Source organism: Podarcis raffonei, chromosome 6 (genome assembly GCF_027172205.1).
Source record: "Podarcis raffonei isolate rPodRaf1 chromosome 6, rPodRaf1.pri, whole genome shotgun sequence".
In the NCBI taxonomy this organism is placed as follows: domain Eukaryota; kingdom Metazoa; phylum Chordata; class Lepidosauria; order Squamata; family Lacertidae; genus Podarcis; species Podarcis raffonei.
The window spans coordinates 77975329-78118490 of NC_070607.1; the positions used below are offsets into that span (position 1 = coordinate 77975329).

General features: G+C 43.8%; 6 protein-coding genes across 17 annotated transcripts in view; 3 read left to right on the plus strand and 3 right to left on the minus strand.

Moving 5' to 3' along the window:
- Positions 1-943: 943 nt before the first annotated feature.
- LOC128416422 (sulfotransferase 1C2-like) lies at positions 944-4357 on the minus strand. The gene has a single exon (XM_053394151.1). It carries the CDS (start codon positions 1644-1646, stop codon positions 1065-1067), a length of 582 nt encoding a protein of 193 aa, XP_053250126.1. The 5' UTR covers positions 1647-4357; the 3' UTR covers positions 944-1064.
- An 884-nt stretch (positions 4358-5241) lies between these two features.
- Positions 5242-12476, plus strand: FITM2 (fat storage inducing transmembrane protein 2). Its single transcript, XM_053394149.1, has 2 exons — positions 5242-5516; positions 6739-12476. The coding sequence occupies exons 1-2, from the start codon at positions 5344-5346 to the stop codon at positions 7352-7354; spliced, it is 789 nt and encodes a 262-aa protein (XP_053250124.1). The 5' UTR covers positions 5242-5343; the 3' UTR covers positions 7355-12476.
- Positions 12477-18118: 5642 nt separating this feature from the next.
- Positions 18119-63273, minus strand: GDAP1L1 (ganglioside induced differentiation associated protein 1 like 1). The gene is made up of 6 exons (XM_053394138.1): positions 62795-63273; positions 48281-48473; positions 42162-42335; positions 31357-31454; positions 25809-25923; positions 18119-19587 (listed from the first exon to the last, which is right to left on the minus strand). Exons 1-6 carry the CDS (start codon positions 62972-62974, stop codon positions 19244-19246), a joined length of 1104 nt encoding a protein of 367 aa, XP_053250113.1. The 5' UTR covers positions 62975-63273; the 3' UTR covers positions 18119-19243.
- Positions 63274-69095: 5822 nt separating this feature from the next.
- LOC128416417 (oxidative stress-responsive serine-rich protein 1-like) lies at positions 69096-83664 on the minus strand. 5 transcript variants are annotated; one of them, XM_053394141.1, is made up of 5 exons: positions 83579-83664; positions 73413-73533; positions 72051-72155; positions 70980-71615; positions 69096-69326 (listed from the first exon to the last, which is right to left on the minus strand). In XM_053394141.1, the coding sequence occupies exons 2-5, from the start codon at positions 73487-73489 to the stop codon at positions 69248-69250; spliced, it is 897 nt and encodes a 298-aa protein (XP_053250116.1). In that variant the 5' UTR covers positions 73490-73533; positions 83579-83664; the 3' UTR covers positions 69096-69247. The 5 variants fall into 5 exon arrangements, with proteins under 5 accessions (XP_053250116.1, XP_053250115.1, XP_053250117.1 ...); XM_053394140.1 differs by lacking the exon at positions 83579-83664 and adding an exon at positions 79346-79442; XM_053394142.1 differs by lacking the exon at positions 83579-83664 and adding an exon at positions 78420-78805.
- Positions 79580-90885, plus strand: LOC128416419 (oxidative stress-responsive serine-rich protein 1-like). Of its 4 annotated transcripts, none has more exons than XM_053394145.1 (4): positions 79580-79715; positions 86932-87028; positions 88576-88686; positions 90100-90885. In XM_053394145.1, exons 2-4 carry the CDS (start codon positions 86967-86969, stop codon positions 90776-90778), a joined length of 852 nt encoding a protein of 283 aa, XP_053250120.1. In that variant the 5' UTR covers positions 79580-79715; positions 86932-86966; the 3' UTR covers positions 90779-90885. The 4 variants fall into 4 exon arrangements, with proteins under 4 accessions (XP_053250120.1, XP_053250123.1, XP_053250122.1 ...); XM_053394148.1 differs by lacking the exon at positions 79580-79715 and adding an exon at positions 79818-79838; XM_053394147.1 differs by lacking the exon at positions 79580-79715 and adding an exon at positions 82280-82300.
- Positions 90886-96948: 6063 nt separating this feature from the next.
- JPH2 (junctophilin 2) overlaps positions 96949-143162 on the plus strand; it is a 63638-nt gene continuing 17424 nt past the window's right edge. The window contains exons 1-2 of one of the 5 annotated variants that reach the window (XM_053394136.1): positions 96949-98380; positions 108704-109195. In XM_053394136.1, the coding sequence (XP_053250111.1) occupies positions 98002-98380; positions 108704-109195 (871 nt within the window). In that variant the 5' untranslated portion in view covers positions 96949-98001. Of the gene's footprint in view, positions 98381-106590; positions 106979-108703; positions 109488-143162 lie in introns of those variants that run through there. The other 4 variants (XM_053394135.1, XM_053394134.1, XM_053394132.1 and 1 more) reach the window with 4 other exon arrangements.

The window sequence follows — 143162 nt, forward strand, 5'->3', positions numbered from 1 at the left end:
GTTGGGGAAATAGGAAATTAAATGACCAAATTAAATTTGCAAAGCTAACCTATGGAGGGTGTTTGGGGAGGGGGAAAGGTTCAGAGGGAGGGTGTACGATTACTTAAGTTAGTCAACACACCCCTATTAATGGCACCAGAACTTGCTTGCTGCTAAAAACCTACTGAATTCCATTCAACCATCTTTGTGCATGTGGTGATGCTTTCCTAGGGAGCCATGAATTTAGTAGCAGACAGAAAGACATCCTCCTCCATGTTATGACCCCAAGTCCAAGCAAGCCACCTTGCCACTGACACAGAAGGCAGGGGACAAATTGGGCCAGGAAAGCAAGGGGTTGTAGACTTTCAGGCCAGGGCTCTAACACCAAGCCTGCACTCTCAAAACCAGGGTCACCTTGAGGCCAGGACCTCCAAAGACTGCAGCTACTGAGCCCGATTTTACCGAGGAGTCTCGGTGCATATCCTCACCCCATGGGCTTCTCACTGCAGACAGAGAGCCCACTTGTCAGTGCCTGAAACATGCCCTGAACCAGTGTGAAAGGGCAATAGAGCGCAGGCCAGAGCGCTGCCTCTTTAAAGCATTCCACTCTGCAGCAAAGAGACAGAACCTGGAAGGTTTACTTAGGGATACATAAGGGCTCAGCTTGGCTCCAGACCACAGGTGCATTCGCTTTAGTTACTTGAAACACAGCAAGGTCATTTTTCACAGCAGTGTTTCAAGCCACATTTGCAGGGATGTCTTCACCTAACGCACATGACCTTTTTTTTGTTTCATTGCCTCTGCAACCCTCCTGGAACTCCTATTCTTTAAGATATCGTCTCTGCTTGCACACTCATGTTCACCTGTGCAGTGACTGTTAGGGTACATTCACATTGCCATTTACTCTGTATCCTGTTTCCTAATTGGACTGAAGGTGGTTTTTTAATGGTTTTTTTAAAATTATAAAACACTTTTTCTTTATTAGTGCTGCTGGAAAAGGCAAATCCCCTGAGGACACTGGCTGAGGTGAGCCTTCGCTTTTCAGGGAATCCTCTTAAGGGATTCTGACATTGGAGTTTTGGCTCTCAGAGCTCCATGGTGAATGTCAGGGTAGTATCAGCCATCTTTCTTTGGTAGTCTTCATTGAACCGCTCATTCTGAGCCACCGTGAAGTGATTCTTCCAGTCCCCAACTGTCCCTTTCCTCATGAATGGGGAAATGGACAGGTCCATGACCGAGAGGGGCACGCCAGCCCGGTTGGCCATTGGGTTGTCTTTCATGGCTTCGAAGGAAGTGTGGCGGACAATCTTGACCACGGTCGCCTCATCCAGTTGCTTCCCTATGAATTGCATCACCTTCTGGATCTCACGCTTTGGGTCCTTTTTTATGTCTTCATAGAAGAGGGGGGAAATGCATCCAGCAACAATATTTGTTGAGGAACGATAAGATCTATATGGATTGTGGCTAATGTTGCGTGAATGCATCGGGTGCAGACTAAGTGGTAATGTGAACATATCCCACCTTTGAGTAAGTTGCCTGCTTGGAGCTCTCTGAGGTTCTGAAACTCCAGCTTGGCTTGATTGCCTGGCTTTTGCTGGGCCTGTCCCCTGCCACTGAACTTCTTTGCCCCACAGGCTCACACTCACAGTCAAAACAGGACATCCCATGTTCTTTTAAGGTGCTTTGAAAAAATATAACAGAATAAACATAAGATATACAATCTACTTCTTCTGAACATCCCATCACTGACATAAAGTAAGTATTGTCTGGGTGTGAATAGGTTGTAGATTGCACTGGGCCGCTGAATGGAACTCTCATGCAAAATCTGAAAAAAGTTCAAAGACAGCAAGCAAGCAAGGTGCACCCTGTGTATATACACCGTGTCTCTTTTTGTTTCAGATGTTCACAGGAGTTCACTAGGGGCCTCAAGTTTAAGCAATTTCTATAAAATCAAAACAAGTGCAGTCATGCACTCCATTAAAAAAAATCTGCTAGTCCTATTAAATCACTTTGGACTTCTCCCAGAATTTAGAAGTTTTGCCACGAGGAAGATTCCCTCCCAATTTGTTACAAAATTGGGATGGTTTGAGGGTGGCAATTTCTGTCAAGCTCAAAAACTAACATACGGTACTTGTAGAATAGCACCACCTTCTGTTTCCTGATGTAACTGTGAAGATACAGAAGAAGAAAACAGAGGTGAGTGACCTATCATTTCTTAACCCTATTCAATTACGGTGCATTGCACAAGGAAGGTGCTAAAACAGTGTGTGTGTAACATCACATTTCTCACTGCTCTTTATTACATGTTGCTGAAACTAGTCTTAAAGCACTGTTGGCTCAGTGACCATGGTTTTGTAAAGCTGGAACAACCATGACTCTAGGAACTGAGCTTTGCCTATCTAGGTTTGCAAGGGGAGAAGTCAAGTGGCAACAATTAGCTCCACACGCACACACAGCTTCTGCCCAGTCTGGATTACAGAACCCAAACTTTATGGTTTAGCAGTCATTGTCTCTACGGATGCAAACAAAAGTACCATTGAGTTGAGTGGGGATTACACCCACATAGATGTGCACAGGATTATGACACTCTCCCCTTGTACTCTCACAGGAAGGAAAAGAAAATGAAGTTGTTGCTGCCACAATCAATCAGTTGAGTCCGCCAACATTGGTGTTACTTTTGTGAAGAATATATTTGTCATTTCCTCTGGCAGTAGCTTCTCTCTAGAAGACGGATGCTGAAGCAAGGGACAAACTGATCCTTTGTAAATGTATGTATGGTAACTGAGGGCTGCCCAGATTGATGGATGGAGGAGAGGGACAGGGTGACAGCTTCTTTGTCTTTCTCATTCCATAGCGAACACAGCAACAGCTTCCATGGTGTCCAAGGCTGCAATCCTGTGCAGTCACATGGGACTTAGTGGGATATACTTATGCATAAGCATGCACGCAGTCGGACTGATTATGTGTTGTGGAAGGAAAAAGATATACTGCCCAAACCCCAATTTCAGGCTGTTGTTAACATTAGTAAAGCCTTGCATATAACCAGTGCTTTAAAAAAAAATGTTTAGGGGTACTCTCATTTTCCTACTCATATTGAAATACTGCCCCTCAATGATGCCAAACTTAGATTCACAAAATGTTTAGGGGTATGCGTACCCCTGCATCCCCCCAGAAAAAAAGCCTTGCATATAACTGTTCCTTTGAGATATGGCTACGTACAAATTATACTTCACTGTAAATTGATTCTGCATTACTCTGCGGTGTGTCCATTTGAAAACTGATGAAGGCAGTTCCAGCCTTCAGAGGGGTGTCCACACCTGTCCAATGACATTGTGGATGGGCATATATGAAGACCACAATCACCACTTCCTTCTTCATTCACCTAGGGCATATGCAGGATGGAAAAGTTGTGGATAAGCTAACGGGAGTGTTTTCAAATGGGTATCAAGCAACCCCACCCACCTTTGTGGACAATAGGACCTAGAATCAATCTAGAGGACAAACATGAATGATCTGGACTGAGGAAAAACTACATTTTGTGTGTGCTACAAATGGGTTAGTGTGTACACAGCCTCAGTTGTCACATCTCAGTGTGAAATATATAATTTACCACCAGGTTGGAGAGACTCTGTTCACAATGTTAATAGCACTGAATGACAGACCCCCTGCAAAGATTTGTCTTTCTGCTGGAAATTCTAAGGCGGAACCTGTTTTGCTAAATAAATCAGTTGTTGCAGCTGAATAAACACTGCCTGAGTTCCTCAAACTGAACTCAACTTGATGCAATGCTGCATATAATAGCATTGTATAGCTGTGGACAGACCACCTGCTGTGTAAACTGAGAGTTATTTATTAGGCAGATTACTCTTCCCTACATCTCCATGGGGAGAAAAATTACCATTACATTGCAATCTTACCCACGTCTAGTCAAAAGTACCATTGAATTCAGTGGGGCTTACTCCCAGGGAAGTAGGGCTATGACGACTAAGGAACCTCACCAATGTGTATATCATTCGTCTTTGTCTCTATGACCTTTTTAAGACCTCCTCCATCTATTAATTACTTTTCAGGAGAATACAAAGGAAGCTACCGCACACTTGTCCACACACATATATATACAACTTGATTGTAAAAAGCAGTTTACAAAAAGAAAAGTTTGTTATTATTGTTTTAAAACATCATTCCCCTAAGTTGCACCTGTAATAATGATAATTACTATTACACTTGTGCCTGCAGTACACGCTGTTTCATTTTATACAGAAAAGGTCTGCTTTTTCTCCCAATCATGTGCTGCCCCTCTGTGGAAAATTGGTGTGCATGCATACATTATTCTGTGTCCTTTCCAACTTTTGTCATTCTGCTCTGTGCAATTTCTAGCTTGGTATTTATAATTTTGTGGAATGCATTGAAGTGTGGATGCACCACTGATATTGGCAGGGGCATACCTAACTCCTAATACATTTTCCTCACGTTGCATCTGCTTCTGCATAGCCATAGCACATTGAACAAACATTTTGAGGAAGCCATCCATGAGGACTTCATGCTCTGTGATTAATGTCCAGTTGAGAGGCCAGATGCCAAAGACGGGAAGAGGAAAATTCAACTGGTGTAGCCTGTCACACAATTAATTGCGCATTGAACATCTCCATCAATGTGGAGATTAGGTTGATGCAAAGGAGAACAGCTGTCAAGAGTAGCATGAAAAAGGGGATTTCAGAAAGTGAAGCTTTTGGGACTTTGCAACTTGGCTAACATCATCTGGGGCCAGGCAGAATAAACCTGCACCTAACAAAAGCCCTTCCTTCTACACAACGATCGCCGCCAATCATTTCGACACATGATTTCGCTCACTCAGGGCCGGCCCTAACATTAAGCAAGAGTGGGCAGCTGGGGTGAGGCAACTGCGCAAAGCGAACACTTTTGTGTACACAGCGCCACAGGCAATTGTGCATGTTAAGAGTGCAACCTCTCCTACTCTTCCTTTTAAAAATTCATTTATTTATTAGAGAATCCTGCTCCTCCTATACATGCTTACTCAACGATAACCTCCACCTAAATCTTAACAGCAGTGAACACCTAAGCGTGACGAAATCAGGCCAGGGGTATTCAGCGACCTGCGCAGGCGCAGACGGGAGGTGCCTAAAGTGACGGTTAGGATTCGCCGCGCGCGGGAGGCAGCTGCACGCGCAACCCGAGAAGGCGCCTGCGCAGTTGGGAGGGGAAAGGACAGACCGACTTGCGGCGGGGCGGGGCCCGAGCGACGCGAGGCTGTGACGCAGCACGTCCGCCGGGCGTCCTCTTGGCCGGCGGTCACCGGCTGGCCGCCCTCTGCAGCGGCGTCGAGTCCTCCTCGGAGCCTTGGCGATGGAGTACATGGACCGCTCGGCGCGCTTCTTGCGCCCTTACCTGGTGCGCGACGCGGCGCGGAGGACGATGCCTTTGGGGCTGTTGGGCCTCATGCTGGGCGGCTGCGTCATCAAGGAGTGGGCGCCGCTGCCAGAGACCTACATGAGCAACAAGCGCAACCTGCTTAACATGTGAGGGGATGTGAGGAGAAGGAGGAGGGGCCTGGCGTTGATTGACAGGGCGGGGAGGGGGCTGAGAGGATGGGGCAGCTTGACATGGGGGGGGGGGCACTTTAACCGGGGGGGGGGGAATCTGAAGGGAGGGCAGGGCAAGGGGCGTATCTTACCAGGAGCTGTTGCATGAGGAGGTTGTTGCCCTTCTGCAAATAAGCGGGAGACCCTGTCAGAAAAAGCGGCTTTTGTTTACTGGGGTTTGATTTTATTAGGGCGAGTAGCAATGTAGCCAGCAGTGAAGCAAAAACCAATAAATGCAGTAACCGCTTGCCTAATCCCAGATGTGGAGAAAGCAAGCTGTCCTGAATAAACGGATTATCTTTCTAGGTGTGGCAGTAATTTTCGTGATGGTAGTGGATTCTCTCCTGGCCACGTGCATTTAGGAAGCTGAGTCCATCTAGTTCATCCATGGCTGGGGGGGACTTTGGCCCTCCAGATGTTGTAGCCCAACAACATCTGGAGGGCCCAGGGGTTTCCTTTTCAGTAGCTTTCCAGGTTTCGGACAAGGGTCTTTCCCAGCCCCACCTGGAGATGGTGCAGATTGAACTTGGGAACTTCTGCATGCATGTGCTCTGCCATTAAACTCCAGCCCAAATTTAGAAGCATTAGCTGGGATGCTGGACCCTCTTGCAGATGTCCCTCTTGCTGCAGGTCATTCTTGATCTGTTTCCCAGCTTGCTCCTCCTAGATACCTTTAGCTTCCTTTGAACTAATTTAATTTCTGAGAAATAGTTCATTTTGAATTTTCAGATTTAAATAAATAAATTTTATTGGGTTTTATTGTGGTAGCCAAAGGCCATGGCAGCATCCAAAGAAAGTAAAGGAAAGCAACAACAACACAACATTTGCTACATATGCAGTAAAGCTTTGGTCAGTTTTCAAATTAAACAGGGCACTTCGATTTTCGAGGCTGTTTACAACTTGCACCTATATCAAATATGATAGTTTTGTGATCACTCAAGAGTTTTTTAAGGCTTGTACCAGATCCTGGACACTACTTTAGTGCCTCTTGTGTGGGAGGATCCATAAGTGTTTGGTACAAGCCTTGTCCAAAAGATTATGAGAATTAAGTAGGATGAATTTGGCAATATGCAGATGGTATAATTTTGTAACTTCTCTGAGCGCATCTCTCTTACCTCCCTGGAGCTTAGAATATTTCTTTTCAATTTCTCCCTGGCAGGTATTTTGTTAAAGTTGCCTGGGCCTGGACCCTTTGTCTGCTGCTGCCTTTTATCGGCATCACTACCTACCACGTCACCCGGAGCGTTGCGGTGGTGGTTCGACGTCTCAGTGCTTTGCTGGTTGGCACTGCCATTTGGTATTCATGCACCGGGGTGTTCCTGTACATTGAGGACCTGACAGGCAGCTGCTACAAATCTGTGGCCCTTGATGTACCACTGAAGGAACATCCCAACAAACTACAGTGTCTAAAAGCTGGTGGCTTCTGGAATGGCTTTGACATCTCGGGACACTCCTTCCTTCTCTCATACTGTGCCCTGATTACTATAGAGGAGATGGCCGTGTTGCACATTGTGAACATCTCCCAGAACTCCAGAATGCACACTGTGGTAAATGGCTTTTTCCTGGCCCTGAGTTTCTTGACCATGATTTGGTTGTGGATGTTTTTTACCACGGCTGTGTATTTCCATGACTTCTCCCAAAAGTTATTTGGCACGTTGGCGGGTCTCTTGGCTTGGTATGGAACATACAGGTACTGGTACCTAACTCCTTTGTCTCCTGGACTTCCTCCGGAAAGAACTAGTTGGAGTTCCCGAAAGTCCAACCGTAGCCTATAAAAAAAAGAGTGCCTATGAGTCAGATTTTGTTTTAAAGAAAATTCTTTGCTTGATAACTAATTTTTAAAATAATTATTTTCAGTATATTTAAAGGGAGGAGTTGAAGTCAAAATATTTTTTGATTCTGTGTAGAGGTTTGGATTTATTTCCTCATAAAAGAAGGCTGCTGTTGGAGTCCTACTAATCATATGACAGTTAACCGTTTTCACTAATTCAATGACAGCGTTAGTGATTGTGTTGGCAATGAAGTCTAAATTCCTTTAACTGGTGGGGCAGGGGAATGCATTCTCAAGGTTGGTTCGTTGGCTATGGAAGAAGCTAACATCTTACACTACACAAAAAAATAGAACTTGTTAGAAAAATATTAACAAACAGCAAGGGAGAAACCATTGTTGGTTTGGGCAGATTACTGGCTAATGGAGCTCCCTGGACCTGTCCTGGTCATGGCACACCACAATTTTATTTTTTATCATTGCTGTTATGCCCCTAAGTCAAGGATAGCTTGATGCAGACAAAGCTTTCTGTTAGTAGCTCCCTGAACCAATATGTTAGGGTAAGGGAGGGTTCTCTGCTGAGTCAGTGATAGTTTGAGCCACTTGTGGATTAACAATACAGAAATGTGGCTATAAAACAACTCTTAATTCTGTGAATAAGCATCTGTTCCAGCTGTTAGATGCCTTTAGTCTCCAGTTCTGCCGATCCATCCTTTCAGACTACAACAAAATGCATTTCCAGATCATTTTCTTTAGACAAAGCAGCTTGCATAATCCAACCTTTGTGTTGGTATTTATTTTTTCCATGTAATTAAAAGCCTTTGAGTATCTTGACATTTACTACAGTAGCAATGTAATATCCTTGATTATTGCAACACACTTTATATTAGTAAAGCAGGGTGTTGGCTGCAAGATTGCTGCACTCACATTCTTCCCTCTTGCCTTAATCTGTTTAATGCTGTAAGATGTCCACAGTCTGCAGCAGAAAGGCTGTTTGTTCTTTTATGGGGACTAATGTTCTTTTTATATTGATACCATCAGCCGTTTCTTGGCATTGGGGAAAATTTATAAATGATCTTGTTTCAAAAGAAATTTTGTAGGTGCTTTATCTGTCCCCCACCCCTCAATGACACTAACTTTAAAACACAATCTACTTTTACATAGTTTTACTACATTGCTTGCTTCAGCTCTGTGACTTGGCTGTCTGCTTTGAAGAAGAAATGCAATTATTTTTAATTCTGTTTTTAAACAAACAAACAAACTTGCATCTTAGCAAATGGTACTGCTTTGTACGTTAATACCCAGGGGTCTACCATCCTTCTGGACCAAAGTCTGCAGTCCTGCAATGGAATTTTCAAGAAGTGGTTTGAATCTTCATATTAAGTATATGATGTTTAAGCTACTTAAGGTGGTATACTTAACACTAACAGCTCAATCCTAAACAAATTTACTTACTTTGTAAGTACCTTCTTTTTCCACAGTACCCGCAAGAATAATTAGATGGAAGTTACTCCAGAAATAATCCAGTGGTGCTTATTTGGATTTTTAGATCCAAAATCCCTTTAGCAGTTTCTGTGCATGAAACTCCAGGATGCTTTAAAAAAATTCTTCCCAAGTTAAAACATGTCTTCCATGAAAGAACATGTAGAATGCAAATGTTCATCTCATTGACTTCTGTGGGGTTGAGATGATTTTTGCAAATATATCAAATTTAAATGACTTCCAAATGGCAGATTGGGGTTGATACATACCACAGTATTCTCACGTATAAAAACAGTTTGGTGCCTTCCTCAGCTGTTTGAATATCCGTCAAGAATAACTTTAATGAATAACTGTAGCAAACAATTAACAGTCAGCAGTTGGACTGAACTAAGATAAAATGACTACAATTCCCCAAAAGAGAATTGGGAGATGGCTATCTGATGGCATGTGTCATTTAGAGGACATGGAAGCAGCCTCACTTGATTGTATTTTTAAGTTGTCCTGTGGATCCTTCTGGATCAAACATCAGAGTATAATTCAGATATTAATAAATGTGACTTTACGCACACATGAAGAGCAATTTCCATGCCTGTGGGAGCCCTTTTTCCCTGCCAGTGTAATCATGGCAACCATTATTGCTATAACCAGTTTAGCAGCCAAGTTCATGCTGACTTTCCACTCAAGGAAATTAGTCTCCTGAGGATGGTTCAAGGCAGCTTGCGGGTGGCAGAAAAGTGCTAAGTGAGAACAGATCCCAAGTATTATTTGTTTCTTTTGTTGGCATCTTGTAAAAGTTCTATAAGCTGTAAGATTCGGTACATTTATTTTTTATGTAATATTAATGTTTTAGTGTTTTGCATTTGTATTATTTTTTAAAAAGACAGCATGCACTGATATATTTCATTGCTATTATTTATGTGCATGCATTTAATTTGTGTGCATACTTTCTGCTGACTGCATGTGCTAAACATTGTAGGTTTGGTGGCTGAGTTTCATTACACACAGCATCAATGTTGGTTGTCAGCAAAAACCCTCCTGTGGTTTATGTTCTCTTTTGTCCTCCATGGAGTAATTATTTGGAATTCACATTCACTTCATATCATATTTTCTTCTTGTCTACTCAGACATGAAGGCCTGCTTCAATAGCTATTGACAATGAGCAGAACTATCTAGCAGCCTTCATTATTTATCATTATCTTTAATAAACTGCTATCTCCACTAGCATTAAGTAGAAGTGACTAACCTATGGCCCCTGAGATGAGTTGGACTCCAACTCCCATCATCCCTGATAATTGGCCTTGCTGGCTGAGGCTGATGGAAGTTGGAGTCCAACAGTGAAGGGCAACAGGTTAGCCACCTCTTCATTAAAGCAGCGTCTTCGTCATACATTAAAAAATGTTTATGTAGGAGGATTTCATTCCATGTAAAGGATCAGAAGCACTGGAACTAAATATTTTGCTGCATTTCAACCAGCAGCTTGTGCCACAAACAGCTGCTTCTTGTCTTTTTACTGTCTTCAGTGGAGAGCAGGTTTGTGCTCCTGTTGACACTGACTCTCTATAAAGCTCTGGGTATCTCATAATTTAGGTTCTTTGGTGCAGATTCATGACTTGGAAGTAAACAAACATACGGTACTTGCATTCTGAGTTGTTGTGCCAAAGCACCTTTAAGCTGCCTTTTCTGAATATGACATGAGTTGAGGCTGCATGCAGCTTGTTTGCTTTTTAAAGCCTATTGACAACTGCTGTTATATAGTTCTGATCTGTGAAAACCATTTAGAGGTTTTTCCATTGAATTCCTCAGGAGTGGGCTGCATCCTAATTTTGCATGGCTCACATTGACAAATATTTGCTGGTTTGGGAATCTTACCTGGTTTAATCAGCTGAAATATGAACCAGCCTTCAAACCATGGCATCATATCCTGGTTTGTTCCAAAGTGGTTAACCATCGTTTCACTGTTAGAATTACATAAGAAATTTATTGTTAACTGAAGATTTTGTGGCTTGTTTGCTCCCCTGAAAGGAAGAACAAAGGGGCTATGCACACATTTACAATCCCCATTCACATGTCAGCGTATTAAGCCAAAATAACGATTGGCCAAATGCAGGCATTGTATGCCTAAAATGTAAGTAAGGGGTGGGGAACTTGGGACCTTCCACATGTTGGACTACCAGTTCTGTCAGCCTCAGCTAGCATGGCCGATGGTCAGGGATGATGGGAGTTGTAGTCCAGCCACATCTGGAGGTCAGTTCCTTATGCCTGATGTAGATCATATTGCTTTTTTAGCTTTTAACAACATGCATAAAATATTCTAAATAAAAAATGGTACTTAAAAAATAACACTATATATAATATATAAATGCGTTATTGACAATGTATTAAGCAAGTGCCTATTGCAAACCTTTAAAGGAAAAAAATGGGTTTTGGAAAGGTCATGCTTGCTTGTATGTAGTCATGAGTAGTAATTACTTCTGATTCTAACCACAATTTGGGACTAGGCCCCAGTGATGTAACTGGGATTTACTTGCAAATGTACACATTCAAGATTGCATCATTAAAAGAGCCATGCCATGAGGTAGGCAGGTCACGTGGTTAGTTTTTGGAGAGGAGCACTGGGGTTCAAATAGTTTTTAAAAATAAAAAGCTATGGGGAAGTTAGAATGAATTACGTTGAGATTAACTGCTTCTTTGAGCAAAATGTATGGATTTAAATTATCCAGACATTTTTTGAGAGTGCCCAGCTTTGGTCTAGTTTTAGTGAACATTTGAACAGCTGCATGATGCTGATTCATCTGGGTGCATTCATGTGAAAATTGCTCATTTGGACAAAATGCAGCATCCCAAAAAACACTCCTGTGAATTGTAACGATTGTTGTACCCTCTGCAGATAACTCTGCCTGGATAGTTCAGATGAACAAAACATCTTCATTTGTACGTGAGCCTGGGAGTTGCTTCCAGAGCCATCCATGCATTGTAACCATTATACTGGAAGTAGTCTTCAGTTTCCTATCTCAAAACAATAGGACAGCATGACAGACAGCTCTATATAATATAAATTGAGGGTGGGGGAGCTGGTATTCTTCAGGAAGAAGTCGTTCCATTTATACATTATTGCAGAAGACCTGGCATGAGGAAGGATGTGTGCACTTTTTTCTTGGTTTGCAGACAACCACCTGATTTGTGAACACACCTAGTCTTGGTATATGGAGCTATAGTATTCAGTGGACTGGTGAAATGCTGGATGATTGTTCTCTTGTGTCTTTGCTTGCATTTGAGTCAGATAATTCCAGCTGGCTTATACTATGCATTATGCTAATAACAATCTCTGGAATTCAAGGGCACTGAACCTTCTGCCCAATGGTCTGTTTCTTTGTAGGAGGAGGGATACTTAATACAATATAATTCTAACCACCGAAGTATAAATAAATTCACCCCAGGATCGGAAGGATTTGACATATTTGGCAAAGCAAAAGGCTGGATTTGAAATGGATTTTTGTTAAAGACCTTGTTGCCGATACCTGGTTTTTTATTCCTTTTAAAAGAACTGATGTATTTTGAATGAAATGATGGAAACGGAGCAAGTGTAATCGTGACAATACTGGGCAAAAACAACATTGTCTTGTCTCAATAAAGTTAGTTCAATGTAACTCCTGTCATTTTCATTTGTGCAGAAATTATGAAATGTAAAAAAAGTTTTGAGATTGCAAAATATATCCCATATTCTAATAGCAAGCACATTCTCTTGATCTTGCTCTTTATGCAGCCAAAATAGCACATTCACTTATAAGAGACATGTTTTTGTAGAAGTGCAAACCGTCTATGGGGGGGGGGCTAAGCGGAAGATGCCCCCTGCACAAGAACAACCCAACTCTGGACTAAGCGTGTTGAATGGATATGGAATTTCGACTGACTGGGTTTGGGACCTGAACACAGCAACATTTTGTTGGAAGTCCCACTATTTTGATTCAAATGTAGTTTATTTTGTAAACATGACACTATATATTAAAGGTGTAACACAGTAACATTTCAATGCCTGCAAGCCCAAAACAATTAAGGAAACCCTGTTTAATTAGCCTTACATGCACATGTTTAGCAGGTTGCATATTTTGATTGGCTTTAGTTAATTCGGTAGGTAAGGTTGATAGACAAAATATCATTCTAGTCATTGAGTAGGCAGTTGAATCTTGTTTGGATTTTCACTGATTTCACTCCCTTTTGTCCCAGTTTATTGGATGTATGAATGTCATACGAAGCAGATGGGTGTCCCTAGATGCACAGCCAAATTTTCTAGGGACAGAAATCTGCTTCTTTTCTCTTTGGGGTATGTTGCTTGATTGAGTGCTGATTGGTGGCCTGGCCTTTTTGGATTGTGTATTATCTGCCTTTGTATTGCATCCTGTAGGAATGAAAGCTTAACATCGCTCAAGCTGGCAGTAGAACATTGAATTGTTCCCTAGAAAATCAGGAGGCTGCCAGAAAACTAGAACAGGGCACGTCCGGAATGTATGGTGGTTGGAGCGGCTTTCTAAACAGAAGATGCTTAAGCAAACACACAGTTTTTGTCCTTCCTGCAATGTAGTGTGCTGTTAAGGGAGTCAGGAGGGGGTATTGCATGACTCTACAGATTCTCTGGTGATCAGGTTGCTAAAATGGATGAGAATCTTGGATAACCAGAATGTAGTACAACTGAATTCCACATAAAGGCTTGAGGGGTGGAAAATACCTAAAATGTTAAGATGATTAGAATGGTGATTTAATGGAAGATTTGTTAATAAATCAGGCCCCTGAAAAGTCTCTCTCTGGAAGGTGGGGGCCCCTCCTGAACAATGTGGGTGGGGTGTGAGGCTCAAAATGACTGACAGCTGGGGGAGAGGGTGGAAGAAACCTTTCTTCCATGAACTTCCTTAAGTTCACACTGGCTTGGAGATTCCTGCATTGTAGGGGGTTGGATTAGATGAACCTCGGGATTCCTTCCAACTCTACATTTCTATAATGTTTAGAGTGGCAGCAAGCAAGTTCCCCTAGGTTCGGATAACCTATGGTCAGCTAATAGGATGTAACCAAAAATGCAAAGCAGTAACTAAGATGGATTTTAAGGTATCTTTGACTGGATCAGCATTTGCTTGCAGGAAGCATGTTTCTCAGCCATCTACAGACTTGCAAACTGGGTCTCCTCACCCCGCCAAGTTACATTTATGGTACTGGGTTGTTGCAGTACCGGTGTGGCTGAAACAGCTAAATACTTGATCTAAACATCATTGGTTAATAGACTATGATGTAGAAAACTGTCATCACACATGGACATGTGTGTGTACAAACACATCTGCTTAGTTCCAACCACCCTAAAAATAGAGATGCAGCTGGTGGTGGATTAGCATGCGCAAAAAAATGTGTTTATTTCTGTTCACATGGTGTCTTATATCTTGAAGAGGGGAATAAATGCCTCTGGTCTTGGTACTGCATCTCAAGGTATCAGCATGTGATCCAGTCTGCATAGCGCTCCACACCGAATAGATAAAAAAAGCTTGGTTCTGCACATCTAAAGCTATGAAACTTTTTTTCCATTTCTCAAACCTTGCCACAAACAGTAGTTCTAAATCTCTTAAACCGGGCTTCCTGAAACTCGGCCCTCCAGATTCCCATCATCCCTGACCACTGGTCCTGCTAGCTAGGGATTATGGGAGTTGTAGTCCCAAAACATCTGGAGGGCCGAGGTTGAGGAAGTCTGTCTTAAACTGAGGCTGCGTATACACACCATATATTTACAGCCCTCCACCCTGAATACAGGGGGAAGTATAGTTTCCCCCTCAAAGCTATAATTCCAGCACCCTTAAAATAGAGTTCCCAGGATTCAGGGTGTGTAATTTAAATATATGGTGTGCATTCAGCCTTCAGCTTAGTAAGCTGTTTGCCCTTCCCAATCTAACTTTAGTTCTGTGTAACAATGGTTAAATTATATGTGATGCTTGCTAATCTAGGGATGGGGAGCTGTTTTCTATTTCTGGATTACTCAAAAGAAACACCTGTTTCTTGCTGTTCAGAATTGGTTTACAGGTTATTTGTAGTTCTAGGAGCTCTGTTAAGTCTCCTCCATTTCAACCACTGTTCTGGTGCATTACTGTGGTTTTAGCGTGCCCGTTATTTTAAATAAAGAAATATCAGTGTGGGACAATAATGTAATAGATTTGCATGCACTGCTCCATCAGTTTTGAGTGAACGTTTAGAAAGTTTGAAATGTAGAAGAGGACAGTTTAGGGACAGATTTTTGAAGTGTGTGTGTGTAAGTGTATTATGAGAGATTTGGCTGTTATTCCCAGCGGAGCCTTTTGATAGTATGTGCTTTTGGGTATGGTACTTAAGAGCTCTTCACAGTTAGATGAACAAACCAGTTAAACAAGTTTTTATAACTTCTTTATCCATTAAATGTAGTGGGAGTAACAGTTGGAGCCTATGCATGTTTACTCAATCCCACTCAGTTTAATAGGATTTAACTCCTAAACAAGAGTACAGGTAACCCCCAATTTGTGCAGGGGTTGCATTCCAGGTGCACATACTGAACGCATGTAAATCAGTCGTTGCCTGTACATATAGCCATAATGTTAGCCCATTTGAACTCTGTGGGATTAATGTCTGAACGTGCATGTATCAGATCCCACTGTTAATGGCCACCAAGATCATATTTTAAAAGAGTGCTATTCTTAGCAAGAATGTCATGTTAACCCCTAGTCCCAATTAAGGTGGGCATGGCATAATGGTTAGGGGAGGACAAGCAGTCTTGCTTGGGCTTGGGAGCCTGGGAGAGGGAAAATAAAAAATTCTCTTAGGGTTTCACTGCTTTAAAAAATGTGTGTCGCAGTATATATGCCAGAAATGCCATGACAGTCAGTGGGCATTCAGGTGGCCGTGCTGCTAATTTGAGATGATGACCGTTGCCTTAAGTAGCTTTCTTGCACATCTCACCAATCACACAAGGGCTCCAGCAACTGCAGCTGACTGAAGAACAAAGGCAGGCTGAAGCTGACCTAGCATTCAGGAGGGCCAAAGGAAAACCAGGAGCTAATTGGTATTCAGAGCCCTGGCACTCAATTGGGCAGTCCTCCAGATGGGGCAGGAAGTGCGAAGAAGATCAAATTAAGCCCCTGCTCCCGGAAGTGAGGTTGTCTGCGAGGGTCAGAAGATGGCAATAACATTGCAAATGGAAGCTGCACTGAAGCTGGAAGGCAAAGCGGGGACGAGCACAAGTTCAGATGGGGCTAAGGATGATTCGGGGATCTGCTGCAGCAGTTTGCCTGATTCCTGGAGTGAAGAACAGAAAACTATACCAAATATGGGTGGGTGGGGAGGTTGCAATGGAGAAAGCACCTATAATTTATACAAAGCTGAATCAGACCATCTGGCTGAGTTTTGTGTACGCTAACTTGCAGTGGGCCTCCAGCATTTCAGGCAGGTCTTCCCCAACCCTACCCAGAGATGGCAGAGAATGAACCTGGAACTTTTTGCATTCAATGCATGTGCTGTACTGTTGAGCAACCGTTCTTCTCCCAGCTAATTAAAAGAACTTCAAGAAATTTTGCAAAGCTTTGTACAGTGGTACCTCGGGTTACATACGCTTCAGGTTACAGATGCTTCAGGTTATAGACTCCGCTAACCCAGAAATAGTACCCCGAGTTAAGCACTTTGCTTCAGGGTGAGAACAGAAATCGTGCTCCTGCAGCACAGCGGCAGCAGGAAACCCCATTAGCTAAAGTGGTGCTTCAGGTTAAGAACAGTTTCAGGTTAAGAACGGACCTCCAGAACGAATTAAGTTCTTAACCCGAGGTAACACTGTATTTGGGGGAGGGGTGTGTGGGGAGAGCAGTATGAGGGTTTACAAGTTTTAAATGCAGTTAATGTCTCTATCAATCGCTGGTAGGAGGAGAGAGACACAACCCACACAAACTGTTAGCAAAAAATGGCCTACGTTTTTTTCTTCACAATTCACAATGCATTCAAAATAACTGGAAAATCAGCCTTTCAGGCCTGTGTCAACATGTTCTCCTAAATATATCCTGGAGGGAAACAGCAGGTGTGAAGTTTAAGACTAGAGATCTTTAGCGAAATGGGTAACAATGCAATGGCTGGCTTGTCAACTAGCTTGTCGTGCTGTTATGGACCGGCTGGATGTAGAGGAATGGTGGGAGGCACCAGCTGGGGAAAAGACAACTTCCTTCCCTACAAACCCTCTCAGATGCTAAGATTGGCAGAGGGGTCCCTGTTGGTGGCAGCGGTGGAGCATATGCCTGACGGCTCGGGGTGGGCTTGGGAGTCGCAGGCGTGCGGCGCACCAAATGTCACCCCCCTCAGTGAGGGCACTGCCCCCACCCCCTATCCTACGCCCCTGGTTGGTGGTTCATCTGTTCTCAAAGGCACTACAAAACAACAGCAACTGACTTTTTGCAGTGAGGGAGCTGACACGGTCACATCCACACCATACGTTAAAAGCACTTAGCTTCCACCAAAGAATCTCAGAAACCATAGTTTGTTAAGAGTACTGGGAATTGTCGCCCTGTGAAGGGAAAACCATGGTTCCCAGGATTTGGTCAGGGGTGGGGGGAAGCCATGGCTGTTAAAGTGGTATAAATGTGCTTTCAGTGTATGGTACAGAGGTGACCCATGGAAATGCATGGAAAAGTGGGGAAGGACGAATGATTAAGAGTAACATGTATAAGCACTCTGCAAGCAACTAGGGATGAATGCAGGGTGAATGCCCTGCAAACAAATCAGAATGAATGCTCAATAGAGAGCATTCCCCATGCAATCTAACCCCTGTGTAAGGTTTCTGCAAGCAAACCAACAAGAATGCTTAATAATTGCCTGGAAGAGCACTGAAGTCGAGGAAGAAACATGCATCTCTTTGTTAATACAGTCGTACCTTGGAAGTCGAACAGAATCCATTCCGGAAGTCCGTTCGACTTCCAAAACGTTCGGAAACCAAAGCGTGGCTTCTGATTGGCTGCAGGAAGCTTCTGCAGCCAATCGGAAGCCGCAGAAGCCCCGTCAGATGTTCAACTTCCAAAAATAGTTTGCAAGCCAGAACAGTCACTTCCGGGTTTGCGGCGTTTGGGAGCCAAAACATTTGAGGACTAAGCTGTTCGAAAACCAAGATATGACTCTACTTCCTATTCATGGAGTAAAGCATGGCAAATTCTGAGGCTAAGCCAACCCCTGACTACATTAAAGTAGAAAAAGGCACAGTCAGTGTGTGCAGACACATTTACTCCGGGAAATGAGTCAACTGATGCTAAACACATTTAGAAATGTAAAGCCATTACTCCTCCCATATGGTTTATTTAGGTTCTCAGAGGGTTTTTAAGCATGAGAAGCAGTGATGCTCATTACTCTTTCCAACATGCAAAAGGCACAAGAAAGTGAGAAAGGTGATTTTCTGTGCAAAGTGTTTCTAAGAAAATACACAGCAAAAAAGTGACTTTAAAAAAAATGCTCCTCAAGGAAGGAATGGCGGGGGAAAAGGAAGAAAGAAATGAAAACACATCCTTTGGAAATGGCTTGAAACTTATGAAAACAGTCCTGTTGTTAGAGTCCGGCAAGGCTCCTTTGGTGAACGATGCTTGGCAAATTCATGAAAGGAACTCGAGGCAAACACCTCAGTAAGACAGAAATTCATCTGTGAAATCAAGGATACAATCAGAAGAAACCCACTGGCTGTCAACAATTAAAAAAGCAAATTAAAAAAATATAGAAGTAGAAAGTGGATACATTCTAAGCGCAAGTCGATTAAAAATGCTTGATTGAATGGAAATGATGGTATACAAAGAGAGAAAGAGACACAAATAATTCATTTCCACCTTAAGCTAGAACTTCACAAACTACTGTGGTCTGACTGTGTTCATTCTATTTCTGTTGTGTGCGTGTCTGTGTTTTGTTAAAAAATAAGCCTATGTCATCATCACACCACCACAACAGCTCTTATGAGAGAAAAGTCCCCGCAATTTGCACCTGTGGGAAAAAATGTGCTATGTGGCCAACAAACATTGGAAAAAATGTAAAGGTGCAGAAGATAACCCCGTCTTTCCATTTTGTGTTGCTGGGGGGTGTTGTTGCTTCTCTTCTAATGGCGCTTTCCTGTGCTAGAGGGCAGTTTTGCTCCACAGCGGTTGTGTAAGCATTAACACAACCACTGTTTACAGTTGTATAATACTTAAACCTAAAAAAAAGGCATTGTACAAGTTGAATTTTTGTTGTCGTCGTTGATTCGCTTTCCTTGCAGTATAGGTTTTTCTACTTCTAGACTATGGAATGTTACATTAACAGTATAGTTATTCATATTGGTTTCAAATTTCATTACAGTTACTGAAGATTCATCATGGTTTCACACAGCACAGAGACACCAAACTAAACACCAGAACAGCCAGCATTAGATGTATTTTTTCTTTAGATACCAATACGCAAAATACCCCATCCCCCCTAGAGATCCCATGAGGAAGGAGGCTCCGAAAAAGGATGGTGGTTTCCGCTTGACCAGCCTAAAGGCATTGGGTACCACTGCCGAGAGGAGGGTGGTGTGTATGTCTCCCAAAACTTTCCTGAAGGCAAAGCGTTTTTGTATCCTTTCAAAGAAGTTCTGTAGGTTGGGTCTACTGCCATCTTCCCAGTATTTCTTAGAGAGTCCTAGAAACTTGAGGCGATGCAGCGTGGCTCCCAACAAGATGTCAGCCAAGGTGAAGACACACCCACAAAGCCAGAGTTCACACTTCTGCCCTGGAGAGCAAAGACAACACAGAAGCAATATATCAGAAAAGTTTTGTCACACCCAAAAACTTAGGAATGGAGACAAAGTCCAATCTTGGAGCTTATTGACTTCCATTTTTGGCTGATGTAATGCATACCCTCCAGTTTTGTTGTTGTTTACTTGTATGCATTTTGTCAACTCTACACTTGTTTTCCAGTGGATAGCCTTGTGTCCTACTTTACAGAGGACAGTCCTCTGTAAGGGTGTCAAAGGGCAGTTCTCCATTCCAAGGTCCATCTGCTATAAAGTAGGCAGAGCAGAGGCCAAATCAACTGAGCAGGCACATAGGGCACCCAGTTATGGTTAGATGTACTCGATTGCTATCTGAATTACTAAATTTGCATATATGCATATCAATCAACACAGAGATTTTATAATAATAATAATAAATTTTATTTATATCCCGCCCTCCCCAGCCGAAGCTGGGCTCAGGGCGGCTAACAACAATAAAACAACAATGTAAGTTGACACCCACTTTTGTCTTCTTTTCGGCGAAGCCTAACTGGCCACTCTAGATTTTCACCAATTTTGGTACAGAGAAAGAGAAAACCAGCCATTCCTTGCAGCCTACATGGTGGGCAGCTCTTCAGTTTGGGGCCAGTTGAAATATGCAGGGGCAGAGACAGAGGGATTTTAATTTGCAATTAAAATTTAAATTTAATCAGAGGTCATTTGTCTGGTGTGAAAACTCCTTTAACCGGTACTAGAACAAGAAGATAGGCAGGGCAAGGCTTCCCTTTCCTGCTGTGTTGCCTCTTCCCCTGCTGATCTTAGCAGAATTTGATGAATCTACCGTGAATGAAAAACCTATAGCAACAGCATTTGCAGCAGACTTTGAAACTGTGAAGTCATCCATCATCAAAATCTTTGTGGCGTCCGGTGGCAATTCTGAAGGTTACGGGCCTTCCTAATCCCCCAAAAAGGTGGGATGTAATTTCAAAAAATTGTAACACCTTGCTTGTTTGTTTTGGTTCTCCAAGCTAATCTTTAGCCCAAAGAAAAACCTGCAGTGAGGCAGTGGAGAGGGGAGCCTTCAGGGTGAGTCATATGAGGACTCAATAACGTTTCCTCTCTTTGGAATGGAGCAATTAACCCCACTGTGCTGGCGAATTTGTTGGGCTCTTTTCTCCCAGCCCAACCTTGGCAGCTGGAATCCAAGGTCTCTGTCGGTTGCCAATTAGCTCCCCACCCCCTGCAAAAGTGAATACTAGCCTACTGCCTGCATAGTGAAGCCTGTTGTCAGGTTTCATTCCCAAAGGGAGAAAATTCGCCATGTGATACACAGACACCCCACTTCCTGAGATTAAGGGTCCCTCCGTACTGTACTTTAAAGCAAGTTGCTTTCTCCAAATAAACCTTAGAATCCTTAACAAGCTGCACTTTCCTTCTGTTTCAATTTATTAATATTTTGCAATTTACATCAATGTCTCTAGAAAGGAGATATAAATACTTGATGATGATGGTGATACTAATGATGTTATGAGTTTGGTGTAGGGAGAAAGCTATATGCCTAGACCCTTCTAATTCCTGGATCCAGCAACTGTGAAAATTTAAGCAAAGGTTCAAATTCCTGGAATAGCCGGACTAGCTTCCTAGTGGAGGTGGTAGTTTGGGTATTGGGCCATTAAGGAAACAAAGGGAGTGGCTCAGTGCCAGGAGAAAAATGGGTGGAGCCCCCTTCCTTAGCTGGCTGGTATCTAGAAAGACAAAGGCCAGAGTTGAGAGTGGAGTGATGTGAGCTAGAAGCAAGGAAGTAGCAGGCTGGGAAGCCAGAGAGCCAGAGCGATGCTTGATTTCTTATTGAATCCAAGGTTGCAAGCTATGGGGGAAGCAAGGCCCTCTTTGGGTGATTATGCTGTGAACCCCTCCATCATGGGCTCAGGTTGTATATATGTGTAAATTCACCATATATCATAAAGACACCACAGTCTCTGCTGTGCCTCATTCCAAAAGGAAACACGAACCCTGAGTGTTTGTCTGGAATCCCTGGAATCTCGCACCACTTGAAGATTGGGTAGCAAGCCACAACAATGATAATCAGCCAGCTGTCACAGGTGGCATCTGTCACCTTTTTCTAAAGAACCTTTCAAGCAACCCTCTAGGTCTAATGCCCCACATTAACACAATGCATATGCAGGTAATTGAAGTAGCTGCACCTTCTTTCCCAGTTTACTCCTGCCGTGCATTAACACGGATGCCCGCTGGATGCAACATTTATCCACCGCCCACTCCAGAATTTAACTTCTAGAGACAATAAGGAAGAAGCTGGACACTGAAGAATGAAAACATGAGCAGCTCTCGTTATTATAACAATGGCACATTTTTATGCATAAAATGTGGTACCCAAAAATAGCTCTTTCTCTGCCTCCTAATTTGCCGCATATTGCACTCATAATTACTGGGTGCCTCGCACTGTCATGTCTGTCACCTTGGCACTTTTGCATGTGGCTCGACCAAGCCTGCTAGGATACTGTATATTTTTTTCTTTCCAAGCATAGCCTCTGAGAGAATAAGAAGCGGCTTGAGAGATTAGAACCTGGCTGACTTTCAAAGCCAAAGAGAAAACCCCTCTGCAGGCCAGCCCTGGGATACATTGGCAGGTGCAGTTATTAGAAATGTCAGTCTTCTGCAGAGAAGGACTTGTTTTTAATAGCCATTCTCTCTACCGGAAAGGCTGTTAAAAATGTCTCTCCTATGTGAAAAGTTCCCTGCTGCTATTTATTGGGCAGATATGTATTCACAAACTCTCTTCAGGTCAAAACTACCCACATCTTTTCCCCAGTGGGAGCAAAAGCAGCAGGGGGTGGGTGGGGTTTTCAACAGAAAAATTGTGCTGATCTTCAACCTCAGACTGCAAGCTCAGTGGGTACATTGTGTTAGGAAAAAACAAACACGCCATAAACTGTAAGATTCTAGGAGTGTGAAGGGAGCTGGCAGAGATAATTTTTATTTCAGAACTTCTGTTTCCACTTGGCTTTGGGTGCTGTTTTTTCTCGATCTGAAGTCACTTGCCGTATTCATATGAATCCCTGCCCCAATAGTTCTCTTGAACCCAGTGCTTTGTTCTTCCTCTTCCTTTCTCTTTTCTGTTTGTCCTGCCTGTTTTGATGCCTTTGATTCTCCAAATATGCCTCTGTTTCTTATTGCAAGTGAGTCAGTTGTCAGGCCCTAAATTTACACAGCTGTCTATGACATCAGAGAATCAACGCCAGGGTTGTCATATGTCTGGGATTTCCCAGACACATCCAGTTTTTTGGGGCCAGCACCATCATCTGGGCGGATTTTTGCATTTTGGATTAAATGTCCAGGTTTGGGTTTTTTCTGTTTCTGTTTCTGTTTTTTTTGGGGGGGGGCACCTGCATGCTCAGAAGGCGCTGTGCCCCAGAACAGGAAGCAGACATTGGGTGGCCTGGAGCGGCTTGCTGGGGGTCGTGCTAGGCCTGGTGTTGTTCCTGGCGTTCGCCTGGCCTTGCATGACCTTCCTGGGGCCACTCAGCCTCCCATCATGAGCAGGAGGCTGAAAACAGCAAAGGTGAGAGGGGAGGGAAGAACGGGGGAACAGGCAGGCGAGGAAGGGGTTAGCAGCAGGGAGGGGGCGAGAGATGGAGAAGCGGGATGGTGAGTGGTGTCTGGGTTTTGATCCCCAGAATATGGAAACCTTAATCAATGCTGCACTAGGGTGTCAGCACATCTTTGGCTTCAATTGGCTCAGGTGACATGACATACTGTAACATCACAGCCACCAGAGCTTTGATGTCATATGGAACCCTGCAAGCTTTGGAGCTGAAGTGAACAGAGGCAATGGGCAGAAAGCAGAAAGTTAGATTGATTGATTTAAAAAAACAAAACCCTTCAACAAGAAGTAATTGTTTCATGAGGTTCTTCTTGTCCCTCTAGTACTATGAATTTTGGAAATGATGCGTGCAAGCTCCCTAACATTATGATTAAATTAGAAGAACCACTAAGGAAATAACCACCCATAGAACGTTCATGTTGCAAAACATAGTATAAACTCCTGCCTGAGTATATATCACTGTTTTTTTTATCCAGATCAAGGTAGTCACACTTAGGTCCCACTGAAATAAACAGAACAAGTTAGTCACAACTAGCATTTCAAACTGATTTTGTTGCAACTAAAGTGTGACTAACTGGGTGTGGATTCAGCAGTATGGCAGGCATAGCTGGCATTAATTTAGCACTTGGGATGGGTAGATCTGTCAATTCTGGCTTCATATATATATATATATATATATATATATATATATATCGGTATATATGTTTTTTAACATATCCTTTTCAACAGTAATTAAACATATATATATATATATATATATATATATATATATATATATATATATATATATATATATATATCAATTTTTTAACACTGTCAATTCTGGCTTCTCATTTTTTCCAGTGTTAAGTACAGTTCTCCATATTTCCATATCAGTTTGCAAAGTATTTTTCTTAAGGCTTCATGAAAATTCTTCAGCAAATTTATCCTAATATACAATTTTTGCAAAGAAATTTTGGGAAATATGCACCTTTTTTGCAAAGTGATTTTGCCTAATATGACTTTAAGTTTTTGTTTTTTTACAATCAAGCAGTGCATGAATTTTATGAAATAAAATGAATAAAAAAATATGATGCATTTTTGTAGTTTTCACCAACATAGGCATTTTTATGCACCTTTTACCCTCGTGTATGCATTTTTGTACACGTTACATGGGTGGGGAACTACACCGCAATATTTGGTGAACTGCGAAAATTCTGAAGGGCGGTTGTGTTTCAGTTCATATATGGTTTTGTAAAGTGCAAATAAGGTAGTTTTACCTTTAAATGTGAATTGAATCAAACTTATCCCTGTACTTTCTTAGCACATTAACAGAAGTGTACATTTGTACAGGAAACTCTCATGGTGTGCCTTCCATCTCTGGGCTTGAGCCTTTAGCTGGTTCACTATGTTAGGGTTGCAATATTTCAAAAAGTAAAAACCAGGACACCCCAAAAGCGCTGCTCTTTGGAAATCCCCCCGGACATCAATTCCGCCTTTCAAATCCTAGTAATGTCCAGGAAAATCCGGATGTCTGGCAGCCCTAACTAAGTATTATAGGTGCCCTCTTTGAAGCATGATATGACAATGTGTTAAAGAGTTGCTGCAGTCAGTGCAACAGTCAAGGTTCATCTGGGAAAAGTAGCAGGACCCTTATAGAACATGGAACCCTTCTGAGCCATTCTCAACAGGAGATTTTCAAAGCATACTCATTGCGCTCTCTCTCCCTCTCTCCCTCTCTCTCTCTCTCTCTCTCTCTCTCTTGTTCCTAATGTATTTTTCTTGGCACGAATACACAGTCAAACCTGACTCACAGCTGGACGCAAACAAAACAAATGCCTGCTGGTCTTGATCGAAGGAGATGTGGGCCTGAACTGAGGAAGAGGCTTCAAATGGTTTTGATGTTGCGGAGGGAAGCAGCGCTAGCTTAATGCAACTATATTGTCCTTGAGATGTCTACGTCAGAGAGGGATTTAGGGCAACACGGCTGGTTCCCCCATATCGGGTGCCGAGCTTAGGGGGTGCTGCAAGGTGTTGAAGTATGATGTAGTGAATTGAACTGGACTGAATGGAAGGTGAGAGGTGTCGGGGGGGGAGCCGAATTTTGGCCTTGCACAGGGCACCACACACACACACACACACACACACACCTCCTCCATTCAGGCAAGCAAAAGCCGTGGTTCAATTACGTTTTCCAACCAGGCAAAAGTACTAAAGGAGGGCACAAAGCAAGGTGGTGAAGGGAATGACTTGGGGAAAGAGGGTGCAGCCTGGAGAACTCCAAGCATGGCATTTAGCCCCAGGGTCTGAGGTTCCCAGCCGCTACCTTCAGTCTTTCTTTAGATGCAGCCTCTGCACTGCCTGTTTCTTTGTTCCGTGAGTCCCTTTGTCCAGTCATCTGCTATGGCCAGCTGGACTTGCCAAGCCTTAGTGATGATAACATCACAGCAGATAAATGATACTACTGCTACTAATAATCATTAATAGTTGACAGCAAAATATAACATCCTTCTGATAATGGATTGTACCTCATCTAACAAAATCTGCTCTAGCTTTACCTGCCAAATAAGGTTTGCTCTCCAATAGTCTCTCACAGCAGACTTAGAAAATAATGTCCCCAACAGCAATGATGCCTACCTTGGTATTCAATTTTTCTTTTCTCCAGCTCAGCTTCAATCTGATCTAGCACCATTCCCAGATCACCCAGGATTTTCTTCAAGTAGTTCACATTGTCATGTTCCAGGATCTTGGCCTAGATATAAACAGTAAATGTTTACATCAAAATTGAACAAGAAGGATGTGTTGCCACACAATTTGAACGTAGTGGATATTTTACAAACAAACGACTTTGAAAAGCCTCATCATTGTTTTGATCAATCTTGTCAGGGAACTGCCATCAGCTCAGACGTGAGAGGTGGAAGGGCAGTTTTGTTATAGGGTGACGGAGTCCAGCCGTCATTAAATGGCGCACAGCATAGAAAAATGACACAGAAAGCCAGCTATATTTTCATGATGGATAAGAGCAGCTCCTTTCTCTGCCCTCCTCCGATTTATTCTCCTTTGTTCTCTCCATCCGCATGGCCGTTTGCCAATGTCTCCCGTTACCTCATCCGGTCAAGGCTTTTATTACACACATCACCATATAGGGACATCACTGTCCAGAGGAAACACAACTCCATTTAAGGTCAATACATTCCAATACATTGTAAAGCTTGGAGTGCTGGTCACGAGGTCAGGGGGCACCCTGCAATATTACAAGCAACTGCTATGGCTTTATGACTCCCACATGCCCTCTTTCTTTATTTTATTAATCAGAGTCATAAATGTCAGTACCAATACGGTTATATCGAGTGCGATAAGCGACTCTTGTGAGACCGGAAGCGAGCCGCGGACTGGAGAACCATGCAGTACATACAGAGATTAAAGAAGGAATACATTGTATACAGCAACACAAAATAACGCAAATAACTACTATAAGGATCACTAAAATCAATAAATGTCGAAGCCAACTTCCATCCGGAAGCCAAGAATATAAGAATTCTGATTCCAAGCTGCATGGTAGGCTTCCTTTCTAGTTTATTAGCCATGCACTGGTGTCACTCCTATAGCACTGAGATTGGTCACAAGAGCTATTAAAAGTGAATTTCAATGTATATTGACAGTTTGGATATATGCCCCATGATTCTTTCCCCTCTTTAATTTGAAAACAAATGGGGGCAGGCTGATGGAGGATCAAGTGTACTGGAGGCCAAAAAGATTGCTTAGGGGATATAATATTTGTAAATCGAAAAGATCCATTGACAGGCACACCATGAAGCATTATGCCTGAATGACTGGCAAAAGGGGGCATGTGCATACACAGCCAGCATCTAGAAGCATTCAATAAACTGGTAAACATAATCATATCTTGTACAAAAATATTATCCCTCCATATCTTATGATAATTTTCTCCCCTAAACGTCTTATTCAACAACGCTGTTCTTATAGTTCGAGAGTGGCTGAGCCGTGGATGCTGCCAGCCAGAGTAGGATTCTGATGACAGCGGCTTGCCAGCTGATAAGGTGAAATATGGTGGTTTCAACTGGACTGGGTCGTCTGCTTCTCTTCCTTGTATAACGGTGCAGGAAAGGATGGCAAGGCAAATGGTGAGGAAGGCAAACACTGCCAGATGCAGTTCGTGTGCAGCACCTCTAGGTGGCGCATGTGGAAAGGTTTCAATGCTTCATCCACAAAATGTTGACAAAGTGTAGGGGAGTTCCGCATGCTCTGAGGCAGGACAACCCACTGATATCGCTGGGTGGGCTGCAAATTGTTATATACTGGCAATGTAAAAGCAAACCGTTCCTGTCTGCTGGGGCCAGTGGGATGAAGACGATTCAATGTGGCCGAAAGTCAATTGTTCAAAAATAAGCTGTTCAGAAACAAGCTGGTGCCGTTGTTGCGGATTTTTCTTTGGTAGAGCCCCTGTTCTACCCACACTGGGGTATCGGTGATCCTGGTTTGCCACACTGGAAACATGTTGTATCGGTGGCTACAAGCTGGTTTTTATTTAACGCTGCCGCCAACAATAGAGCTTTATGAGTGGCTGTACCAACAGACTGACAAATGCGAAGCATAGCTGCTGTGTCTGTGGTAGGATTGTGTATTATCGGGTGCAATGCAAGTTTACAATCCTCATTGGCATTTTCAAAGGCCAATTGTTTGATAATTATTTGTTTGGCTTCAGGATTTTCAATTTGGCGACTCACTGCTGTAAGCAGCCTGTCCATGAAGGAGGAATATGATTCTCTTGCCTCTTGCCTGATCGACCCCCATCTAGACTGAACACTGGGCTCTGGGATTTTTCTCATTGCTTGTTTAGCAGCAAGAGCAGTGTCCCTCAATAAGATTTGCAGCAGTGTGGCTTGTACTGAAGCCTGAAGAAAGGGACCACGCCCCATCATGGCGTCTAGGACGTCTGCGAGGGTAATATTTGGATTATTCCCTCTGATTTGTTGTAACAAAGCCGGGGCATAAACACAGCAGGCAGTTTCCCATTCATGGGCAAACAATACACCAGCTGATGGGGGTAAAACTGTATGTGCCAAAAGCTTGATGTCATCTGGAAACAAAAGCTGGGCTAATGTGGCTTCCAAAAGAGCCTGTGTAAATGGGGCTTGGAGTCCATTTGTCCTTACTGACAATTGCAGCTCTTTCAAGATTTTAAAGTCAAACGGTTGGTGCTGGGCTTGAGTTCCTGCTGGAGCACCAGCAGGGGGCACAATAACGGGAAATGCCACAGTATCCTGAATTAAGGAACAGGCAAGTACTGCACATTGAAAAGGAGTGGCTGGTTCTGTCGATGAGAGAGTAGGATCATTGCCAGCCAGACCATGGTATTTTTGCAGGATTGGGTCCTCTGGTGAGGAACTGTAGTCCGGAGGCTTGGGGTCTGGGGGTGCTGGCAAGGCGAGGGCTGGAACAGGCGGCATCACAGCAGGCTGGACTAAAGAAGCCAGGGGTGATGTTGGCAATACAGCCATGGAGATATTTTTTGGAGATAAAGAGCCCATGGCGTAACGAACCTTGCACCATGTATTTAGAATCCGAACACCAATGCTGGGGTGTCTGTGAAAATGTGTTCCAATCTTATCCCAATGTTTTAATTCCCAAGTTCCATCTGCAGGAAACCAGGGGCAACGCTCATCGATGGCCAGAATGAGCTGTATCAAATCACCCTCAGGAACTTCCAATTTGTTGGAGGAGAGGAGAAATTTTAAGTCTTTTAAAAATTTCTGTTGGGGAATAGACAGAGAGCTGCCCATTTTTCTAAAATCAATATAAAAGGGATCGACTCACCGGGATCCTAAGATGCTTCAGCGCTTTGCAACCCTTGCCGGACGTAGTGAGTCGATGATTGCCGTTGTGTGAATCGAAGAACCTCACACGGTTTTCTTTTAAAATCCTCTTAGTTTGCCTCAGACTGTTTTCTTTTAGTTTTCCTCAGAGAGGGCACCACTTGACGGAGTCCAGCCGTCATTAAATGGCGCACAGCATAGAAAAATGACACAGAAAGCCAGCTATATTTTCATGATGGATAAGAGCAGCTCCTTTCTCTGCCCTCCTCCGATTTATTCTCCTTTGTTCTCTCCAGCCGCATGGCCGTTTGCCAATGTTACCTCAATAAATCGTTACCTCATCCGGTCAAGGCTTTTATTACACACATCACCATATAGGGTCATCACTGCCCAGAGGAAACACAACTCCATTTAAGGTCAATACATTCCAATACATTGTAAAGCTTGGAGTGCTGGTCACGAGGTCAGGGGGCACCCTGCAATATTACAAGCCACTGCTATGGCTTTATGACTCCCACAATAGGGAACCTCTGAAAGTCCTGCAAAGCAGTTCCTCCTCTGGTGAGGAGGAAAGCCCCACCTCCAGTGGGGAGGAGGTGGTGGGACCAGGGGATGCTAGGGAGAGCCTCAACTCCGACCCTGAGCAAGCCGTAGAGGAGGGAAGTACCCCTTTGCCAGCGCCCACTCTGCACAGTAGGTTTCGGCGCAGGGAGGGGAGGAGAGGGTTGGGGGCCAAGCGACTGTTATGCTGGGGGAGGTACAAGGACCGCCCACTCCCAGATTCTGCTAGCGACTGAGCCAGACATGAACTTGCGACGCTCTTCACTGTAAATAGTTTTGCACTAAGAATAAAGCCTGGAAAAGACAGGTCGGAGTCTTGCTTGTTTGCTCTCGAGCAACCACACCACCATCTGACAAATCTGTTGTGAGAAGAGGTGCTCGGAAGGCCAAATATTCAGGGTTGTGTTCATAAAAGCAACTTCCAACCTGTGCCAGGACTGCACTAACAGAGGCATTGTGTCTAGGTCATGAGAAGCAATAACTCCGCTTTATTATGTGCTGGTCAGGTGCTATCTAGAGTACTGGGCCCAGTTATGGGCACCACATGTTAAAGAGGATATTGGCAAGCTGGAGCATGTCCAGAGGAAGACAACTGGGATGGTGAGGGGTCTGGAAATGGAAGTCCTATGAGGAATGGTTGCATGAGCTGGGTGTGTTTAGCTTGGAAAAGAGAATATTAGGGCAGGAGAGCGGTCTTCAAATCTCTGAAGGGCTGCCAAAGATGGAGCAGACTTGTTTGCTGCTGCTTCAGAAAGCAGAACTAGAACCAGTGGGTGGGAATAGCACGGAAACAGATTTCAGCCCAACCTTAGATGTTCTTCTGCCTGAAACATCACAGCGACCGATGCCAACAGATATCGGCACACTTAGGGATCCACAGAGTTTGCGCAGTTGCGTAACAGACCTCAGCAACTCAGCATTTTGGCTAATCTATTTTGTTTACATATAAACACACACGGAGCACTGCAACATGGCTCCCTCTCTCTCTGGCATCAGACAGCAAAGAGAAAAAGAACAAAGGACAATACTTCCACTTCATGGAACACAGTAACACAAACATCCTGTCTCCGTCACTTCTCACTCTGCGGAGTCAAAACATACACCATCATGTGATAGACAACAATCCCATGACTGCAATCACAGAGCGGAAATTCTAACAGGAACTTCCTAATGGTAAAAACTGTTCAACAGTGGAGCAAACTGCCTTGGGTAGTCGGCCCTCCTTCATTGGAAGTATTTAAGCAAAAGTTAGTCAACCACCTGTCAGGGATACTGTAGTTGCATCCTGTGTTGTAGATCCTGCATTGAGAAGGTAGCTGGACTAGACCTCCAAGGTCCCTTCCTTCCAACTCTAAAATTCCTTCTTACGTACATCAGAAATCCCCCCTTCTGTACAGCTATTAAAGTGCAGGAGCCTTGTCCTCTTTTGAATCTGGTCGCCCTGTTAGGGTAGCGATGGCAGGCAAAATGGCAAGCAGCAGCACTGGTAATGGATCTGAACTGACAACCCCATTTGTGAAGCTTTAGTTTGCTAGAAAACACTCAACTCCAGCACAACTGGATTCGGTTAAACATCTGTCGTCTTCAGTACAAACAGCCATCCAAATCCGCATGCCACTTCATTGTTTAAAAAACCCCAACACACCTCATAGAAGTTTATGAAAACAATAAAAGTATTATTTAAAACAGTTATTTAAAACACTCAAAAAAGAATTAAAAACAATGATAAACTAAAAATAGATTGAAACAGATTAAATGTTGTGTGTGTGCTGCTATGAGCATCTCACCATGAGCTTCTTCTGTTTGGAAAGGTATGGCTCTGATAGCTGTGGCTCCTCTTCATGGTCTAATTTCATCAGGTCTGAGCTGGCATTAACTAAATGTCCTGTGGAAGTAGGAGAGAATGGATTGGGGTTAATTAGTGACCAATCTTGCCTAGACCCATGGTTCCCAAAATTCCCCTTCCCCACGGACCGCATGAAAATTGCTGAGGGTCTCGGTAGACCACTTAATGATTTTGTTTCTGCCTGTTGCAGCAATTGTAATGTGTTGTACCAAATACAGTGGTACTTCAGGTTAAGTACTTAATTCGTTCTGGAGGTCTGTTCTTAACCTAAAACTGTTCTTAACCTGAAGCACCACTTTAGCTAATGGGGCCTCCTGCTGCTGCCGTGCCACTGGAGCACGATTTCTGTTCTCATCCTGAAGCAAAGTTCTTAACCTGAAGCACTATTTCTGGGTTAGCGGAGTCTGTAACCTGAAGCATATGTAACCTGAAGTGTATGTAACCCGAGGTACCACTGTAATCTTCTAATTGTGTCCTTTTTGCTTCTTTTATTTCTTATATGGAATTGCATGCATTTTATTGTGTTACAATTTGATTTCTACAGAATTCAAATTGTAAGCATTCTTCACAAACACACTGTGGTCCACCTACGTGAAACTCATGTGGTTTGCAGACCACAGTTTGGGAACCTCTGCTCTAGACACATGGCTATCTTTAACAAAAATGTTAAGTGTCTAAAAATGTCTCACCCTTCTAAGAATCTGCCTTACTGACTTTAATTAAGGTCTTCAGACAACAATACAGTTTGAAGGCACATGGGGCTACCACCTTTCTAAAGCTAAGCAGATCTGGGTCTGGGCAGTGGGTTCCTTGATGGGAACAAGATGGGATATAAATATATTTTATTTCTTGCAGTATTTTCACTGTCAAGGGGTGGGAAAAGTGCTTGTGGGATTTTCTGCCCCAGCAGGTTCCCAAAGTAACTTGACCAGCCTTGAAGAGCAGGGTTCGTGTATTGTTTTGGAAAGTGCAGATCTGGTAGATTTGCCTTTAAATGCAGACAGAATCAAATTTCTTCCACAATACCATTCAGATGAAAAACTTAAACGTTACAGAAATAATCTCCAGGTTGGGACCTGGTAGCTCTACCTCTAATAAGTGCAAAAGCACAGATGTGTCCTGATTTTGGTTTGTTTGATATTTATAAGCAGCAAACACCAGTATAGCACCTTGCCTCAGCCTAAATCCTTGTGACTGGGTCTCACATTCAGGACTGGGAGGGCTATTGCACTATGACTAGGCTATGGTTGGAAGATTCACTCATCACCTTAGAAAAGTCCTTTGCATATGATTTTTTTAAAAAAATAAATCTTGAGACCTACCCTCTTCTTTCCAAAGTCTTTATTTTTCCATTGTGAATTAATATATTAATAGCTGCTACCATTTTACAGAAGCTTTTCTGTTGTTGTTGTTTAGTCATTTAGTCATGTCCGACTCTTCGTGACCCCATGGACCAGAGCACGCCAGGCACTCCTGTCTTCCACTGCCTCCCGCAGTTTGGTCAAACTCATGTTGGTAGCTTTGAGAACACTATCCAACCATCTCGTCCTCTGTCGTCCCCTTCTCCTTGTGCCCTCAATCTTTCCCAACATCAGGGTCTTTTCCAGGGAGTCTTCTCTTCTCATGAGGTGGCCAAAGCATTGGAGCCTCAGCTTCACGATCTGTCCTTCCAGTGAGCACTCAGGGCTGATTTCCTTCAGAATGGATAGGTTTGATCTTCTTGAAGTCCATGGGACTCTCAAGAGTCTCCTCCAGCTCCATAATTCAAAAGCATCAATTCTTCGGCGATCAGCCTTCTTTATTGTCCAGCTCTCACTTCCATACATCACTACTGGGAAAACCATAGCTTTAACTATATACACCTTTGTCGGCAAGGTGATGTCTCCTTACTGTGACCTTATCCCAGACTCAGCAAAGCATTTGCAGGCCGCGGGTTAGCCAATGTGTTTGTGCCAACATAGGGCACCATTTTCAACTGTCATTTGCAGCAGCTAAATGAAACTATGGCACCTTGCGGCCTTGGCTTAATGATACCCACCCTGGCTGGATGCCATTCCAAGTCAGAACAGGGGGGAGAGACAGATGCTTCATGCTCGGTTGGTTCAGCTAAGAATTCAGAAATTTATGTTCATTTCCCAGCACATTACTCTGGCCTTCTCTTTATCTTTCCCTGTGTTCCTTATTAATCTTCTTTCTCTACTCCAGCTACCAAGTATCTCACTTAAGCACCTCTCCATTCTGTTCGGCTGGCTACTTGAACAAGGACATGAAGGAATCTTATTGTCTAATTCCCCATCTAGCTGGTTATGCAAGAAGCTGGAAGCCATGATGCAGTGTAGGAACTCACCAAATGTTACTTGGGAGTAGCAATGTAGGATAAAGTTCGTTTGCTGTGAATTTTAACGCTAAGCTACCTAATCCAAATCAATATTTCAACTGAAAATCAGCTAACCTTTCAAAATTCACACTTCCCCAAATTTCTTGATGCAGATACCTGACTATATGTGTACAAAAATGCATGTATTAATGGAAAGTGTGCATGAAAATGCATGTAATATTAGTAAAAATAACATGCAAAAATATGTTAAAGGCAAAGGGACCCCTAACCATTAGGTCCAGTCGTGATCGACTCTGAGGTTGCGGCGCTCATCTCGCTTTAGTGGCCGAGGGAGCCGGCGTACAGCTTCCAGGTCATGTGGCCAGCATGACTAAGCCGCTTCTGACGAACCAGAGCAGCACTCGGAAACACCGTTTACCTTCCCGTCGAAGCGGTACCTATTTATCTACTTGCAATTTGTCCTGGTTTCGAACTGCTAGGTGGGCAGGAGCAGGGACCGAGCAATGGGAGCTCACCCCGTCGCAGGGATTCGAACCGCCAACCTTCTGATCAGCAAGCCCTAGGCTCTGTGGTTTAACCCACAGTGCCACCCGCATCCTCCAAAAATCTGTTATAAAAGGAGAATTGCTTGCAAAACTGTACAGACTTGTCAAAATTTCATCCAAACACGTGTGTATTTGGCTGCTAAATGTATGCAAAAATGATGATGGGGAGCTCTGGAGAGACTGGTTATGTTATGGAATATGGATAGGAGTTAAGATTAAACTTTCATGTTAGGGGATTATGTCCATATCTGTCTAGCACTGGCACTGCTTTGCCAGGAGGAGACAGCACAAAGTGTACCTCAGTTCTGATCCAGTCTGGCACTGCAGAAATTCAGCAGAACTTTAAGAGACAGCATGATAAGGTTGGCCCTGAAGCTACAGGGAAATCTTTTTGTAAAAGACCTATCATCAAAGAGACTCGTGACAAAATAAGATACAGATTGAAGGACCTCTGATTAAAACAATTCATTACCTTCCACTCTAATTCTGAACTGGGAAAGGATGTGGTATGGTTATTTGACACCACCCATTGCAGTCCTGGTTGAGCATTCATTTGCTTGGCTAGATGTGGATATTCACAGGGCAGAGGTGCTGCAATTTATGTTTGATATGGACAAGGCAAATGAGAGGGTAGTCTAGAAAATCCAGTTTGCATTCTCGCTTTGCTGTGGGTGAAGTGCCCCCTGTCAAAATGACCTGTGAGGTTTGGGCAGGGGCACCCACTTGCCCCCCTACATTGAGGGGGCATGGTAATGTATAACACGTCATGTCATGCAGTGTGCAGAGGGTGATCTCCGCGCTTGCTTTACTCAGCCCCTGCCTTGCTCCTGGGCTGCAACTGGGATGAGCGAAGCAAAGCTCTCCTGTGCCAGGCCTCCTGTGCCAGGCGGAGACTGGGGCTAGGGCTGGGGTGTGTGGAGGGTGCCTGGTGGGGGTGTGTGGCTGCTCCCTCAATATTGGGAGAGCTTAAGCCCCCTCCACCCCCTATACCTGGCACCGCTGGGTTTGGGTATCCTAAACATCCGGCCTGCTCCCTGGAAATGGTTCCCCACCCCTGGTATACACAATATTTTCAGAATGGGTTAAGGGAACACAAATACAGTGGTACCTCGGGTTAAGAACTTAATTCATTTTGGAGGTCTGTTCTTAACCTGAAACTGTTCTTAACCTGAAGCACCACTTTAGTTAATGGGGCCTCCTGCTGCTGCCGCTGCACCGCTGCTGCACAATTTCTGTTCTCATCCTGAAGCAAAGTTCTTAACCTGAGGTAATATTTCTGGGTTAGTGGAGTCTGTAACCTGAAGTGTATGTAACCTGAAGCGTATGTAACCCGAGGTACCACTGTAGGCATAAAATTAATACCTGGGCAGTATTTAGCTGTATTCACACTACTGTGCCAAAGTGGAGTTTTCTTGCCATAATGAATGAGAGGTAGATCGGAGCAACTTTTGGCTTCTTGGGGCTATCTTCCTTTCTCCAGCAGCTATTATAGATTCTCAAAATAAACACCCAAATTGATCAACTGCAACCCACCTGAATGATTTTAACTTGCACAGAGACATCAGCTTTTATGATATCTCGATAATGCTTTAAGATCAGAGGAGTTACAAATTGTGCATTTAAAATTTGCTTTCGCATTTATTGTGAGCCCAGAGATACCATCCTTTTGTATAGTGTGAAGGTGATTGCTTCACGTCCCCCTGGCAATGGATGTTTGCAGGCATAGCATCACCTCCGTGTGGAGCTCCTTAGGTCCTGCGGTCACTAGTCAGATTCAGAAACTGACTAGATCATCAAGGTTTCCTATCATGCAACAACAACTCAGTTGAGATGCCATCCCTATAGCTTCAAGCTTCTCCTGACACCAAAGCTACAGAAAATTTCTACAAATGCCACTATCATGCTCATTCATCATCTCTCTCTCTCTCTTATAAAAGCCCATTGACCTCATCTGTGAAAACTGCAAGGCTAAATTGGAAAAGCTGTGTTCTCTGGCCTGATTCAATCAAGTTCACCATGGAGAAAAAAAGAGAGTAACAGGGCTGCTCTAGTCCTTAATTACTTTGGCAATGTTGAGAAATAAAGGGCAACTAGGAGGCTGATTTACAGCCCATTCCTTGGTTTTGCTGAGCCAATGATGCTGTGATAATTAAAACTGATTACTTAAGGGAGGTGCAATGTCAGGACAGGAGAAGGATAAACATTGGTCATTATTGGCCTAATTAATCTGCTCTTTAGCCTGGAGAGAAGACGCTTGCTAATTCATTCACTCACTGCTCACTGAGCATTTTCCTTTGTCTAGAACTAGACACTGCTGTACACTTGTTGACTACTGCAATTGCACCGTACATGGGGCTACCCTTGAAGGCTCCTCTGAAAATGAAAGCAAATGCAAATTACAGCTGCCTGTTTCCTGGAGGGAAGGGCAGCTAAGATCACATGACACCAGGAGAGGTATTGCTAGTAATTAAAATACTTGGCGCACAGGCCCATGATGCTAATTTGCATATAAGGGCTGGGTACAACTTTGGTGGGTAGGGGCCTTCTCAGTAGTGGCACCCGCCTTGTGGAATGCCCTCCCATCAGATGTCAAGGAAATAAACAACTATCTGACTTTTAGAAGACACCTGAAGGCAGCCCTGTTTAGGGAAGTTTTTAATATTTGATGTTATATTGTATTTTTAATATTTTGTTGGAAGCTGCCCAGGGTGGCTGGGGAAACCCAGCCAGACGGGCGAGGTATAGGTAATAAATTGTTGTTGTTGTTGTTATACAATCACTTGTAGCTGAGTAAGATTTTCTTCCATGAACATGGTTTTAACAGTGAGTCCATAAGTGACTGTGGAGGCCAATTTTAAATCCACACATCCTTCCACAGTGGGGACATAGGTTTCCGGGTGGGAGTTGATCACGGTGAGGGTTTGCCAAGCGTGTCTTCCTCTTTGCACATTTCTCCCTTTTGTCCTGAGTTTGAGCGTCTTCAAACCCCATGACACCTTTGGTAAAGGTTGCTCTCCAATTGGAGCGCTCGCAGGCCAATGTTTCCCAGTTGTCAGTGTTTATACTACATTTCTTTAGATTTGCCTTGAGAAAGTCTTTGAACCCCTTCTGTTGACCACCAGCATTACGCTTTACATTTTTAAGTTCGGAATAGAGTAGTTGCTTTGGAAGACGATCACCAGGCATCCGCACAACATGACCTGTCCAACGAAGTTGATGTTGAAGAATCATTGCTTTGACACTGGTGATCTTTGCTTCTTTGGCACAAAATCAGACTATATTGTGTATAATGTATATGTGTGTGGCCATGCAGCCCCACTGTTGCAGCAAGATTAAATGTGGAAGAAGCCTCCTGTGCTTCTTGCACCATGGCACAAAGGCGTGCATTTTTTTATTTTATTTTTTTGCCCTTCCTCCTCGCCTTGCCTTCACTCTGAATGCTTCAAATACCTGGGTCATGTAAAATGCAGTAATTTCTAATGTGTCTATTGTAGTAAAGTGCCTTTTTTCAGGGGGTGGGGTGGCATCACCGATACAGCTCCTTGCCAAGGGCGCAAGAGACCCTAGGTACACCTCTGTTTATCAGTAGCAGGTGATGACCACTGGACTTGATGGTTTGGCCAAGAGAGTTTCCGTAGGGTGGGACTGAAGGAATCCTGAGGCAGAGCCAAATTTTTTCTGGTTTTCTGACTCCGCTCTCCTTCTCCCTTTCAAAGGTTTTGTGGACATGTAAGCGATAAAGTACTGGCACAATTACAGTGGTACCTCGAGTTAAGAACTTAATTCGTTCTGGAGGTCTGTTCTTAACCTGAAACTGTTCTTAATCTGAAGCACCACTTTAGCTAATGAGGCCTCCTGCTGCCGCTGCTGCACAATTTCTGTTCTCATCCTGAAGCAAAGTTCTTAACCCGAGGTAATATTTCTGGGTTAGCGGAGTCTGTAACCTGAAGTGTATGCAACCTGAAGCGTATGTAACCTGAGGTACCACTGTACTTAGCATCTAACAGAACTTAATCCTGGGAGGTAGGTTAGGCTGAGGGAGTCTGTTTTGAGAATCCTCAGCTTTTAAGTATATCGTGGTACATTTGTGCCCACATTCTTGTGGGCTTCAGGAGGCACTATCTGTTCTTCTGGGGAACAGGGAATTGTACCCAGGCCCAGAACAGGTGACTAAGTGGTAACGAAAGGCATTCCCGTGGAAATCTGGTTCAGGTATAAGGCAAGCCTAGTTTGATTTTCAAATCTCAAGCCAACTTTAGGGACATTTTTAAAAAACGCAGCTGTAAATTGAGCAGTTGGATCCAGAGTTATCTGGAGCCGCTAAAGTGCAAGACCCTGTGGTGACATTGTGACAAAGTCACTGTCCAGAGCAGAAGTGCATATTTAAAGAGACGTCCTTGTGGAGGAGTTATATTAGGCATTGTCAATGTTTCATGAATGCTTGTAGGTCAAGTACAGAGTCTGGTGCCAATTCGTCCTGACTCTGAAACCTAATCTGCATAAATTTTCATGCCAGAGAGGCCAAAATCCAGTCAAAGACCCTCAGCCCAGCTCTCGTATACGACATGATCCATTAAAAAGTTAAGTATCTTCCAAGTCCAATTGATTTTACAGAGATAAAATGATATAGAGTTGTTGAGTTGGAAGGGACCAAACGGGAATCTTTTGCTCAACGTGGGGCTCAGACCCACAGCCCTGAGATTAAGAATGTCATGCTCTACCAACTGAACTATCTATAATTGGATGTGGGGGGGCAGAACAGCTGCAAGGTGGGGGGGGGGAATCTGGCCCCCTGCAAAACCAAGGAGCAGTGCAAGAGCATTTCCTCACAGGAACACTGATGGCATCATAAGAGACTTAATTCCAGAGAAGAACCGCAGTACAATGGTACCTCGGGTTAAGTACTTATGTAATTCGTTCCGGAGGTCCGTTCTTAACCTGAAACTGTTCTTAACTTGAAGCACCACTTTAGCTAATGGGGCCTCCTGCTGCAGCTGCGCTGCTGGAGCACGATTTATGTTCTCATCCTGAAGCAAAGTTCTTAACCCGAGGTACTATTTCTGGGTTAGAAGAGTCTGTAACCTGAAGCGTATGTAACCTGAAGCGTATGTAACCCGAGGTACCACTGTAGTGGTTTATTGTACAAGAAAGAATACAGTCTTTTACAACTATCGCATACTGGAAAAAGGTTACTCCCTCCATCATTTATAATAAAATGGAGGCCTTCCAGCCAGGGGCAGCACATCCTTTTTCACTGCTTGGTGAAATGGGGAGTGCTACCTGACCATGCTTCTGCTGCCGCCATACCAACTACCCCTCCTCCTCTGCCACCAGGCTAACTGACCCAACTGAGCTAACTGTCCCAATTACCATTTCCACACAGTCCTATTCCCTTGGCAACAGTTGTGAAGATTGTCGGGAACTATCTCAACCACAACTAGACACATTTTACTTAATCCCCCATTTCCCCCAGGAAACAAGACTTGTGAACATATTAAAACCAAAGCAACATACAAACATCACATCACATCACAAACCACCTGAACTGTACAGATATTTGGAGATTTTTTTTCGCCTCAAAGAACTATGGTTCCCAGAGTCTTCCCTTGGAACTGCTGCTCTGTTGGGGGGGGGGGGAATAGGGGTATCCTATCTACTAATAATAATAGGGTGGTGCTGTGGTCTAAACCACTGAGCCTTGGGCTTGCCAATCAGGAGGTCGGCGGTTCGAATCCCTGCGATAGGGTGAGCTCAGGTTGCTCGGTCCCTGCTCCTGCCAACCTAGCAGTTCAAAAGCACGTCAAAGTGCAAATAGATAAATAGGTACCGCTCCGGCGGGAAGGTAAACGGCGTTTCCGTGCACTGCTCTGGTTCACCTGAAGCGGCTTAGTCATGCTGGCCACATGACCCAGAAAAACTGTCTGTGGACAAACGTTGGCTCCCTCGGCCAGTAAAGCGAGATGAGAGCCGCAACCCCAGAGTCGTTCGCAACTGGCCTTAACTGTCAGGGGTCCTTTACCTTTTAACAACTCTCAGCACCTTTAACAAACTACAGTTTCCATATTTATTTTGGAGAAGCCAGGACTGCTTAAAATGGTATGATACTGCTATAAATATATAGTGCAGATGGAGCCAAATATACATACATGCATCTACCATGCAAGCTCAGCTGAACGCTTTTTCTACGGTAACATCCACTGGGTTATAAATTACTTTTTAGAAGCGTCAACAATTCACCAATAACAATCCCAGCAGCATTAAATCATAATGCCTTTTATATGATGACAAAAGAGGTGTCTTTCAAAGTCTCTTTCCCCACGGATAAAACTTTTGCAAATATGCCCTGTAACTGAAAGCAAAGGGCATATCTCTGCACACACAAACACAGACCAGCTTTACTAACCTGCTGCTTCCAGAGAAGCTGGTGGAAATTAAGGGGTTCTGAGGAGACTTTTCAGAGATTCCTAGCTCTTCCAGTTGGAATAACTATCAAATAACTTCCAAGCCATTAGCATAATGCAACCTGCAAATGTGCTACTCCTGAGTGTATAGAGGTTTTTGTTCTCTCTGTCATACTGTGATGGTCTATTATTCTTAACTCTCCCTGCAGACTTGCAGTTCAGCTCTTTTGTCTCCCTTCCAATTATTTATTTATTTTATCCTGTTACTGCTTTGGCCATTCGCAATCTGGATTCTTCAAACTGTAATTGTCTTTAATTAATTACAAGAGCTGCCAGCATGCATAAATAAACATCTTTAATGGCTGAATGCCTAGGATGTAGGTAAAATGATGCAATAATAATACTACAAGCCATTCAAGGCTTTGAATTGAGTTTTCACAAGACAATGGCTATGCACACATTAGTAGCTTAAAACGCAGTGAGGTCATTTGCACCCGCTGTGTTTTAAGTCGCATTTTTATGCTGTTGTGCACGCCAGAGAGGGAGCAGGGATGTCTTCACCTAATGTGCATTATCTGGCTTGTTTCCCTGTGCCAAATTCTTATTCAGTGAAGCTGTCATCTGCACATGCACAGCCACCTGCATGTGCAATGGCATTCTCAAATGCGCATACCTCAGCTTAACCTTGGCTCACGTTTTCAAATTTGACAGAAGCTGGTTTGAGGGGAAACGCCTCAAACAGCAGTATTTCTTAAGAAACTATGGGACACATATGGGTTGTGGCTAATGCAACGTATATGTTAAAACTTCAAACACCAGTGGTGGAAGCATGCTGGAGCTAGAATAAATGGGAATGTGTACACAGCCTAATATTTCCTACTAGCCACAGTACTTGCATGCAGAAAACTGCACATGTGCTTTGTTGGAAATGACAAATGTATACATGCTGATTACTTTATGCAACAATTGCATTCCCTGTGCGCATGTGCGCTTTCCATGATGGCAGTGCTCACTGCTGGCGATGTTCACTGCTCACATGCTGCCACTGGACACTTGCTCAAGAGGAAATGTGGTCCTAGGCTGAAAACATTTCCCCACCCCTGCTCTATTTATTATTTATTATTATATTTACATACCACCTTTATCTTCCAAGGATCTCAAGGTGGTGCATGTGGTTCTCCTCCTTCCCATTTTGTCCTCACAACAAGGTAGGTTAGGCTAAGAGGTGGTGACTGGCCCAAGGTCAGACAGAGAGCTTCATGGCTGAGTGGGGATTTGAACCCTGCTCTCCCAGGTCCTAGTCCAATGCTCTAACCATTACGCCACACTGCTCTACTCCATCTCTTCCATTTAATATGCCCGCTTATAATTTCGTAAGCAATTTATGCTGTTGGGTGCTAAGGGGGATCTTGCATAATTTCAAATGGATCAACAGATGCAACACGTTGCAAAGGCCACTTACTTCGGATCTCGGCTGTAGCATACTTTGGAATCATAGAGTCCATGGTGAGCTCTGGGTGGAGAATGCATCCATGTGTATAAGCATCCATGGGCAGGGAATCCAGGATCTCTCTGTACTGCATCACTCTGGAATGCAGGACGCTCCCCGCCTCCGGAATTAGCTGGGTAACGTGCTCTGAAATGTAGCAAGAAAAACCAAAATAAATGCATTCTTTAGTTACACGCAGCACTTATATGAGGGTTTTCTCTTTTACTTCAGATTTTCTATTCTTAAAAAAGAGAGGACACAATTTGAGTACAGTCATACCTCGGAAGTCAAACGGAATCCATTCCAGAAGTCTGTTTGACTGCCAAATGTTCGGAAACCAAGGACCGGCTTCCGACTGGCTGCAGGAAACTCCTGCAGCCAATCGGAAGCCACAGAAGCTGCATCGGACATTCAGCTTCCAAAGAACGTTTGCAAACCGGAACACTCACTTGGCATTCGAGAGCCAAAACGTACAACTCACAAGGCGTTCGGGATCCAAGGTACATTTGTTGCATTTGCTTAGTTCTTACGGGTTGTTTTGCATCCAATATTTAAAATGTCAAGGAACTGGGACTTTTGGCAAAGACTAAGAAGGTAACATAGAAGAAACAGGCAGCACAGAGACAGTAGTCATATGTGGGATAGCTTAGTTGGTAGAGCAGGAGACTCTTAATCTCAGGGTTGTGGGTTTGAGTCCCAAGTTGGGCAAAATGATTCCTGCATTCACCCTTGCGGTTCCTTCCAACTCTACAATTCTAAACCTCCAAATCCTGCACCAACAGCCTGAAATCATAACCTTCAATAATGATGGTACCTAAATTTGAAATTTAAATAATAATGATGATGATGATGATGATGATGATGTGCTTGAGCCCAGCCAGGGACACTATAACATTACAAGGATTTCAACTAGGGCTGGGGAAAAATTAATACAAATTAGAAATGCAAGACATTATCTGCATTTGTGTGTATGTTCACTACAGAATGGTCTTGAACATTTATGCCCGGGTTTGGGCTGCAATGAGTCTGATTCCAAAGCTTGGAAAAGAAATCTAACATTTTTTTTGGGGGGGGAGGGATTCAAATCTTGTAACTAACTGTGAGTTTCTTGAGCATAAGCCCCATAATTCAGTACTTTTAAGTGTCCGTATTAACTACATGATTTGGGATTGCGCATTTGATTTGGTAACGAAAGACTTGTTACGATTCAACATGAATTTGAGTCCAGGTCTCCAAATTTATCTTTTGCTGCCTCGCATCCAAGACCTTGAGAGTTCCTACATCAACTCATCACTTGCAAGATCTTCTCTGTCAGGTTTGTACATGCCTTGTCTCTGTGTCTCATCCATTCAGCCCTTGTTTGGATGTCAAGTGTCCCTACAGTTGCTGGCCTTATTTCTCCCAAGTCATTCCACGACAGCAGGCATCCATCTTTCAATTACAGTTACTTCTAAAAGCGCAGCGGGGACAATGCTGGAAGAAGGAAGACGGTATTTCTCTTCACAATATCTGGGCCAAGTTTTACAGAGGCATTCATTTTTATCGGCTCAAGAGATAGTACTTAATGGACAGTGAGTAAATTTACTGGCATGTTTCAGTGGTGCAGTATTTTTTGGGTGGGGGCGGTTATGTCTTGCTGTTGTTTGCCAGGGCCCAAGCGTAGAGGGAGCAAGTTGGAGGCGCAGGGAAGAAAGGGGATGTTGTTGTTTTTTCTAGACCTGAAGGTCAGTGGCATCTGATCTGGGCTGTAAGCTCATTACTGCGAGCAAGAGAATGCGGCTAAATCATACAGCATGCTTTTCGGTATGTTTATGCAGATACGTTTTCCTGCATCTATATGGGGTGCCCAGACTTTGTGAGCTTTGCTGGAGCCAACAGCCCCCTTGATGTGTTCTACATGTGAAGAGAGCTCTGTCTTGTGATCAAGGGGCAGCCTTGCCCCTGGGCTCACATGGCTTTTGACAACTGGGTGGCAAGAACAAATTTGGCTGAAGATGCTTCTGTGAGTCTGCAAGGGGAAACCTTCCCTTCTGAATTTCTGCTTGTAATGCATCTTCTGAAGATAGAGAAGTGGAGCAGCTTTATGGAGCTCTCTCGTGCACCCAGACTTGCTGCATTTGGCTCCACACATAAGGTGTGGGAAGGATTTTTTCTTCGAGATGTTTCCTCCCTTAAATATTTATTTCAGGTTAACACATGCAGAATATCAATGCATACCTTAACAGATAAACAACTACTGAGCAGTTAATTGGGTGGAAAGCCCCTGTTTATTTTTCTCTTATTATACCTTTCTAGTTTAGAGATCTCCTGGCTCTAATCCTAATAGAATATTGCAATTCCTCACCCTAAGCCTCTTGATTGAATTGGCCCATATAAGGTTTATTCAACGCCAAAACCCTTTAATGGATCATTTATAAGACTGCTGATAGCAAATAAAGTGTCTCAGTTGTAAATAATACCAATATAACAAAAGCTTTTTCTTTCCAATCTTTCCCCTTTTCTCATTAAAAGAGAGTGCTCAATTTACCAAAATAAGGAGTTAAATAAGGACATCTCTTTGCTAATAGAAGGGAGGCATTCGAAAAATGGCTGTGTACACACTCTCATTTACTCTACATCCAGTGAGCTCTACGCCACAGATTTGGGAAGAGGCATACACATTATGTTAACCCCAATCCATATATCTATCTTGTTATTTCTTGTGAATATTGCATTTTGATGTGTGTGTGGGCCCCCCCCCCCAGGTTTGTTCCAAATTGAGAAAAACAATAACAACCACCTAGGTGTGTGAGGCCAATAAGGTGTACACTGACTTTGAAGTGGTAGAAAACACTCCATTCTTAACACCTTAAGGTCCTGTCATGCCATTCTGCTACAATGTGCAGAGCAGGCTTTAGAGTTCGGTGTGGGACCTCTAGATGTTGCTAGACCATTACCATCCTCCCTGACCTGGAGCTCACTGAATGGGGCCCATGGAAGTTGGAGCCCAAGGACACCTAGTGGAGGGTCACAGGTCAGTCATCACTGCTTTAGAGCCTAATGTTTAGGCTCTAAATAGATCTATTGGCCCAGCAGGCCAATAGACTTTGCCCTCCTGGACATGGGACTCTGATCCAGTGACCATTTGACATGGTGACCCACAGGGAACTTTGACAAATGGATCAGACTGGGTTCCGGACCGCAACACTTGCTTCACAAAAGCAAGGGGAACAATCACCGGTACTGATTTACTGATTTATATAAAGACATAAAATACAACACTGTCCTTAAATTGTGGAGTGTGGTGTGATTAGGCAGTGTAGCCACCAGAGCATGATGTTGGCGGTGAGAAACTGTGCTGTTCCACCCTCTGCATTGGCAAGGAACCTTCTTTTGGCTTAAGATACATTTTACACATCCCAACAAACAAGTGAAACAGGAAGCACAAGCGAGTTGCACCTCACGCTTTCACGCTTTTTCTGCAGTAGAGATTTTGCACTCCCCAGATAGATCAGTGTTGGCACCCTTGCTGCAGAGAAAGCGCATAAGTAATCTAAACATGTTTACTCAGAGGTGGGGGTGGGGGAGAAATTTTATCAAGGTTGTGCGATTGGTTTTGATGTTTTATTAGGGTTGCCATATTTCAAAAAGTGAAAATCCAGACACACGAGTTGAAGTTTTGGAGCTATTTTAAAGAAAATTTGCCAAAATATAGACATAGATTGCCATATGTCCAGATTTTCCCAGACATTTCAGTGATTTCCGCCTGGACGCTGTTTACGACTACCATATTCTGGCTGTGTCCAGGAAATTCTGGATATATGACAACTCCAGATTCGTAAGTCGCTTGAGAATTACCTTTGCATTAAGCAGCATATAAAATTATCATTAATTTTAAAAAAATATTATTATTACCACCACCCACCCTTCACCCTAAGGTTGCCACAACAATAAGAAGGAGCACCCAACCTCTGAAGAACTGTTTTGTTTCATGGGAGGGAAAAGCATGTTTTGACTGAATCCCAAAAGCCATTTCCAAACTGGTCCCACAGTTTTTTTAAAAATGTGTCTGTCTCCATGTTTACATCCAGGTAAGTATATGTAGAATTGGAGCCTCAGTTGTATTTTTAAGGGGGACTCGGCAAAAAGCAACTCATTCTACTAATCCAAGATCTCATATATCATGGGCAGTGTTTCCTACCCCTGCTAAAATTTGCTGAATGCAAGAAAGGGCGGGGGAAGTTCATTTGGATGCAAAGTACTTGAACACAGAAGCTGCCAAGGCTCCTTTTTCACGGATCTATTTTAAGGCCATTCTTAAAGCTTCTGCTTGCATGGCTGACAGGATCTGTGATATCAGCTGTAAGACCCCATTGAAATGTCCCTCTTAAGCCTTTGAAGCCTGACAATTCTTTGGAAACAGAAACAAAAACTGGGAACGGAGGCCATAGTGATGACATTAACACAGAGAAGTAGATACAGCTCCCTTGTAAAATCAGCTCTCATGCCCTCCAACATTTCTCTGATGAAAATAGACATCCTATTCCATAATGATGTCGGTGATCATAAATAATAATAATAATAATAATAATAATAATAATAATAATAATAATAATTTATACCCCATCCATTTGACTTGCCCCAGCCACTCTGGGTGGCTTCCAACATATATAAAAACCATAATAAAACAATAAACATTAAAAAATGTCCCTTTTGCTGGGCTGCCTTCAGATGTCTTCTAAAGGTTGTATAGTTACTTATCTCCTTGACTCGGGGGTTGCATAACCTCATACCCTCCAATATTTCTTTGATGGAAATAAGGATGTCCTAAGGAAAAGTGGGACGTGCCAGGGTCAAATCAGAAACCAGGGCGGCTTCTGTAAATTAGAGACTGTCCCTGGAAAATAGGGGCACTTGGAGGGTCTGAGTTCTTCCGCCAAAATTAAAAATGAGACTGTGGTTGTCACCTTCCTTAAACAATGACCGGATTCACAGATAACACAAATCCATGGTCGAAACAAAACAAAAAAAATTCCTTCCAGTAGCACCTTAGAGACCAACTAAGTTTGTTATTGGTATGAGCTTTCGTGTGCATGCACACTTCTTCAGATACACTGAAACAGAAGTTACCAGACCCTTATATATAGTGGGAGGGTGGGGAGGGGTATTACTCAGAAGGGTGGTGGGAACGGGTGATTGGCTGATAGGTGTGGTAAACCTGTGGACAACTGTTAACGACTGCAGTTGGACTTGCAGGAAAAAACAAGGGGTGAGATGGCTAAAAATAACTTAACCGTGTATAATGAGATAAGAATCCAATGTCTCTATTCAGACTAGGTCTCTCCATGGTTTTAAGTTTGGTAATAAGTTGCAATTCAGCAACTTTTCTTTCCACTCTGTTTCTGAAATTCTTTTGTAATAAGACAGCTACTTTGAGATCTTATATAGAATGTCCTGGGAGATTGAAGTATTCTCCTACTGGTTTCTTTGTCTTGTGATTCCTAATGTCAGATTTATGTCCATTTATCCTTTGGCGTAGGGTTTGTCCTGTTTGTCCAATATAGAGAGCTGAAGGGCACTGTTGGCATTTGATGGCATACACAATGTTAGAAGATGAGCAGTTAAATAGTCCTGAGATGGTATGTTTGATGTTGTTGGGGCCAGTAATGGTGTTGTCCGGGTGTATGTGGCAGCAAAGTTGGCATCTGGGTTTATTGCAGACTCTGGTACCAGTGTCCATGTTAAGTCTGGTTGTTGTATTATTGTGGGTGAGGAGTTGTTTAAGATTGGGTGGCTGTCTGTAGGCATCCATGGGTTGCTTAAGCCACGGGTTGTTTTAACTAACCACAAATTGTCTGATAACAATTAAGCAAACTATGGCTTGTTTCTCCAAAGTTGGTTGGTTTCCCAGCTGCTCTTGTCTCATGCCTTTGTAGATCAGTGAGCATTTAAGGTGAGGTGGCCAAAGAAACTGTGCTTAAGGAAGTGTACTGAGCTTGCAAGAGATAGGAAAAGCAAAACAATGTCTATAAATCAGTAGCAAACCATGTGGTTTGTTGGTATTATAATTATCAAAAGGGAATTCTAGCTGGAAAAAGTTTCTAGAATGTTACCTCCTGTGAAGTTCTTCTCCATGTAATCGATGATCTGATTATAGTCACTGATGATGTTGTCTCCGTGGATGATCACAGGGACCTCTTCCCCAAGATTGAGACGCATAAACCATGGCTCTTTGTGCTCAGTCAGTGGCATGCTCACATCCCGCTCTTCACAGGGTAACCCCTTTTCTGCGATGACCAGGCGGACCTAGAGCAAGAAAGAAGTGGAGATATGACTCAGGGCTGCCTCCCAACCTCCTGAAGCATACGCAACGAAGACTTAGGGCTGCTCCACATGACCTGTATCTTGAGCATTGCTTACACAGCACTTACATGGAGGTTGGATTATATTGTTGGATAAATTTAAAAGGGGGGTGTCTTAGACTGGAGGTTACCCTTGCAGAAACCCAAATAAAAAGGATGAAGGCTCCAAGTGAAAAGATGGGCATTTATTGAATTATAAATGCACATAGGAACAACCTCAAAAATAAGGAGGAGGCTGCAAAGAACCACATCCAAAGCAATGTTATTGATACACTTCCAGATCACACATACATCAGTTCATTTCACCAATCAAAGGATCACAACAATCTTCATAGCTGCAACCCAATGTCATTATCTTGATCCAATCAAAATTATTTAGCTCTTTAGATCAGCCCTCATCATAACATCATGTGATTACCGGTACATATAACCGTTTTTTCAGTATCTTCCTTTATTAAGTCTTTGACTAATTTTCCTGTTCATTAAAAGTCTTCCAATGTCCTCTTTCATCTGTCTGCAAAACAATACAAGACCAATCACAATTGCCATGCCCAGCTGATTCTCTTTTCATGCATACAATGACCACCATAGAGCTGAACGGTTTGTTCTTCTCAGTATTCTGGAACAGACATTCACTATGTACAGTACCTAAAAGCAGCTAGTTCTGTACTATAAAAGTCAGGTACAGGTCCTTTTAGTTCAGCTAGGCCACAGACTCAAAAGAAAACAGAATAATCAGGATACAGTTTTATGAAATTATTATTTTCTCCAACAATGTATCTTGTCTTACTCATGCATTTGTTCTGATTTGTTTGCATGGCGGTTATACAACAATGATTAACTTTTTTCCTACATTTATTCTGATTTGCTTGTGGGGTGCTTATACACTGTCCTGTTAATTAATCATTTGTCCATTGCACACTTCTTTAAATGCATTGTCCCATCACTTTCCAAAAGGCAAAAGGTCCAGTTCTTAACCAAAGTGAATTTATTGTGCTAGGACCACAGAACCCTTTAATACTTTTAGATGTGCAAACCTAGGCTTGTATCCAATGCGGCACTATATAAGCATCCCATCAACACAAGGATTCCCGCTTCTGCAATGGGACTCCTTCTTCTCTTCTCCCAGTGCAGTCCCTAAATCTGTTTTGGGTCCCCCCGCCCACCCTCTGGAACCCTTTGGGTATGGCGTGTGGGGGCATCGGTGGGAAGTCCTGTGGCTGAAGCAGAAATCCTTGTGCTGATTGGATGCTTATGTAATGCTGCATTGAAAACAAGCCTGAAAGTTTGGGTATGCATTTGAATTTCTCCCATAAAATTCCAACAGACAGTCTGGAAGCTCCCTTATCCATTGGGGAACACTGATTTAGACCATGTGGTCTTTATAAAGATCCCATTATGCATTTTTGTTTGTTGGGATTTTAGGGTAAAGAGTGAGTAAGGTAAAGGGACCCCTGACCATTAGGTCCAGTCGTGACCGACTCTGGGGTTGCGGCGCTCATCTCGCTTTATTAGCCGAGGGAGCTGGTGTACAGCTTCCGGGTCATGTGGCCAGCATGACTAAGCTGCTTCTGGCAAACCAGAGCAGCGCATGGAAACGCCGTTTACCTTCCCGACAGAGCAGTACCTATTTACCTACTTGCACTTTGACATGCTTTCGAACTATTAGGTTGGCAGGAGCAGGGACCAACCAACGGGAGCTCACCCCGTCGTGGGGTTTCAAACTGCCGACCTTCTGATCGGCAAGTCCTAGGCTCTGTGGTTTAACCCACAGTGCCACCCACGTCCCTAAAGAGTGAGTAAATAACAACAATAACTATAATAATTATTTTAAAACCTTTAAGTCCCTTGTACCCCAAGTCATTTTGTGTGTAGTTGATGCAACTACAGTAGTATTCTTTAAATTGTTCATAGTTGTACATCATGCACTAACCATGATCTCAGTTCTCTGAGTGCCAAATTCAGAATGACGTATCATTGGAGTTTGCAGATGTACGAAAAATCATTAGGAAAAAAGCTTAAGGAGTGTGGAGGGAGGTGGACCCAAAAACAGAAAAACTGGTCGAAGAGGGAATGGAATGGAATGTCCTAAAAACACCGCTGTGTTTGGTTGCAAGTCATGAGACCCCCTAAAGCATTTCAAAGGAATAAAAATGGAGTAAAAATATATATGTGCCATAAAATCATAATGAAACACACCAAAAAATAAATACATAATCAACACAAACAATGATGCAATTTTTAGCAAAAGGAGAAAAAAGTCATTTCAACTCAACCGCTATAGAGAAAATTAAGCTTCTTATGAAGCTAGTATTATTCAGATTTTTCTGCAGGTAGGGGAGCAATAAGCTAGCCTGGAGACAAAGGGTTATATTCAGCATAGCGCTAGCGTTAAGGTTCCATTAGTGCAGGGATTTTCCTTGTGTGACAGAACCTTCTCTCACTCTCCTCACCCCATGCACCCCCTAAATCTGTTCCAGGGGTTCTCTGAACCCTTCAGAACAGAACTGAGGATTGCACAGGTCATGCATGTGGGGAGGAGAAAAAGGAATTACATCAGTGGGAATCCTTGCAATGGCTTCTACTATTGTAATGATTTAGGTGAAAGGGGATCAAAGGTTTTGAAAATGCTTTCAGAAAGCTCTCATTCTAGGGGGGTCATCCGTGGCAGCCAACAGGGCACAGCTGGGCATGATGGCATCACAGAGGCAGAGTGGGGGGTCAGTAGGGAGGGCAGTGCAGTGGAAGGAGTGTCGGATTAGCTCTGCCACTGTGCCCACACTGCCCCAACCTCTCCATCACTTTCCTACTCTTCCTCTCTGTTACCAGCAAGTGACCTCTGTGCTGGGAAGCCAAAAATGCCATCCCACTCCATGAGCTGCTATTGGTGGCCCCATGCAGAGGACAATCCTTTATTTATAAGGGCTATCAGAGGACAGTCCTTTCCTTTGATGGGCTGTCTGGTTGGTCCACATCCAGTTTAGAGATAAAGAACTATAATAGCAAGGGCACTGGAATCACCCATTAGCTGCTAGACCTGGCTAGCAGACTGAGGAAGCACACAGGTCACCCAGCCACAGCCTTCCCCACTGTGGCAAGAGGTATTTTATTTCTATTTAAACTGTCATTGTTACTTCTATATTGGCACCAAGACCCGGCAGAGAGGAAGGTGCCATTTTGTGGATCACCTCAGGTGCCAAAATGTCTTGGGCTGGCTCTGGATGGGTGATTCTAAAAGAGAATGCTCCCCCAAGACCAAAATTCCCACAGTGGATAATTAGTACACCGAGGTGAAGGCTTAGGCTAGAATCCTTCTTCCTAACAGCAGCTTTTCTAGGCAAGAATTGTTTTTTATATTATTTCTTTGCAATGGGGTAGCATTCAAATATGCAACAGTCTCTGCCCTGAATCCTGAAGTGGTACAGACCCTGAAGGACTGTACCACATGATTTTTCCAATTCAGCCTTCTGCTCATAGAGCTGATGATACCTGGCAGCAGGCTGAGATATTCTAAATGCATAGACGGCTCTCAATAAGAAAAGTGTGGGGAGGGGAAGGGTTTGTAGATGAGATGTGCAAGGAATTGCATTATATAGAGCAAGTACCTTGCTAAGAGCCAAATTCACTCTGTTTAATGCCTTTATCACACCAAAGGGATTGGCTCTTTCCGTTTCCTGAGCTGTTTTCATTCCAACCATGGCTGGTTTGCTGCCTTTAGCTGTCAAAAGCCAGAAATGTGCTTAAGACCCTTAAGCTTCCATCTGATTGGATTGAGGGCCTCAATGCCAGATTATCTAGCTGCAGGACAGTGAGAGAGGCAGTTACTTTGGCTTAGCCGGATGGTGAATCCCTCCAACAGGTGCTGGGATCTGCTGAGCAAAGGAGGATATAGCATGCAGTCCTTCATCGCCCACGCTGCTCAGAGGGAGGGATAGGAAGCACAACTTGGCTGCCTCAGCAAGACCCCTCCTCCCCCTCCCTCCGCTTGCGTATATAAGAGTCAGAGAGTCACTAGCACATGGGTAGGCAGACTAAGGCCCAATCGCCTTCTAAATCCAGCCTGTGGACGGTCTGGGAATCAGTGTGTTTTTACATGAATCGAATGTGTGCTTTAATTTAAATTGCATCTCTAGATTATTTGTGGGGCATAGGAATTCATTCTTTTCCCCCCTTCAAAATATAGTCCGTCCCCCCACAAGGTCTGAGGGACAGTGGAGAAAGTTTGGTGACCCCTGCACTAGCAAGAGAAAGCACAACTCAGGCTTACTGACTTGTAGATGCTGTCCATTTTCACAGTGTTGGCCCAAAACATTTCGCTGCCCAAGGGAAAAGGACACAGTGGTCGTCTCCATTCTTCACACAGAAGTTCATTAGATTGGCAATTGTACCTGGACAGCATCTTACACCACACCTGAGGGCAGCAGGCTAGTTAAAGGTATGCAATGATAGCCTGTGCACTGATCTCCATCAGAAGGGAGTGGCCAGCGACTCAGGAGGAAGCTCAAAGTTATTGAGCTTTTTTTTTTAGGAAATCCTCTCAAAAGAGGACATTACAGCAGGCTTTGATTTCAGGGTAGGTTTCTCTGGGCGGGGGGGAGTTAATTGAGCATTTTCAATGCTTTTTATAATTTTCGTGGATCTGATTTAGTAATTTTTGTCCGTCCCCAACTTGGCTACACCCATGGAAAGATATGCACGTCCTAATTTAAAATCTCTGCTGGGGTGAAGACCCCACAATCCCTCAACACAACTGATTGCCAACCAATGGAATAAGTGGTGTTTGCTGTTTAAAATGCACTACGGCTCATTCCTTCCCACCCCCTCACATCAAGCGCTGCAGCAAAAGCTGCATTATTTTGGTGCTGTTGGTTTCTCACAGCTCTCGAGGCACACAGAACAAAAAGCCAATTATGGGGAGTTGAACGAAAGGTAATGAACCGAAAGAGACGAGCCTGCAAGCACCGTTTGGGCAGAGCACTTTGCACACAACCCAGCGACACCACTGGTCTCAGACCTGCATTGGCCACAGGCATGTTTGGAAACCTAACAGTGTAGTATTGGCTTTCCCATTTATTCTGGAGGGAAAGCTCATCAAAACACAGGATGGCTATATTTTGTCTTTTCTGAATCTTCAAACATTTAGCTTCACTGGATGCGCCTAAGTTCTAGTGCTACAAGATATGGAGAAAAACTTCCTTCTATCCACTTTCTCCACACTGTGCAAAATTTTATATGCCTCTATCATGTTTCCTCTTGCTCACTCTACACTTTGAAAATGCTGATGTGTTACAGCCAGTCAAGAGGAAGCCCCTTTCAGGCCTGAGAGAGGACTTAAACCCACCAAGATATGTAAGGAAGGGCCAGTTCAGATAGAAAGCAGAAATGTGATTCTCATTTCATGTACGCATCTCATTTGATACGCTGAAAAAAGCAGGTAATTATCATGGGGAGATTTTCCTCCTCCTGTGGGCAATTTGTATCTCCCTGGGGAAAACACACGTGTCTCACGCTCTGGCACTTCAACTGTGCTGCAGAAGCACAGCTGGAGGATGCGTGAGTCACAAAAGCTATCACTCATATATTATAAGTCTGAAACGAACTGTGGAGTCACCTCACAGCTTCACGACACAATTTGCCGGTTAATATGTTATTGATAGCCCTGGGGGGCGGGAAGCCAGTCAAATCGATGGGGAGGGAAAGAGATCTACTTCTTCTGAATATGAAGGATCAAAAGCCCTACAGATATGGAAAAGGCATACATTGGAACTGGACTTCATAAAGCGGTCAATTGGGGAGTGTGAACACCCCCCCTTACACCATCGGGCTCCAATGAGACCTTCTATTGGGTAGGGGCATTTATTTTGTATAACTTCCCCCATTTAGTATAAATAGTTCTCATTTGTCTATATCGGGTGCCTTTTAAGACACAGAAAATCAAGAGACACACTACTAACATTAATAAAATAAAATAAAATCCTACAGCACAAATACAAATAGCATCAGTACTGCTATTACCAGGGCTGGCCCAAGGCATTTTGGCACCTGAGGAGAACCACTAAATGTGACTTCTGCCAGGGAAGAAGAGGACAGTGAAGTTCTGCATCAGGAATGGAGTGAGGAAATAAAGATCAACATCAGGAACTGTATGTGAGGGGGGGAGGACAGCAGCAATGCCTCTATTCACTGAGAGACTGCCGTGGTGGCAGGTTTAGGAGGTGGGCTGTTGAGGAGGCTGCAGATCCGGCCTCCAAGGACTGTGCTGTAGCTGCTGCTGACACTGTGGCAGCAGCAGTGGGTGATGCATCCCTTTGAGGCTGGGTTTGCCACCCCTGTGAATCCTGCCACCTGAGGCGATTACCTCACCTTTCCTCATTGGTGGGCCGGCCCTCACTACTACTACTACTACTACTGTTATTGTTGTTGTTATTGAACACCACAAACTTTCTAAGTTCTGTGTATATATTGAAAGGTAACTTGGTATCTGCCCACAAGCTTACAATCTAATACAAAAGGAAGGCAGAAAGCAAGTATTGCAGCAGCTGCTCCTTTACTGAAACAGGAAGGGTGATGTTGGTCTCCCTCTTGCCAGGATGTTGTTGCTGAGAGGCAAAGGGTGCAGCCCTAGGCCTCTTGGCTGGCAGCAAAGATCAGAGCATGACCTCCCCTCAGGCTTCTACAGTCCCAGGGATCTACCATGGTATTAAGTTACAACTCGGATATTACAGAACACAAGAATGGTACATAAATCACAATGCACTCCAACTGTCAAAAGCTGCAACATAAATCTGTCTGTCAGCTGGAGGCACTGCATTTGTGGTGATTCTGTTCCTATCAGGTGGGCAGTGCACAGAAGGTGCTGGAAACTTGAGACCCTCTGCTCTACCTCATGATGGGTTCTATCTTGCCCTCTGTGCTGTTCAAAACACCTACTTTGATGTAGTCACAGGATTTCGAGCGGCATATTATGACACCCAGCTCTACTTCTCCTTTTCATCTGAATTAGTTGAAATGCTAAACCAAAGCCTAGTGATGGACCGGATGAGAACAAATAAAGGTCACATCGGCACACCATCATTTAAAGCACACGGCTTCTCTCTAAGAATCCTGGGAGCTGTAGTTTATCCCTCATAGAGGTACAATTCCCAACACCCTTAATGAACAAAGTTTCCCAGGATTCTCATGTGCTTTAAATGTATGGTGTGGATATGACCAAAGTGAGAATCAAAATAAAAGACAATAACCGAATGTAGGTGGGGAGGAAAGTGACTCTGGAGTACAGTGATACCTCAGGTTAAGTACTTAATTTGTTCCAGAGGTCCGTTCTTAACCTGAAACTGTTCTTAACCTGAAGCACCACTTTAGCTAATGGGGCCTCCTGCTGCTGCCACGCCGCCGGAGCACGATTTCTGTTCTCCTCCTGAAGCAAAGTTCTTAACCTGAAGCACTATTTCTGGGTTAGCGGATTCTGTAACCTGAAGCGTATGTAACCTGAGGTACCACTGTAGTGATAAGCAAGGCTCCCTGGGCTCTATCTAGAATAGACCCACCTAATATAGGCTAACCTGGCCTTGATTTGGATTGGTCTTGAATTAGATTACTTTAAAATCAGGCTCATATCATAATTCAGGTCTTGCCATGTCCCTGAAGTAACAGGGGGCATGAAGAGGTCTGGATGTCTCACCTCCCTAATATTCTTATAAGCTGCCCCCCACCGGAGAACATAATGAGGCAGGAAGGCCTCTCCAGCTCGTGCCACTACCCCCTAAACTTTCATGATGGAGGAAATGAAAAGAATGTTGCAATGCATGTGACAGACATATTTTTTGATTCAAGCCAGCATTTCACGGTGCCCTGGGTTAGTCGCAGCTGAGTCCATCCCAGGACATATGCTAGGCTGTGGAAGACATTATGTTATCAGCAGTTTTATTTTCAGTTCCCTTCCTAATGATCCCCAGCATGAAATTTCCCTTTTTCGCAGCTGCTATGAAAACACCACAACAGTACTGTGTGAGGAGGCCTAAGAGGAGAGAGTAGGAGACAGGCGATGATGACCACATCAGGGCCTGCTCCAGTTGGAGTTTCCATTTCCTGCTCCTCCTCATGCGAATGATTGATTGATAATATTTCTATGCCGCATTTCATCCACATGAACCGCAAAGTGGCTTACAAACAATAAATAACAATAACAGAACAGAGCATCGCAAATACAGCATAAACCAGATAGAATAATTACCAAGCCATCAGTAAAATCATTACAATCTATAAAACAGTTAAGAAAGCAAGTGCAAAAATAAGCTGCACAGCACAATTCCAACAAATGTCATAGGATTCACTAAGTACTACAACAGTAATGATGTAGAAAACAATCTTAACATTAACAAAATAGCAACTAAATAAAAAATAAATAAAAAAGGCTAAGCACTGTTGAATTCATGCACACACTCTCCCTACCCCCATGACTCATAATCTTCCACTCAACTGTCCTGTGGGAAGCATTCTTGGAAAAGGAGGCAGGCAAGGAAAAACCACTTCAAGGCCTACTCAGGCCAGACTTCTCTCCCACTCCTGCAATGGCCCTTGGTGTCCATTGGGACTGGTAAGGTAGAAGGCAAGGAGACCAAGAGTAGGTGGAGGTAGAGCCAATGAAAGGCAGTGCCACCCTCTGGAAATAAAGAAAGCAGGCAGGTGGGGACTGACTGAAGTCTCTGCCCCAATTGCCCTTATTGACCAGGATCCACTGCACTCCTGTGAGAAGGATCCGTGCATATTTTAAAAATATGTAAGTCAATGTTACTTCTCCATCTTAGAAATAGTCCTATCCTCAAGGCCTACGCGGTCATTAGGCAAGGTGAGGCCACCGCCTCAGGTGTCAGAAGACCCTGAGGTGGCACCACTTGAGGTGAAATGGGAAGTGCTTGCCCTGTCATTGCTGCTGTCACCTGCACCACCCACCACCTCTGGCCACCTCAGCACTGATTTCCAACAAGATCTTGCCGAACTTGCAGAGTGTATGAGATCTCACCTGAAATGGGTGCGATCTTGCCCAAAATTGGCACTGACGCTGGTGTGGCAGAGGTGGTAGGGTGAGTAGCTGTGGCAGTGGCAGACAGCACAGCACTTCTCGTTTCGCCTCAAGCGGTCAAACGGGACGTGCCGCCACTGTCTATCCTGGAAAGCAGGATAGAAATAGTTGTAATAAACACAGGCCAAAATAGAAATTACACTTCAAACATGTGAAACAGTCTCCTGAGACAGAATGAAATTCCAGTGACTGCAACTCTGCAAGAGGCATTGTTTCTAAGCTTCTGAACATAGATTCAGGAGCTCCATCTAAAGAGTTAAAAACAGCACGCGTTGTGCAGGAGGCTAACAAGCAACTCTTAATATCACATTATGTTCTTAAAATTCCAGCCTGCTAAAACAAAATAATAAATATGTTTACAAGAGAACCCCTAAAACAAAATTAGCCATATGAGATTAGCATTTAATTTATACATGGGGCTGTCAATTTAGATTATAATGAAATGTAAACAAGGCAAACAAACTAATTAAACAAAGAGGTGGCAATTGCCCCGAAAAAGTGATACTTATATCCAATAGTTTTATCCACATCCAGTCAATGAGCTGTGAACTTCATAGTCACAGATGGAAGTCAACAGAAGTCATGAAAAGGTTTATGCTGATCCCACCATCAGCTGAGGTGCTTCCCAATCAAAGGCCTGATCATTCCTTTTAACAATACTGGCAGTAGATTTGGGATTGTCAAAAGAAAGGGCTTCTTCACATAGTATAACATTAAATTATGGAATAACAACAACAACAACAACCAGCCCTTCACCAACAGATCCCAGGGTGGGTTACAACAATTTAAAATTTAGAATTAAGTTAAATCAGGTGGGCCCTGAAAACACATATCTCAGTTGTCAAAGGTCAGGGTAAAGAGGGCTGTATTCAGTATTCACTGAAAGCAGTATAGTGAACAAATCAGACACACCTCTGTAATGAGGGAATTCCACAAAATAGGGGTTGCCACAGAGAAGGACCTCTCCAGGACCCCCCCCAAAAAAAACCTTCTGTGGGATGATGCAAACTGTGGTGATAGCTGCTGGCTTTAGAAGATTTTGAAAGGGGAGCAGACAAATTCACAAAGAAGGTTATTAGCCACACCAGCTTCAATTAGCTGTTGCCAGCTTGATGGTCTTCAGTTATTTTGGACTACATGGCTTTGCTGGCCAGGGTTGATGGGAGTTGAAGTGCAAAGCAGCTGGAGGGCACTAGGTAGGGCTGCCATATGTCCGGAATTTCCTGGACATAGCCGGGATTCAGCCACTGGAAACAGTATCTGGACGGAAATCGCCAGAGCCAGGGCTTTTTCAGCTGTAGCTCCGATCTGGTGGAACGCTCTGTCACAAGAGACTAGGGCCCTGTGGGACTTGACATCTTTCTGCAGGGCCTGCAAGACAGAGCTGTTCCACCAGGCCTTTGGCCAGGGCACAGCCTGACTCCTTCCTTTGGCAATCCTCACAGAACTCTAGCCCAATGATTGCCATTAATTTGATTGGAATTAATTTTATAATGAAATGATTTTATAATGTTTTATCATTTTACTGTTGTTAGCCGCTCTGAGCCCGGCTTCAGCTGGGGAGGGCGGGATATAAATAAATTATTATTATTATCATTATTATTAATGTCTGGGAAGATCCGGATGTTAGGCAGCCCATATCGGAAGTGTAGATTTTGGCGAATTTCCTTAAAAACTTCATTTATTATTAGTATTAGTTTTGCAGCAACAACATTGGACAAAACCAGATTTTCACTTTTTGAAATATGGCGACCCTACACTAAGTGAGTGAAGCCTGTCTGAAATGGACCTCTCTGAATACCAATTGCTAGGTGCTGTACAATGGAGGAAGACTATGGCTATGGCCTTCATTTCCTGCTTGCAGACTTCTCGGAAGCATCTGCCTGGAAATGGTTCAAAAACAACGACCAGCCTACATCAGGAGTGTGGACCCTCCAGCCCATGGGCCAAATGAGCAAGTCTCCTCCCCTCTGGCTTCCTTCCATAGATACAGGGCTACATTTGTCCTCACATCTATCATGACATGTAGGCCCTGATTCCATCTTTTCCCCACTCCCAGTTTCAATCCTCCTTCTTCCCAGGACTCTGGAACCGTCCTTTATGCTCAGGTAACATCACAGTAACACTGCCACAGACTCGCTGAATGACTGGTAACAGCCAACCTCTCTTTATTACCTATTAGCTTCCAATGAAAGGGAAGGTATCACCAGAGAAGACACCTAAGGAGGACCAGAACTCTCCTGGTCTGAAACTCGAGAGAGAGAAGCGGTTGTGACTTGAAAGTAGGGCTAGCATTCCCAGAAACTGAGGGTCTAGCACTAACCTGCCCAAATTAAGGCGCGCATGCACACACACAATGGAGCATTCTCCTCACAATCCTTTCAGGAGTAAATAGATTTCTACGTATACTTTGGTGTTGTAATTACTGAATGGAGGAAGTTTTGTTTGAAGGTGGGAAATAAATGGAGGAGGAAGTTTTATTTGTTGAATGTGGCCTCGAGTTTTGGCCCATGTGCATTTTTCTGTGAATCAGAATGCCAAACATTTTCAGCCAAAACAACTTCCCCTGGGAGTACATCTTCATACTTATTTGTTCAACCTAGCTGGAATTTCTTAAAGAAAAATAGGAAATGAAAATCAGGAATGGGCAAGATTTTGCAAAAAGCCTAATTTCAGATTTAAAAAAAATCACATCACAGTTAATGCATTGACTAGGGAATGTGAAACGTCTCATTAATGTGAAATTTATAACCCTGAGTATCACACATTTCCTTTTTAAAAATAAAGGATCTAATTCTCTTGAGAAACCCAAAACTGTGTTGCTAGTTTCTGCTCAGTTAGAAAACAGATGGCAGTCTTAGCCTTCTCTAGCTGTCACAGCTTTCAGTTGTTTCTTTTGTCTTCTAGCTCTTTTTTCAGATATGGTTTATAATTTGTAGCATTCTATCTTTCCTAGACATGTTTTATGCCAGGTAGGAAAATAATATTTTTAAAAAATGGATATTGCATTTACAGAGATAGCATAAAAGACTATGATTAATGTTATGGAAGCAAATTTTCATTTGAATATTTTATTCCTCTCGCAGAAGTTGTACTTTATGGTTGCAGAATTTAGGGCAGAATTCCAGGTGTCCTGTATATAATTTATGGAGTATAAGAAAAAAGGTCCAGAGCTTTGTTTTAGAGCCTGTAAGACTATTTATCTCTGGCGTTTTTGGTTTATACAAGAAGTGGAATTGACTCCTTAGTTTGCAGTGGTTTTTCTCTTCTCTATTTGTTGAGAGAAAATTGGCTTTCGGAGAATATTGGCATATTCATTGTATGCTCTGGCCATGGTACTGAAAGAAAAGGAAGAAAAGCTACAAGTCACTCCCTTAGTGACACTCTGATCCACTGTGGCATCTCAGCCCTGTACATGCTCTGCTTTTGCAGGCACCGGCTCCTTTGGGTAACAAAGTGAAAGAGGAATTAAATCTTAAATGTTCTGAATGCATGAGGATTTGAGTTTTGATACCTGTTCTGAGCTTTTTTGTACATGCATGGAGGCTGAATTCTAATTGCTTCTACAGCAGGGGTAAGGAACCTGTGGTCCTCCAGATGCTGCTGGACTACAACTCCCATCATCCTTGACTATTGACTGTGCTGGCTGGGGCTGATGGGAGTTGGAGTGCAATATCATCATGAGTTCCCCAACCTTGTGCTGGAAGAATAAAACTATTAGAATGAGGGTGTTCTGTGCTGAAACACGCCTTGAATTATTTTTCTTCTACCCTTTGCCACACTGAGCATTCCTCATATGCTCTATTTATGCACTTGCAACTCCAGATTTCACCAGGAAGCAGGCATGTACCTGGGAGTGGTGGGAACCCTTCCTTCTCTGCAATCAACTAAACAACAACACCAAGTGGGGGAACTTAGATAGGAATGGCACATTTATGTGCTGTCACTTTAAGGGTTCATTCTGCTGCCCCGTGGAGTCCCATCAATTATGGCAGAGGTGGGGCTAGCACTGGATTAGTTGTAGAAAAGCATGTATGTGTAGCTATTTAACTGTTTCCTTGCCCAAGCAGAGAGACAAAGGCACAAAGTAAGTCCCTGAATGGGGGTGTTACCAGGAGATAAAATAAAAGGGGAAGAGCTGTGTTAGCTTGTTTCTCAGGCAGAGCAACTAACCTTATGTATGACTCACCTATCCAAAAAGAAAGAGAGCATTTGCCTCCATTCTTCCCTTGTGTTTTTTTTGTTTTTTTTTAGATGGCTGAAATAGATTTCTTCCTTTCCGAAACATTCCAGATTCCCTGTTGATTGGTGTGGGGTTGCTTTGAGATTACATGTGTACTGGGCCCTTGCTCCACCTAGCTTTCTGCTCCTGGAGAAACGAGAGGCCCTCACGCCTTGAGGAAACCTGCCCATTCATCATCTTCCCCATGCATAATTCAACCCCTATGTATAATGAATGCTGAAAGAAATGGCTGTGTGTGGATGTGTACCTAAGAAAGATAAAGGTCAGATGTGTTTCATCCTTTGTTCACAACTACCCTGAGCTGCCCAGGGAGCATGCAGACTCTGGGGTTGGGGTGGGGGTGCTGCCACTTGCTCTCAGTTTGAAAAACAAAAGCTGACTCCATCTGTGCACCGACTCCAAGAGTCCAGGAAGCAGGATTTCAATCCTAGTGCTGCAGTGTCAGAAGTCAATGGATTGTTTGGTACAGGTTCTTCAAAGACGATATGCCAAGTCCAGCCCTACAGAGCATATACAAGGACCCAGATCCATTTATGTCTCCATGCCTTCTCTCCATCGTTATAGGAGACAGATGACCAGGATTCGTTTTCCCCCTCCCTATGCTTCTGTCTCCCTCCATTCATCCCATCCTTGGCCCACAGAAACCAAGGAGCCTCTCCAAACACAACATGCAAATCTGACCCCCAAACCAGACAGAGGCAGCCAGGGCTCCCCTCCCCCTGCTTTAGGCAAATGCTGTTGGAAAATGCAGAAATGCAGACACAAAGCACACCTCCCCCAGAGCACACCGCTCCCTCGTGCATCCTCGGGGAAAAGCGACCTGGTCTCCCCCATCCCCGCTGCCCGCATGATTGCCAGGAGCGCAACATCCAGGAATTTGCCTTGCCATAATATTGGCTGTCACACAATCCCTCCCTCCCGAGCCCAGCGTAGCGTTTACCTTCTGTGAGCTGAATGACTGGGTCCAATGATACAAAACCAGCCTGTCCTTGGATCTGAAGGCAGGGTGTGCCGGGTCCTGGTTCGCCTCGTCCTCCATGGATTTGCCTGCATCGTTCTCCAGGGCTGAAATGGGCCACCAGCTGCAGTTGGTGGGAGTAACATTGTTGGGAGTCGCCATGACAGCCTGTGCTTATGGAAGAGCAGGAGAAGGAGAGAGCTGCAGCCGCTGTACTATCGGAGCATCACATGGGCTCATGGAAACAGCATCACTCCCGGAGCCTAGGGGGTTCGGTTTCATTACTCACCCCAGATTTGCATGGCGAGCCCAGGGCAGCTGGATCAGAAGCCGCATCTAGTTTGAGGAAGAGAAGGTGTATAGCTCTTTCTCTCTCTGTGTGTGTGTGTGCGCGCGCGCGCGCCCTAAATCACAGCCCCTTTACATCCATGGCAAGCTTGCGAGTGAGGCACATTGCTGCACTGCTCATGCATTGTTCTAAATCACAGACACAACAGAGCGTCGATGCCACCTGACGGCGAACCTGAGACTCCACATGCAACGGGAGATCCTGCATCTTATTAGTAACAGAGTGCATGCAGCCTCCTTTATCGGGATGGTTTGCGGAGGGTGCCCGGATAATCCAGATAAATAAGACTGACAGTGAACTCTTAGGGAAGCATGGTTTTGCTTATAGGAAGAGTCAGGTCCTACAAATCTGATCTCATTCCCCCTCTCCCTCAACCCCACAGGCAGGTTAGGCAAATTGCCGAGACTTTGTGCTGAAGATGAATGCATTGATGAAGGCTTGCTAACTTTTGAACTTAAAACGTTTCGGCTTCCAGCTTCAATATCTGGTGAAAGGAGAAGGCAGCTTCCAGCTGTGGTAGGCAGAGCCATCATTATTCTCCCTGCAAAGCAAGCCCCCAGCAGCACTGAGGAGGACTGGGGCACAGCTGAAGGAGGGAGAAAACCTCATTGAAAACATTTTGCTCAAGGGTCTATCAAATTCTGGACCTCACACTCCTAACAAATGGCCTGATTTGGGATCTCTCTTTTCTGATCCTGAAGAGGTCTTTCAGTCCTGAGCACATATAATCCTATAGGTAAGGTAAAGGGACCCCTGACCATTAGGTCCAGTCATGGCAAACTCTGGGGTTGTGGCGCTCATCTCGCTTTATTGGCCGAGGGAGCCGGCGTACAGCTTCTGGGTCATGTGGCCAGCATGACTAAGCCACTTCTGGCGAACCAGAGCAGCGCACGGAAACACCGTTTACCTTCCTGATGGAGCGGTACCTATTTATCTACTTGCACTTTGAGGTACTTTCGAAACTTCTAGGTTGGCAGGAGCAGGGACCGAGCAACGGGAGCTCACCCCATCACGGGGATTTGAACTGCCAACCTTCTGATCTGCAAGTCCTAGGCTTTGTGGTTTAACCCACAGCGCCACCCGCATCCCAATATATAATCCAATACTTATAGCCTTATACTTGGGTGGACGTTCATGTAAAGAGTCCATCAGGGTCAATACAAATTTGTGGTTTTTTGGTTTTTCTTAAGTGGTTGCTTTTATAAAATGCATAGAAACCAATACCTAGAGAGGACCAAGCTTCCCCTTTTTGCCTCCTACATTGCTGGAGGAAGTAAATGGATCTTCACAGAAAGCGAAATCCAAAATAGTTGTTTAGAAATGAGTACAGAATTGGAAAGTTGAAAACTGGAGGTTCAGAATCTTAAGTGGAATAGAGTTGGAGTGTTCCATTCAACTAAGTCAATGGAAAGTTGCTTTAGCATCTATATTTAGTGTTTCTTTAGATTTAAAATTGAGATTGAACAGAAATTGATGTTCTGGGTATATTGGACTCCGCAGTATCTTTATAGGAAGGAATTGGCTAGTTCAGATAGAGAATGGTGATAATAATGATAATAATAATTATTATTTATACCCCGCCCATTTGGCTGGGTTTCCCCAGCTACTCTTGGTGGCTCCCAACAGAAAATTAATAATATGGAGATGTAATGCATTTGAAGCATATGGTGTAGGCGTATCCTGTAGTGTCTTGTTTCTGATCAGAAAATACAGTTGTACCTTGGAAGTCGAACGAAATCCATTCCGGAAGTCCGTTCGACTTCCAGAACCAAATTGCAGCTTCTGATTGTCTGCAGAAAGCTCCTACAGCCAATCAGAAGCCGCAGAAGCCCCGTCGGATGTTCGGGTTCCAAAAGAACGTTCGCAAACCGGAACAATCACTTCCAGTTTGAGGCATTTGGGAGCCAAAACATCCAAGTTCCAGGGTGTTTGGGATCCAAGGTACGACTGCATTGCCTTTGCTTTGGAGAAATCTTTGATATTTGTGGATGTTTACTCCCTTCTCTGGCTACGCTAGCATGAGCTAGTGGAAGTTTACAAAGGCCTAAGCAAATTGGATTCACCCGAGTCCTTATGCTGCACCTCAATCTCTGGCATCTTCTGATGGGGCACTTTTGCTAATCCCCCATGCCCCTCAAGTTCAGTAGGCCTTTACCAGGAACAGAGCCTATACTGTTGTAGAACCTGCCCTGTGGAACTCCTTGCCAATAGAAGTACCGTATTTTTCGCTCTATAAGACACACATTTTCCCCTCCAAAATTTATGGGGAAATGTGTGTGCATCTTATGGAGCGAATGCAAGCTCCTTGGCTTCAGCGATAGCAACCCGAAGCCTGAGAAGCGCAGTGGGAGCGCTCCCACTGCGCTCTGGAGGCTTCGGGTTCCTTTCACTGAAGCCTGGAGAGCGAGAGGGGTCGGTGCGCACCGACCCCTCTCGCTCTCCAGGCTTCAAGGATAGCCTCCTGAAGCCTCCGGAGCACAGCGGGAGCTCCCGCCGCGCTCCGGAAGCTTCGGGTTGCCTTCACTGAAGGCGAAGGCAATGTGGGAGAGGGAGAGCTGCGCAGCGCCCCTTCAGCGAAGCGGGAGGAGAAATGGAAGGGTCTCCGTTTCTCCTGCCACTTCGCTGAAGGGGCGCTGCGCAGAGAGGGGGAGTTTTTTTTTCTTGCTCTCCCCCTCTAAAACAAGATGCGTCCTATGGTCGGGTGCATCCTATAGAGCGAAAAATACGGTATTTTAAATGTCTTTCTTTTTAAAACTGCCAGCCTTTTTGAACATTTTTTTTTAAATTTGCTAGTTTTTATGCAATATTTTCCAGGTTGTTTTTTTAAAAAAGAAAATGATAGAATCTGGAGTACTTTCATCCCAAGCTTTATTTATGGCTGTGTCTCCACAGTCTAACCTCACACATCTCGTTCTGCATTGCCCTTTGTAGCAGCTCAGCCCCCAGTGTTTGCATGAAAGGCCCAAGTTTCAGTGGAAGAGCATTTGCTTGGCATGCAGAAGGTCCCAGGTTTGAACCTAGAATTCCCAGGCAGGACCTGGAGAGAACCAGGCCTGAAAACCTGGAGAGCCACAGCCAGTCTGTGTAGACAATACTGAACTAGATGGACCAATTGTTTGACTCATTATATGGCAGTTTCCTAGGTTCCTAACACCTCTTTATAGTCTCCTACATCCATGAAGCAGTTGACACCAACAAAATGCTGTTTCTAATGTCCTCATGCCACTTAAAACCACAAACTTCTTATTCTTTGCTAGCTCATCTTCTTTACTCTTAACAACAGAGCTGTAGTTTATGTGGGAAACTTTGTTTTCTTCCGTTTTGCCTTTAAGCATTATTTGCAAAGTGGTCCTGGATTGTTGGCATCCGTCTGTCTCGAGAGACAATGGAGTGTGTCTCCAGGGGTGAAGTCTGGAGCACCAAAGTGACCTCCCCGGGGTGCAAGCCTGGGCAGTGTGTATGGAGGTCCTGGGCTGCCTAGATGACAAGACCCCCTCTCAGCCTCACTGACGTGGTCCAAAGGAAAGGAGATGTTTGGTTGCAAGAGTTGCCAGAAAGAGGTGTATAAAGCAACATTGTCTTAGGGACTCTGATCCAGATTTGTTTACTCCTTGGCCTTTTCTTCTCCCGAAGATACCCCACAAGGCAGGTTTAGGATCAAAGTTTTCCTTCTTCCAGATGGCCTACCTTCCCAGGTTGATGAGCCTCATGTGCCCCTCATTTCCCTCTACAGCAGAAATGGCCTTCTTGACCATTGGACCCACTATTGGTCTTGTCTGCTCAATCTGCCAGAGCCTGTCTTCACATACAGGGGATGTCCCTAACTCAACTGAGGGTTTGAGACCCACTGTCTGCCCTCACCTGCTTTAGCCAGCCAGTCGAAGCCGTATCCTAGGGTGTGGCCACTGTTGCATGCTGACAGCTTCTAGGAGCCACAGGTGAGAGCTGAGTGCAGGGTAGGGATCAAAGACAGACAAACTACCCCAGCAGCATGACATGCCCCCCACCAAAGGTAGTACCTGTTGGAGTGTTGTGGGTATCAAGGAATCAAACTAATTGGGAATGCTGACTCAGCAGCATGTGATGACTAAGCATCAGGAGACATGGGGCGTTGCCTAATTGTTCCATTGCCAGCTAGTATAAAGAGGCATGGTTGGCTTCCCACTTCAGTTGGTAGGGGTGGGAAGAGGTGACGACTTCTCCTTTGAATGTAATTCCACCTGTATGCTGTGTATCCTGAATGTAGAAAGACTGCTTTACAATGCTGCAAGACTGCAACTGAATAAAGCCTTACTGAAAATACAGCTTGCCTCCTGAATGCTTCCTGTGGGGCTCTTGTACATCACAACAGTAAAAAGCAAAGGGACCCCTGACCATTAGGTCCAGTCGTGGCCGACTCTGGGGTTGGGGCGCTCATCTCGCTTTATTGGCCGAGGGAGCCAACATACAGCTTCCGGGTCATGTGGCCAGCATGACTAAGCCCCTTCTGGCGAACCAGAGCAGCGCACAGAAACGCTGTTTACCTTCCCACCGGAGTGGTCCCTATTTATCTACTTGCACTTTGACGTGCTTCCGAACTGCTAGGTTGGCAGGAGCAGGGACCGAGCAACGGGAGCTCACCCCATTGCGGGGATTCGAACCGCTGACCTTCTGATCGGCAAGTCCTAGGCTCTGTGATTTAACCCACAGCGCCACCCCTCCCCTAATACCCCATACACCCCGGATTTTACCAATAACACATGGGCATGCAACAGTGTATTATTCCAATGGGGGTAGGGGGAGAGGATGTTTTCCTAAGACCAAAATTTTCATATGGCCTGCTCAACTACTGGGAAAGGTGGTGAGAAGGGCAGAGCAGCTTGCTGTGGGAGGACTGTGCTCCCTCCCTCCCCTGGGCCAACAACTCTGTGGAAAGGATGGCAAAAAGAGAGAACTAGACTGGCAAAGAAAACATCAGAAACTAGATCCTGCTCCAGCTGGACTGCCCCCTCCACCCACAGGACCATCTACCATCACCTGTGCCCTGTGGGAAGGATCCCGATGACTTGATATATATGCGTGCAAGCCAAATGGAAAAATCTGTATCCTGAAAGGTGAGGTGCTCAAGACAACATGAACGAATAAAGACTTTACACATACATATGCACTGGCGTGTTAGATACGCTGGAGTCAGAAAGATCTAGGTTCACATTTTTGTTAGTGAGGATGCTCATCGGGTGACCTTGAACCAGTCTTTGGCCCTGTTTGTACATAACATTAAGCCCAACCATAGTTTAGTGCAAACATGCAGGTTCCTGGAATGAAGATTGTGGCTGTTGCTCTGCTCCTGTTGCTTCCTCTGCTCCTGCAGTGCTACCAAAGGCCAAGCCATGGTTTGGCTTAGCATTCTATTTGAATTCAGGCTTGTGGTTTGACTCCATCAACACAGAAATCTTTTATAGAATTTCCTTGAAATATAGCTTTGACAAATCCGTTTTGAAAACTTGGGATTTCAATGCCAAATTTTTAACTATTGACACCACTTTCTCAGATCTTGCTCCAGGCTTTGTGTTTTCAAAACCCAATTTTTGCATTTAACTAGGAAATGGATACTGTAGCACTGACATTTTTTATTGTTTTTACTAGCTATTTCCAAAACTCAAGGAGACTTCATCCTTCTCCTTTGACCAACAATGCCTGCAAAATAAGGGACAGACAATTCTCCTTTTTGCCTAATATTTGACATTTTCTTCCCCCACGCAATGTTAGGATAGGTTTTCTTTGCCTGCAACAGTGTGTCCGGACAATGTTCTTTTGAAGCTTCTTATGCAAACACTACTAATTAAATGGCGCAGCTTTAGATTTAGGTCATCTGGAAAAAACCCAAAGAGCTACACTTCTGAGTACGGTAAGTTCTCTTGTTGGGACTAGGAAAAAAAAATATCTTAAGCACTGTTCTGAAAGCTCCATCTAGTGGCTATTTATTAGACACAGTAGTGTAGGAAGTTGAATTCTGAATGACTGCTTCATTTGTCCTCTAGAATGCTGTAGGTATTCTTGTCTCCACGCTTTCTGATATTTAGTTAGGGCTAAGGAGAAGAACTTGCTTAACCAAACCAGGGGAAGTTAGCTGTACTGCATTGTATCCTTGGTTCCAGAACTGTTTTTTCTTGCCCTCCTTCTGTCCTAAAATGGGAAAGAGACAATAAATCTAAAGCAGATTATGTGCTTGAGACACTCCTTTCAAGTAGCACTGGTTATCTTTTAATCATACAATAGCAAGGCAGACTTCCTCTCGAGAAAAATGGGAATGGAAGGGCTATCCGGTCAGTGCTTTTGGCAGTGGTTTGATTTGATTTCCACTTTGGCTAGGTGTAAAACAGGCTTGATTTCTATGGCTACAAAGTCAAGTTCTCTCTCAAAGCAATGGTTCTGCTTTCCATCCTAGTATATATTTCCCCTATAGTGTAGGAGATGCTCAAATACAGCAGAAATTTGCTAATCAGAAAGAAATAAAAGAAGTTAATTCAATCCTTTTTCTCTCACATACATTAGCATATGGAGGCCCCATGGTTCCCTACCGCTGAACAAAATGGTACTAGTTGAGAAACCAATAGTAAAAATTCATGGCAAGCATGCAAAAAGCAATATGTATTCACTAAAGTGTGGGGTGGGAGGTAACTGGGGGGAAAATCAAGGGATCTTGACTTTAGTCAGCTATCCCGACTTAATAATTTGCAACTTATAATTTCTATTCCTTTTTAAAGGTGCTAATAGAAAAGCATAGCAGATCTCTCAAATTGTAAATAGCTTTCAAGAGCCAACTGATTAAGCATATGTGTTATGTGCAATTGATTTTTTCATCTGTTCTCAGTCATTTTAAAAGCATCTATCTTCATGCATGACCATTAGAAGGCTACTGGGAGAAAGCCCGTGCTTGCTTACGCAAAATGTCTTCTTAGAGTTCCCTATTAGTAACTTGTTTGTATTTTCACTTTTGGCCCTCACAAATTAAGTATATGAATAATTTTAAAGGAGTACAAATGCTCTGAAAAGTTACAGTGGGACAATGGCTTGAAGGATTAGTGCATAAACACTTTCCAGACCTGTGCAAGGAAAATTTGTATCACTTCAAAATTATTTGCAAGAAACTTCAGGTGTGGACTGCTAAACAGAAATGGGTGGCAGATTGGGGGAGTGTGAGAAAAATCTTATGCAAAGCAAAACAAAAAACTGATTTGGGGGATCCTCCACAGGACAAACATCTAAGGATTTAAGGAAATCTAGAAGAGTTTCAAACTAGCAAAAGTTGCTTAGAGGAGTGTTACACATCCCTGACTTGCGCTAAACCATTTCTTAGGTATTCCTGTTCAAGATGGTGTAGCAGTATGCTCTACCTAATTTTTTTTTTTAAAAAACCCCTGCAAGGACGAAGTTCAGCATTTCAATCCTTTGAAATGGGTTGGCTAAAACATAATCCAAGTCATAGTAAATGTTATTTTAAAGAGAGCAATATTTAAAAGATGGCTACTTTGAAAACAAAAGAATTAATAAAGGGTAAAACTCTGTCCAAGAACATTCTTGAAGATAATCTTATGCACCTTTCAGCCAGAGGATATTATCTCTTTTTCACTTTATTTAAAAAACTACACTGTATGGCGCAAATAAACATTTGATCAAACACACAGCAATGACAACGGACACATTTCCAACTATGGCACTGAGGGAGCATCTCACTACCACCACTGAATTTCCAACTCATGATTCTTATGTCAAGTGTACATCATCTCTGCCATGTGGGACATTTTCTTGGGAATATATAAGTAATACTCCATGTACCCTGAAAGATCTTCAATAGTCACATCATCCACAAAGACTCGAGCTTGCTCAGAACAAGACCGGGCAGAGCTTGATGAACCCATCCCAGAATGCGATCGGTTTGGCAAAGATTGCGAATGTGCTTCCAGGACTGCCTTTTCACATTCCGAAAGGACACTCCGCAAACCAGAAAAGGAGTATGCTTCTATTGCTTGCCATGGTTTGCACTGACATTCTTTGTCCACGCAAGGGCATTGCTTCTCGTAACTCAGCTTGGAGAGTGACTGGAAATCTGAGGGTTGGCTAGGATCCAGGCTGGTTTCAAAGGTCAAAGAGAAAGCAGGACAACTCTTTTGCAAATTCTCTGAAGGCTGCTCCCTTGAGAAAGTGCTCCGCTGTTCTGCTCTGGCCCTCCTGCAGTTGCTGCTATCGAAAAGGGGGCATCTCTTTCCTCCCAAATATGGCTCTTCTGTAACACTGGGGTCTGGACCGATTTTGTGCTTTGAAGAATCCATCTGGCTTTTGTGCTTCAGTTGGTTACTTGCGGAAGATGCCTTCATGCTGCAATATGTAAACTTGGGAGGATGAAGGACAGGAGATTTAGAACGCCTGCGGCGCTGCGGTCTTGTCGCCCCTCTCAAGGGTTTCCTTGCACACCTGGAGTAGAGAGCAGCAATGTTAGCAGAAACTGACTCTGGAACAAAATGCACTCCAAAATAAGGTAGTGTTGTCTGTTAAAATTATTTGCTGCAGTTCTGTGGAAGAAACAGCTGCATCTCATGCTTTCTCCTGATAATTTCCCCCTGATATATATCAAATCCAGAAGAAGACTGTGATGCAACTGTAAACTAATCAGAAACTGCATTATCTTTTTCAGCCTTAACTGCAAACCTTGGCTTTTCTTCCTGTCATGTATAAGCTAAACTTATCATCAAACTAAACATTAGATGAAGGCAGCCACAGAAGATAAGAGAAATGGAGTACAGTAGGCTATACCCTATTGGCTAAACATTCATTATAGCCAAATACTGGGAGATAAAAGAAGGGTTTAACTCAAAGGTGTTGAACATAATTACTAGTGAAGTGTCTTACCCATGCCAGTTCTCTCTCGAACAGACGGTTTGATGCCTGCCTCCATCAACAGTAGCTCTGACTGGAGCTCTCAATCCCATGCTGTCACTCACAGATGTAGAAGTTCTGATTTAAGAGGCAAATGACATATTAAAGTATGATTCTAACACAAAGTATCTACAGGCTGATTCCCATACGGCGTCCCCCTTAGGATTATCCACCTATATTAGCAAACAAAATGGAATCTCTCCCCACCATTTTCTTGCTTATCTACAGACAAACAGATAAAGGAAAAGGCTGCCGCTCAGTGGTATTCTATGCAAAAGTTCCCGGGTTAAACCCCTGACATCTCTAAGTAGGGCTGGAAAAGATCCCTGCCCTAAAGTCAGGATAGCTGCTGTCAATCAGTGTAGACCCTGAGTGGGGAATCTGGCCTGCAGGCCAATACTGGTCCACAAATTTGGTTCACAAGGCCATTTTCTCCAAGCCACACCCACCTGTCAATCAGCTGACAGGAGGCTGGGGTTCGGTTCTGCATTGCTGTGGGCACCTGATCACAGCAGGATTTAACCCCCACTCAACAGCTGATAAGCAGGGGTTAAATCCTGCTCAGTTTGGCTGTGTGCATCTGTTCCCTGCTAAAATCTCCTGCTAGACCATCATTTTGGCCGGGGATTCCATGCAAACCTGGATCCGCTGCTAAGATGATGAGGGAAAATCCATCCCTTTCAAGTGGAGAATCCCAATACACACAGACCTCCCTAAGTCAGGATCAGACTCTTCTGCTAAAACTGATGGGTGTTTTTTACCATGTTGTAGCAGGGAACTGCTGCTAAAGTGAAGGAAGAGAGATTCCCTTTTGGCAGCACCTTGCACGTGACATCACTGTGAAGTTATGTGACTGACAAGTGGGTGACTTCACTGTTAGGGTTCAAATCCCCATTCAGTCATAAAGCTCATTGGGTGACCTTGGGCCAGTCACAGCCTCTTAACCTACCTCACAGGGTCGTTGTAGGGATTAATTGAGGAGGGGAGTGAACCATGTACTCCTTGGAGAAAAAGGTGGGATATAAATACAATAAAACTCCACATAGCTGCAACTGCACCTGAGCCAGTCACAAAATGTGCCTAGGGAATTTCTAACACTGCTTGGCATGCCATTCTCCTTGCAAACAAAAAAGTAGCCACAATACTAGCTATTCTACAGGTACAACAGCCCAAACACCAATAAGAATATCAGACCCATATTGTTCATAGATGTATAGAAGTAATGTAATGCTGATGCCTTTCTTCAGAGTCAATTCTATAAAAATGGAAAGACACTAATACAGTGCTAAAATAGTCAAATACACAGGAAGAGTAAACAGGACTGCTGTTACCTACCCAGTTGGATCCACTCTCAGCTTTTTGAAAGCTGTTTGCAGGCTCTCTTCCTCTCCTTCTTTAGTTTCTGAGTCCATTTGCAGAATGTTAGAATGTTATTGGGCCTGCCATATAATGAATACTAACAAAAAATAAATCAATTAAATTTGTGTTGATGTGGAGAACACCAAGTGTAGTAAGCATATAGTAAAACTCTACACAACTGAAATTAAATATATTGCCTCATTCGCCATCATCCAGCACTCAGACCACATTTTGACTCACATCAATAGTTATTTGATAAAAGGATTCCATGGGCAATTTCTACTGGAAACTCAAGACAACCAAGGCACACATTTTCTGCTTTACTTTGAAACCTTTTGCCACATGGGTTGATTTCCAGCAGAGAATAGTGGAATGAACTACGCGAATATTAAGTAAAAAGTTGCCTGATGTAAAGGGACAATTAAAGTGAATTAACAACAATAGGGCCTACTCCCAAATAAGTGGGATTTGAATTAGGATTGCAGCCTAAAGGATTTCTCCCTTTGTGTAAAGCTAGATTGTAGCAAACCAAATCCTACTCAGAGTAGACCCATGTCCATTAATTTAAATGAATCTACCTTGAGTAGGACCAGCATTAGCTGCAACTCAGTTTTTCTACACAGCACTAAGGATAGGCTAGAATCAACAGACAATATTTCCCCCCTTTTCCCAAACCAATCTTTAGCCACAAATTAATTGCACTGGAGAGAGGATCTATTTAATAGATTAATAAAATATTTATCATACAAGCCAACATTCAAGGCAATCTATTTATGATTAGAACCGGGGCTGAAAAAATAGATGCTTCAAAAACTGGAAAGATTGAAGCTACTAAGCAGAAAGATTTTTCACAGGTCAGATGGGCACTACTCACATATATGGGGGGGGGGGGACGGGACAACGACGACAGGGGACCCTATATTGCTCAGTACAAGGAGACAATTGAAAATACTCAACAGAATGACCTAACCAAAACACAAATACCCTTACGTGAATTTTGTTGATATTGATTTTGAGGACACCATGGCCCAGATCTGAAGCTGTGGTACACAGAGGGTGACTAAAAAGCCAGGGCCTGAGATGAAGACCTGGTAGGTTCATATGGGTAGAGTCCAGTTGTTCCCAAATGTTCCCCAGAACAGACCACTTGAAAAATGCTGAGGATTCTAGCAAACCACTTAATGAAGCTCCAAGTTGTATTTAAGCAAAACCCCACATAGAGGGCATTGCAGTACTGTACCCCAATTTGAATGTGAAAGAGACCAAGTCTACATTAAGTTTAGGAAGGAGCCCCACCCCCATTGTGTAGTTAATCCTTTAAGTCTAATTCACCAGCAAAACTAAATGTGTTTCCATGAGCATTTCCCCATTCTGATTGTTTAGATGCCATCCTAGCTAAGTATGAAATAAACACATAGGACGTATTATTCATGTTATGGCAATTTGGAATGGCTCCATGTGACTGTCATGTAGGGCAGAACGGAAGGCATCACGGGATTCAGAGGCATAAAAGTGGGAATGAACAAAGCTTACTTGATTGGAGGCTCTGAAAAAGTACAGTGATTTATACCCATGCAAAATGACATCCACACAGTGCTTTTGCAGCCGCTTCTCACAGCGAGGAACACACAATTACATCAGGATCAGGGTGCTGGTGCTTTCTGAAGGACTGATTATTATATACAACACCACTGCTAAATTAAGGAGCACTTTAACCTACAAAAGCATGCTGCATTTTATACGCTAAAAGAAATTGCTGAAGATTAATTAATGACAAAGTATCAAGCCCTGTCATCTTATTTGACCTTTGTCCTACCTGCCTTCTTTGGGTTCTAAGCCCTTTGGGCAAGGATTATGCCCCATTTGCATGCTGTATTCTAAGCAAATAGCTAGTCCTACTAAACATAGTCGTACATGATTAACAAGTCTGTTATGAAGTCAGGGGTGTAAAATTCACACACAGAGAAAATGGACACCACACTTCTTGAAGCAAGCACCCTCTATTTTTCAAGAAACTGCAAACCATGCGAATACTGACTCTTTACAGCTAACACATGGGGCACATAATGAACTTTGAGCCAACACACAGGGTTTGAAATGTACTTAATGGGTTTATTTTATGGTCATAGAGTATATATAGCAGCTCAAAGAAACAATGATTTGCCGTAGAAGGAAGTTATTTGAATTTTGCAGCTGAGGGCACCCAAGCTGAAATTATATTTCTGTAAGCAAACAAGTACAGAAATAACATTTAATACTTGTGTAAATCTTAAAGGGCCAGTAAGGCTGTCAACTAAGAAGTTTTGCAAACTTTAGTGATTATCTTTCAGAATGAAAATATAGTGATTCATTCCCAAAACCCATCAAGGAACCAGTAGTGTAAGAGTCTTGAGAAATTTCTAGCAACCCATGCATGAAGAACTCCTATTAGTTTCCATTAAATGTTTCCTCCTGTGAATATTTTTAGTTTAGTGGAGAATTTATTGGGTTCCCAGATATTGTTGGAGAGCAATGTCTATGCTGGCTTGGTCATGTCCACAGAATGAAAGATAGCAGAATCCCCAAAGATGTGCTCTATGGACCACTGGCTTTAGGCACTAGGCACTTTAGCAGACTGATTATGGATTACAAAGATGTCTGCAAACAAAGATGTCTACAAACGTGATATGAAGACTGGCAACATCAATGCTGCTGTGGGGGAATCCCTTGCCTGCAATTGCAGTGCCTGGAGACAGGCAGTCAGGTTGTGCATTCATAGCAGGGACCAGAGGAGAAATGACCGCTGGGAGGAGAGCAGAGAGAAGAAACACTATGGTACATCTACAGCAGCACAACCGGGCACCTTCATCTGCCCCAGCTGCAACAAAACATGTCTCTCCTGTATTGTTCTCAACTACCACAGCAAGTGCTGCAACCTTCAAAAGTTTGACTTCATCCCCAAAGGGGCACTCCTCCAGTGCCTCCCAAGACAGACGGATGCAAACAGGAAGAACTCCCATCATCTCTAACCACTGGTACTGAAGGCTAGGGATGACATGATTTGTAGCCCCAACAACATCTGGGGACCCCAGGTTGGGAAAGACTAATTTAATGCACTACTTTTATTGGTGGTTTATTACTTCTTTATAAGTTTATAGTAGTTGTTTATGAACTTGTGGGGATGAGTTCTGCTGCTTCTCATTGTCAACCTGCAGTGGTAGTGTATGCCAGACTCCACTCTGCTTCGTGCTGATGGACAAAGTGGGCCATTTGATGCATGGGTCAAACTACCTTAACTTTCAAGTGCTTATTATGCCAAACATTGCAGACTTCTTGGAAAGAGGTGTCATATGGTGTACTGGCATGTACCACCAGAAAAAGCACAGCTCCTCGCCTGCAAGGATGCAGCCATCGTTTCTGCTCCCCTACTTCCAAATCCTTTTTCATAAAACTGTTATTTTGATCTTCATGGATTTCATTTATCAATCTCTTATAAAGAAGAAGGGGAAGACAAAACTCTTTAAGTAAGGAATAAACTTAGATTACAAACTTTTAATTTTTAAACTTTATTTTTGAGTGGAACAGGGTAAATCTGTTTCATTAAAAACAACAGTCTTATACCTTTGTTACGGCATGTTATGTGCCAACTCCTCATAACCTGATGCCCTCCAGGTACTTTGAACTACAACCCTCTTCAACCCACCAGTTTGGCCACTTGTCAGGGTTGCTGAGGGGTATGGTAAAAACAACAACAACACCAAGAGGGCATCAGGCTATGGAAAGCTAGCATGTAACATGCCGTAACAAAGGTTTCAGGGTCTTTGTGACAATGTGAGCCACCTTAAAGGCTGTTTTTAACCTGGTGCCTTGCAATGTTTGCTAGAGCAGTGGTTCCCCAGCTCTACCTCTCCTTTAAATCAGAACCAATGAAGGCAGTGAAGGTCCTGTGTGAGTGCCTGGAGGCGGTTGGAGGATGGATGGCGGCTAACAGATTGAGGTTGAATCCTGACAAGACAGAAGTACTGTTTTTGGGGGACAGGGAGCGGGTTGGTGTGGGGGATTCCCTGGTCTTGAATGGGGTAACTGTGCCCCTGAAGGACCAGGTGCGCAGCCTGGGAGTCATTTTGGACTCACAGCTGTCCATGGAGGCGCAGGTTAACTCTGTGTCCAGGGCAGCTGTCTACCAGCTCCACCTGGTACGCAGGCTAAGACCCTACCTGCCCGCAAACTGTCTCGCCAGAGTGGTGCATGCTCTAGTTATCTCACGCTTGGACTACTGCAACGCGCTCTACGTGGGGCTACCTTTGAAGGTGACCCGGAAACTGCAATTAATCCAGAATGCGGCAGCTAGACTGGTGACTGGGAGTGGCCGCCGGGACCACATAACACCGGTTCTGAGAGATCTGCATTGGCTCCCAGTACGTTTCCGAGCACGATTCAAAGTGTTGGTATTGACCTTTAAAGCCCTAAACGGCCTCGGTCCTGTATACCTGAAGGAGCGTCTCCACCCCCATCGTTCAGCCCGGACACTGAGATCCAGCGCCGAGGGCCTTCTGGCGGTTCCCTCAATGCGAGAAGTGAGGTTACAGGGAACCAGACAGAGGGCCTTCTCGGTAGTGGCGCCCGCCCTGTGGAACGCCCTCCCATCAGATGTCAAAGAGATAAATAATTACCTGACATTCAGAAGACATCTTAAGGCAGCCCTGTTCAGGGAAGTTTTTAATATGTAATGCTGTACTGTTTTTAACACTGATTGGGAGCCGCCCAGAGTGGCTGGGGAAACTCAGCCAGATGGGCGGGGTATAAATAATAAATTATTATTATTATTATATTCCCAATTAACTAAGTACTGCGAATACACATACTATAAAATTCACATGCTATAAAAACATGGTTTTCCCCTGAAGTCACCACAACTTAGGAATTCAGACTTAGGATTAACTGGAAGCCTAGCAGCGTGATCTTTGCACGCTTACTCAGAAATAAGTACCACCGAATTCTTACCAGCACAGGGTAGTAGTTAGGAGTACCAGACTAAGATATGGAAGATCCAGGTTCAAATCCACACTCTGCCATGAGCCAGTTACTCTTTCTCAGTCCAACTTAACTCAACAGGGAACTAAATTAGTTGGGCATGGGTTGGGGGGGGGAAACCAACAATTTATAATGACCCTCTACCAAAGAGCAGCATAAAAATGAAATTAAGCTGTAGGCCAAACCCTACAAGACTTCTGAAATGAAGCGTGGTGGTAACCCAGGACAGGACCTATTTCTCTTCGGGCGCCCTGCTTTTACAGCACACTCTCCAGGGAAATTTGCCTAGAACCCTCTCAAACCACTTATGCTGCACTGCATTCTTTTTTACTGAGAGGATTATTATTTTATAGAACTTTGTAAACCAATTCGGGTACTGTATACCTAAAAAAAAGGAGGGGAAATATATAGGTGCTTACAAAAAAGAGAGCTTTTTAAAACGTCAGGATAAATCGGCAAGTACTTTAGATCTAGCAAACAGATGAGGCAAGCAATCGTCAATATGTTTCCCCCCTCCATCCCCACAACGCCCCTTTACTTGTTTTAAACCAGATGAGCAGCTAAAAGAGCGGATCTAGGCTTTAAGTAGGAATTCTGTGGATATGAAGGGCTACTGAGGGGAATAAGAGAACAGGCACAGTGGACGGTAGTGGCGTTCGGTCGGGGTCTTGCCCTACACCAGTCCCCCGTTCGACTCCCCTGAAGGCGGCTCCGCTGAGGCGAAAGGCGCAGGAGACCGACAAGAGACGACTGAGACCCGCCGGAGTAGATCCTGTCGAGGAAGAAGCCTTCCCGCCCAACAGCCTCTTCCCCCCTCAGGCTCCCAGGAACGCCTGAAGCGACGCGAACCTGTTTCCCTCGTCGCACCCCCTCCCCGCTTTCAGGTACCCACTCACCCGATCAGCCAAGGGAGCCACTGCCGGAAGTGAACAAAAAATCAACAGGAAGTGATGACACTGCGGGCGCATGCGCTCAGCAGCCGCGGGGCTTTCCCGCGCGTTTGCAGCCGTCCTGGTGGGCATTCCGGCGCCTTCGCTTGTGTAACCGAGGACGCGCTCGGCGACGCGGCGCATGCGCAACGCTGCCGCCAGGTCCGAGTTTGCTTTCTAGCGCCCTTACCGGTTCCTAAAGGAAGGCTCGTCTGCATCCGGGTCACTCGCGCGTCGCTCCCTCAGGAAAAGCGGCGGCGCTCGCCGCGCGGGAAACAAAACGTCCGAAGTTCTGTTTCGGGGAGCGGTGGGGCCTCCGCGTTTCCTCGTCTGCCGAGTAAGTATGGTCCTTTCCGGCCGCCTTCCCCTCCCTCCCGTCTCTCCTCAGGGGAAGCGAAGCTCCGCGGCGCCGGGTCCTGTCTGCCGAGGGCGGCTCTTTTCTGCTGAGTCACTGCGCCGGGTGCTCGGCGACGACTTTTCCGTGGCCCCGGAGGCCTCGACGGGGCTCCTCGACCGCCTTGCCTCGCTAGTCCAGCTTCGCCGCCGCCGCTCCTTACAGAGCAGGCAGATGTTCCACTGGCAAAGCTTTCCCTTACGGTTTCGGGAATGTTAATGTGCCGTTTAGCGCTCATCAGTACAGTGGTACCTCTGGTTAAGTACTTAATTCGTTCCGGAGGTCTGTTCTTAACCTGAAACTGTTCTTAACCTGAAGCACCACTTTAGCTAATGGGGCCTCCTGCTGCTGCCGCGCTGCCACAGCACGATTTCTGTTTTCATCCTGAAGCAAAGTTCTTAACCTGAGGTGCTATTTCTGGTTTAGTGGAGTCTGTAACCTGAAGCGTATGTAACCCGACGTACCACTTTAGTGAGTTAAGAGTAAGAACCGTCAACGCAGAAACCTTAAAACGCAGAACCTTAAAAGGCTTAGACTGTTGAGCTTCCATTGCACACTGAGGTGCTCCAAAGACACGGAAGTATTGGCACGTTTACAGGTGCCGCATGATACCCGCACCCGGATCTGTAAGAAGAATTCGACGTTTCAAAATTATGCTTGTCCTTTTTTAAAATGTTTTCTCTTTTTTCTAAACTGCTTTGAGGTTCCATGAGTACTTCCATTAGCAATGTTGGTCTACCAGCGAATGGGGACAGGCAGATTGAGTGGGCTGAGATCTTCTGTGGGACTAGCTTCTCACTTTGAATTTTGTTAGCTATTAATGACTGACATTCTCACTGTGGCATTTTTTAAATGTTTGCCACAGATCTAATCTGACAAATAGCCTTTTATGGCCAAAACTCATGCCTCCAATAGGAGCCACAAGGGCCTTCAGTGTTTGGGGGCTGCAACAGGCTAGCACAGTTATTCCTTGTTCTTGGTGCAGTATAAGCATTCAGAGCAATTGTGAAACGAAGATTAGGAGGTGTTAACCTGCTATGTCTAGGACAGGCATATCCGACTTAAAGTCGGCTTTGATCTACGATCCAATATAAAAACTGGCAGTGATCTACCCAGGGATGGTGGCAGGGATGGGTGTAGGGTGAGCAGGCGGGCGCTGGCTGCTTCCCCTGAAGGGGCAGGTGTGCACAGTGGCAAAATGTCCCCTCTTGTGAGAGGGGCTTGCCGGCTGCTTTTCTGATGCCTGGTTCCCCAACAGGGCAGGCGCGTGCAGCGGCTAAACATTTCCTCTTGTGAGAGAAGCTTGCCCGCTGCTTTCCCGACTGGGCACACAGGGTGTCAAAACAGCCCTGCAATCGACTAACATTCATCTTGTGGTGCCCTGATCGATCATGATCAACGCATTGGACATTCCTGGTCTAGGATATTCTTAGTGGTTTGTCTCAATTAAAGGTTGGGCTTCACTTGGTCTTCATTCTGTTATTACAGAAATTGGCCCAACTTGCCAGATGGTTATCTCCACCTGCTGTGGGCCAAGTTTGACAGGTAGGTGGAACCCCCCACCTATCAGTCAGTTGATAGCAGGCGACTTTTAAAAGCCTACTTTAAAGCAAAAAAAAAAAAAAAAAAAAAATCCGTCCAGTAGCAGAGACCAACTAAGTTTGTTGTTGGTATGAGCTTTCGTATCTGAAGAAGTGTGCATGCACACGAAAGCTCATACCAATAACAAACTTAGTTGGTCTCTAAGGTGCTACTGGATGGAATTTTTTTTTTATTTTGTTTCGACTACGGCAGACCAACACGGCTACCTACCTGTTACATTAAAGCACTAACTTGATAAGGGCTTCTTGGAGTATTGCTGACACCCTTCAAAAGGGCTATCTTTGGAATGCTTTGCATAGGGCTTTTTGGGCGCCATCAGTCAGCTGGCTGGTGGTGCCTGCAAACCTTTTTAGGCTGAGCCAAGTTTTACTTGCCCTTGCCTGTTGGGTCAGGTGGGCATGGCTAGGCTGAAATGACCCTGGCCAGTTGCAGGGTCCTGTCAGGCCCAGTTTGGCCTGTGAGCCAGAACAGGATAACTTGGGTCAGTTGGGTCTGAGTGTGATTGTTTGGCTTTCTGTTTTTGAAAACATTAGGAAAAAGATAGGTGAATGTATCAGGTAGTGGTAATTCAGAGAAAAGCAATTAGAATAAGCAAAGTTTTTGTTACAATGTGGAAAGTGTCTATTTTTTTAAAAAAATACCAAACATTTATTTGATTAGGAAATCAACCTTTCTGCAGCAAAAATCATATACAGTTATATCATGGTTCTCTTCAGTATCAGACCACATGTTAACTTGCTAGAAACTACACCCCCCCCCCCATTTTTTAAATCTAGCCATATACATTTTCCACACTTTATGGGTCTGGATAAAAGTCAGATCTATCAAATACAAAATGAATAATTTTGTTTTCACATGATTTTTGCAGACAATATCCCTCAAACAACTATCAGATTCAGATCCCATCTGTCCTCACATATGGAATGGTAAAAATTACAGTTGCTGGAGAGTGCTCTTGTGCTTAGGTCCTGTTTGTGGGTTTTCCACAGGTATCTGGTTGGTCACTATGTGAACAGGATGCTGAACTAGATGGGTTGTTGGCCTGATTCTGTATGCTTTTCTTAGATCTGTGACTTTTTAGTGCAACCTTGATGCAAAAACATGATTCTGGCTTTTTACACGGGATCTTCTCCTAACCACTGTCAAAACACACCTAACAATTGTTAATAATGATTGGGGTTGAATGTGCTCCTTCCTTTTCAACTTAATGATGTATCACAATATATTGTGATGTTTAGCTGGTGATACATTGCGATGTTGAAAGTTTATATCGCCCAACCCTAACAGCTGTACAGGCAGTAGGGCAAAAAATGTTATCTTGCAAATGAAGAGGTACTGCTTAAAAATAATGAATTAGGTTTCAATCCCAATCCCGTTGGCCTCGGTGTAAACCCTTTTGAATTCAGTAGTATCCATTTCTGTGTAGAAATGGTTAGGACTGTGCTGTTAGGGCTGTTTTTCTAAGAATTTTTATATAACAGACATATTTAACTGACTGCAGTACTTGCTGAAGCTGCAGCATAACATTTTGGGCTAAGAGATACACACACACACACACACACACATGCATAACAGAATTTATAAATACTTATGGTTGGCCACTATTGCTGAGGCTGAGCACCGTTTAGTTTGTGGTGTCCAATTAAGAACTGTTTTGAAAAAAATAAATGGAAAGTGCTGCTGCATTGGGTAAAAATGGTGACTAGCCATTCTGTTTTTGTTTCTGTTACCCAGGTTTCAGGAGCCATTTGGCTCCTAGTATTTATATCTCAGTTTCTAACATGGCTGCTGAAACAAACCATAGTTGTCACTAAATCACAATTCAGCTTAGAGTGAAAGTCCAGAGCTTGCTCATGGTGCCACATCAGCCCATTGTGTGAGGGTTTAGTTTAAATTATCTGGAAGTTGATATATTATTAACTTTTAACTTCTAATTTCTGTCTCTCCTTTTCCTTCATCTATAATTATTTTTTATTGTAACCCCCCCCCCCCCCAGGATTTGTTCTCATTTTAACAGTACAGTACCTAATATTTGAGACACTTCATAAAGTATTATTACTGCTACTAACCATGATTTGCACAAAGTATATACACTTCTGTTTTTGTATCTTAATTGTGAATAATAAAAAGTGAGAGCTTGCCTCAGGCTTTCAGAGGGTCTAGTATTCAATTAAGTTTTCTGTGAAAGAAGCTGTTTTATGTACCTTTGTAATCCATCTGTGTGGCAGATTGGAATTCAGAAAGCAGTCTTGTAGTTCATCACTTCCTTTTGTGTCTTCCTTGTTGCCTGAATCAACACTTAATACGTACATCAAATGCATTATGACACACTTCCATCCTTCTAGATGTGTCACAATGACATTTGTCAAGCAAGTAGCTAAGGCACATGTCTGAATGAAATCATTTCAGAGCAAACAAACATCAGCTGAGTGGAGCAGGGAGGGAGTTCTGTCCAAGTGAGCATTTTTCTGCCACTTTCATTTTATTGCCTTTATCTTAGTTTTTCAACAAATTGTGAGGGCTGCAAACTTTGAACACCCCAGCATTTTCTTTTTAGAGCATATGTAGGTAGCTTAGGTGTGTCAACCTAATAGTCATTTTAGTAATTTTTTAAATAGTTTTTGTGTGCCTTCTGCATGGAAAAATTAGAGCTGATATCTATGGTCAGTTCCGTAGATTATATTTATACCACCTTGTTTTTATTTTCTATGGGAGACATCCAATGTTGTCTACCTAATGCAATGAAAATCTACTTGCACAACAAGCTAGCTTTCTTCTCTTCCTGTGTGCTGCCAAAATCTCCAGAGGTTCCCCAACTCTGGAGCAGGTTTGGAGGGCTGCAGGGAAGAGGAGAGCAAGGAGAAGAGAAGCCCTGTTGCACATGCTACATTGGATCATGCCTTATGCATGGCTATTAATATAAAAGGTATCATGCATAGGGTCTCAATATAAGACACTGAGTTTCAGTGACACTTGCTTCTTTCTTTCTAAGTTAGTTATATTGTGGTTATTTTTTTTTACTTGAAATTAAAGTTTTGTTTTCGCTGAGAGACTAACCATATGTTGGATCTGTACTCTGCAAATGAGGGCTCAAATGACTTATGTTTGCCACTGGGTAGGCTTAAGGAACCCACTCTCTGAGATCTAGTTTTCCATACCAACTGGACTGTATGAGTTAGCATTTCATCATGTGTGTCTCAGCCTACTGTCTAAGATGTTTTACCACATCGGTGAGATTTAGAGTTATGGTAATAATCAAAGTCACTGGTTTAGGAAGGTCTTAATCTCTCCTGTAAACAGGATTGTCTTTACTACCTTTATAGTAATATAGTGTTTCTAAAGTAGTATCAATATGCACCAGTTGTTTGGAAAATATTGACAAACTAGAAGGGAATATGAATGTAGCAGTGCAATCACTACAAGGTAATGGAATTGCAACCATTTCCAGCAACACTGGCTGCAGATTTATGCATGCTTATTTTGAAGTAAGCCTTGTCAAATTTAGCGAGATTTGCTTCACAGTAAACATACACAGAGCTGGATTGTTGCAAGAAGCGATAACGCCAGATCGATACAAGATATGATGTCCTGCATCCCAGTGTCTTGTCTGTGGTGCTTAAACAGCTTTGAGGAGAGCCTTGGATTGTCTATTCCCTTTTGGTGCTAATAGCAACTTGTTGGGTTGGGTTGAATTGGGTGGGTGATTTAAGTTGGGGAGAAATGATAGAGGAAGAAATGTTGGTTTGTGTTTTTTTTAAATCCCATCCCTAGCATTGAAGCCCAATCCAAATCCCTCTCTATGGCTGCTTCTAACCTAAGAAAAAGTTTGATTTAGATATAGCAACATAATATAGTTCAGCACTGTGAAGGAGTGAGGCAGGTCTCAGGTTTGGCTGCTTCCCTGCCTTGTGACCTGACACCCGATCCCTCTGGTGCAGCTGTGAGGAACAGATTTGAAGCTTCCACTTCTGAGTTTAAAAAACCAGCTGTGGTTTGTCATAATCTCTGATAAGGACAATCTGTGGCTGGTTTAAAATATGGCTTATTGAAGTAAGCCAAGATCATTCTAGTTGCTTATTCTACTTTGTTCCAATAAATCAATAGTTTGATTAATGGAAGTTCCTTGTTTTAATAAAATTGCAAACTGCAGTTAGTTTTAAACCAGGAAGCGTGTGCTTCCTGCCTTTTCCTGGCATGTGTTGAACAAAGAGAGGTAAACATTTAAGCCTGAGATTTGTGTAGTTTTTAAATGGGCTTATACTGTTAGGTTTGAATTGGGCCACTAGGAGATCTGACCATATGTAGTCTGCAAAACTTCAGAAATAAGCACTAAGCTCAGTAGATTGGAATATTTATGGTAATCAACACTGCAAGAAAGAAACATACTTCTAGTTTATATTTTTTGTTTAAAGAAGGGGATGAACGTTACCACACAGGACCTGTGACAGATGTTCAGATCTCGATAAAGGATTACCAAATGAATATTTTTGCTTCATAATATGGTATTTGTATAGCTTTGCTTTTCTGAACTACCTTATACTTTAAAAAAACCCTGCTCCTCAAAATGGTATTTGGGAAAACTGATAAGGACAATGATAGCCTTTTCTGTCAGGAGGCGTTCAAAGAATACCAACAGTGTAGTCATATGTGTGCTCAAGATTTCAACAAAATGGAGAACAGCCTCTTGCTCTGGGCTTCAGTTAGATGGAGATCACAAGCCAAACTGACTGCACAGCAGCTCCACCTCCACAGGCTTGCCAGGAAAGCTCTGAATTTGGTGGGACTCCTTAATAAATGTACCTAGGACTAGGGCCCTCCAGATGTTTTGGGGCTACAACTCGCATCATCCCTGACCACTGGTCCTGTCAGGAGTGCTCTGATGGTGTTTCCTGCTTGGCAGGGGGTTGGACTCGATGGCCCTTGTGGTCTCTTCCAACTCTATGATTCTATGATTCTAACATCTGGAGGGCCAAGTTTGCCTATACCTGGACTGGAGTCTCAAGGCTCTTTTCTGTATTATTCCCCCCCCCCCCACTATAGAAGTGTCCACACAACTGAACATTCTATGCATTAACTTCTTACACTGCAAAATTCCAGAATGGGACAATACCTAGATAGGAATTAGGAAGTTAAACATTTGTAGGATTATTGTATCGTATGGCCTATATATGCATAACATGTTAATTCCTACACATAATTGCCTTTCCTGTAGGAATGGTGAAGCAGCCCTACAAGTAATGTATGAAGTGATCCTTTGAGGTGTCATTTTTTCCCCTGGAGAAGTTTGGTCTGCTCTTGCACAGCAACCAGAACTTAAAACTGTTGGTCAGTGTAGTAGATTGGTGTATAAGCCTTCTGACAACTTTGGCTTCTCCAACAGGATTTGAGTGCCTTGTGTGAAAACACTATTAAATTGCTATTTATAAGTCTTGTTGCATTTCCTGATAATACCATGGAGCCGGGATCGCTTTCACTAGTCAAATCTAGTATGAATTTCTGTACAACATTAGTTGCCTCCATTTTATTCTCACATGCTTATTTTTCTTCTTTTCTTTAGCTTGCAGAAAGGAAGCAGTGGGTCGTTCTCTAACAATGTTGGAGATAGAAGAGAATCTCCAGGCAGCTTTCAAAAAGCTAAGAGTAGACTCAGAAGGGTAAGTTAATGTAATTTTTAGTATTAAGAGCAAAACTTGGCTGCACAATGTGGGAAATGAAATGGCTTTGTGATTGCAGTTTGTTTTGAAAAAATTCTTGCTGCCATGGTTTTTGAGTGAAGTTTGATATTGGTCTAGTTAGCACATAACACCAAGCCATGGTTTGTTGAGCCAAAGCGTAATCTTGTTTTTAACTGTAGTCTAGCTTATTTCCAAGTCCAATAGCCTTGTTTAACCATGGTTTGCCCATCCTGCCCCAGACTCTCATCAAGCTACAGTGCATAGGACAAAGAGCTGCTGGACAACGAGCCAAGGTCTCAAGTAACAAACTGTAGCCTGTTCTTCTGAGCGTTGATTTGTGGTTTGTTGAACAAACAATGGTTAAAACAAACCATGGCTTAGCATTATGTGAAGGTAGCTGATTATTATCATTAGCTGCTTTACTCCTAAAAATGACTCAAAGCGACTTACAATCACAAGCGACATAGGGAGCATACAGGGCAGTCCCATTTACTGGATACACATCAACTGTAAGCAGTACTCACTGGTAGTAATATCACCAATTTTTAGTTTGTAATACACTCCTCATTGGAGGAGATTAGTGGCCTTCATGAGACAGTTTCATCTTAATTGACCTGGTTTAGGTTTTACAACTATGTGATAAAAGTATGTCCATCCCTAGCTTTTCCATGGTGTTTGGATGATTTGTAGAAATGGAATATGATGAGGCCAGTTGGGGTGAACCATGAAATAACTGAAGAAGCATGACAAAGCATAGTGAAATAGGGAGTACTGAAGAGTTTTTGTGAATGAGACATAGAGTCTTGATGGATTTTATGATAGAGCTTAGAACTACAGTTTTTTAATACCACCAAAAACTTTTCGTTGGTTAAGTAATTACCCATCTGCTCCATGATCTCTTTTGCTTCCTTTGAGTACAGTGATTGGGTAAATCCCTGGAAAGCTTAGAAAGGTTTACTTGGTTAGGCCAGCAGTTTTTGCCTTTTAAGTGCAGCTGCAGGAAAGTGTAATGGGGTATGCAGGTTGGCACCATGCTTTCTCAGGGTATGGCTATCTAGTCACACTTGACTACTCCTTCTGCGTATTCAGGGAATGACCCCTTCTGGACCACACATGATTGGGGGAATTTAACTCATATGTTATGGCAGGGGTAGGCAATGTGGTGTCCTCCAGATGCTGTTGGAATTCCATCAGCCCCAGCCAGCAAGGCTGGTGGTCAGGGATGATGGGAGTTGTGATTGAACATCTGTAGGGCACCTTTTATTATGGGACTTCTTCCCCTTGCATCCTGGCTTTACACTGTTGGTCAGGTTGTTCTTGTCCAAACTAGCATGCTGGCCAAAATACAAAAAGGAGCCAAGTGTGGGTAATATATTGAAGATTTAGTGTGGGCATTGGAATGCCCTCATAAGTTAGCCAAGGAGCAATGGAAGACAAGGTCAGAACTTTAACAGAAATTAAGCTCTGTTGAGGGAAATAGAACAATCTTACAAATTTACGGCAGCCTGTATTTTTCCTTGTTTTAGATCCACTGCTTCTCTTCCTGTAAATGAGGGGGTGTCTCCAAGAGCACTTGTAAAAACTACAGATGAAACCAAGGTGAAGTCTGTGTGTGCATCTAAAGAGAGCTGGCATTGGTAAGATGAATTGGTTCTGATTAATGGAACTACGTCAAATGTGGAAATGCTAAAGTTTTCTGCTGAACATGGCCTCCTGGAGCTGCTTATAAATATTAAGAGGCTGGAGCTTGAAGATGATGACTTGGGAGCAAAGAAGAGATGTGAAAGAGGTTTCATCAAGTAGTAGCACACTTGACCACTGCAGCTGAGGCATGTTCCTGTTCCCCAGGAGGAGGGCAGGGGAAACTGCCACGTGTCTTATTGTTCAGATAATCTCTAGCCCTTCACATAATTGTAAAACAGATAACTGGTTTTTACATGTCCATTGGCAGAAAAGTTGCTGTTATCAGGGTGGTGTCTTCTTCCAAATCAGGGGACTGCTACTTACACAACACATTATTGCCTCAACGGGATTGGAAGGGAAGCTGCAGAAACATCCCGTGTTGCATTCAGATTCTAGAAGGATATATATTTATGTGTAAAATGTATGCCTTCCACCATCTCTTCAAAAGAAAAAAGAGCAACTCTCCATTGCGCAAGGAGAAATCCTTGCACTGATGAACGAATGCCTTGGCACTACATTGGATCCCACTCTTGAAGGCATTAAGTGTGATGATAGGGGCTCTTCTTAGGCCCACAGCTCTGAGCTGTGTAAACTATACTGTACTAGGACTAACATGCAGCTGAGTTTTCTTACCTGCCTTAAAATAGTTCTAGGTAGGTATTAAAACTATATGTATGCTGTGGCATGATGACCCCCTTATTCTGCCGTTTAGGTGTTTGATGACATTATTTGCACTTGGGTCTGGATGTATAATGTAGGCACATTCCATGTGATCCATATAGGAAAGTTGAAAAGTTGTTAAACACTCACTTCTTCGTAAATTGCAGCATAGGGTGACTAGAGAGAGCTGGATGTGTTGATTCAAGCCAGCAGAGCCAGCGAAGTTCAGAGGAATTTGGCCACCCTCCAGGTGCCCGGCTTGAATCCTTGTTGACCTCCTGTCTGCGACTCCCGGCAAGACCAGGGGAGGTCTCCAATCGGCGATTCTTCCCAATGTGAAGAAGAACACACCATTCCTCCCCCTCCCAATCCCAGGGAGGGGATAGAGACAGACAGAAATGTATTTACATGCCTTTATTTCTGTCGTTCCAGCAGTACAGAGAAAACATGTCTGTACCCTCTCATCCCAGCTGCAGAGAGTGAATAACTCCACCCATGTACTTCTAGTACAGGGTCATGTGCCACTCTGAGCTAACATCCGGTGCTCAGTGCACTGAATAGACCGTCCCTGGTTCCCACGGTTCAGTCCCATAACATCAGCTTCCTGTTTACCATTCCAGCCACCTGGAGCTCGCTTCTGCATTGCTCCTTTTTCGTAACAGGATGACCATTTATGCTGTATTAACTTTTGAATTTTCACCTTCTAGGTGTTTGAGGAAACCTTTGAGAGGAACAGTGAGAACACAGCGTCGGCGGCGGTCAAAGTCTCCAGTACTCCATCCTCCTAAGTTTATCCATTATACCACGAAAATGCTGCCTTGTAACCAGCCAGTGCACAAGAACCCAGCTGACACTTCTGAAAGCAGCAGTGACCCGGATGTGTCAGCCCCAAAGGAGTTCTCTAAGAATGAACAGGCCAGTCACCCCCTCAATGATGTTGGCGAGAAACAAAAGGGTGCTCAGCATTCTGTGGCATCCATGGTTCAAATGCCTAAGAACAAACTTGAGAGTGGTGTTTTTCCTACTTCAGCCGTTCTAAAGGCCACAGATCTTTCTGATTTCCAATCTGTGTCTGAGCAAAATAAAGGGAAACTCTGTGCGTGTGTAGACAGGGCCTGCCAGTGTAAGCGATGGCAGGACATGAAAGTGTACATGTTTTCTGGCCCACAAAATTCTCCCCAGTCTGCACCTAAAAGACCACCACATGTGCAGGACAGTTCCCAAACTTTGCCATCAAGAACTCCCTCCAGCTCTCTCAGGTCTTGCTCTGAGCAAGCCAGGGCTCATGTGGATGATGTGACTATTGAAGATCTTTCAGGGTACATGGAGTATTTCCTGTATATCCCTAAGAAAATGTCCCACATGGCAGAAATGATGTACACCTGACAACAGTGGGCTCTACTGAACAAAGGGTTTTGGTATCTGCCCATGGTCACACTCCATCTCAGAAGCAGTTGCTCTCTGTGCTTGTAATAAAGACACTTTGCATCACAGCCAATCTTTTATTTTTCATACTCATTAATTTATTACTACTGTTTATTTATTTCAGCAATTGATATACTGCTAAACACCTTCATATCTCAGCCTTGTACAGTAAGAATAAAAAGATACAATAAAGATCAGTTAAAACTAATAAAACAAAATAAGAAAACTTAAAATGTCAGCTGAAATAAAAAGGTCTTCACTAAGCACTGGGGAAGAGGGGTGCTGGCCTCAGCTAATTTAATGGTAATCATAATTCCAAATCAGGACTACAAAGGTGAATGGCAAGACCAGGGAATTCTACTGTCTTGTACAGGGCATAAGACCAGTTATTGGGGTAGTTTGGATTAACTGGCAAAGAACATTCAGAATCAAGAGTAGCAAAATCACTCTATGGGGAACCAGTATAATCTACATTTGGGGTGAAATAAAACATCTTGCTGTACTTTCTGGTGAAATATTTATGTACATCCCACAGATACTCTAAGCTGTGGGAGGACACAGTACTTGAAAACCATAACTTATTTTCTTCTGCCTATATTCCTAGTATTTGGGTCTTCCCCAGAAATCTTACTATTTGTGAAACATAGTACTTACCAGCTAACTCTGGCGGTGTCTTGAGGTAAACATTTCCCGTTTCAGTGAGAGAAGCGAATTGCATTTCATTTTCTTACTGAGCATTGCTTTAATTACAGCATGAAGGCTTTTAGCTAGCTTGTTTTATAGGAAATTGAATTCAGCAGGGTGAACAATCAAAATGTAGTTTACCTATTAATCTGTGGATAAAGATTAAAATATGAAGTAATTTATATTTGGCCGCTAGATGTCAGCCTTGTTTCATAACTTTGATTTGATGCAGCCTGTGCTGTACTTGCACATCAACTAAGTTCTGTTGAGGAACTCCACTTCATAAACCATCCCACTTGGCATCAAGATGGTCAGCCCCTGGGTGTTCATATTTTTTTAAATAGAAACAACCCACAGAACTATGTTTAAAATGTTGAGTTCTTATGAGTTGGTGCAGGGGACCAATGATGTAATTATGTAAATAAGATGCAAGTTGGATTCTCTTAAAAAGCAGTAATGGCAAACTAAGGAAACTGCCTTCGGGCAGTATGAACTAGGACTGAAGGCTTTTGCCATTTTATTTTTGTTTGCATGTTCCTTTGGTTTGGCTTTCTTGCCATTTGCAATGTGTGAAAGCAGTTTTCAACCAAACAAGTATGCAAAGCTAAAAGCCATGTTGGCAATATACCCAGTTTCTTGCATCTTGGGTGGCAATGAACAAAGATTTCATAATATATTCTCATAGCATATGCTCTGAGACATCTTGTCCCTTGCCAGCTAACCTCCCTGTGCTATGGAGGCAGCCCACTCTGCCAGGGAAGCAGGGACCCAAAACCTCCAGGAAATAAGCTGCTCTGAGATGTGCTTCTGCTTGTATACCTTAAATTTAGCCAGTGTTTTGCATTGCCTTTACGGTCAGAGGAAGCTTGTAGCTTTTCCTGCTTTGTGAATGGTGTTTGGTCCTTCTCCAGCTTATACTGAGAACTTCCAGAAATACCAATCAAGAGCATTCACTAGACACAAAATCCAGAGATTTTGTGCTTAAAAAGAGATGTCTTTAAAATAACCCTGCCAGATGAATGTTGTTCACCTTACTGAGGCTGTGAGAGTTGTGGATTATTGCAACTTATATTTCCAAGCATGGCGATTTATAAAATGTTTAGGGCATGCTCTATTTTGTATGTATGTAAATTAGTATGCATTTCTATTGCACAGTGCTAAATTTTTTTTAATTAAGATGTGTGTGCTTGTGTGAATATTAAGGCACAAAACCTGGGCACTGAGTTAATTTGGAAATTTCTGACACTTAACAATTGTAATGGCTGCATAATGTGTCAGAAGTTACACAGATTAGCTCTGTATTTGTCTTTGTTTCTGTATAATGAGCACCTGTTCCCTGTAATGTGCTCAGGAAATAGCACACATTTTGCCTTCCAGTGTTGATCTTCTGCATAATAAGAGACAGGTGTGGCTGAAGGAGCTGAAAGCTTAACTGAGTTTGCTGTGCTTGCCCTTGATCTCCTCCCCCCCTTCTCATTCACTTCAGTTCTTTCTTGGAATATAGACTGTTTTGAGAGAGGGACCACAGTGCTTACCTCTTTAGTCTTAAGTGCATATGGAAGTGCTACTTATAGCCAGTGGATTTATTTAGCAGTAATAATTAAGCAGTGTTTTCACAGTACTAATATCTCTTACATGGGAAGAAAACAAGCACAAGGGAGTAGGATGTAGACGGAGTTGATGAGAGACTTTGGGGATGGGGCAGGCAGCAGCACTAGAGTGTCCTTTCCTTTCTCCTGCAGCAGCCTTAAATTGCCTGTGTCGAATAGAATAGCACTTAATTGAAATGAGACTTGGAGCTTCCCGCTTATTAGCAAAGCACATATTCATGAATAGTTGGCGTGTTGATGGTGAGTGCCATTTTCTGGCTTTAAAAAGAATTAAATAAAATGTTTCTATTGCATCTATCCTCAAAGCCTCAGTAAAATATATAACTAGAAAAGTTAAGCATACAAAGCAAAAAAACAACACTGAAGCACCCCTTAGAACCATAACATTTGCAGCAGAATTTTAAAATCATTTAAGACTCAAAAGTTCTCAAAAGCGAAGGTATTATTGTGTGTAGTGAAAAGCCATTAATGAGAGGCAACACAAGCTTTCCTTTTGAGGTTGTTCCAGAGCCTGTGGGTGCAGCCACTGAAAAAGGCGTTTCCCCAGATCCCAACCTGATGTATTTATTGGGACCAGGAGAGCCCCCCCCCAAACCTGAGCTTTTTTTGTGGGGGGGGAGCAACTAGCCAAAGCTGTGCTGCACACCACCTCCAACACAAAGAAATGGCACCGCAACACTACAGAGGTGCTGGAACACACAAAAGAGGTGCCGGAACTTTGTTCCAGCTGAAAAAAAGCCCTGATGATGATGTGGTCCTTGAAATACTGAATGCATCCAGAAAGATGTGGAGTTATAACTTGTTGGCTTTCTGTAGCAAATGGACCATATTTTTTAAAAAATATTTTATTTCTCCAGCCATTTCAGCTCGCTCACTGGCAACTTCAGGAAGTTCAACCTGTGATTGTAAAGCAAAAAAACACACAAAAAAACAACAACCCCAAAGCTACATACATTCTACTGAAGTTACTACCAATATAAACGCAGGCAAAGAACTTAAATTTCTTAATCCAGATCTTTGTAATTCGTGAAAATTGGAAGTTCATACATCCCTATTAACCATGGTTTAAATAAAACTTAGTTAACAAGCCATGGGCTTAGCACTGCATCGGAGCCCAGTACAGTGCCTTAACTATGGTTTGTTTAACTATGGCTCGTTCATGTTATTGGTTTACTAACCTGAACAATGACTTGGTGTGGGTACCTCATTTACTGTGGTTAAAGTTTTTGCTCTCAAACTACTAGCCAAGCAATAGTGACATTAGACAAGAATGATGAAAAATGAAGCTCCTCTCGGCACTCAGCTCCTCTTTCTAATCTTTTCCCCAAAGCTGATGTTGCTGCTAACTGCCTGGTAACAGGATCCTGGAAAAATGATTGATTTTTAAGAGCGTTCCTCCCTTAAATTTGAGCAGGTGTTGAGTAAGGGGTGGGAGGGTTCCAAAATTAAGTTCCATTCCTGACAGTCATTTCAATTAACATTCTTAAACTACTAAAACATTCATTACTGAAACGGCCTTTCAAACTCCCTGCCAGCAGAGACACAGGTGACACTAGCATAGGTAATGTTCACTAAATGTAAAGCATAACATTCACATTAACAGCCTATTGTCAGTTGGTGGGTGGGTCTGGTTGCAGTCTAGGGGAATAGAATAAAAAGGTTAAACACCTAAAAGGTAAAGGTAAATGTACCCCTGCCCGTACGGGCCAGTCTTGACAGACTCTAGGGTTGTGTGCTCATCTCACTCTATAGGCCGGGAGCCAGCGCTGTCCGAAGACACTTCTGGGTCACGTGGCCAGCGTGACAAGCTGCATCTGGCGAGCCAGCGCAGCACACGGAACGCCGTTTACCTTCCCGCTAGTAAGCGGTCCCTATTTATCTACTTGCACCCAGGGGTGCTTTCGAACTGCTAGGTTGGCAGGTGCTGGGACCGAGCGACAGGAGCGCACCCCGCCGCGGGGATTCGAACCGCCGACCTTTGGATCGGCAAGTCCTAGGCGCTGAGGCTTTTACCCACAACGCCTCCCGCATCCGTAGGTTAAACACCTACAAGCTGCAAAATGGTATGGGTGTTTCTTTCTTGGGTTAAGGGATGAAGATACCTGCTGTTCCATGATAGGTGCTGATGAAGATCACTGAAAATCTTTCACACCCTCTCTTGCAGGTGAGGCAATGATAGCAATTTGGCACCACAAAAGACAGACGAGGGTAGGAAATAAGGAGGGCAGAGTATGACAAAACCATAATTACATTGAATGTAGAAAGTCCTTTGGCTTTGAGCATGGTTTGTTCAATAAAGCACTATTTGAATAAACCACGGTTTCATGTGATTAAGAATGGGCTGCTGTCAAGAAATCACTGCCTGTCCTCTACAGGAAAGTGAGGAATGATCTTTTCAGCATCTGCTACCTGTGTTCTTGGATTTTTATCACAAGCACTTGCTGGTTAGTTGTGCAACTCAAACCACAAATACTCCAAGGTAAGTCCTATTGAATTCAGTGAGACTTGCTCCAGGGTAAATGGGATTAGGATTGTAGCCTCAGTGTATGTGCAGGTACCAGTAATTTGGGAGCACCAAATTAATGTTTGCTCCTGAATAATAAAACTCAAGACTTTGCCTAAATAGTTTGCAGTAGTTTAGTTCTGTTAAAATAAAGGAAGAGTTTGTCATTTCACTATGCACTTCATTTTCATTGGAATAAGGTAAATTTGTAGCTCAGATGTAAGCCCCTATTTTACACACAAAAGACCTCAGTCTTCAAAATGGGGAATCTTCAGGTAAGGCTGGCAAAGACTCCCATCCTAAAACACAGCAGAGAAGAGCTCCCCAACATTTTTAGCCCTTGAGGCACTTCTGGAAATTAAACCTGTGGGCATCACAAAATAACCATTTCACTAGAAAAACAGGAAATGCTATCAGAGCCCCCTAAAATGGATCAAAACCCCACACTCCAAAACAGACAAAAAGCAGGCAGCCTGCACAACAACAATGAAAATACAAAATGGGAGGGACAGGTGCCAAAGGCTATATATGCGGTGGCTATGCTGCCTGTGAACACATTGGGGACCCCTTTACATTGTGGTAGATCAGTGTTTCCGAAACTTGGGTCTCCAATGTAAAAACTGCCACAACGTTGGAGTAGAAAACTGCAAGGGCATGTTGTCACAAGTGTAACATATGCACACACACCAAGACCAAACACTTTAAAACTATACCTTGCCATGCTCTCTATAATACAAAGAAGGTCAACAAGCAAGGAAGGCCAGCCTCACTGGGAGGAGAGACTTCCTCCAGCGACAAAACCTGACAAAGGCTATTGGTTTACACATTTCACATGCAATTCTTTTAATGGACAACCCTGTATATAATAATCTCAAACACTGGGATTCTAAAGAAACCTATGCCTGTCTGGCAAGTAATTATGCTGGTCCACTAATTAGTCTTCAGAAGCAAGTTAATATTATTAATAATAACAATCTTTGAGAATTTTGAAAGCTCTCACAAGCTGTGACAAGGCCTGGCTTACTTGATACAGCAAGCCAATTTGTGGCTGGCAAGGGCGGCGAGTATGTGTGCAGCCTACCAAACAGGAGGGTGTTTTTTTTAAAAAAAGGTGTTATAGTCTAAATGTTATATTTTACCAATTTAAATTAAGAAACCTGCGTTATTGGGTGGCTGATAAAGATACACTAATAGCGTCCCCTAATTAACTGCAGAAAAGGGTGGGGCCTAACATGCACTGCATCTGTAGGCAGAATCCCACCTGAAGCCGCGATCCTGTCCCCTCCCAATTCGCCTCGCCTCGTGCCTTTAGCACCTTCATTCATAGTCTCTCCCATTCATTCTCGCCCGCTCACTCCCTTTCCTTTTCCTTGCTCCATAACTAGCAGAAGTTCCTCCCATGCCCGTTGCAAAGTTCGGAGCAAACGACCTGGCAGAGCTCTCGCCCGCGCCTCCCTCCTTTTCCCAGGGTGCTATTTTTAAATAGGACACTTGCTCCGTCTCTCTCTCTCGTTTTCATCCCAGCCCGAAAGGGGGTGGCGGCGGTGGGTGTCTCTGTCCTCCATAAAAGGGTCCTGCAAAGTGGGCAGGGCTACGTGGGTTTATTTTCGGAGCAGCTCCAGGGATCCGATGGCCTTGTTAGGGCAGCTGTGACCTTTCTTCCCGGAGGAGGGTAGAAGGAAGGAGGCTGCGGGAGGAGGACAGCCGGAGAGGCTCGCCTGTCCAATGGGGCTTTGAAGAAGAGCCTGGCACCGCCCGCGCAACTAGCCGCGGGGGCCGCAGAAGCCCCGGGAGGGCGGAAGAGGCGAGGGCGCAAAGCGCGCCATAGGGGAGGGGGTCGCGGCGGTGGCGGCGGCCGGGGAAGGTTCAGCAAGGATCTTTACCCTTCTTGGCTCATAAAGGGGCCGGATGCTGCCGGCGTTTAGAAGAGGCTGCGAGGATGGTGTAGCAGAGGAAGGTTACCTTGCAACTAAGGTCTTGCAAAGGCTTGCCTCTTGCCCATCAGGGCGCTTGGAGAGAGCGCACGGGATGGGGAGGCCCGCGCCTTGCAGCTGAGCAGGAGTTTAGCCTTCTCTGCTACCTCCAAGGCCGGTTGGTAGAGTTTTCCTTCCATGCCTCCACACCTGACAGGCTAGCGTTGCCAAGCCGGAGAGTTGGTGGTCCCTGAGTTTTCTGAGCCTAGGAACAGCTTGCTTTCCACCTCCTCGCAGCCTCTTCCCTAGTTGCCCCTTCCTGGGCGAGGACGCCACGCCTGACCCCAAAGGTGGCCCTCCAGCATAGCTTGGCTATGCACCCCCACCTGCCACTTCCACTAATGGAGAAGTGATCTGGCCACGTAGGAAGGAGGGAACGAGCCAGAGAAGAGCACAGACCCCTGGCTTGACAGCATGAGCGGTGGCAGGTTTGACTTTGACGATGGAGGGGCCTACTGCGGGGGCTGGGAAGGGGGCAAAGCCCACGGGCACGGCATCTGCACCGGGCCCAAGGGCCAGGGCGAATACTCGGGCTCCTGGAACTACGGCTTCGAAGTGGTGGGAGTCTACACCTGGCCCAGCGGCAACACCTACGAGGGCTACTGGTCTCAAGGCAAGAGGCATGGCTTAGGGATCGAGACCAAAGGGCGGTGGCTTTACAAGGGCGAATGGACACACGGCTTCAAAGGAAGGTATGGGGTCAGGCAGAACGTCAGCAGCGGGGCAAAATACGAAGGCACCTGGAATAACGGTCTGCAGGACGGTTATGGCACGGAGACCTATGCTGATGGAGGTAAGCCTGGGCGGAAGGAAGTTGCTGGCCAGTGGGCTGTTTTCTCTCTGGGCTGCAGGGTGGAAAGCAGGGCAGGGCAGGGTCCTGGGAACCAGGCAATGTGCTATGTGAGCTAATGGCTGTGGCTCATTTAGCAGGCAAAGAATTGAGTTCTGGTCCCTCAACTGATGCTGGACAGGTGAGATTAAGGCCCTGTCCTCATCTTTCCAGCAATGCATGCTTTATACAAAATCTCAGCCCAGCATGCCTGTTTGTGCACAAGGGCTCTGAGGTGCGTAGACATCAGTGGGCGCACTTGCCGTTCTGCTAATGTAGCTGCTGAATGAACCATGCTGTCTATGCGCTTAAAAGAAAAAAGGCTTCAGGGTCAAAAATAGCCCATTCCCAGTGGCGCTCCTTAGTGCTCAGAGGTTGACGTCACAATGGGACCATTGCTTGGATTCTTCTGCAGTGCGAGTTGTGTGCCAGCCAGTTGTTCACTGGATGTGTGGTCATTCCACAGCATGCGCCAGATCTTGCCGCTTGGTTGACCATCTAGTGTGCAACACCGAATGCATCCAGAAGTGGCCGGCAGCTTCTGCCCATGGCAGAGGAGGCAGAAGGTGCTGTTGAGATGGAAGTAGCGTACTGCTTGCAAAAAGGCAACTTACTGGATTCCAAACCTGATGGTTGTCTATATGTCGTTTGTAAGAAAAGTCTGCTGGACCAGGCCAGTGGCCCACCTAGTCCAGTAACCTGTTCTCATAGTGGCCAACCAGATGCCTATGGAAAGGCCGGCAGCAAAAGTACATGTGTGTGCACTTATAACCAGACACAGAATTTACCCGGGTCTAGGGACATTCCTCTTTCAGGCATTGTATAGGTGGCTGAGAAATCACTTTTAGAGTAGTTCAGTTTTCCCTTTAGGAAAAGCTGGTGCAAACTTAAGAGCTTAAATACCTTCCTTAACATGGTGGTTCCTGAAAAGAAATAGACAAATCTGAGACTAATGGAGATATGTTTGGCCATTCTAAAGCAGACTGTGGCCTAATTAGACAACTATTAGTACTTTTAATACATAATCCGATGGGGATTTATCGACTGTTGTAATGACTCAAGATCTTCGTTCAGTCCAATTTGTCCTTTCTGTTTAGCAAGCTCATTTTTTCAGGGCAAGCATGGAGGGAGGGAGGGGAGAGCCCTTGTTGAACAAATGCTCAGCAATCGGCGACAAATAGGGAGAAAATGTTCAGCAGCAGGTGATAAGATGCTGCTATTGCTAATGTGTCGTCGTCCCCCCCCCCGTGCAAGTTCATCTGAAATCTTCGGTCCTGTTTGATTTCATGTATGTGAATCTATGTGGTATGCATTGTATTAGATATGCCATATGCTGTGGTGGGCTTGTGTAGCTTTCCTATATTCTGGACAAGCAAAATGCCTGCCGTAGTGATGGATTGTGATGTGAATGGAGGGCTTATATGCTGCTGTGGGTTGGAGATAACATTGCACTTCCTGCATGAGCGTCCTTTTCAAAGAATGGGTCATCCCATGTCAGGAGTGGAGGTTGGGTTTTGCTCTCCTTGCCTTGCTCTCCCCAAGCGGAGAGCCTAACTTTCCTATGGGACTGAATGGAAGACATTCACTTTTACCCAAAGGATGCATTTAGGGGTACCTTTGGGGGAAGGTCTAAGACTGTTCCCAGTTGCTGATGTTTCTGTCCTGGGAATCAAGCCAAGTCCTAGCTGTGTTCCTATCCTGCTCTTTTGTTTCTTGGTCACGCTAGCAGGGCCCAAGCAGACGTGGCTGGAGGAACACTTTATGTGGGCTCACCAGTCTATGTTTGCAGTCCCCAAGCCCATAACCATGCAGCAAAAACTGGCAACTGAATTGCAAATCATGTTTGAGGATGCAGTTTTATTTCTCTGTACCTGTACAAGATGCCTATATCTTGTGAGATTGGCTGGAGCCAATCAGAAGCAGTGTTAATGTGCTGCAAGCCCATGCCCTCCTCCAGAACAGAAAGTTCTAGGACTCACAGACAGAAGTGGGCTGCCCTACCCTATGCAATATGATCTCTCAAGAACTACAAGTCCCAGAGTTCCTTAGCTCCTGATGGCATATCCTCTATAGATAGGCAGGAGGAGCCAACAGGGTGTGGCATCTGAATGGCAAGACATCAAGTATCTAGGGGCAGCTAGTGCTAGTGCTGTTGTTTAGGATTTACAGGCCCCCAAGCACCTGGTCTCTAGACTGGGGTGGCAAAACCTTTCCCCCTCAAGGGCCACTTTGTCTCCTGGTGAACTTTCTAGGGACCACATTCCATTGGTGGGTGGGGCCAGTGGCAAAAGTGGGTGGAGCAACAGGTATGCATTTTCTTCCAGTCTTCCCCCTCCTGGAATAGAAGTACAGTGGTACCTTGGGTTACATACACTTCAGGTTACATACGCTTCAGGTAACAGACTCTGCTAACCCAGAAATAGTGCTTCAGGTTAAGAACTTTGCTTCAGAATAAGAACAGAAATCGTGCTCTGGCTGCGTGGCGGCAGCAGGAGGCCCCATTAGCTAAAGTGGTGCTTCAGGTTAAGAACAGTTTCACGTTAAGAACAGACCTCCGGAACGAATTAAGTACTTAACCCGAGGTACCACTGTACTTGCATCTTAAGGCTGTATGCAATGAATACAGATATTTTACATCAGGCAGAAACGTAAGGAATTACAACAAAGGGACTGAAGATTGTTTGGCAAAGACTTCTGTTGGAGGGAGAAGGGGGATAATGTTTGTACCATTCCCAGATGAACATTGTCTGTACACACAATTATGTTATAAACTGGCTGTTATCTATTAACAAATCTGTTATATGCCCCCCTTTGCCAGAATGACTACGGAGTAGTTTACATAAATAAGAGCAATACAATAAAAATGTGTAGATACAACAGATTAAAACAAAATATAGAGAGGTTACCTGGGTCTTTTGTCATGGTGCAAACATGCTCTGCGTATCCAGCACCACCCGTTTCAAAGTTTAAATGCAAACCAAAACTGAACTTGCTTCAATTTAAGAGTGAGGAGTTTTATATGGCAATATAAGCAGTTCATCAGGGTGTCAAGCAAACCATGTCAATTGTTGGGAGCGGCACAAATGGGTCTGAAGCTGTAGGTTTTGGTTTTGTTCCCGTTCCTAGAGATGTGTGTGAGCAAGGGTTACTTAGTGGCAGGGAAAAATGCACTTTGTACATGCCCAGAGGTGCTGCCTTACTCTCATGTTCCAGCCATTCAAAATCAGTTCTGGAGTTGAGGTCTGGCAAGTTCTCTTTGCTCAAACACCTTCAATATGTGCATATGTTTGTTTTTGAGATAATAATGTGCTGCATTACTGGGAATTCAGAAAGCGAGTCCATCCACTAAGCTGTTTGGAATCTGCAGAACTCCAAGGAGATTGAATGGTGAAGCTGCAGCGGCTGCATATTTCTTACAGCGGTTGAATATTTCCTTTTCCAGTCTACCATAATGATTACTGTACTTCGTTTTTGTGCTCTTGTCCAGTAGGCTATTTTTTCTGTTTAATTACTTAACTTGCATAAAATAACCAAATAAAACTGAGCTTGCAGAATAATAATAATAATAATAATAATAATAATAATAATAATAATAATTTTTGCATACTTTTTGTGGGCCATTTACAGGCTTTTGAATGTTTTCTGTCTTCACACACTTGTAATTTTGTTCTGTGAGTTATCTTTTTTTTATAGGAGACCATTTCTTCCAGATGTCTTTTGAACTGCTTTGTAAACTAGCTTCCATGGTGATTGATGGCTTCAACCAGCACTAAAACCAGTGGGGGTAGATTTGGCATTGAGATTTTGCAGGTGCTCATATGGCTCCTGCCAGCTCCTTCAATAGGAGAAGCCAGAGAAGAAGCGGTGGAATGTAATTGCATGGCTATTTCCCCCCTCAAAATACTAATAAGATCTTTAATGGGTGTCTTTGGTAACAAGCAGTATTATGAGAGGTATACCGTCCAATGAGTGCTATTAATAAGTATTGCATAGTGGCTAAGGGACTGAACAAGGACATCTTTGCTTCACATCTCATCTCGGCTGCAAACCCACTACGTGGCCTTGGGGAAGCCACTATCTCTCAGCCTCAGCATCCCTGCGCAGAACCTGAAAATAACGAGTAGAATGCTGCGACAAAATGTTGTAGCTTATCCCTGGTGTGTGTGTTACCTGAACTGGAAGTGTGAGTGGTTGGCACCTAAGAGAGAAGTCCCTGCTTCTACTTGGAGTCTTACTTCATGTGCAAAATTTGTTTTGTTTTATTTTCAGTTTTTGGGCATTTAAAATGTCAACTAGTTGCATGTCTGCATGCAAGTCAATGGAGTGTGAGGATTCTGCGTGCTTGATTTGGTCTGGGGGAGGTCTGAGGGGACAGTTTTAAGTAGATTTACCTTAGTTGCAGCCTGAGATGTCTCAATAATTTTTAACTTTGAGTCTGAATTAGCTCCTCCCCTGAGCTCAGTATTAACAATGTACAGTGGTACCTCGGGTTAAGTACTTAATTTGTTCCGGAGGTCCGTACTTAACCTGAAACTGTTCTTAACCTGAAGCACCACTTTAGCTAATGGGGCCTCCTGCTGCCGCCGCGCCGCCGGAACATGATTTCTGTTCTCATCCTGAAGCAAAGTTCTTAGCCTGAAGCACTATTTCTGGGTTAGCGGAGTCTGTAACCTGAAGCGTATGTAATCTGAAGCGTATGTAACCCGAGGTACCACTGTACTACATAGTAGGGCTATCATAAGCTGCTCTTTCTCAACACAGCCTTGAAACCTGCAATAGGATTATGGCAGTGAACAACACCTTAGAGTTCTTGTATATTATACTCAGCCCAACCTGCAAAGGGAGGATAAAAACTTTGTTGTAAGACATTCTCTCGGTTTCAGAACAAGCTGCGATAGGGGCTAATACTTCTGAAAAACCACTCAGGTTCAGTGTGAATCACCCTGCAGAGTTGCCATAAACCAATCTCTTAGACACAGCTCCTTCTAAACCTGTATTGTGAGGAGAGTTAAAAGGTAAAGGGACCCCTGACTGTTAGGTTTAGTCGTGGCCGACTCTGGGGTTGTGGCGCTCATCTCGCTTTATTGGCCAAGGGAGCAGGCGTACAGCTTCCGGGTCATGTGGTCAGCATGACTAAGTCACTTCTGGCGAACCAGAGCAGCGCATGGAAACGCCATTTACCTTCCCACTGGAGCAGTACCTATTTATCTACTTGCACTTTGACGTGCTTTCGAACTGCTAGGTTGGCAGGAGCAGGGACCGAGCAACGGGAGCTCACCCCGTCGCGGGGATTCGAACCGCCGACCTTCTGATCGGCAAGTCCTAGGCTCTGAGGTTTAACCCACAGCGCCATTAAATCAGAACTGTCTGATCCGGAGCTGAAGATAAAAATTCCCGGGTTCAATCCAAGCATCCTCAGGTGGGGGGGGGCAGAGATCCCAGTCTGAAACCCAGGAGAGATGCTATCAGCCGCTGACTGTATTGCCTGGCACATAACACCATAAAATTATTAAATTATACTCTGCACAAGCAGGAATCATGGTTTCTTTTGCCCTAACATGCACTGATTGTTAAGCTACCTTGAAGCCATGGTTTGTGGTTCGATTAGTGATGGTGGTTTTGTTAGGGTAGAGGAAACCACAACACCAGGTTCGCATGTCATGCCAAGCCAGCCACTTTGTGGTTTCCCTGCTTGCAAAGTAGGAGGGCTTCAGTTGCCAGCATTTAGCTCATGTGCTTTCTGGCTAGCTTAATGCTACATGCAAACACATGCTGTGTTTACCATGCTGGATAGACCAGGGTAAGGGTGCCTTTTGCCCTCTGTATGTTCCCAAACTACAACTCCCACTCACTTCACCAAGCATGACCAATGGCTAGGGATGATGGGTGTTGCAGTTCAGTAATGCTTGGAGAGCCAAAGGCTCTCCATACCTCAGATACACCCAGTGCCTGATTTATGTATAAGCTAAACAAGCTATAGCTTAGGGCCCCGCTCTCTTGGGGGCCCCCCAAAAAATTAAAGGAAGAACAACAACGATGTACATTTCTAAAATATGATTAAAATAAAATAAAATAAAACCTACATACAGCAACAGTGTTTTGTGTTGTGTAGGCTCCTATGATGTAAGTACAGTGGTACCTCAGGTTACATATGCTTCAGGTTACACACGCTTCAGGTTACAGACTCCGCCAACCCTGAAATAGTGCTTCAGGTTAAGAACTTCGCTTCAGGATGAGAACAGAAATTGTGCTCCGGCGGCGCGGCGGCAGTGTGAGGCCCCATTAGCTAAAGTGGTGCTTCAGGTTAAGGACAGTTTCAGGTTATGTACGGACCTCCGGAACGAATTAAGTACTTAACCCGAGTTACCACTGTAATGGTCCCCGTCTGCTAGCCTGCTCCCTAAAATCACTGGTTTGCTCATTTCTATATATAGGGTGCCTACATTCTGCATGTGCAAATGGCTTTAGATACCTATTAGGTCCATAAATTACTATATAGCATATATTCAACACAAAAAACAGTGACAATTAGTTGTTGACAAAGGACAGTTGGACATATAAAGAGCCCCATTACCTTCAGTAGCTTAGGGCCTCATCAAACCTAAATCCGGCACTGGATACACCAATAATCTGATGATATAAGGGAGCTTCTTACATTTCTGATTCCCAATTTCCTCTTTTCATTCTCTTCCATGGGATATTTCCTGACATCAGATGTACAGTGCTTAAGTTTATAATGGTGCAAGCGTTTGGTCGTTCTTCTAATTAGGAAGTTTTTCCAACTCCTTGTTTACTCGCTTTGCTTGTCCCCACGCTCCCCACAAGCTTTCTTCAAGTGATCTCTGGGATGCTTCTCTAGGACACTTGGGAATTTTCTAATGGTAAAGTGATTCATTAAGTTGACAGTTAAATATTTCACCCTTGGAGATCCCTGCTGCTATTTTGAAGCGGTTCTCATGGGAATGAAAAAGAAAGAAATTCTAGTGCTTATACTAAAGAAATCAGTCTCCCCAAAGACACCTGTATCAGGGAGAAATTTTACATTTGTGACAGGAGAAGGATATACTATAACATATCACAACTGAGGGAGTGTAGGAATTCCTGTGGGAACGTTTTCATAACTTTATGATTTGTTTATTTATTTGTTACATTTATACCCCAGCCTTTCTCCTCAAGGTAGTGTACGTAGGTCTCCTCTTCCCCATTTTATCCGCACAACAACCCTGTGGGGTAGGCTAGGCTGAGAGGAGTGACTGGCCCATTCAGCTTCATGGCTGAATGGGGATTTGAACCCTGGTCTCCCAGGTTCTTGTCAGGCATTGAAACCTCTACACCACACTGGTTTCATTTTTTAAACACACACACACACATATAGGGCTCAGATTAACAACACCATCCTATACATGCCTATGCAGAAGTTAGCTGCATTGAATTCAATGGTGCTTATTCCAAGGTAAATTTATGTAGTCACAGTCTGATAGCTAGCTCATAACCTGAGCCTTTTAGCGATATGTGGGACACTGGAGTGTTTGAGAAGCTTAGGAAAGGGAAAATATAGTTTCCCTTTCCCACTCTACTGAAACATCTCCACTTAGTGCAAGGAGAAGCATTTTTAACTTCATGGCATGAATTTTCCCCAACCACAAATCCCTCCTTCAGGGCACTGTAAGTCACAGTTAGCCAACATGGCCGCTTCCAGGTGTTCATCCCGGACCATTGGCCATGCTTGGCTGGGGATGGTGGATGTTGGAGTCCAAAAACATCTGAAGGCTCCCATGTTGGCTTTTCCTGCTGTATGTTGTTAAAAGGATCCGTTCTGTTCCCCCTCAGTTTTCCTTTTTTCAGAGAAGAAAACCCTCAACTAACGCTCTTGGCATTCTGCGATTCAACCCTCTTCAATGTTCCTTAAGTCCTAAGGCTGGAGGAATGAAGCTTCCAGAAGTTGCTTGTTGGGCTTTTCTCAGGGGTTCACTTGTGAATTTGTTCACAAATCATTACAAATTGTTGTTTAAAAAGGAATATACTTTCCTTATTTGAATCAGTGTCCTACCCTTTCCTTTGTCAATAGTTTCACCTAAACACTGATTCTGATAGTACTGATAATAATAATTTTATTATTTATACCCTGCCCATCTGGCTGTTGCCAAGTAGAGAGACTGTGACTGGTCCCAGGTCACCTCCCCAGTGAGCTCCATGGTTAGGAGTGAGGATTAGAAACTTGGTCTCCTAGGCCCTTCACCTTAACCACTACACCACACTGCCATTAAAATTGCCAGCACACAAACAGACAAGGGAGGTTTCTCTCACATCTCCATTCTTTCCAGGGATTGATTTAGAGCTGAAACACAATTCAACAGCCAGCAAGAATTAAGGTTCGAAGAAGCTGGCTTAGGCCCCTGTTCCTCTTGGCTCGGCCTTGTCTACCAAAAGGCTTTCACAAGGAAAGGATTTCCTCAGAGATGCTTTTAAATGCAGAGAGCAGGGTTTAAGGCCAGGGCTCTCAAAGTGTGTGCTCTGCCACTGAGCAAGTGTCTTTTCCCATCCAGAGCTATTTAACCTTAGGTGACCATTTTATGTTTTCGTGCCTTTCTTTCTGGGCTCTTTCTTGTCCTTTGGCTTCTTAGCTTCCCCAAGGATTATTGTGCTTTGCTAACATGACAGAAATCGCTGGCAGTCAGTGGCTATAAAAATACCCCATGGCCATTTGCCTGTGAGAAAGCAAATCCTTGGGGGAGCTAATTCTTTTATACTGGTAATAAATATTTGTATTTCTCCAGCATGTTTCGTCCCAGGATACTCTAGCTGAATGGGGATTTGGGTGGTTGGTTGCAGAGCTGGTGGTTTACAAATTTGGGGGGTGAGGCTCCTAATAGCGAGTGATGGATTGAGCCAAAGCGGGTTTCTTTGGGTAGGTTGCTAGTTACTGAGGTAACCACATCAACAAAAGGACGACAATCAAGGGAGAGAGAAACTCTGCTGTGAGGGAAATTAATGTTCTGAGGCAATTGGTGGGAAGGAACTAGCTTCCTTCTGGGGAAGCGTTCAACTTGGCTCCAGTGAGGGAGTTTTTGCTGTATTTCAATTAGTTTGGTATTAGGAATACACAAACTTGCAACAAAAAGTTGTTCAGGGTTTCCCCCCCCCTCCTTCACATCCACCCTTTCCCTCTGGCTTGTTGGTATCCCTCCATGAAATGTTGGGCATGAACAACAAATACACTCATGAATGACACACGTCTTTCTGTTAGTCTTTATCCTTCGCAATTGCATATTGCATTCCAGTTTAGTTCTAATTTCATTTGTACAATAATGTATGCTCTGATTGTCCCTATTTATCTGGTAAAACACTATTGATACCTTCCAGAGAAATGTTAGCCCCAAAGTATCTGAATGACTTTGCCCCCAAATATCTGAAAGACTGCCTCTTCCCCTTCAGACTCTTGAGCAGGGGTTGATAACAAGTGGCCCACAGGGGTCATTTAAACGGCCCCCGAGTCGCCCCCGAACTGAGCCGCCCGCTTGGTGAGTCCCTGTGCGCTGATCTAAACCAGCACAGAGCGGGAACTCGCTTGCGCGGCGCCAAAAATCGCGTCTGTGGAGATGCAGAAGCCAAAAATCACATCTGTGCAGACCCAATCCGGCCCACGGAGCAATCTCCGCGGGGGTGAACCAGCCCAGGTGAGGTAAACCTTGCCGAACCCTGCTCTTGAGTGTTCAGCTTAGCAATGGTGCCCCTCTTAGTTGTTCCACCACCCACAGAAGTTTGGGGTTGGCAGTCTGGGAGAGGGCATTCTCTGTTGCAGCTCCTAAGTTGTGAAATTCCCTCCCTACATAAGTGCGCCTGGCACCTTCATTTCCATCGTATGCTGACAACATCCTTCAGGTTGTCTAAAAAGAGAGGAGCCCAGGATTGGAGAGCAAATATTCAGATGCCCTATTCTGGCAAAAAAATAGCAGGGGTTTGCAGCACCCATACCCAGCCTCTCCTGAAACTTGCAAAATGGCCCATGGTGAGTAACATCTCTGGGTAGTTCCCTCATGCCACCAGAGAACATCTCCAGCCACAGAGGCAGTGTACAGATGCTACCTTTGGACTCATGGTGGAGGGAAAATTGTATTTGCTGAATGGGAAATGAGCACACAGTTCATTTCCTGCTCAGCCAACATAAGGGACCATTTTGTGGGTGATTTTGGGAAGGCTATTGATTGCTGTCTGAATAACTATGATTTCAACCGTGTTCTTCAGGAAATGTGGTGTAACTAACTTCACTATTGCTCTTGATTGTAGGTACATACCAAGGCCAGTTCACCAATGGAATGCGCCATGGTTATGGCGTCCGGCAGAGTGTCCCATATGGCATAGCAGCTGTAGTCCGCAACCCTCTAAGGACCTCCCTTACTTCCCTCCGTAGTGAGCACAGCAATGGCACCCTGTTGCAACATGACTCCCCATCAGCAAACCTGGAGAACTTTCCCATGACACCTACGATCACCCGTGGTGGCTTTGCTCTCAGCCTGTACGCGGATGCTGATGTGGGCAAGCTGAAGAAGGGAGGGCTCTTCAGGCGGAGTTCCTTGTTTGGGAAGTTGAAGAAATCCGACTCTAAGACTTCCTTGGCCAGCCAAAGGAGCCGACTCAGCTTTCTCAAGAGCGAGAGCGGGATGAGCTCCACTGGTAGCGATGCCACCTCCACAGCTAGCCTAGGAGAAGGAGCCGAGGGAGAGGACTTCCCGCCTTTTGACGCTGATATCGATGCCACCACGACAGAGTCCTATATGGGTGAGTGGAAGAATGACAAGCGCTCTGGGTTTGGCGTGAGTGAGAGATCAAGTGGCCTGAAGTATGAGGGTGAATGGCTGGATAATGTACGGCATGGATACGGTTGCACCACTTTGCCTGATGGTAAGAAGGAAGAAGGGAAATACCGAATGAACGTCCTGATCAAAGGCATGAAGAAGAGGGTGATACCTCTGAAAAGTGCCAAGATAAGGCAGAAGGTGGACAGGAGCCTGGAAGGGGCTCAGAGGGCAGCAGCCATCGCCAGACAGAAATCTGAGATTGCAGCTTCTAGGTAAGAGCCTGAGGCTTGACATTTACTATGTGAAAGTAGAAGGAATCATCCAAAGTATCACTTTTAATTGAATAAGTGTTCGCAATTGATGATTAAGATAGGGATGGGCAACCTTTGGCCCTCCAGATGTTATTGGATTCCAACTCCCCATCACCCCAGCAGCTTAATCAGGGGTGGTGGGAGATGTAGTCTAGGAACATTTAGAAGGCCACAGGTTCCCCATCTTTTGTTTAAGAAATATTTGTAGATAAGATGTACATTAAAATAAATCTCCATTTCTGGCAAATTCTAGTTTTGGGCAGATGAGGAAATCTAAAGTTCCGAGAAACTAAATAACATAGTTAATTACTGCTAGGACATGAAAGTTACTGTCTTTTGACATATCCGCTGCACAATGATGGATGAGGAAAGATAAATCCATTTTGTATCTATTAAATATACTTGTGTACAAATAAGATGTGTATTAAAACAAACCTCAATTTCTGGCAAATTCTATTTCTGGGCAGGTTTAAAATTCTGATAAATGGAGCAACATAGTCAATTACATCCATGAGATAAAACCTACTATCTTCTGACATGTCCACTACACATTGATGGGTGAGGAACTTAAGAAGGATAACAAAGAACAATCTGTTTGGTGTGATTGATTTTAGATATGTCTCATGACTGATATGGCTGATTACATATAGACCAAGAATTGTGTATCATCAAGGAGCAATCGTTTTGGGAATGATGCTTTTGGTGAGATCTGCCAAAATGTGAAAACAGAAGTTGTGCATTTTAGGCAGACCTTGGTTCCTGTGTTAACACCATCCTGATGGGACAGGCAGCACCAGCATTATATCTAGCCAGGTTATCTACCTTGGATCGTTCCTTTGCAGCTGTGTCTTTAACCTGCCCTACATCTGATGTCATAGGGGGCAAGTTATTGTGACTTGGGAAAACCTTGCAAGATTAATTAGGACCCCTGCTGGGCCTAGTTTGGCCTGTGGGCAAAAGGTACATCATGCCTGCTTTATCTCCAGTCTTAAGGCAGGGAAAGTGTCATCACCTCTCCAGGGGCGAGTGGTGGGAATACACTTACAGACAACAAATTAGGTTTAGGAAAAAAGTTCCTATTCAACGTGACTGAGGGTGAACGTGACACTGGATCTAAAGGTGTCAAGAGGCTGTACAACCTAAGTGGATCAGTGGGCTAAAGCAGATTCATATGTTCATTCCCTTGGTATTAGATTTAGAGCACCCACCCACCACATACACACAATTGATGTTTTAATGTGCAGTAATGAAATCAAGGTATTTTGGGCCCTGAGTCAGTACTTAACTTTTCTTTTATATTGGCGGGCTTCCATCCATCATCCATAACAGAAGTAGTCATAAACAATAAATACAACATTAAAAATGCTCAACCAAATTGGATAATTTCCACATACACCACAAGATCTAAAAACAACAATAGCAACCCCCTAACAAAACACCCCAGCCCAAGAGTCTGTTTATTCTTGGCATCTGATGATGGTTTGTTTAGCGAGAAACATCCCACAATCCTGGATCCGGGCAACATGGTAAGCCAAGGTTCATGGTTTGTTGCTCCAGCTCGTAGCTGGGAAAACAGCAAAGTGGAAGCATGCATTGACACACTGCTCATTTCTGGCCAATGAGAAAGAATCCCCATTAAAATTAAGGAGCTACATGAGAGCACACTATTGCAATGCTCCCTTTGATTTCAGTGGGGGTTGGGTGGGCAAGATAATTTCCTAGTTGATTGTGCTCTTTAGGATGAAATCCTATACCCACTTACTTTAGAGTAAGAACTCACTGAACTCAATAGGACTTAATTTTGTGTAGACATGTATAGAATCACATGGTAATGTTACCTGTAAAGTGCTGTGAACACTGATAATAGATACATAGGTTTATGATGTTATTTGGCATGTAAAATACTATGCACACTGCTGGTGGTATAGAAATAAATCACGGCCACCCACCAGATTTGCCTAGTAGAAATTTATGCGTCTTGGCAAGGTGTTAAATAAAGGGTAGCACATCTCCAAGGTAATAGATCTTGCCACAGAAAAGGTCGTTGCAGGTTCTTTTCTGCCAAAGGCACTAATATTCCCATGAAGCATAAATGAGGAATTATAGTCTGGGGTAAGCTTTATCTTACTTTGATGTTTGTTTTTGGCTCTAGTTACCCATGCAAGTGGACGCGGGTGGCGCGGTGGGTTAAACCACAGAGCCTAGGACTTGCCGATCAGAAGGTCGGCGGTTCGAATCCCCGCGACGGTGTGAGCTCCCGTTGTTCGGTCCCTGCTCCTGCCAACCTAGCAGTTCAAAAACACATCAAAGTGCAAGTACATAAATAGGTACCACTCTGGTGGGTAGGTAAACGGCGTTTCCATGCGCTGCTCTGGTTCACCAGAAGCGGCTTAGTCATGCTGGCCACATGACCTGGAAGCTGTACGCAGGCTCCCTCGGCCAATAAAGTGAGATGAGCGCTGCAACCCTAGAGTCGGCCACGACTGGACCTAATGGTCAGGGGCCCCTTTACCTTTACCTTTACCCATGCAAGTACAAAGCAAACATGCCTTACATGGTTGTGAATGACATCTGTGTATTAAATGGCACTTTTCTTAGGAAAATTCATGGAAAAGAAAATACTGTTTTTCTATGTGCTAAAAAATAGGAGTGCACCACTCACAACCAATACTACTCATAGAAACATGGAGTTGGAGAAGGTCTTGTAGGTTATCTAGTCCTGTTCTTCCTAAACTATCTGATGTAGTGGACCAAAAAATCTCCCCCTCCTCCATGTGCTAGTGATTGGTACAATGTTTGGACTCTGAAGCATCCTACCCAACCTAGGCTGGGTTAAGCAGCCATGGTCTTTGGACCACCGTTTTGAGTATCACTGACCTAGTCAAACCCTGCGCAATGCAGGAATTTCAGGACACCTCGCACTTTCTATGGTTTGCCTCTTTTGTAGCCTGAACTCCTTTCCCTTCCAACCAGGAGGAAGAAAACATGTACAGGTGCCCCCCCCCCATGCATTTGACTTGTACGCGACTGTGCATACGTGCGGTGCTGGGAAATATGTAAATACAGTGGTACCTCGGGTTACATACGCTTCAGGTTACATACGCTTCAGGTTACATACGCTTCAGGTTACAGACTCCGCTAACCCAGAAATATTACCTCGGGTTAAGAACTTTGCTTCAGGATGAGAACAGAAATTGTGCTCTGGCGGTGTGGCAGCAGCAGCAGCAGGAGGTCCCATTAGCTAAAGTGATGCTTCAGGTTAAGAACAGTTTCAGGTTAATAACGGACCTCCAGAACGAGTTAAGTACTTAACCCGAGGTACCACTGTAATTCAATTCATACTCAGAAGTGGCGGAACAGAGCTGGAAAGTTCTTGTGGCTTGTGTGGAGCCCGAAGAGGACTTAAGTTGAGGGTGAAGGAAGCCCCGAAGAGACTGAAGGCACAGCAGGTCTTTGTTTAGCCTGCTCAGCCTCCCTATCTAGAAGCCGATGTGTAGGGTAGCACAGCTGCAGTTGCATATCCTTCAGCCTCAGAGGTTCAATTCTATTTGTGGATATTTTTGGATATGGTATTTTTGATTTGGACTGAACAGAAGTGAAAGAGAGGGTGTTTAAAGAATGTTTAGAGGGTGCTCCCCACTTTACGCAATTTCACTTATGCGCATGGGGGCTCAGAACTTAAACCCCATGTAAGTGGGGAGTTGCCTATATCTGGTCTACAGGAGAGTTAAAATGTGGGTAGGGGTGGTTGAAGGGACGTGGGTGGCGCTGTGGTCTAAACCACAGGGCCTAGGGCTTGCCGATCAGAAGGTCGGCGGTTCAAATCCCCGCGATGGGGTGAGCTCCCGTTGTTCAGTCCCAGCTCCTGCCCACCTAGCAGTTCGAAAGCACATCAAAGTGCAAGTAGATAAATAGGTACCGCTCTGGCGGGAACGTAAACGGCATTTCTGTGCACTGCTCTGGTTTGTCAGAAGCGGCTTAGTCATGGTGCCCCATGACCCAGAAGCTGTACACCGGCTCCCTCAGCCAGTAAAGCAAGATGAGCACTGCAACCCCAGAGTCGTCTGCGACTGGATCTAACGGTCAGGGGTCCCTTTACCTTTACCTTTAGGGGTGGTAGAGAAACTGAATTCAGATTCTCTTCAAGGCAAATCTATCTAATTCACAATTTCCAAAATAATATGCAAACGGAAACACAGTCATCTTTCAAAATTTGCACATCTCAGTTTGCAGGGCAATTCTCTGGCAAAGTATTGTGTACAAAAAAGCATATACTTGGGTAAACTGTGTACTGAAATGCATAGGTTAGTGAAAATAACATTAAAATATATTACTTTTGGGAAATTGCTTTGCCAAAATGTGTATCTTAAGGAACATTGCATAAAAATTTATATTGTAGGAGAAATTCTCTGGTGAATTTTCATGAAAGTTTTCCGTATTTTTTTTCTAATTGCAAACTGATGGGGAAATGTGGAGAACTGGAGACTGGAAGAATAAGAAACTGAGAGAAACCAAAACTGACAGAATTGCTGTTTTCATTTATTATGTTTCTATGCCGTGATTCCACAAATCACAAAGCAGCTCACAAATAATAAATAAACAATAATGTAATGGAACATCACAACGACAACATAAATCCTATATAATAATTAATGAACAAATCATCAGTGAAACAATTACAAATCATCAGTAAAATAGTCACATTCTATAAAACACAATTAACTAAATAACTAAAAAAATAAGCTAAACAGCAAAAGCACAACAAAAGTCATATTATAAGATTCACAAAGCACTACAGCACTCCTAGTCCACAAAATAATATCGACATTAGCAACCAAAACCAAACTAAGCACTGTTGAGTTGGCACACAGATGCACACTCCTCACCCCTAAATGTGCATTCAGCTTCCTTATCCTTTTGACCCTTTAACTCTTAAAATTGAGCCCTCATTTCTGCTTCATCTATGTTTGGAATAGGCCTGGGCTCTGCTTAACATGGGCAATAATGGTTTAGGTAATTTTTGAAGAATCTGTAGCTGTGGGATATGATGATCTACATCCATATTAGCACAGGAGATGCTGTCTGATTTTGCCGATTCTTAGCTTGTGGTCTCTTCCACAGCATGCTGGAAAAGTCATGCATATAAAGTGTTGGAAGGCTATAAATAATGGTGTTGGAGCTGTTGAACTGCTGCACAAATGCTCGGCAGTTTATAAAAGGATCTTTTTATTATACACTATTTACACTTCAAATCAAAGGGGGAACTCTGGTGGTTTACATCAGAGATTGGAATGCACTCCTGGTGGAGCTGGGGCACTCCATCCCTCCCTTAGTGCTGCTTGGACATAATTTCCTATTAAGGAAACTTTTGAGCAAGGGGAAATAGACACGTAGAGCCATTTTCCTCCTCCTTGTGTGTTGCACAAATGCAGCTGCTTAGACACTTGGAAAGGAGGCTTGCAATTTCCATGCTAGCAGATCCTGCTCATCTCACTCTCTTGTGAATTAGCCCTTGAGTTTCGAGACCAGGCATGTTTCCCTTGAGAAGTGTAGCCAAATGTTCTGTTTATTTGCTTTTATTTTAGATTATCACAACAAACAAAACAACTTGCCCCAAGACATTGTGCAATAAATTAGTTGGAGTCAATCAAAAGAGATACCACAAAGTCAAGACGAGCAAACGAAAAGCAGTGTAAATCAGCCTTGAATTCAATAGTAGCTACAGGTGGCAAGGTGAGTGCGTGGAATTCCATGCAGAATCAGGTGAATGCTTCCAGAGCAGAAACAAAGTGAGCAGCTAGAGAATGGAAGTTCTCTTCCTCTGTGCCCAGCATAGAAAAACAGTAGGCTGCTGCAGGACAGTCCGAGCAGTTTGATTCTCTCTGCCAGCCTCCAGCAGGCTAGCAACATTTATGCAGGCTAGTATATTTTGTGGGCTTATTTACAAGACTGGTATAAATTCTTAGCAGCTAACTAGATTTAAATAAAATCATCATCATTCCTAAAAAATAGAGACCAGCTCAGACAGGCCTCATTTGGAAAAAAGCTCTGCAGGATAGACTTCAGGATAGATAAGGTTTTAACTGGCATCCTCAACAACCTGGCATCAGGAAAGGATGGGACAGAAAGCCAGGCTTTGCCTGATGATTTAAACTCAGGTGAGAGGAATATCTGGCCTTCCATATGTTGCTGAACTGCAACTCCCATCAACCCTATCAAGCATGGTCAATGGCTGGGGATGATGGGACTCATAGTGCAGCAACATCTGGAGGGCCAGGGTTCCCTAACCAGCTTTAACATGTGTTTGTGTATTATGTAGCCAAATGGTCTGCTCTGGATATTATTATTAATAGGTAAAGGTAAAGGACCCCTGGATGGTTAAGTCCAGTCAAAGGGGACTATGGGGTTGCGGCGTTCAACTCGCTTCCAGGCCGAGGGAGCTGGCGTTTGTCCACAGACAGCTTTCTGGGTCATGTGGCCAGCATGACTGAACCTCTTCTGGCGTGACGGAATACTGTGACGGAAACCAGAGCGCACAGAAAAGCCGTTTACCTTCCCACCACAGTGGTACCTATTTATCTATTTGTACTGGTGTGCTTTTGAACTGCTAGGTTGGCAGGAGCTGGGACAGAGCAACGGGAGCTCACTCCGTCGTGGGGATTCGAATTGCTGACCTTCCAATCGGCAAAACCAAGAGCCTCAGTGGTTTAGACCACAGTGCCACCTGACAGTCAACGCCACTCCAACTTACTAGTTGTAAGTAAGAAAGCAGGCAGGTGGGGGCTGACTGAGGGCACATCTGGTTGGTGGTAAAAGTAAAGGTACCCCTGACCATTAGGTCCAGTCGTGGACGAGTCTGGGGTTGCGGCACTCATCTTGCAATATAGGCCGAGGGAGCTGGCGTTTGTCCGCAGACAGTTTCCAGGTCATGTGGCCAGCATGACTAAGGCACTTCTGGCGAACCAGAGCAGCGCACGGAAACACCGTTTACCTTCCCACCAGAGCGGTACCTATTTCTCTATTTGCGCTTTGACGTGCTTTCGAACTGCTAGGTTGGCAGGAGCAGAGACCAAGCAACGGGAGCTCACCCCGTTGCGGGGATTCGAACCGCCGACCTTCTGATCGGCAAGCCCTAGGCTCTGTGGTTTAACCCACAGCGCCACCCGCAGTGTGCAATTTGCCCTGTTGGGCCAGCTTCTACTGCCATCTAGCTCATTACCATCTACCTGGGACTGGCAGCAGCTCTCCAAGTTTTCCAACCAAGGTTTTCTCAGCCTTACTTGAAGATGCTGGGGATTGAACCTGTGACCTTCTGCATGCAAAGCGGACTCTCTTTCACTGCCCGTTATCAATCATCTTGCAGCCTTTCTCTCTACCATTTTCTGCCCTTCAGGAAAAAAATCAGGTATAATATAAAAACATGTCTACGGACACCAGACCTCTGCTGCCCAGTTTGTATGCTTGTTTTTTGTCTGTTTGAAGCAAGTTGTTTAAAAGGATCGAGTTTTAAATCCTAGCCAGCTTTTCCGTCCGTTGGTGTTGCCTGTCTCCATGGGACACGTTGCACCCGCCCTTAAAATAACAGAGCCGCTCATCTGCTGAGACTTGAACTGCAGCCCTCCCTCGTATCACTTTCCTTTACTCTCCTGGCCAATCATGCTCTTAAGCAATGTTAACTTATATCTCCAGTGTGCTCAGCATTTCAAATCTACATTACATAGGCAGGAATGAGAGTCTCCTTGGGGGACACTGGTGGAGCATGGTGTAAATGACGTGTTGAAAGTGCTGGAGTCAGCAGAGAAGGCCCTGACTAAATAAGGGTATGCATTGCAGTAGTTTACCTAACCGACAGGAGAATGCAACAACCAAGAGCCTACATGCTTATCCACTAAGTAGAAACCTGTTCAGGTGGATTTTAACCCTATGTTTCCAAAGTACTAAAGTAATGGCTTTGTGTAGATTCTGTGTTGTACTCATAGAATAGCATGACAAAACATTCAGCTTCCTAAGAAATTTGTGCTTGTCTTTGCTTTGCCTTTTTCTCCTGGAAAAGGACATTTCTACTGCTTGTTGCAAACAAGAATTAGGAATTTTATTAATTCTGGGGGCTAATGGTTGGGAAATTAAAAATGGAAGTTCTTAATAAAGGTTCTGCCTCTGCTGTCTTTCCCTTCTCTTGCTTTTCCTTGCCTGCCCTTTCCCCTCCTGTTCCTTTCCAATAAATGCTAATTCATAAGAAAAACTGAATATTGCACTCAGAATAAATTAGGCAAATCGATGTTATCTATACACATTTATAGGCCTTCTTATGATTGCACAGTTTGGATTTTCCTGAAGCAGAAATATGGTTGTTTTTTGGTATAGATTAAAGCATCCCTTAAATCAGCCGTGGGGAATCTCTCCCCCCCTTCATCTGAGTGCCACATTCCCTTCTGGGGTGCCAAGTACCAGTGGGGTGGAGCCAGAGGCAAAAGTAACTAGGCAAAAGTGACTAGAGCAATGGATGTGATTTTTTAAATCTTTGTACAGTAGGTTAGTTTCCACATAGACTTGCAAACTCCTTTCTATCCTCTGCCCAAGCAAACAAAAAGCACTATCAGAATTCCAGGACAAATTCTAGCAAGGCAAAAACACTCAAGGTAGATGCAGGGCTGTTGAGGGGCAGTGTGGCCTGATGAGGGTGTGTGGCCTAGGGAGTTCCTCCCAAGGGACAAGTAGAAAAGTCTGGGGGACTACATTTGGCCTCTGGGCCTAACTTTTCCCACTGCTGCTTTAAATAGCCACTCCAAACTCTTTTTGAAGATGTGTGTTTGGAAGCTTTCTTCTAAACATACTACTGACCCAAGTGTCCATTGACATCCATGTCATGATGCTCAATCAGGTCCAGTTGAGTGGATTTTCATGTAGACAAGGGTGCCTGTTGCCACTATAGGCCATGAGCAGCTGGGCTCAACTCGAACTGATTCAGGGCCAGGGTTTCTGACAATTCACGTTCTTACAAACCACGCCCATATCCAACAGTTCTACTCTTGTCATGGAGCTTTCAAAGGGACTATTTTAGCAAGGGGAGAAATACAGCAGCCAGAGGAATGCCTTTTAGGCTTTGTCTGCACCAGCTTTCTTATTCTGGGCCAGTGGTGATATGAGACCCATGGAATGTGCACTCCACTTTTGATGTCTTCATGGGGCTCATCCATAGGGCTCTCTGTGTAGGCAGGCGTGTGCAGAATGCTTTAGCCTACACTGATCCCCACTAGTACGTGTGGCTGGCAGGGACAGGTGCAATCTGCACGGCACAAGTCTGAGCAGAAAGAGTCTGCGTGACTTGTTCCTCAGTGCACCATGGAGTTCTAGGGAGAAGCAGACCTCCATCATTCCATTCACTTATTCTGCTGGAATTCCATTCCGCGTAGCATTCCACTCCTAAATTCCAGTTTGACTTGGAGTATTTCCAAAATTAATTCTGGGATTGGACACTTTGCTGTAGCTTTATGCTCATTCTGCACATTTTCCCCTCTCTGCATTGCCAATACAGTGGTACCTCGGGTTAAGTACTTAATTCGTTCCGGAGGTCTGTTCTTAACCTGAAACTGTTCTTAAACTGCAGCACCACTTTAACTAATGGGGCCTCCTGCTGCTGCAGCGCCGCCAGAGCAATATTTTTGTTCTTATCCTGAAGCAAAGTTCTTAACCTGAAGCACTATTTCTGGGTTAGTGGAGTCTGTAACCTGAAGCGTATGTAACCCGAGGTACCACTGTATGTCTGTACATAGCGGGGTCTCCCCCGCCCTTTTACTTTGCAGTTTTTAAAGGTGTACACTGGTCATTCTCACACATGATACTGGCTGCAAAGCACAATAAGGCAAATTAGCCTGTGTAAGAGCTGTCTGCTGCTGCATGTGACATGAGCAGCCCCTGCTTAGCTCCTTCCTAACTTTCTAGAGCAGGGCAACAAACCATAGAGTGGCAGGATTATACCTATAGATATATGCTGCCTTCCCTGTTCTTTTATTTGCCTTTCCTCCGTATTGATGATTCCCTTACTCCTAGCAGCTGGTTGCTCACCTCTTTCCCTCTCTGCAAGTCCAGCAGACAGGAAAAAATACCCTAGCTGTACAAGAACTGGGCCAGCCCTGTGCCATTCATTCATTTGTGCTTCAGTTTCTGTGCCTGAGGCTAGCGGCATACTCTGCATATATCCTTAAGTCTCTTTCTAATGGAAGCTTCTCTATGAATGCCAGCCTCTCAAACTCTCTGTTGTCACTACCCACATTAGAGCAGGAGGTGTGAGGAAGGATTGTGAGGCACACTGTACTTGCTAAAGTGGTGTGCAATAGACAAAGGTCAAAAAATCATAGCTGGGCTTGATAGCCAGCCAGAATATGCTCCTGTCTGAATCTTTCTCCCTGCCAGTGAAAGGGGACAGGATCTGAGATGGTGCTCAGCTCATGTCCTAGCCCAGCTTGTGTGAATGGCGTATGTGACTAGAGTACCGTATGTATGAGTATCCCATGTGAGTAGTGTGAATGGGTGCATGTGAGCAAAAGTGAATGGGGGACCCAAATAAGTTCTTTCACATACACACTACCCTGAAACGCATCCACTAGTTTCTGTGGATCTCTACCTATCATACGCTTTGTATCTCTTGGGACAAGAGAGTGTGTTTTGGAAGTCCTTCCTTTTCTGAAAAGTCAGGGATAAAGCATCTTCATGGAACTGGCACGGACTTCTAGCCCCATGCAATTTAATCACTGAAATGAACAAAGGTCAAGGGTTGACAAAATTATATGACTGTGTGTGAACATAGAAAGTTATGTACCTTAAGACCACTGGTCCACATAGCTCGGTATTATCTACTTGAGGGTTTTGGACAGGAGTCTTTTCCAACTCTGCCTGGAAATACTAGTGGTCAGTAGCTCAGTAAGAAAAATAGTTTCCCCAGGGACCACTGGATTTCTTAATGAGATTAGAACAGCCTTTATTTGAAATATACTCAGAGTCGCAAAGTGATTTCATGCTCTTTATTCAGCTCAAAGTGGTGAGGAGGAATGAATGCAAGTCCCCTCAAAGTATCTGCTTTATATACATTATTTACACAATGGACTGCACATGATTGGCTAATTCTGGAATTCTACTGTAAGCCAATCAGGTTGTGGATTCACTTATATCTGGAGCATGATTGGGTGGTTCCTGCCAACCAATCATACTGCTGCATTGTTCTAGGACCAATCAGACTGCTGTAATTTGGATCCTCTTGTTCTAGGACCAATCAGACTGCTGCAGTTTGGATCCTATTCAACTCAGTACATAACATTATTTTTCCCATGTGACATGTCCTGGCAGGAAGTTTGCAGATGCTCGCCTCTTGATCCCATTTTTCCAGCCTGTTGTATTTCTGAATGGATGTAAATGTCACTTTCTCAGTTAAGGTCAGCCTTGCTGGCTGTGGGACAGCTTTTCTCTTCTTTGTCTCTACCCTGGTCATTAACCTACGGAGTCTCTTGTTTGTCCCTTGTTTACCCATCCTTGACAACAATCGTTTCAAGTCAAATAAGAACACAACACAAATCTGAGCATTTACATAATGCTTAATATTTTTTATTTTTTACAGTGCTTCATTGTTCCCATTGCCTCACGTACACTATTACAATAAGCCTTGCAAGGGAGGAAAGATTGGTATCTTTACATATGGGGGAGGATACTAAGGTTGAGAGATGGTGGCTTACTTATGGCCATAGAGCAGGGGAGAGGAACCGTTGGCCTTCCAGATGTTGTTGGACTCCAACTCCCGTCAGCCCCAGCCAGTATGGCTAATGGCCAGGAAGTTGTAGTCCACCGACATCTGGAGGGCCGTAGAGAGTTCATAGCTGAGCTGAGATTTGAACCAGTAATTTATTGGATGACACTCTGTAAGTCAGTGGTAGACAAGGTCTGGACACTGTGAGTCCACTCTTGCTCTCCAGATCACTGCCTTAGGAATGGCTTCCTCTTTTGTGTCGTGTGTGTGTGTGTGTGTGTGTGTGTGTGTGTAAGTGTAAGTAAGAGACAGAGAGGGAGATGGGGTGGCACAGAGAAAGGGTCGCCCAGCAGAAAACTCTCCCCTATTGGCTGACCCAATCCACTGCTGGCATGTTGCTCCTGACAGTTTACCTCTGAGGGACTGTGACCATCAATAAGAAGGGGGGGGTGCTGTAAGCCATTGTTCTTAATTAGGTGAGCCCCAGGACCCACCGAATATGGCCATACCCAGATCTAAGGTGGCTCACACAAATGTCTCCTTTTTGGAGTTTCATTTTAAACAGAAAGGGTGGGAAGGAGACACACACATGCAGGGAGAGAGTTCTTTTTATCTTTAATTGTTGAGTAGGAGAAGATATTATGGCAGATATGCCTTTTTCACAAAGCACCCAAGAAATCTTAAAACAATCAAATACATATCCTGTTGGGCTAACTACATTTCACTCAGCTTTGATGAGCTGCAGAATGAAAGTTTTCCCAAGCAATTTTTACAAAGGAGTTTACAACCATTTCTCCATGATTTTAGTGCACCCAGAACTCTTTGTACAGCTATTTTTGTGTGTGGGGGTTTTCACCCCCTTTCTCAGTAACAAGAGCCTTTTTCTATACAACTGTTTAAAAATACAAGTTATCCTGCCCTCCTTAGCTCTTGTTACTTTAAACAACGAAAAAGAAAAATGTGCATATACAGTAAAAAATAATCATTAAAACTGGAAATAGTTCTTACATTGCATTTTGGGATCAATGCTCATGTTTCAGGAGAAGTTAAGGGCAAACTAGATGTGACATTAGATATGCCAAAATTCCAAAGCCACATTGCTAGAAATCAAGCTGTATTTGCATATTTCATTTAAACAGCATGACATCTGAGGTTTGCTTATTGGTCTTGTTTGGTCATGTTAACTTGCCTGGAACGTGGTGATTCATGGGGCATTGAATGTGCTGTAAGGATGCAGTCCTATGTCCAATCAGAAGCAAGTTCAGTGGGACTTTCTCAGGGCTTTTTTTCCTAAAAAAATTATATGTTTAGGGGTACTCTCATTTTGACTCAAGAAAATCACCATTTTATAGTTCAAATCAGGAAAAATAAATACAGTAAATGGACAAAAGTACAAAGATTCAAAAAATGTTTAGGGGTATGCATACCCCTGCATACCCCCAGAAAAAAAAGCGCTGGACTTACTCTTTGGTGAGTATACTATACACACTTAAGATGTTCACACGGGTGGCACTGTGGGTTAAACCACAGAGCCTAGAACTTGCCGATCAGAAGGTCGACGGTTCGAATCCCCGCGACAGGGTGAGCTCCCGTTGCTCGGTCCCTGCTCCTGCCAACCTAGCAGCTTGAAGGCACGTCAAAGTGCAAGTAGATAAATAGGTACCGCTCCAACGGGAAGGTAAACGGTGTTTCCGTGTGCTGCTCTGGTTCGCCAGAAGCAGCTTAGTCATGCTGGCCACATGACCCGGAAGCTGTATGCCGGCTCCCTCGGCCAATAAAGCAGGATGAGCGCCGCAACCCCAGAGTCGGCCACGACTGAACCTAATGGTCAGGGGTCCCTTTACCTTTATATGCAACCGACTGTACCTCACAGTGTTGTCCTGAGGACAAATGGAGTGCAGGAAGAATAATGTATGCTGCTTTGAGCTCCTTGGAAGCTCCTTTGTTATTTAATAAAGTTACCCCACCTGGTAAAGCAGCAATAACCCTGAACTTATATTCTTTGAGTTAGATGTGTACGTGTTACAGGGATGTTTCTGTAGCTTGTTATACCAGACTGTTAAGATGAGAAGTTGCCTTTTGGCCATGGTGGGTGAACATCATATGCAGGGATTTAGATGGAGCGGATTTTGTTTCCTTCCAGCTGCCTGCTAGATGATGTTTCACCACCTGTGCAACTAAAACTCTGTCTCTGAGCCACTTATTCCCTTGGCTCCTTCCGGACTCCTGCAGCTTTAGGCAACTGTATGGCTGCATCCTCAATACACATGTAAACCAGTTTCAAACTGGCTTGACAACAGTTGACTTCCTCCCCCAAAGTTCATGGGAAATATGCTTTGGGGAGGGTGCCAATGTTTCTTAGTTTGAACATATGGCAGTTAAACGAGCTTGAAACTGGTTTTTAAATGCAGCAGAGTTATACCATTGCAAGAGAGCATGGAGTTTGTTGTGCTAATGCTCACAATTGCTACTACAGACCTTAATATGCATCAAACTACCAGAAAAGCATTATGGCACTGAAGACATCATGTTTGCAGTGTTTGAGGCAAGCATTACAAATGGTCCTTGTTGTGCTTCTCTAAATACAGGTCTGCAGAACCTACTATGTCAATATGAGAGGGGTAAGTCATACAGTAGTACCTCGGGTTACATACGCTTCATGTTACAGACTCCACTAACCCAGAAATAGTACCTTGGGTTAAGAACTTTGCTTCAGGATGAGAACAGAAATCATGCTCCAGTGGCGCGGCGGCAGCAGGAGGCCCCATTAGCTAAAGTGGTGCTTCAGGTTAAAAACAGTTTCAGGTTAAGAACGGACCTCTGGAACAAATTAAGTATTTAACCCGAGGTACCACTGTATATGGAAATCAGGGGTGGGCAGACATATCAATTTTGGTTTCTCTCAGTATCTCATTTTTTCAGTCCTTAAGTTTGCTTCATTATATTTCCATCTCGGGTTGTGATTTGAAAAAAATAAATAAACAGTAATTCAAACAAAAATACAGGCTGTACACACACCAACCTATTTATAGCCAAAAAGGTTGTGTTTTTCAGTCTCCAATTATTCCTGCGCATAGTCAACATGCTGCTTTCAGCCTAGATTGACTCTTGATCCTGGTGTTCACAAGGATGGGTGTGGTTATTTGAAAACCCTCCCCTTGATTAGGTTACCTACAGTGTTAGGAATTGAGATATGAAGGCTAGGAGCTAAATGGCACCTTAAACCTAGGTTTATGGGTGCAACAATGGACTGTCTAGGCACACTTTTTTTTATAACAAGAATACAAGTCCTTCCCCTGCCCACCCCCGTAATTATTATTAAGAGAGTCTCTTTTCCAGTCTTCAGAGAGTAGCTGGAAGTGGAGAGGCAGAAAAATATCCTCCTTTCCTTCCACTGCAGTGTGGTGTAGTGGTTAAGAGCGGTAGACCCGTAATCTGGTGAACTGGGTTCATGCCCCCGCTCCTCCACAGGCAGCTGCTGGGTGACCTTGGGCTAGTCACACTTCTCTGAAGTCTCTCAGCCCCACTCACCTCATAGAGTGTTGTGGGGGAGGAAGGGAAAGGAGATTGTTAGCCGCTTTGAGACTCCTTTGGGTAGTGATAAAGTGGGATATCAAATCCAAACTCTTCTACTCTTCTTCTTAATATGAAATCCTAGGCGCAGTACTGTGCCCAGAACTCAGAAACTGCTTGCGCTAATGAAATTCCCTGTTGCAAAATGCGCCTAGAACAATGGGAGTTTCGAAAACTGGTTACCCATGCCTTCTCCTCCCTGCACATGCCCCAAGTGAATGAAGAAGGAAGTGGTGAATGCAGTCTTGTTATATGCCCACCCACAACCTCATTGAGTAGGTGTGGCTACACGCCCCCTCCCATTGCTGCAACTGCATACATCTGTTTCATCTGTTTTGAAAGGGACACACTGAGTGGTAAAGCAGAACAAATCTTTAACAAAGATCTTACATTCAGAATGAAACCAGTTTCTCAGAAGTGCTTTTCAGGGGCAAAAATGAATGAATGAATGAATGAATGAATGAATGAATCTAGATTTTGTGTGGACTATGTAGAAACCCCCCCCAAATACTCAGTCTCCATTGATTCTAGAATAAAATGTGCGCAGCCACAGTACATCCATCCCACCAGAGTGGAGAAGCCTGTGATCAGGTGACCTTTGCGCCTGCTCAGTCTGCTATTCAGGTGCTAACTGCTGATGGGCAACTTCAAAGCACCTGTTCACCTTTCTTAGGGTCCTTTATCTGGATTTGGGTAGGATAGCCTTTCAAAAAGAGCCTTTCTTCAAGTAAAGGACAGATGGCTATCCCACCCAGTTCTTAAAGTGTGATCAGAATGGTGCTGCTAGGGAGTCTGGACAGTTGTGCTTCTTGGATTCATGACATTTTCTTACTTCCCATAGCATGAACCTACTAATTGGTGGCTCCCAGCCAGAATCTCAGCTTTGACCACTGTGTCTATTCCTTTGCTATGGCAACCTGTTAAGCAGCAGCAACTTGCTTATGATGGCTTGTGCCAACAACACCATGGTTTGCCAAATCATCCAAGCCCTTTCCTTTCCCGTCTAGCGGTGGGTGTGGCTGTCTGAGGACAGGGAATAGTGGCTTGTTTGTGTGTTGCTGAGAGCCACAGGTTGGCAGCCAACTGCTTCTATGAAGGCAGCAGTAGGGAAGAAAGTGGAAGGGAATAAATAACTTATTTTATTATGGATTCTACAGCTGACCTTAGAGTCACTGAACTTAAACAAAAAGAGTTCATAGAGTGAGGTTAGAACGTGAACAGGCTGAGTTAGAATTCATTAGCAAATCTGATAATGTTTCCCTTGAGCTGAAGAGGGGATTACAAATAGTGTAATTGTTGGCCCATGCAACCAGGAATAATACTGTCTGCAGCTACGTAAGATTTTCACTTCTGGCTGTGAGTTGGGAACACTCTCTGTAGCAGCTGAAAAAGAGGACAAGGACCTCTTTCACCTTTAGTAGTTGGGTAGAAAAGGGGATTCCAGCAGCTACACCTCCCTCAAAGTTATCCCTTCTGATAGTTCTTTACTTTTAAACCAAACTGGATAGCTCACCTTCAAACTGAGGACTGCCCTCTGCAAGTAGAATACATGAGCACTCTACCCATTAGCTCTTATATAAGGACATCCATTAATAATTAAGGAACACTAATTCATTGTTTGACTGTTAACTCTGCTTTGTCCATACCACAGACTCATTTACAGCAATTAGATAGTAAATGCACCATACCAGATTTCCAGGCCACATCAGGTTGTAGCCTACAATACTTTATGGCACAATAAGCCTGTTTGTTTTTATAGTGTAACGTAGCCCTTTATTGTTTCTACTATATGGTATGAGATCCTGCCTGGTCCAGAGCATGCAAGAGGAAAAAGTCAAGGGATAGTTTTCTTTCCTTAAGAAAAATTCACCAATCTGATATGAGCTGGAAGGCCAACCTACAAAGGGATCGATATTTGCTAATTCAAGGCATGTGTAATGCTAACCTGTGCTGAAACTCTGTGTGTTTTATTTCCGTAAAAGAAGGGACGGGGTGGGGAATTACAAACATGAGTATAGGTGGTGCAGCCCACATAAGGAAAAACCAGCCGTTTTCCTCCTCTGCTCTTCCCATATTTGCAGTTTATTTACAGGAAGTTCCACGTCAGTTTTTAATTAAGCATTTTACTGCTTATATCAGTAGCTCATCAGTGATGTCACAGGCATTATCCAATATGTACCTATAACAGTCAGGATGCATCCTACAGTAGATTTTTTTTATTTTGCCAGGTGCTTCCCCAGACACTATGAAAACTGGAAGGAGTGGTTTGCTGCTGGTGGCACTGCAAACAGAAAGTCATTAAGTGTGCACTGTACATAACAGGAGCAGGTCAATAATACATCCACTTATTTGAAAATATATTATCTAGCAAGTAGTAACAGCAGGGCTTGCCACTTTTTTCTCCAGGCTTTATTCACTAATGCCTTTGGGTTGAAAGCATTAAAAGGCAAAAGGCTCATTCTTATTCTTATCCTTAAATTTATTACCTGCCCTTCACCAGCAGGTCCCATGGCAGGGTACAACAATTTGCCTGTCTCGAAATCCCATGTCAGTTAAACAAGACCTGTCATCATCTAAAAAGACAAAACTTGCTAAGGGAAAGATGTTGACATGGTTCTTGACCAGTTCAATTCTCAACTGAGCCAGATTTTCATTTTTCACAGCCACTATGAAGGTTGAAAAGTTGGCTTGGTTGGAAATTATGCTGGTGCAGGAGGATGTCAAAATCTTTTGTTTTGCACAGAAGATATAGCAAGGTTTGCATCTTGTGATGCTTCTGCTTGTACTCAGCAGGGACTTTTTATTCTATGTCATTAAAAGAGGAAATCTCTCCAGCTTTCTATCTACCTTTATGGTGTGTGTTCACTGCCGGTGAGTTCTTTTGCTCTACAAACCTCAGCACCTGTCAGATACATACATACCTGGTTATTTATGGTAGGGATCATTTAGAAGCTCACAGCTGCAAGACAGCAAAGAGAGAATCTCCTATAGCTTAAACAGCAGCTTATTTTAGTAGAAGTAAATAGGAACTTGAAGAAAGAAAGGGCACTTTTTTTAAAGAACAAAATAAAGAAGAAAAAAGTATATATTTGACTTTTTAAAGTGTGACTTTTTAAAGGCTAATAAATTTGACAATGTTGAAACAAAAACAGGATAGTTTCAATAGAATTACATTGGCTTTGTGAATTACCGTATTTTTCGCCTTATAGGACACACTTTTCCCCCTCCAAAAATGAAGGGGAAATGTGTGTGCGTCCTATGGGGCGAATGCAGGCTTTCGCTGAAGCCTGGAGAGCGAGAGGGGTACCAAGGCTTGCGGATAGCAGCCTGCATCCTGAAGCCTGGGGCACGCTGAGTAGCGCGCCCCGGGCTTTGGGCAGATATCCGCAAGCCTGGGGAGCCCGGCGGGAGTTCCCACCGGGCTCCCTAGGCTTGCGGATAGCAGCCTGTTCTGGGGGCTGGGGTCGGGGGAAGCTCGGGCTTCCCCTGCCCCAGCCCCGTGACGGGGGGGGAATATTTTTTTCTTTATTCCCCCCCAAAAAAAAACTAGGTGCGCCCTACGGGCCGGTGCGCCCTATAGGGCAAAAAATACAGTAATCTTGCCTACTGATGCTTGCTTTTTCTTACTAACAGGAGGACCTTTCCTTTATAATTGGAAGAAATAACTAGGAAGAACCCACTGACTAGGAACAGAGCAACACTTATATGAAGCTCCCTATGTTTGTAAATAATTAGATGGGGCCTTTTAAGTACCATGATGCTCGGAAGATATTTGAAAGTCAGGAAGACCTTTTCAGTAGTTGCGCCTTCTCAGTGGAACTCCCTGACAAAGGTTTTGTGCTTCATTTATGCTTTAAATTGCATAAGTTGGGTCATTTTAATTGCATGTTTTATGATTTGAATACTTCATTATTTTATTACTTCATTGGGAATATTTTCAGATTGAAAGGTGAGGTAGAATGAGTATATCATTATACAACATACTGGGCTGAAACACCTCTACCTGCTGTAAATCTGTGCAATTTACCTGCGCATAAGCAGAGGTTGGATAGCCATCTGTCATGGATGCTTTAGCTGAGATTCCTGCATTGCAGGGGGTTGGACTTGATAACCCTCTAGGTCCCCTCCCATTCTACAATTCTGTGATTCTATAAATTCCATTGAACTCAAAGGGACATACTTCTGAGTATGCACGTGTAATAGATAATTTTAAAATTACATAGCGTGTCAGTTTGTGAGCTTTTAAAATATCTTAGTCACTGGTATCTGTGCACTCTGGTGATCTAGTGCTGCGACTGTCATTAGAGGCTTAAAAGCTAGACAATAAACCAGGCATAGGCAAACTCCGGCCCTCCAGATGTTTGGAACTACAATTTCCACCATCCCTGACCACTGGACCATCCTGTTTGCTAGGGGTGATGGGAATTGTAGTCCCAAACATCTGGAGGGCCGGAGTTTGCCTGTGCCTGCAATAAACCTTTATTGTCTCTCTTAAACAAGAAAAGAACAGCAACAGTGGAGCAACTACAGATGTTCTTGGCTGAGGCTGATTATCTAGATCTACTGCAATCAGGTTCAGATCTGCTTTTGGAACTGAATCAGCCAAATTTCTTAAATTACTGATGTTCAATAATTCACATATCTTTATATCTCAAGAGGTTGTATGTAGCAGCCTGCTTGTATCTTTGTTGTGCATGACGTTTGGAGACTGCAGAACTATAAATGCAGTTTGCAAGTCTAAGAGCAGCTATATGTGATTGGGAGAAGCATGGGGTATGGTCCTCTTGAAACTGCACAGCTTCAGAATGCAGGTAGAGGACAGTGAAGTTGAATACTGGTACTTTGCCATCTCAAAAATGCGCCACCTGTGAAAATCTATCATGGGAATGAGGAGGGTTCTAATATGGTTTTTTTATTATAATTTTTGTGTGTGTGCTAGAGTGGGACTTTTAGGTAAAGATACATTATCATGGAGACAGTGGCAGACTGTCTCAGTCCTATGATTGTTCCATGGGGCAATATCCTTCAAGGAAGGATGCAAATGGCCTTGAGCTATTTAGGGCTGAGGATAATGTTTCAGCATTTAAAAAATTCACCAAGTAATCATGAAGGCTAAGGCAGTGCTGACCTCGTTGGAGCTCAGTGAACCCCGACGACCATTCCTAACTGAGAGAAAACGGTTGGCCAGAAAGAGGCAGTAGGGTGGGAGACAGTTTCTCCCAGCTCTGTGGATTTCAAACTTCCTCCCTTCCAAGGAATTTCCCCATATCAGTCGCTATACACAGAGGAACCCCTCTGGACCTGCCATTGAGCCCCTGCATGTTGCTGACCATGCTAGGATATGCTCTCAGGTCATGCCCAGTGCCAGCCTGGTCAGTTGGGCCTTGCTGCCCACTCAAGCCTAGAATGTGCCTAATGTTTGCCCTAGAATGTGCCTAATGTTCCCTCATGTAGTTGCAGCAGAAGATAAGTAAAGGCGATAAGCTGCCTGTCACGGAAGCTTGTCTGCCATTGCTAATCTTCTTATTGAGGACCCTCCAATAAGCTTCCTAGGAATTCCTGGATTCCCAGGAAGATACTTTGCAGGTCCCTGTTTTTTAGACAAGATGATGTATATAGGACACTTTTGACTGTCCCGAATTCTCCTCTCCATACCCTCCCAAGTATGACATGAAATAGCCCCAAAGAGAAAATGCATAAATTGTGGCTGTCCTGGATGCATTCTGGGATAGCATTCAGGAATTTAAGTGTGTGTAGAAATGTCCTTGGACTAAAGCTGTGACCATGTTAGCACCAGATCAAAAGAATGCCCAAACAAGTGCCAGGAATAAACAGATGACATCATAGGAACACTATGAGCTGTTTTCCTTTGCCATATCACTGGGGTAAAAGTGAGGTCTGAAAGTGCCCTCAGTCATAATAACATCCTTGGTTAGGTGTGTCTGGTTCCAGGGCATCATAAACAATGACCCTGATGTGAGGAATTTACAGTCTAAATTGGATGAAGCCCAAACTATGCTGACAAAACAGAGTCATGCATGGTCATTGTTGATTGGTTTATATTGTGTTAGCAATGGAATTAAAAATGATGTCTTAGCTGATGCGCTTCCAGCATTCTGGAAATTAATTTAATGCTCAAAACCAGGGGTCAGCAAACATTTTCAGCAGGGGGCCAGTCCACTGTCCCTCAGACCTTGTGGGGGGTCGGACTATATTTTTTTGGGGGAAATGAACTAATTCCTATGCCCCACAAATAACCCAGAGATGCATTTTAAATAAAAGCACACATTCTACTCATGTAAAAACACCAGGCAGGCCCCACAAATAACCCAGAGATGCATTTTAAATAAAAGCTCACATTCTACTCATGTAAAAACATGATTTCTGGACCGTCTGCGGGCCGGATTTAGAAGGCGATTGGGCCGGATCTGGCCCCTGGGCCTTAGTTTGCCTACCCATGCTCAAAACATTCCCCAGCAGGCAGTGAAGCAGAAACTAATATTGACTTAATAAAATCTACATATGCTAAAATGTTAATGCAAAATGTAGTGATGGGTGGATTAGCGGTTAGCAAAGTCAGCATTTTAGTTTTGATAAAAGTACTTTTAATTGTCAATCTTAAACTTGTTAGGGTTGTTTCGCATAAAACTACATGCTTGCAAGAAAACAATCCCAATCTGCTGCACGACAGCCGCATACATGCACGCTCATGATTCTATGAACAAATGTAACATCAGGTCAGATTATTTGTCCAGCTCGCTGAATTTTTTCCATGCCTTGTCAGGTGGCTGCAAAGATGCCTGTTTGTCCCCTACTGAAATTAGGCTTGAAGGAGGCATTCTGTTGTAGCCAGCAGAGAGTACATTATGGTATGTGCTTGGTTGCAGAGTGTTTGTTGTCCCCATGGACATTTCTTTGGTTTGCAAATGTGCCCAAGGGTCAAAAATTGACCCTTGAGGGGTCTCAGGCAGAAGTTTTTCATATCACCTCCAGGATTCTGCTTCTCACAGTGGCAGCCAGATGCTTTTGAGAAACTTCTTCAGACCTTTGTGCTACTCATACAGAGGTTTAGACAGCAGCTGTCATGCCCAGGAACATTGGGGCCAGGGATTGCATGTATGCCCCTTCACCTGTTTTACTCTTTGCATGTTCAGGCAAACTCCTAAACCGAGCTTGTGTTTCTGATTTTAAGCAAAGGAAGGTATATAACAGATGGGTCTGGTAGGTGTGGGATCCCAGAATGCACATTTTCAAGGGTCATTCATGATCTTTTAATCAAGGGTCTGCAGATGTGTTAACCATACTACTACCAGTGGCAATCTTAAACTGCATTTGTGACATGCATACACACATGCACACAAACAAATACACACAAAGTTCCAGTTACAGAAAGGTAGCCATGTTGGTCTGCCATAGTCAAAACAAAAAATTTTTTTTTTCCTTCCAGTAGCACCTTAAAGACCAACTAAGTTAGTTCTTGGTATGAGCTTTCGTGTGCATGCACACTTCTTCAGATACCAGGTATCTGAAGAAGTGTGCATGCACACGAAAGCTCATACCAAGAACTAACTTAGTTGGTCTTTAAGATGCTACTGGAAGGAAAAAAAAATTTTTTTGTTTTAAATACACACAAAGTGAGAGACAGCTAGGCAGGGGCTCACTTCTGACTTTGTATTGGATTTTGGAGGCACTTGTTAGCCATAAGTAGTCATACTGCTTCTAAGTGCCTCTGAAGGCAAACATTATCTCAGGGCTGAGTCATTGCCCTTCTGCCATACAGAAAGCACAGGAACACTGAACATTGCACAGGACCGACATTTGTGGATTCCAGCTTTTAATCTTACATTGATAAGAGTTTCAGTATTCTGCTGGGCTGGGCTGCAGATTCAGCCTGGCATCTGTTCACTGTGCAGAGCTCTTAGATGTTTTCCAAGTAACATTTGCAGGACTCTGCTAATCCAAATCTCATTTACAGTCTAATGAAACCTCGATGCAGAAAATCCCATAAACAATCCAAGGGGGACACGTTTGTTGGCCAGTTGTCACAGCTACACTGGCTTCCACTCTTGTCAAGGGAGGAAGAGAAGACAGAGCCTGTCTCAGTACCCATTGCGAATAGGGAGCCCACATCCATCATTTTCCCAGAAGGGGAGCCCTGTTCATCTATTGTAGGAAAGCCTATAATGATGCTTGTGCTACCTTAAATTCTAACAAATACAGTATGGTATAAGATTCATCAGATGTGTTTCCTTGAGTTGCTGGTGTTGTGAGAGAATTCGTAAATAGAAAGGTCAGAGGGCAATGGAATGCAGACAGTTCAGACAGTGACAATTACTTTTAACAGCATCTCTTCACAAGGGATGTGTAGGTGATGAGAGAAACATCCTGGCATTGGATAGCTAATTAAAACAAATTGTGACCCATTATCTGAATTCAAGCCACAAATGATAGAACTTAGCCCCTTGACAAGCCTACATGCGTATTAGTAATGTTCTTCTGCATATCCTCCAACATTTTGTGACAAAAATTCAGGGCACCCCCCACCATCCCCGTCGTTGACCCCTTCCTCGCCTGCCTGCCTCAACCTTCTCGCTTGTCCCCTCCTTTCCTCCTCTCTCTTATCTTTGCTGTCTTCTCCCTCCTGCCTCCTGCTCTGCAGCCTCACAAGATGTGGTGTGGCCTCTGGGAAGGTTGCCCCTCTCCATGCTGCATCTGAAAAAAACCAGGGCATCCCGGATTGGGATCAGAAGCTGGGGCAGCTTCTGTCAGTTCAGGATGTCCTGATTTAATCAGGACACTTGAGGGGTATGCTTCTGATACACATCTTCCTCCATACATATAGACATCAGGGGTGTCCAAACTTTTTTCAAAGAGGGCCAGATTTGATGAAGTGAAGGGCCGTAAGGGCCGACCAAAGTTGTTGATCCTTTTTTAGGTTCGAAGCTGTTGAGGTTTTTTTTAGGATTTTACCCCAAGAAATAAACTGCCACAGGGGCCGGATTAGGCCCCCAAAATGGACTTTGGACATGTCTGCTATACATACTACAACTGAGTTTTGTAACTAAAGTTCAATCTGTTATGTAGGAGATGGAGCAGGGTGTCAGACAGTCGTCACCCCCCGCCATGTTAGATATGGTTCTTGTGCAGGGTGTTTGCTCTGATACTTCCATGTATAATAGAACCAGTTGCAGAGATTGAAAATGGAGATAAAATCTTTCTTTCCCTTTTATTCAGGGTCTCTCTTTTCCACACAGCAGTGATGCAGAGAGCAGAGATACTAGCCAGCCACCAGCAGACAGTTTTTTCATGATTATCTCTAGGCCAGCAGTAGGAATGTGGGAGAAAATTGATTCAGTTTGCATTTATAGGTGAATCTACCTAATCCACACTTTCTGAAACTATGTGTGCAAACCAAAACACAGCAATCCTTGGAAATTCACACTTTTTGCACTGCAGTTTTCCTGAAAAGTAATGTGGAAAGCATGCACGAAATGGATGGGGTGGGGAGGAATTCAGTTTGTGGTATGGCAATCATTCTATCAGAACAAGCATTTCAGCTTGCTGGATGGAAGAATCTCCCTCAACTGGTCCCACACATTGTTCTGTATGTTCTCCCCGCAACTCCTAGCCAATTTGAAGGTGGGGGGAGGGGAAAGCCCCATTGTGTGGTGCTTCTATTAGCAGGACTTGTTAGTTGAATCTGGCCCTACCATTAATAAAAATAGCATACAGAAACCAATTACCGGTATATAAGGGGAAATGGCTTTGTATATTAGACAAAGTTACATACAGACATTAGGAGAAATTTGTATTAAATGCTGCTGAATTTTCATGAAGACATTTTTTTAAGCAAAACAATATGGAGATGTAGAGAACTTAATTTAAGAGTGGGGAAATGAGAAACAGAGAGAAAACTAAACTGATGGATTTGCCTATCCCTATCTAGCAGTGGGCAGAATTAAGACGTATGAGATCTTGGGTTCTGCTGCACTGTGGATATAACCTCCATATGTAAAAGAATATTGTTTTTTCATTAGGTATATGTTTAGTCTGTGAGTTTTTTCTTCTTCTTTCTGTTCACATAGAAAGCCATAATTCTACCGTCCCCCATTCTCATTTGTCTTCTTTTTGATAATTCACTATTGTTTTAAGCATCTGGTTAGAGTTCAGATGCCTCTTAGGAAACCTAGTTAAGGTTGTAATCTTCCTTGCCAACTCAACCGCGTGCAGGAGTATGTTGCCTACTGCATCTCAGATCAGGACGCTCCAAAGGGACATCAATCATTCAATCTCTTCCACAATTAATGATCTAAGTAGCTGTGGGGTTTCATGCCAAGAAGATATTGATGTCCTTGTAGGGCTTGATTTATGTTTAGTTTAATTATGTTAAAGTGCAGTGCCTCAGCTAAACTGGAGCATTTGATCATGTGTTAATTATCTGAGCGATCCTAGGTGTTGATCCTTGGGCAGTCGTTCTTTAAACAGATCCACTGTTCAGAACCTGCCTCTTTATTAAATGATAAGAAAATAGCGACAGTAGGTTTCTAATTGGGGGGGGGGGTTTCAAAATGATCTGTGTGACCTGTGAAAGACTGCCAGGGTCCATGAAGGAAAGATAGACAGAATCACTCAACAGGTAAATAGATGCTCTTGTTAAGTACGTGTTTAGGTATCAGATCTCAGTGAGTGTTACTTTTTCTCAGTATTGGCCTGGGGCCCATTTGTCCAAGACTCTCTTAATAGAAATGCAGCTCATCCCCTGGCTTACTGTGAAGTGTGGCCCTCCATTTTCATTCAGGGAAAGGTGAGCTCTGCCTGTGAAGCCTGACCCAGTTATCTGGAATAGGCAGGACTGTGAGGGAATGTGAAGGCTGTCATTCTTATATCTAGAGACTCATCATAGCCTCATGCCTTTCCCCACACCTCCCTCCTCTCAGTGCATCTGACACATGGTTGCAACCCTGACCCTTCATCTCACCCCTGCCTCCTAGGCTGCCTGCCCCTTTCTCTGTTACTAGTTTGATCTGTGATGGTACCTACTGTTGTAAATTTCATGGCACGACACTGAAAGTCTGTCCAATCCAAGCCTGGTTTAAAAATAAGTATCCCTAAGAAGGGAGAGTAGGAGGGGCCATGACGTTGCCCATCCTCATTTGTCTCTCCCTTGGTGATGCATTTTCTTTTTCTTTTTTGGCAATGTGTAAGCGGTCACCAGCAATGGAGATTGAAATGCATGACTCACATTCCTGCAAGATGCCAATGCCTTGTTGGCTTGAATTCCCATTGCAGTCATACTGAATGTAGTGTCCTTCACTTCCTGCAAGGGTGGCCATGAGTCTTATTTTACAGAAGACAGTCCTATATTTGAAAGGTTGTCCAGTTCAAGTCCAAACAAGTTCTTTTAAGAGCCGTAAGAATAGAGATCAGGCACTTTGAAGTTTGCCCATCAACAGTTAGCATCAGGACTGGATGAGCAGGCACGCCAGTCTACCTAGGGTTTCTCCAGGTGACATGGTTATTCAGCATTTATCCTGATTTGCTTCCAGAAAGCTTTCATAGTGGCTAGACTATTGTACTGCCTTTGTTGAGCTTTTGTTATGATTTGGTTTACAGTGAAATTATACAACAATGACTGTTCATCTTGCGTTTATCATGACTTGCTTGCAAGGCATCTATATATCTTCCCATTGATCACTTGTTCATCCCAGACTTTTCAGTGGATTTCCCTGTCACTTTCCTAACCACATAAGCCTGTTGTTGTTTCTTATGTCAACTTGTTGTGCTGGGGCAGCAGAGCACTTTAATCCACTTTTAACTGTGCAAACCTAAATGTTTGCCATGCTCTTGAGTCCCTCCTGCAAAATAGTGAGAGTTTGAAGGTGCCCTAGTCACTATGGTGAAATGTAATATATTTCTTTTGAAAGTATAGTGATTATTCCTAAATTTTGCCTATGTGGCCATCCTACTAGCTGCCCCCAAACCATTCATAGAGGTCTCATTCACACTTCTCTTGTCCCACTGTTTTCACTTGGGAAAACCCATTCTTTACAGCTAAATTGGAGCAAACATCCATCAGGTTTTCCGTGGATTGACGTTTGTTCTGATTCAGCGATAAGGGGCAGGTTTCCCAGGGAAAGCAGTGGGGCAAACAGAAAACTGCTCAGACCCTTGCCTTCGAAAGCACAGGACAAGTGTGGGTCCATCACATAAGTGGCTCCATCACATAAGAAGAGATAAACAGCATTTTGATCTCATACCAATTCAAGTTCCAGTTTACCCCACCCAATTTATTACAAAGCTGTTTGCTCCCATCACTACTCATTCCTTGTATGAACACAAACAAGTATTTCAGGTGTGTTTATCTTAGGAGGACCAACTCTGGTTAACTTCTTCATCCATCCCTGGCTTTGTTGGTGTTTTTTGTGCTTAAAAGGAAGGTACTGCTTAAGATGGGCTGATGCAATCATGCTAAAGTTCTAGACAGCAGCCTTTGAGGGAAGACCCTTGTGCACGGAGACGCCTGAAGATTAGCATGATGAGGGGTTGTCTGATGTTATTGCCAAGTTGTTCCTTTGATCTCATTTTTCTGGAGTCACGAATGACTGAGGAGGGCTGAGCTTATAGCTGTCAGTGGAGAACGATGTTAGCTGATATTTGAACTTCCATTGAGGTAGCCATATTACATAGCTGTGACAGGAGAGATTTCGAATAAAAGGAAAATAAGTTTTTCCACCATAGCACAGCCTCATCTTTTTGTTAAAGAATAGAGTCGATGATAGTAGGTGCTATTGGAATGTTGCTGCTTGTGAAGACTACTGGAGAAAGAATATTGAATTGTTTGCTATATCCCTATATTGCTGCCATTAATCACAATAAGTCATTTTCTACATTACACTGAGGATAGTGTATTGTATTGCAAACATAAATAATTGTCCCCAGGGCTATATACAGGCACAAGTTAATGGGTGAACCAGCAACATATATATTGGCAACTTCCACAATTTTCTATGCTCATATTTTCGTGTTGAAGGATACAGATTTCAGCCCCGTTCCTTTGAAATGAGGGAAAGGTCATAGCTCAGTGGTAGAGCACATGCTTGTGTACGAAAGGTCGTAGGTTCAATCCTCAACATTTTTAGATTGGCCCAGGGAAAAACTCCTGTCTTGAAACCCCAGAGAGCCTCTGCCAGTTGGATTAGATAATACTGAATTAGACATACCAATATTTGGACTTGATGTAAGGCAACTTCCTTATGTTCCTAATTCTCCATAAACAGGCACACATCAAGTGCGTTAATGGAGGAACATTAATCCTACATCTCTTCCCAGTCATTCCTTGCCCATTAGCTGCTTTGATTGGGTTTTTCACGCTGTGCCTCTTCTCAGTGAGTTCTTCTGGAGAGTTAAAGCTTTTGTGGCTAAAGATCTGGTTTTACCTTGTGCTGCATATTCTGGACACTTTGCTTCCAACATCAGTTCTTTAGGCACAATAAGACATAAATATGCCATTGGGCCTCCCACAGATTACAGTGGAATTAATCACACTGATTATATGCTACCAAAAAAGGAGATGCTGTGCCTGTTTACAGCTTCTTGGGGGCCTTCTGTGAGCTGTCAGGGCTTAAAACTGCAGATTTCTACCTCCTCGGCCAAATGTCTCCAAATGGTCGTGGAGCCAGAGAGCTGCTTAACAGGATGCAGGGTGCCAAAAACATTCCCCCACAGAACAGCCCTCAAAGGATAGGGATCTCTCTGGATGAGTTAATAGGAAGAATCGTGCTTTCAATACAAAGAAGCGTGGTGGGATTTGTGCATCAAGAAACAGAATGTCCTGTGGGTTATCTAAATAGCATTGCTGGAGGGAGGACAGAGAGTGCTGTGTACACACTAAGTGACTCATGGGAGATTTTTGAAATGTTTCATTGGGATGTAGGTACTTAAGTGCCTTTGAAGGATTCACTTCTTCATACAGCACATAGTTAAACTATGGCAGACGTAGCCAACGTGGTGCCCTTCAGATACTGTTGGGCTCCAGTTCGGTCAGCCCTGGCCAGCATAACTAGTGGTCAGGGATGAGACTTCCGGGTTAGCACCATCGCCTAATGGCGGATTCCCTCCGAGCTTCGGAGGGAATCGGCTTAGTAGGGGTCGGGTCCTGCCGCGGCGGCGACACGGGGACCCTCAGAAACCACAGGCACTGAAGCCTGTGGACCTGGTGACTCGGCGGGCACCATTTGTGCCCCCCCGACCCGCGAAGGAGCCTTTTTAAAGGCTCCAGAACGGGGGACGGAGAGCGGTGCGGTGCTGAGAGTCGACTGCTTCCCCTACTGAGTGAAGCCGCATGCCATGGATGGAGAGCGCTGACTTCTTTCTCTGAACATTTGGACTAAAAGTAACAACCCGTGAGTAATACAGAAATTGGACTTAAAAAGGGAAATTTTTTTGGGGAATTAGGCACGACCGGGTAAGGTGCAAAGAGGAAGTCCGCCTACCCGCCTTGTAAACATCTTAAAGCAAGGATTTTATAACTAAGGTTGAGAGAACACCTTTCTCTTTTGAGGATAAAAGCAATTAACTCCACGTTTTGGCAATATAAGTGATTGTGCTGGAGGATAAGAGCTAATATTGAGAGCGGAATTGTCACCCCTCCCCCAGGACCCGGGAGCGATCGGTGAGAGAGCCTGCGGAAGAGACATAGAAGACTTTGACAGCTGTCAAACTAGCTGTCAAAATTGGGAAAAAAGGAGAACTTTGTTTCTGTCGTCTTTGCTGGTTATATTTGTTACAATTTGGTAACAAATTGTTAAAAATAAAGAAGAAAAGGCTAACTTGACTTTTGGGTTGGAACTGGAAGATACTAAGAAACCAGAATCCCTCTAGAGGGGGTTCAGGACATTACAAAAATGACTGTAAGTGGAAAAACACTGGCTGAACTGGAGAGGACTTTTTTTCTCTTGGGAAAGTTACAAGAACAAAGTGATGTTTTGGCTACAAATGTTATAATATTGAATGGAACAGTAAATAAAGTTACTGAGCCTGGGAGGGACTTGACTCAAGTCTTTGCAGCTGAACAAAAAAGTTTTGTAGTTGAGCTAAAAATCTCTGCAGCTGAACAAGAAAAGAAATCTGAGAAATTTGAGAATGTGATGAAAGAGAAACATGACGATTTGAAGGGAAAGGAAGGAGGAGCTATAATGCCACAGATGATTAAGGAGAGCCAGAGGCCGGTTAAGATGGATACAAAGGAAAATAAGATCAGGATGATGAAAATTTGGTTTGAATTGAAGAATGGAGAATGGAGAGATCTCCTTATGTGGAGATCTGAAGACCTATGGAATACAAACCTGGCTAAAGTGGAAACTGGAGCTTTTGGGACATTTGGACTTAAGAGAAGCAAGAAACAAGATTTTGGCTCCACTTTTAAATATGGAGGCCTGGCTGGAAGAAACATGGACCTTATTGGGACAGAGCTTCTTCGAGATTTGGTGTTCAATATAAAGGACTATCAAAAAAACCGGTAGAGAGGAATTGAGAGAGAATTAAGAGCCTCGGACGTGAGGTCGCCAGGCTGACAGCAGATAGACTGATGGACATTTGTTGGGGTTCGAAACCAGGAAAGGGGGGTGGGGCTTTGGGAATCTAAAGGGTGTACAATTATACTTTGTTTCATTTAATTTTGTTTTGCCACTAATATAAAAATGGGGAATTCGTGGAAGGGAATTGGGGTCGACCTTAGAAAAAGATTTTTAAGAATAAGTACTGATGTATAAAGATTGAGGTTTATAAGTTAAAATTGGTTAACTAAAATGAATTCAAGAAAATAAGGTAAAGTTTGGGGACAAGAACTTGCTGAGCTAAAAATTGGAACTGGAATACAAGAAGGGGAGGTGTGGGGAAGTCAAGGAAATTGGTTATTGATAGTAAGGCATGTAAATTTTATGTGTTTTTAATTGTTTTTTTGTTTTTTCTTTTTTTTAAAATTTCAATAAATATTTATATATAAAAAAAACTAGTGGTCAGGGATGATGGGAGTGGCAACAACGTCTGAAGGGCAACTTGTTGGCTAGCCCGACTTAAGGATTATTTGCTGCCACAAGATATGGTGAAGGGCACTTGGTTAGATGGCTTTAGAAGGGGATTAGACAAATTCATGGCGGAGAAGGTTATCAATTGCTAATAGCCATGGTGTGTGTGTGTGTGTATGCTCTTTCAAGGTTCAGGGGCAGAGTGCCTCAAAGTACCAGATACTGGGGAGCAGCAGAGAGAAGGGTCATGCCCTGTTTCTCAATTTCCCAGGTTTATTTGCTTGGCCACTGTGGGACTTGATGTTGGATACTGTTATTGGAAGAACATGGAGGGGGCTTCTCCCAGAACTTTCTACCAATGGATACGGCAGATTGCCTCGAATGAGAAACTTCCCCATAAACTGAGGATGGCAAGAGGGGGAAAAGAACACAGACACATTTACAGCAGAATGGTACAGTGGTACCTCGGGTTAAGTACTTAATTCGTTCTGAAGGTCCGTTCTTAACTTGGAACTGTTCTTACCCTGAAGCACCACTTTAGCTAATGGGGCCTCCCGCTGCTGCTGCGCCACCAGAGCACGATTTCTGTTCTCATCCTGAAGCAAAGTTCTTAACCCGAGGTACTATTTCTGGGTTAACAGAGTCTGTATCCTGAAGCAAATGTAACCTGAGGTACCACTGTATTGTTTTATTGCTTGCGTGGCTAAGATGGACAACAAGAGCCTTCCTACAGCATATAGGATCTTCTGGCTGGTCCAACAGCTGGACACTCTTCATTCTGCAGATTGAAACAGTCTTTATGCTCTGTGCTGCATGTCTTGACTTTGTGCTTTGTTTCTTGCTGCATCTTTGTTATTGTTTAGATTGTGAAAACTAAAATAAAAAGTATCAAAAAGAAAATAAAAAATATGTTTTATTAGTTTTCCTTGGCATACCTTGCATGGAGAAGAACTAGATATAGGTAAGGAGCCGTAGTCGAAACAAAATAAAAAATTCCTTGCACACGAAAGCTCATACCAATAACAAACTTACTTGGTCTCTAAGGTGCTACTGGAAGGATTTTTTTTTATTTTATGGAGAAGAACTGTGGAAGATCATCTCTGCTTCCTTGCTAAAAAGCCTTCTCAAACTAACACTTTAAAGTACAACAGTCACACAGTTATTACTCGTATGCTGCACCCAAATGCCTCCTTTCAAGGTGGCACTTTTGTTGTGGAGCTACCATGTTTTCTCACAACTCTGACTGCCATATTTTATCATATGTGCTTCTTCCACCAGCTGGTGTATTTTGAGAGCAGAGGAAATGTGCTAGATCTGCAAAGCTGCAACACTGCATTTATTGAGCAAAAAATCTGGTTGTGCAGAAAGGGTATCTTCAGTAGATGCCCATGACTCTTGCACAAACGTCACACTTTATCCACAATAGCAGTAGCAGATAACATACATCACCAAAGTAACGGGGCAGGGGCAGGACTGAATTGAATTTTGTCAGTGACAACAATTTTCTTGGTCCTGGTAAAATTGGTTTTCTCAATGATGATTGCTTAATGTGAACAGAATAAATCTGTAATCTTCATAATAAAAAGAGTCTGGGAGTTTTGATTTAAAAGGTAAAGGTAAAGGGACCACTGACCATTAGGTCCAGTCGTGACCAACTCTGGGGTTGCGGCACTCATCTCGCTTTATTGGCCAAGGGAGCCAGTGTACAGCTTCCAGGTCATGTGGCCAGCATGACTAAGCAGCTTCTGGCGAACCAGAGCAGTGCACGGAAACGCCATTTACCTTCCCGCCAGAGCGGTACCTATTTATCTACTTGCACTTTGATGTGCTTTTGAACTGCTAGGTTGGCAGGAGCAGAGACCGAGCAACGGGAGCTCACCCTGTTGCGGGGATTCGAACCGCCGACCTTCTGATCAGCAAGTCCTAGGCTCTGTGGTTTAACCCCCACAGCGCCACCCGCGTCCCTAAGCTTTTTGATTTAAAAGATTAGGCAAATTCGTGAAGGATAAGACTATCAGTGACTACTAGGCATTATGGCTATGTTTTGCCTCCACAGCTTCTGAATACTGGTTGCTGGAAACTGCAGAAGGGGAGAGTAGTGTTGGGCTCAGGTCTTGCTTGCATGCTTCCCACAGGCATCTAGTTGGCCACTGTGAGAACAGGATGTTGCACTACACGGGCCTGATCTAGCTGGGCTCTCCTTATGTTCTTTTGACTTTGTTGGTTTTTCAAGCAACCTGCTACTGCAAGCAGACTATATATACGTGTCATAAATCTTTTAGGGATCAAATTTTCAAAATA

Bases quoted from the DNA above. Each gene is read 5' to 3' on its own strand.
- LOC128416422 (XM_053394151.1), bottom strand. From the start codon at position 1,646: ATGGGATGTCCTGTTTTGACTGTGAGTGTGAGCCTGTGGGGCAAAGAA.
- FITM2 (XM_053394149.1), top strand. From the start codon at position 5,344: ATGGAGTACATGGACCGCTCGGCGCGCTTCTTGCGCCCTTACCTGGTG. The intron at 5,517-6,738 runs GTGAGGGGATGT...TCTCCCTGGCAG, and splicing joins AAGCGCAACCTGCTTAACAT to GTATTTTGTTAAAGTTGCCT.
- GDAP1L1 (XM_053394138.1), bottom strand. From the start codon at position 62,974: ATGGCGACTCCCAACAATGTTACTCCCACCAACTGCAGCTGGTGGCCC. The intron at 42,336-48,280 runs GTAACATTCTAG...GCTACATTTCAG, and splicing joins GGAGAAGAACTTCACAGGAG to AGCACGTTACCCAGCTAATT. The intron at 25,924-31,356 runs GTGAGATGCTCA...GTTTATATCTAG, and splicing joins CCAAACAGAAGAAGCTCATG to GCCAAGATCCTGGAACATGA.
- LOC128416417 (XM_053394141.1), bottom strand. From the start codon at position 73,489: ATGGACTCAGAAACTAAAGAAGGAGAGGAAGAGAGCCTGCAAACAGCT. The intron at 72,156-73,412 runs GTAGGTAACAGC...CTCTTAAATCAG, and splicing joins CTGAGAGTGGATCCAACTGG to AACTTCTACATCTGTGAGTG. The intron at 71,616-72,050 runs GTAAGACACTTC...TCTCTACTCCAG, and splicing joins TCGAGAGAGAACTGGCATGG to GTGTGCAAGGAAACCCTTGA.
- LOC128416419 (XM_053394145.1), top strand. From the start codon at position 86,967: ATGTTGGAGATAGAAGAGAATCTCCAGGCAGCTTTCAAAAAGCTAAGA. The intron at 87,029-88,575 runs GTAAGTTAATGT...TCCTTGTTTTAG, and splicing joins CTAAGAGTAGACTCAGAAGG to ATCCACTGCTTCTCTTCCTG. The intron at 88,687-90,099 runs GTAAGATGAATT...TTCACCTTCTAG, and splicing joins TCTAAAGAGAGCTGGCATTG to GTGTTTGAGGAAACCTTTGA.